Below are 135,645 nucleotides of genomic sequence, written 5' to 3' on the forward strand. Positions count from 1 at the left end.
CTAGTTTCTTTTTCATTTGATATTAGAGTTATGATAATCATCTATGCTGTTACATGTAGGGGTAGTTTGCTCTACATATTAATTATAATGCCATTTGGAGCATTTATATAAGCATTTCGAATGAGTATTTACCTGGGAGGTAAAGATGAGTTACAGAAATGTGCAACCAAAATCCAATGGCAAACAATTTTCCATAGCATTTCTACCGAAGTACACTTGTGCCAGCCACACAGGAGTTCCAGGTGTTCCTTATCCTCACCCAAACCAGGTATTGCCTGTCATTCTATTTTGTAATTTCAGCCATCTTAGGGATACAGTAGAAATGCTTGCTGGGGGTCTCATTTGCATTTCTCAGACGACTCGTTGCAAGAAACATTTTTTTCTACGTTGATTGAAATTATTCTATGATTTTCCCCTTTATTTTCTAAATACAGCAGATTGCACCTCTTTTCAAAAGTTAAACCAATTTCTTATTCTTGGAATAAATTCAATTTGATGATCTTCATTTCTTTGCTCAATTTGATTTGATAATATTTTGCTTAAGCTTTTTGCATCTATATTCAGAGAAGAAATTGGCCCACAATATTCTTTCACATAAATTTCTTAGGTCACACTGACATTTAAAAGAAAAAGATTCAAAATACTAGAGTTATCTCTTCCTTAAATATCTGGAAGAACTCATTGGTAAGGCCATGTGGCCTTAAAGTTTTGCTTTATTTTGTTTTGTAGGAAGGTTTCACTGCTGTTAACTTCTTATTAAGAATTTATTTTAAAAATGCTCACAAATTTATATAATGCCAAACATTCTCAAAAATTGGATACAGCCTGGTTGTGAAACAACCCAGATTTAGAAAAAGAATAACTATATGGGTGCCCCAGATGGTCACTTCTTGTCTTCTTCTCATCACCTTCTCTTACCAAAGGTAATCACTATCCTGAATTCCATCATGACTTAGTTCTGCTGGTTTTATTACTGGAAATCTGTTGAAATGTGCTTCTTGACCCAATTTATGACCAGTTTCAGTATTGTTCTGTGTACACCTGAAAAAAATTGCCTGTTCTGAAGTTGTTGAAAGCAGTGTGCTACATAAGTCAATTAGGCTGTGTTTCATAATTGCATTGTTCCAGTGTTAACTATCCTTAATGACTGCTGTGTACTTGTCTTACTGCATATGGAGAGAGATGTGTTGATATCTCCATCTGTGATCCTGGACTTGTCTATGTCTTTCGCTTTTTACATTCTGAAGCCATGCCATTAGGGGCATAAGACTTAGAATTGTTATATTTTCTACATGGCGTGAACAGTTTACTATAGTAGATGTTCCTTGTTATCTTTAATGATGTTGGTTACATTTGGTATTGTCAGTTGCCTTGAAATCTACTTTGAAATTAGAATTGCTTTACTAGACTTCTTTTTGATGATGCTGGCAATGAACCAGCATATCTTTATCTTTTAATTTCTTATGTTGATATTTTAGATTTGTCTCTTGTAGGCAGCATATAGTTAGGGTGGTGTTTTTTGAAGATCCTTGGTGTGCATGCATGTTTGCGTGCATGCGTATGTGCATGTATTACTAAGAATTGAACCCGAGGGCATTCTACCTCTGAGCTACACCCCCAGCCCTATTTTATTTTTTTAATTTGAAACAGGGTATCACTAAGTTGTGGAGAGTCTCACTAAATTGCTGAGGTTAGCTGCAAACCTGTGATCTTCCTGTCTCAGCCTTCCAAGTACTGATATTATAAGTATGCACCACCATGCTCACCTGATTCTTGTCTTTTAAATGAAGTAACTTGTCCATTTTGTTAATTAATATAACTAATCACATATCTGGATTTAAATCCACCATCTTACTATTGCGTTCTATTTCTATCATGTGTTCTAGGCTCATTTTTATTTCTTGTCCTCATTTAAATTATTTCTATCATTCCATTGCTTCTATTAGTTTTTCATATATTCTTACCATTTATAGCTGATATGATTTTATTTCAGCCTAAAGAATTTCCTTTAGCAGCCAGGCATGATAGTACACAGCTGTAATCCTAGAACTTGGGAGGCTGAGACAGGGGGATCACAGGTTGGAGGCCAGCTTCAGCAACTTTGCTAGACTTTGTTTCAAAATAAAAAATAAAATAGGGCTGGAGGTGTAGCTTGAAGGTAGAATGCCTCTGGGTTCAATCCTCAGTACCACAAAGGGGAAAAAAAGTTTTTTTTAAAGAATCTTCTTTACTCCCTATCCTCCAGCTCAGAGGGACTAATAATGGACAAATAATGGACTGATAATAGAGAGGAAACTTCATTGAGGGTAGGGGAAGAGGAAAACTGAGATTCATTAATGGAAATACTACCATCGACTATGTGTATACATGTGAATATACCAATGTCAATCTGTGTACTCTGTATTGGGAGGGAGGGAAATGGGGAGGTGGGAGTGCACCTAGTGCTGTGTGTATGTATGCCATCAACATGACTTACAGTATGATGCGAGACTATAATGCACCAATAAAAGCACACACAAAATTTTTTTCTTTAGCATATTTTGTACTTCAAAACTGCTGAGAACATTTCTGATTTTCAGTTATCTCAAATTGTCTTTATTTCATCTTTAATAGTGAAGGCTATTTTTACTGTAGAAATTATGAATTGACAAGCTTATTTTTAGTGTTAGCCTGCTACGAGTACTGGCCTACTGTCTTCTGACCTTCGTTGTGTCTGATAAGAAGTGGTACTGATGCAACATGTTGGTCCTTGTATATAATGTGTTGTTTTTACCCAGTTGCTTTCTTCAATGTTCAGCAATTCGACCATGAACCTAGACATACCTCAATTCATATTTGTCCTGCCTTGAGTTTTCATGCTTCTTAAATTAATAAATGTATTTGTTTTACCAAACCTCGAAAAAGTCTAGCCCTTCTTTCCTTTTTCTTTCTCTTTCTTTCTGTCTTTATTTCCTTATTTCTTTCACCTACTCTTCTTCTTGTTGCTTTCTGAATCCCCAGTCATATATGCTTTAAACCTTTGGAATTCTCCTAGCAACACCTGAGCTTATGTTTATTTTTTCAATCCTTTTTCTTCCCCATTCTTTGTATCGGATCTATTGATCTATCTTCGTTTACAGTGAATCTTTCCCCTGTGAAATTTTTGAGGTATTATACTTTTAGCCCTAGAATTCCCATCTACAGTCCCTATTTCTCTGATATTTCTTATTTCTGCATCTTTTATGGCCAAAAATTATGTTATTAAGCTAGTAATAATGCCTCTTTTAAAACAGGTCAGCTGAGGATCAGTCTTTGCTGATAGTCTTAGGTTTGAAGATTGGGTTTTGTTTCCTTGGTTCTTCATAAATAGGCAATTCTGGATTTTCTCCTGGACATTATGATTGATTTCTTTGATGTGGATTTCTCTGGATGGTGTTATAGCTTTCTAATGATTGATTAGTTTGCTTTGATTCAAATGTTAAGCCCTGGCTATTGAGTGGGCACTCCAAATTCACGTCTGTAATTTTATCTTTTCCTGGGCTACTTGCAGTCTGCCCCGCACATGCGCACATCAGGCATCAGCTGAAGATCTGTGCAGAATTTTACTCAGGATTGGGGCTTCTCTTCTCTGACTCTGTCTGGCATTCTCTCCCTCACTTTCTACAGGCCATGGTTTCCCTGAAATCTAACCTCATCTCTGAAATACTGTTAAGTGTCTATCAAAGTTCTAATCACCATGTAATGCTGATTATGACATGTCTTGTGCTGAAAACAGTATCCAAACAAACACACAAACTTGGGAGCTGGCCATGATGGTGCACACCTGAATCCTAGTACATGGAAGGCTGAGACAAGAGGATGACAGGTTCAAGGACACCCTCAGCAATTTAGCAAGACTCTCAGCACCCCAGTGAGATTCTGTTTCCAAAGAAAAACTAAAAATGACTGGGGGTGCAGGCTAGAAGTAGAAGGGCCCTGAGTTCAACCCCCCAAACAAAACAAAACACCAGCGGTGTCATCTGCGGCTGTGCTCTTGTTTCTGGCTCCAGCTCTCCTTTAGACTGGCTGGTTTTTCTTACTCTCCAGTGTCTCTAGGTAATTGTAATTTGTCTCTGATTTATAGTTGTTACCTATGGGCACAGCTGACTCTAAGCATTCTGTTTGTTTTTCACAAGGTTTACTTGTATGTGCCTAGGTCTGGTTTGTTTTATATTCTGCTTCGAGTTCTGTAGCAATCTTCAATTAGCATTTCTTGTCTTTTATCAGCTTTGGAAAATTTTTGAAACATTATCTCTTTACATATTGCTTCTGCCACTTTCCCTTTTCCTTTTTCCGACTTCGATCACGCATATTTGAGTCCTTTACACTGCGCCATAAATCTCTTGGCTCTTCTCTTTATTTTCTACTTTTCTGACTTCCAGCGTTGGTGTATTTTTTTCTGACCTATTTTCTGCTCACTAGTTCTATGTTATGTTCAATCTATTAAAATCAGTCCACAGAGCCAGGCGTGGTGGCGCACGCTTGTAATCCCAGCATTCGGGAGGCTGAGACCAGAGGATTGCGGTTCGTGGACAGCCTCAGCTACTTAATGAGGCCCTTTGTAACTTTGTGAGACTCTGCTTCAAAATTAAAAAAAAAAAAAAAATAGGGCACAGGGTGTAGCTCAGAGGTCGGATGCCCCTGGGTTCCATTCCCCAGACCCGCAAAAAAAATAAAAATAAAAATAAAAATAAAAATCAGTCCATAGGGTTATTAATTACACATATTGATTTTTTTAGTTCTAGAATTTCCACTTGATTTTTATATGGTTTCAAATTCTCTGCCAAAATTCTGTCTTGTAAATTCTTTTACATATTATGTAATAGTAATTTAAACTCCATATCAGATAACCCTAATATCTGAACCTCCTGTGGGTGGGATTTTTTTTTTTTTTTGCTTCCTTTTTCTCCTTTTTTTGGGGATGGAACCCACGGGGCCTTCTACTTCCAGGCTACACCACCAGACCCATTTTTTTTTTTAATTGTATTTAGAAAAAGGCTCTCACTTAGTTACTGAGAGCCTCACTAAGTACCTGAGGCTGGCTTTGAACCTGTGTGATCCTCCTGTCTCAGCCTCCCAAGTACTGGGTTACAGATGTATGTCATCACTCTAGGCTCTGGATGACAGTTTTTAAACTAATACATGAAAGTGTATTTCAAGGCTTCAGCAAACACACTCACACACACGCACACACACACAATCTGACATAAAAAATCAGGTCAGAGACAGCTGGAAAAAAGAGGTCCTAGATAGATCTGGAGCTTTGGAGACTAAGGCTGTGCATTAACTGCTCAGGAAGTCGTACAGTATTTCCTACCTGATGCTCTTTGCTAACCAGCTTTTACTTCTGACTTGCTGACATATAAAGAAGGTAAAATAGCAATCTACTCCAAATCTTCACAACATTATAGATCTTGCACTTGCCTACTACCATCTAGCTGATTCACTGTATCTTAGTTCAAATTCCTTGAGTGAGAGACTATGACAGGTTTGGCTAAGTCTATATACAGCTGTTCCTTGACTTAAATTGGGGTAATGTCTTCTAATGTCCAGATAAGTGGGGTAACGACCATCATAAATTGAAAATATGGCAAGAAAAAAATGTATTCAACACACCTGCCAAACATCATAGCTTAGGAACACAGTACACCGTAGAGCCTCAGGCATTTCCCCGGTGTTTGTGTGGCTGATTTAGGAGCTGCGGCACACTGCCCAGCATCGTGAAAGTATTGTATCGCTTATCACCAACCTGAAAAAAGATCAGAACTTGAATCTGACCTATCACTTCTGTAAAAATTAAAAAAAAAAAAACCCTGTAACTCATGCCGGGCGTGGTGGTGCACACTTGTAATCCCCGCGCTTGGGAGGTGGAGACAGGAGGATCGCGCAGGTTCGAAGGCAGCCTCGCTGGTTTAAGAGACCCTGTTTCCAAATAAAATATATTTTAAAAAAATAGGTCTGGGAGTGTAGCCTGGAGGTAGAAGGGTTCCATCCCCAGTACCACAAAAAAAAAAAAAAAATGAGAGAGAAAAAACTGTAACTCCAACATTATAAGTTTGGCGCTGGTTCCCTTGGAACAGATGTATACCCGGGTTTAGTCATTCATGGTTGGGAAGGTGTGAGGGCATGTGTTCAAAACAAGCATCAAGATCAGGCTTGGACATAAGGCTCTGCAGACACTAAGCATGATGATGGCGTCACTACGTGAGTGCGTGTGTGTGTGTGTGTGTGTGTGTGTGTGTGTGTTGCAGTAATGGGGGACTGAACCAGGGCTATCTCTGAGCTAAATCTTTAGCCCTTTTTAAATTTTTATTTTGAAACAGGATCTTGCTAGGATTCTGAGTCTTGCTATATTATGAGGCTGTCCTCAAACCTGTGATCCTCCTGACTCAGCCTTCCAAGTACTGGGATTATAGGCATGCACCACACGCCCAGCGAGGTGAGTCCTTTTTATCTAAGTGTTCATGTGCCCTCCTACCTTAGCATCATATGACTGGCTATGACTTACTGTATCCTTAGAAGAGTCCGACCTCTTCTGATGTGCACTCCAAATTAGTTACAAGTAGTTTTGTATTCTCAGTATGGAAATGTTGGGATGCAGCATGACCCCTGTCCTACTTTCACTCTTTCATCCAGCAGTGCCAGAATAATCCCACAGATGCCCATCTTCCAACGGCCTGCAGCTCAGCAGCTACAGCAAGCCTGACTCGATTACACACTCTAGAATCTTCGAATGTTCCTCATGCTTGATCCAGCCTTCCCCTGTTCCTTCTTACACATGAGGTCTTTCTGCTCAAGCCTGCTAACCATTCTACAAGGACTGGGTTGATCACAGGGCTGGTCAGTTAGAAGAATGGTGGGAATGGGGAATAAATTTAGCTATGAAAACTTCTGTCTACCATCTCTTTACCAACCAATGCAGTGTATACACAAGCACTCAAGGATACACCAGTGAACAGCTTCACTGAAACTCCCTTTTTTCCTCAGAAGGCATGTCCCAAGTTGGGTCTTCTCAGCAGTGTGAAGTGAGAGAGAAATCCCCCAGGTCATCGGGGTCCAAAGCCCAAAGCCCGTTGCTTTTAATGCCAACTTAGGCTTGGGGCTGAAGCCTGTCAGCCCGGGTTCCCGAGACCCAGTGTCCAAGTTCTTGATCCATAAATTCTTGCTGTGCCAGTTACACGCCTCGTCTTATTAATACATTTTATTTCTCACAGAGCAATAAGATTTGTTCCTTAATCATCTTTTCTCATTCTCTTCGGGGCTATCTCCTTAAGCCCACTACCTCCCGCCCCACTGTTTCAGCCTGAGTATGTTCACCCAAAAATCATATATTGGAACCCTAACCTCCACTGTGTCTATATTTGAAGATAACCATTTGGGAGGATAATAAAAGGTAAAAGAGATCATAAAAGTTGATCCCTGTGATGGTGAATTTTATTTGTCTACTTAATTGAACTATAGGATCCCCAGATAGCTGGTGGAACATTATTTCTGCGTGTATCTGCTAGGATGGTTCTGTAAACACTAGCACTTTAATCAGGTTGAATAAGGCAGATTTCCCTTCCCACTGTGGAAGGAATCATCAAATCCATCAAGGGCTCAAACAGATCAAAAAGGTGGAACAAGAGAGGTTTCATTCTTTCTCTGCCTGACAACTTGAGCTGGGAGATCAGTCTTCTGCCTTTGGTACTCCTAATTCTTGGGCCATCAGACCTAGAGTAGAATCCACACCACTGGTTTTCCTCAGTCTCCAGTTTACAGACAGCAGATTGTGAGACTTAGCCTCTGTAATCACTAGTCACTATCTTGTAATAAATCTCTCTATATATGTATGTACATATATATAGATATATATAGAGAGAGATATGTACATATATATGTACGTACATATATATAGTGTTTTGTGTGTGTGTGTGCACGCGCACACGTGTGTAGTCTCCTTTTGGTTCTGTTTCTCTGGAGAACTCTAAGCAATATAGATCTGGGTACTAGGAGTGGTTCTAGAGGAATAGAACTTTAATCATTTTTCTGAATCAGTTCTGGGTTTTCTTTCTTTTTTTGTTTTGTTTTATCTCTTTATAGTATTTTATTTTATTTTATTTATTTTTTTAATTAATTTATTTTTTAAATTGGTGCATTGTAGTCATATATCAATCACATTGGAGTACAAGACTTGAGAGGATATACAAGCACACATCATCCAATTAGCCCTCCTCCAGCCCCCATCCCATTCCCTCCCCCTCCCTCCATCCCACACTTCTTTGGTGATTTACTTTGATACATTTGTTTATGTACCTCCTGCGTTTTAAAGAGGCTCCGTCCTCCAGTATTACATACCCTCTGATTGGTCACATTAGTTGCTTCACTATAGGGCCCTTCCTATAGCTCAACCTCTTCCTGTTGCCCTTTTCCTCCTAGTTATTGCTGATTAAGAGAAGCGTCTGATTTATATTTTCTGCGATATTTCTCTGTGCATGCTGCGTTGCAAGTACCAATCCCACTCTTGATGGTCCCAGTAGTGGCCTGGCTACTCAGTGGACTGATCCAGACCTCGCTGGCTCAAGCAGCGGCCTTGCCTCATGGGAGGCCCCAGTTCTGGTCTCGCTGGCCCCTGAACCGGTCTAACCCCTAAGTTGGCTTTGGTCCCAACCTTGGAGGCCACAGGAGTGAACTTGCCTCACGCCAGGCTCCGATGCTGGCCATTGGCCCCTACACCGGTCTAACCCCTTGGCAGGATTCCAGTCCCGGCCTCGGAGGCCCCAGCACCGGCCTAGCCTCATGGCAGGCTCCAATGCCGGCCTCGTTGGCCCCAGCACCAGCCTAACCCCTCGGCAGGCTCCGATCCCGGCCTCGGAGGCCCCAGCACTGGTCATGCCTCAAGGCAGGCTCCGATGCCGGCCTCGCTGGCCCCAGCACCGGCCTAACCCCTTGGCAGGCTCCGATCACAGATTTGGAGGCCCCAGTACCGGCCTTGCCTCAAGGCAGGCTCCGATGCCGGCCTCACTGGCCCCAGCACCAGCCTAACCCCTCGGCAGGCTCCGATCATGGCCTCGGAGGCCCCAACACTGGTAATGCCTCACAGCAGGCTCCGATGCCGGCCTCACTGGCCCCAGCACCGGCCTAACCCCTCGACAGGCTCTTATCCTGACCTCAGAGGCCCCAGTACCGGCCTTGCCTCACGGCAAGCTCCGATGCCGGCCTCGCTGGCCCCAGCACCGGCCTAACCCCTCAGCAGGCTCCAATCCCGGCCTCGGAGGCCCCAGCACTGGTCATGCCTCACGGCAGGCTCTGCTGCCGGCCTCGTTGGCCCCAGCACCGGCCTAACCCCTCGGCAGGCTCTTATCCTGGCCTCGGAAGCCCCAGTGCCGGCCTTGCCTCACGGCAGGCTCTGATGCCGGCCTCGCTGGCCCCAGCACCGGCCTAACCCCTCGGCAGGCTCTTATCCTGGCCTTGAGGCCCCAGTACCGGCCTTGCCTCAAGGCAGGCTCCGATGCCAGCCTCGCTGGCCCCAGCACCGGCCTAACCCCTCGGCAGGCTCTTATCCTGGCCTCGGAGGCCCCAGTACCGGCCTTGCCTCACGGCAGGCTCCGATGACGACCTCACTGGCCCCAGCACCGGCCTAACCCCTCGGCAGGCTCTTATCCTGGCCTCGGAAGCCCCAGTACCGGCCTTGCCTCACGGCAGGCTCTGATGCCGGCCTCGCTGGCCCCAGCACCGGCCTAACCCCTCGGCAGGCTCTTATCCTGGCCTTGAGGCCCCAGTACCGGCCTTGCCTCAAGGCAGGCTCCGATGCCGGCCTCGCTGGCCCCAGCACCGGCCTAACCCCTCGGCAGGCTCTTATCCTGGCCTCGGAGGCCCCAGTACCGGCCTTGCCTCACGGCAGGCTCCGATGACGGCCTCACTGGCCCCAGCACCGGCCTAACTCCTCGGCAGGCTCCAATCCCGGCCTCAGAGGCCCCCAGTTCTGGGTTTTCTAAAACTGGCTCTTTCATGTAACTAGGTTTAAAGATCTAGTAGTTCCACTTCTAGCAGTAAAGAAGGCACTGACAGTACATGTGTAACCTGGAAATAAAGATATGCAAAATATTTTTATTCAATATTCCTAATCAACTACTTAAAGAAATAGGAGTGAGGCATGGTGGACCACATCTGTAATCCCAGTACTTGGGAGGCTGAGGCAGGAAAATTGCAGGTTCAAGGCCAGACTTAGCAACTTAGTGAGACTCTCAGCAATCTAGCAAAATCATTTCAAAACAAAAAATTAAAAGGGCTGGAGGTGTAGCTCTGAGGTAGAATGTCCCTAGGTTATATTCCCAGTACCAAAAAAAGAAAAAAAGGAGCTGGATAACTGTGTGTATGACACTTTCTAACGTTTTGAAAGACTACTTAATATAATGTAGGCTAATATCACTGGACAAAGTAGTGAGAGACAAGTTTAGAGATTTGAATCCCAGCTCAAATGCACATAAATGATCTGAAGGGCCAGGCTAGTGCATGCCTAATGCCGGTACTTGAGAGGCTAAGATAGGAGGATCGCAGGTTCAAGGCCACCTCAGCAATTGTTAGGCCCTCCACAACTTAGTGAGACTCTGTTTCAAAATAAAAAATAAAAATAGGGCTGGGCATGGTGGCACATACTTGTAATCCCAGCGTTTGGGAAGCTGAGACAGGAGGATCACACAGGTTCAAAGCCAGCCTCAGCTATTTAGTGAGGCTCTCAACAACTCAGTGAGACCCTGCTTCCAAATAAAATAGAAAATAGGTCTGGGAGTAGAGCCAGAAAGCTTCCAGGTTCCACCCCAAGTACCACAAAAAATGTTTAAAAAATAAAAAATATAAATAGGACTGGAGGTGTAGCTCAGAGCCAGAATGCCTCTGGGTTCAATCCCCAGCACCACACACAATAAATAAATAAATAAATAAATAAATAAATAAATAAATAAATAAAACTTATATTTATATTTAAACTAAATATAAATATATTTATAATTAAATATAAAAATAAATGATCTGAAAGCTTCGAAGCATGTTCTGAAGGAGACTTCCTATAACCATAGAGCTGAGAAGACTGAAAAACACATGTAGAAGCCCAAAATATCACTGTGGTTCACCTGTCAGAGTAAGGGCTTATAATAGAGGTAAGGCGATTGATGGGTCTTAGAGAATCACAATGAATTACCATAAGTTTAACCGGGTGGTGACTCCCATTACAGCTGCTATACCAGATGTAGTTTCTTTGCCTGAGAAAATTAGCACATCCCTTGGTATCTGATGTACAGCTGTTGATCTGCAAATGTCTTTCCCCGTCTCTGACAGTAAGTTCCGCCAGAAGCGGTTAGTTTCCCCTGGCAAGACAGGCCACACCTCCAACATCCCACTTTGGGGCATATCAACTCTCCAGACTCGTGTTATAATTTAGTTGACAAGTATCTTGATCAACTTTCTCTTCTGTGAGACATCATGGCAGCTCGTTACATTGACGACATTATGTTAAGCTAATGAGCAAGAAGTTGAAACTACTCTAGGTTCATTAGTAAGACAACTGCCTGCAGTCAGTGTCAAGGGCCTTCTGTCTTGGTGGAATTTCTAGATGCTCAATGTGGGGGCCTTATTGAGATATCCCTTCTTAGGTGGAGGGTAAGTTGTTGCATATGGTGCATCCTACAACCCAAAAGGAGACACAATGTTTAACAGGCCTCTTTGGATAGGGGGAAAAACTATTTAGCCTATTTACCAAATGGCCCCCAAAAAACTTAGTTTGGAGTAGGGTAGAACCCAGAGCACAGGAAGGTGCTGTAATGATCCATACTTCCACACAGCCATATGACCCAGCACACCCAATGGTGCTTGAGGTGTCAGTGGCATACAAGGATGCTGTTTACAGTCTTTGCCAGGCCCCTGTGTGCAAATCCATGCAGGTCCTTAAGATTCTGGAGCACAGGTCAGCCATAACTACCCCCTTTTTAATAAACACCTCTTGGCCAGATCCTGAGCCTCGGTAGACACCAAATGCTTAATCATGAACCACCAAGTGCAAGACCTGAGCTGCCCATCATGAACCTGGTGCTTTCTGACCCACCGAGCCATAAAGTTGGGCACACACAGCAGCACTCCCATCAAATCAAAGTGGTTTATACAATAGATCCATCTCGAGCAGCCCCTGAGTAAGTTGCCTTAAGAAGAGGCCCACCTTCTTAATGGGTTCCGCACCTGAAAGACTGTCTTCTCTCCCAGCCTATGGCCTCATAGGGAGTTCCCTACTGCTGGGTGAGAGAAGAGGAGATTCAGGCCTGATTTATGAATGGCTCTGTATGATACACAGGCATCGCTTGAAAGAGGACAGGTGCCAACAGTACAGCCCCTTTCTAGGTTGCCCCTCCAGGATAGTGGTAAAGGAAAAGCCTCCCGTGGGCAGAACTTCAAGCAGTACAGCTGACTGTTCATTTTGTTAGGAAGGATAAATGGCAAGAAGTGGTTATATATGGATTCATGGGCTATGGCCAATAGCTTGGTCAGATGTTCAGGAACTTGGAAGGAACACAACTGTAAAAATGGTGACAAGGAGGTGGGTGAGGGGCAGGTGGTTAAACCTCTATGAATAGGCAAACACTGGCAGCTACTGTGTGCCATGTGAGTGTTCCCTGAAGGGCGACCTTAGCAAAGGAATATTCCAGTAATCAAGTGGATAGGATGACCTATCCTGTGAATACCAGCCAGCCTCTTTCTTTAGCTACTCTGTTGCTGCTCAACTGGACCATGAACAAGGTGGTGATGGTGGCAGAGATGGAGGCACAGGATCAGCAACCCAGGCTGACCAGGCTATGGCCACTGCTAAGTGCCCAACTGGCCAGCAGCAGAGACCAACACTGAGCTCCTGATATGGAATCATTCCTTGGAATGATCAGCCAATGCCCAGGTAGCAGGTTTATTATATTGAACCGCTTCTATCATTAGCGGGGCAACATTTTTTTCTTACTGAAATAGACACTTATTCTAAATGTGAATTTTCCTTCCCTGCCTGTAATGTTTCTACCTCAAACTATTAACTGTGGATCTATAGTAGTTCACACAGTTTTGCTTCTGATTAAGAAACTTGCTTCACAGCAAAAGAAATATAAAAATGGGCCCATGCTCATGGAACCCACCGGTTGTGTGTTCCCTACCATATCAAAGTAGTTGGCTCAACAGAATTGTGAAACAGCCTTTTGAAAACTCAAAAGATAGCAACCCCTTGCAAAGTTGGGTGCAGGATTCTCTAGAAGGCTGTATATTCTGAGTCAGCATTTAATAAATGGTGCTACTGAATAGCCAGTATTCATGGGTGCTATTGAATAGCCAGTATTCATGGGACTAGGATCCAAAGGGTGGACACGGGAGTGGCACCAGTCACTATTACTCCTAATGACTCACCAGTAAAAACTGTCTCCTGCTCCTTTGCTCTGCTGGGCTGGAGGTCTCAGTTCCCAGAGAGGAATGCTGCCACCAGGAGAGAGAACAATGCCACTGAACTGGAATTTGGTGCCAATGGCCACTCTGGACTCCTCATGCATCTTCACTGACCAGTAAAGAAGGGAGTACGGTGAGGGCCAGCGTGACTGAGGCGACTACCAGGGGAAACGGTGCGCCTCCGCCATCATGGAGGCAAGGAAGAGTGTGTTCAATATCTAGAGCATCCTCAAGGTGCTTCTCGGTGTTATGCCCTGTGACTAAGGCCAGGACTACTAATGGCCAAGACACTTAAAATGAGGGTTTGGGTCACTCTACCAGACAAATAACCCCGGCCAGCTGAGGAGGTAAGAGAAGTAAAGACTAGTAGAAGGTATTTATACATACCAGCTACAACCACATGACCAGTTACGGAAATGAAGACTGTAATTATCATGAGTATTTCCTTACTATTTTATCACAAGTGAGTATGTGTGTGTACCAGTTTTAGTCAGGTAAGTCTACTATAAAAAAAAAGTGGCATAGACTGGGTGCATTATACACAACAGGAGTTTATTTCTCATAGTTCTGGAGGCTGGGAAGTCCGAGATCAGGATGCTAGGCAGTATGTCAGAATCTAATGTGGCCCTCTTCCACACTGCCAACTTCTTGCATCTTCCCACAGCACAGCAGTACGGAGAGCTCTCTGGGATCTTAGTTAGTGCCTGAGTTATTAAGGCACTAATGCTCATTCAGACTCCACCCATATGACCTTCCAAAGGCCCCACCTCCTAACACCATCATCTTGGACAAATGGCTGGTACTTAATACTTCTTCCTAATACTATCACCTTGTATCAGCCTTGTACAAATGGCTGGCTGGGGTTAAAATTTCAGCATATAAATTATGGGTCAGTCATATTTAGTCCATAATTCTCACTACATAAAAAATATTTTTTCATCTTTCTGATTTTTTTAACAATAGATCAAATTTATAGTATTTAAGTATTATTCATGTTATAGTATATAAGTTAGGAGATATCAAGAAGAGTAAATATCTTCTATACTATCTCTTCTTCTGACAAAGTTAATATGTTTTTGGTTATATGGAGGATATTGTATCATGTTAGGTGGGATAGTGGCCTAGTTGTCTTCATGAGCCAGGTATGGTGGCAGACACCTGTAATCTCAGGACTTGGGAGGCTAAGACAAGAGAATCATAAATTTGAGGGCAGATTCAGCAACTTAGCAAGAGATCCTATTTCAAAATAAGAAATAAAATAGGGCTAGAGGTATAGCTGTGTAGCTCAGAGGTATAAGAGAGATATAACCGTCTATCAGTTATAAGTTTATTTCTGGTTAATGCTGTCCTCTATGCTTATAAAAAATCTAGACTTCCGGGAAGATGGCGACCGAGAAAAGCGGGGCTTAAGAGCTCCGCTAACAACCAGTCTCCATTACCACAAAATCAGCACCTTTCATAGCCAGAAAACACCATCACCAGAGAAACAAAAAAATCACCAGGCTCCAGAGAGAAAGCAAACTGAGAACAGAGCTCAGAGCCACAGAGGAAATATACCGGCCTCATGCCCGAGGACGCGGCAGCAGCGCCATACTGCCGGCGGCAGTGGCGACTTCACCGGACGGCTACAGCAAGCCGAGGTGAGCCACTGCGGAACAGCCAGACGGGATTTTTTAGCGCAGGGAGCATCTATAGCTCCCAGTGGCTGAGCTCAGCACACGCTGCAGGGACTCAGAGTGGAACTCAAAACCAAGAAGAAATAAGCCAGCCTCACAGCCAAGGGCGTAGCAGCGGCACCATATTGCCACCGGCGGCGGCAGCAGAGAATTCACCGAGTCCAGTACAGCTACATCTGCGAACTCAAGAACAGTGAGTCAAATTGCGGGCCCCAGAGGAGAAATCCCAGTACTGTACTCCCTGGGACTTGACCCAGTGGGGGAGGGGCGGTGGCAGAGATATCACACCATAGGAGAACGTGCAACCTGGCACCCCCCATAGTTTAAAGCAGCCTCTATTGACTCCCTGGGTCGGAGACTCTGTGATACAACCCAGTAAAGGAGTAGTGGGGTCTGAGATACTACAGACTCGAGATACAGAGCACCTTAATTGAAGCCGTAGTGACTCAGGGAAGAACCCAGAGAAGGCACAAACTTCCAAAATCATGGGAAAGAGGAATAACAATGGAGCAATGAATGCCCACAACCCCACAACATCAGAACTTGATAAAACAGAAAATCAGAGATTTCTAGAAGATCAAATCAGGAAAATAACTGTAGAAATAATAGAGGTGCTTCGAAAAGAACTCAGAGAGAGCCAAAAAGAGATAAAGGATGCAATTAATGAAGTAAAGGCCTCAATTCAAAGCACAAACAACCGATTAGACCACATGGAGAACAGAATCTCGCTCTTAGAAGATGATCATTCCAAAAATGAACGCATAGTTTCTAATCTAGAAAAAAACATCCAACAGCAGGAATCTGACATTGAAGAAATATGGGCCCATTTAAAGAGAGCTAACCTAAGAATAATTGGAATAGAGGAGGGAAAAGAAAGTGAAACCAAAGGGATCAACAATCTCTTCAAGGAAGTAATAGCAGAAAATTTTCCAAACATAGAGCAAGAGGTTGATACACAGGTCCAGGAAACTTATAGAACTCCCTTTAGACAGGATCGGAGAAGAGGATCCCCACGCCACATAATTGTCAAAATGACCTTTGTGGAAGCCAAGCAGAGAATCTTAAAGGCAACAAAAACAAAGGGCCAACTGACATTCAGAGGCAAACCAATTAGAATCACTCCAGACTTCCCAAACCAAGTCATGAGAGCCAGAAGGGCTTGGAGTAACATATTCCAAACTCTGAAAGAAAACAACTTCCAGCCAAAAATTTCCTACCCAGCAAAACTTTCTATCAAATTAGATGGAGAAATAAGAAGCTTCCATGACAAACAGAAACTGAAGGAATTTATGTCTTCAAAACCAGCGCTAGAGAAAATACTCAAAGAGATTAACTACAAAGAAGAAATAGGTAACACACATCAGAACTAGAGAAACAAGATTTTCTATGGAATAGACAACTAAGATTGGTTATCTGTGGAGATTCATTATTTATGTTAGTCTTTTACCTATCTCTAAATTGTATTGTTTGCCTTTATTGTTGTTAATTTTTAGGATGTCTAGTTGGAATATTAATATAACTTCAGATATAGCATTTGGAAATATTTTATCCCATTCTATTAGTAACTTTTAACTCTGTTTACATTGTCTTTGGATATACAATATTTTTTTTATTTTTTAGGGAGTTTGTATACTCTTCTGTTGCCTGTGCCATTGAAATCATATCCAAGAAATCACTGCCAAATTCAATGTTGTGAGGTTTTATGACCCAGATTTTCTTCTAAAAGTTTATAGTCTTAAGATTTATATTTAGGTCTTTTATCTATTTTGAGTTAATACTTGTATATGGGATTAGGTAAGGGTCCAATTTTATTTTTTTCCATGTAATTATTATTTTTCAACAATATTTAGTTAAAAGATTATTATTTCCACCACCAAATGTTCGTGGAAACCTTGTCAAAAATAACTTGACAATATAGGGAAGAATTTAGCTCTAGGCTTGTATTTAACTCCAATGGTTTATATATCTGCCTTTAGAACAGTACTACACTGTTTCAATTATTGTAGCTTTATATGGTTTGAAATCAGAAAATATATATCTTCTAGCTTTGTTCTTTTTCAAGATCATTTTGGGTATCTAGAGTCCATATTCCATATTAGGATAGATTTTGTTTCTGAAAAATAAATATATAAATATATGATAGTTTCACCTAAAAAAATAGAAAAAAATATTCTCTGGTAAGAAAGAAAGCAAAAAGAAATATTGAAATGTTATCTTTAAGTCATCAAAAGCTTGGTATCAGACAAATGAAACTGTTATGTGAGATTATCATTTTTAATTTTGGATAAATTGCTATAATACTAGATGTCAACCACTAAGCCAAGCATGGGAAGGAGGGATGGGGAGAGAATGGGGTGGGGATCGGGTGGGGGCTGACTGGGCGATGTGTGCATGTATGTCTACAAAAGTTTGTATCCCACTATGATGTATGAATACAGTGTACCAATTAAAAAAAAAAAAACTCAGGAGGTACATAAAAAAAAAATCTAGAGAATTTTTTGTCAATACTATTACCCTACATAGACTTGTAGTTATAGTTACCTTACTGAACTAGTTCAGTATGAAAAAAATGGGTCAGCTGGGTGTGGTGGCGCACGCTTGTAATCCCTGTGCTTGGGAGGCTGAGACAGGAGGATCACACAGGTTCAAAGCCAGCCTCAGCTACTTAGTGAGGCTCTCGGCAACTTAGTGAGACCCTGTTTCCAAATAAAATAATATATAAAATAGGTCTGGTAATATAGCCCAGACGTAGAAATCCACTGGGTTCCACCCCTAGCACTACCCAAAAAAAGGGGGGGGCCAATTTTCAGAGGACCCTGATAGGTTTATTCGTGAGTTTCAAAGCCTGGCTACTATGTTTGGTCTAACAAAAATGAGATGTATATCCTGCTGTGGTTCTGGGACCTCAGATTCCCATTAATCAGTTTTTAAAATTGGCCTTTGGAGTTTTCAACAACAGAATCAAGGTAGACAAAATTAAGGACCAGAGGAGACAAATGCAGACATAGGAGCAACCCTACATAATTGCCCTAGCATTGGGTAATAAGTCCCTGCCCCCTCAGAGATACCCAAAAGCTCCTTCCAGAGAGAGGAAAAAAAGATCAAGGCACCTGCCATTATTGCAAAGAGCCTGGGCAGTGGGTCAAGGACTGCCCTAACTGGAGTCCATCTGCACCTGAGCTGTGCCCCCTCTGCAAAGAGGAAAAACACTGGGAGGTATGACTGCCCTTGCCTCTGAAGGGAAGTGAGGTCCTCTGCTTCCGTCATGGCTGCCCTTGAATACTGAGGATTCTCAAGGCTTGGCAAGGCTCCCCCTGGTCAGCTAACCACCTGGACATCGCAACAGAGGAGCCTGGATGACTCCTGACATGGCAGGTAAATATACCAATTTTCTTTAGATATGGGGCTTAGTTCTCTGTTCAGTTAGTCTCTCCTAGAATTCTTTTCTGAAGAGACCTGTAAAAAAAAGGGGGGGAGGGGTTGACAGCACTCAAAGGCCAAATATATTTTTAATTTCTTAAACTTGTAAAAAAAAAAAAATTTAGTCTACTCTTATATGTTAGCCTAAGGATCAGCCTCTAACCCTGATTTTTTTTTTTTTTTTTGGTGGTACTGGGGGTGGAACCCAGGGGCTTTTCTACCTCGGGGCTATACTCCAAGACCTATTTTAAACTTTATTTGGAAACAAGGTCTCACTAAGTTGCTGAGGGCCTCACTAAGTAGCTGAGGCTAGCTTTGAACCTATGCGATCCTCCTGTCTCAGCCTCCCAAGTGCTGGGATTACAAGTGTGCGCCACCACGCCCGGCTTAACCCTGATTTAAAATGGTTTACTGATGGGAGCAACTACATGAGTGAGGGAACTCAGAAAATCAGGCTATGCAGTAGTAAGCCTTCAGAAGGAATAAACAGAGGAAAAGCCGTTTCCTTCAATACACCCCAGAGCCCTGGTTTCTCTTACTGCTCATTGACCTGTGTGGCAAAAATACAACCAGTGATTGTCTTACTCAAAACCTAAAAAAAAGACTCACCCTTAAATCAGCTTCTCCCAAAGTGGAAGGGTCCTTTCCAAGGTCTTTGCATTCGTGCAGATGTTAAACTACAGGAACACAATTCTTGGATTCATATGCCTAGAATTAAGCCTGACCCTCTTGAGATTTAACAGGAACAAGGCCCTAAAATCAGGAGCACGGACAAGACCTGCGAGCACTATTCCTGTATAATGGCCAAGAAAATAAAACTTTAATCCCACCAAGATGTTAACCAATCATTTTTGGAAAGGGGGACATCCACTAAGATAATTTAAATAAACTGGAAGTGGGTACTAGCCCACAAATTCAACAGGTACTTTAAAAGCTTGGGGTGGGGGGATGAGGTAGGATAGAAGAAACAAAACTTTAGGTAGAAAGATGAATTAGAAAGGAAAAGAAATATATAGTGTTAAAATCTGAAAAGGTCATAATCTCTAACTCCTAAAGGGTGTCTTCGGCAGAAGCATCATCAACAATGCCTATACCCTTAATCACAGTGGCCCCTTCCCCCCACTGAGACTCCCGATTTGCCTAGTAAACAAAAGATCCCTTAGGAGGGCAAGGCCAGATACTTCTGGCCACCACTCATCCATCCTGGGAGGTGAAAGTTCAGACCCCCAATCCAGTCGCGTCCCTAGTCACCCCTTTCTCCTTTTTAATTTTTATTTTGAGACAGGGTCTCACTAAGCTTCCTGGGCTGGTCTGGAACTTGCAATCCTGCAGCTACTACCTCCCAAGTTGTTGGGGTTATAGTTGTGAGTGTAGCAAGTGTCTCACCACACCGCCACACCCAGCTCCACAGCACCCTTTGAATACCTATGCTTCCCTTAAGACAAACTCAGAAGTCTACTCCACGCATCTGAGCGTAAGGGTGGGAACCAGGTCTTATCCCTAGGCCGTGATGTCATGCCTGGCAGTCTGCCCTCCAGGGCCCACTTCCTGCTTTCCTGCCGCTGAGTGCCAGGCTGCCATGGTTTCTGCACAGCCTCCCAGAGGGTTCTGGCTACACTGCCCCAGGGCTGCTGTGTGCCTCTCCTCTGCTCCTTTGTGTGACACTCCCTTTCTTTTAAGCCTCCCAAAGACAACAACCAGGCTCACCTGGGCTCTAACAGGGAAGGGCCCAGAAGAGCCACAGACAGCTAGAGGGACATTAGGGCTTGGGGCAGCCGTCCACATTTGCCCTTCAACATGGACTTACAGCTTTCAGCGCTAAACGGAGCATAGGGAAGGTGGGGAGGAGCACACGGGGTTTAGTTAGAAGATGCAGGCTCCAGTCATACACCGTGCAATTACTAAGTGTTAATTTGAGGAAGTCACTGAAACCCTGTGACCCATTTGTTTTTTGTTTGTTTTTACTTGTTTAAGTGAAAAAATTAAAAATATACCTCACAGGATGGTTATGTGATTTGAATAAAATACCATGTATGTAAGTAACTTTGGAAACTGTGTATTCCAGTTACTTATAATTATTTTCTAATTATAAGCCTCTTAAACTTGGATCTACCCTTAGTTAAGAGACAAAGAGAAGTAATCCAAAACTTGAGAGGAGCCGGGCGTGGTGGCGCACGCTTGTAATCCCCGCGCTTGGGAGGCGGAGACGGGAGGATCGCGCAGGTTCAAAGCCAGCTGCGCTGGCTTAAGAACCCTGTTTCCAAAAATAAAATAGGTCTGGGAGTGTCGCCCAGAGGTAGAAGGGCTTCCAGGAACCCCAGTACCACCAAAAAAAAAAAAAAAAAAAACTTGAGAGGAAATGATCTCATTAATACTTTGAATTCCAAACACACACACACACACACACACACACACACACACACACACACACACAATGATTCTCAAGGAAGAGACAGAGAATAATTACATTCTAATGACCAAACATGTGAACATGTAAAATCTTATTATAGTGAAATCTATGTGGGTGATCTCTAGTAATTGAATTATAATTCCTGTTCAACGTTTTACAAAGGAACAAGAATCATCCCCAAATATTTAATGGCTGTCCTCTAAAGAGACAAAATGTAACCTCAACCAGGAAACATGAGGACAGCCATTAAATATTTGGGGATGATTCTTGTTCCTTTGTAAAAGGAATGTCAAATGGTATAATGACTTTGGAAAGTTTGGCAATTTCTTCTCAAGTTAAATAGATACTTACCATATGGCCAGTAATTCCAACAAATCTCAAAATATCCAAGAGAAATAAGTACACCTGACCACAAAAAAAATCTCTATGTGAATATTTATACCAGCTTTATTCAAAATTGTCCAGAGCTGGAAAAAATGCAGTGGTCATCCACACTGCGGTACATCCACACTGCTCAGCAATAAAAAGGAATGAACCAAGGATACATGGCTAAATCTCAGAACATTTTAAGAAAAAGAAATTAAAAACTAAAAGGCCACCTACTGTAAGATTCCATTATATGGCATTCTGGAGAAGAACAAATCAGTAGTAGGCTTGGCTTCAGGGGCGGATGGAGGCAATTTCCTGCAAAAGGGCACTGAGCAATCTTTGAATGACTCAGGCAGCCCACAGAACTTACAGGCCTCAAGGTTTCCAGATACTGGCAAACTCCTGTTGTATCTTGTGGCCTCTCCACCAAATTGCTGGGGTGGAGAAAGCCCCGTGTTTAAATATCAGCTTCCTGACTTTCCAGCTAAGTGATGTTAAACAAGTTACTTATATTCTCTTTGTGTTGGAAAACCCAACCAATGACAAACTCAGTTTCTCCTACTATGGAGGTGTGGTGTGGTGTGTGGTGTGGTGTGGTGGTGGTGGTGGTGGTGTGTGTGTGTGTGTGTGTGTGTGTGTGTGTGTGTGTGTGTGCGCGCACGTGCACGCATGTGTATGGGGGTTCCCCAAATCAGTAAGCAATCATGCAACTAATTCCGCACCAGTGAATACCGTTGTTCTCTAATTTGACTTGGTCCTGACACCACGCAGAATTAGCATCAGATCCCACAGACTGAGGCTCAGTCCTCACAACTCCCTTTCCCACTTTAGATGCCAGCAGCAAAGCCTCAGGTGGCTTCACCTGCGCCTCTCACAGCCCGGCTATAAACCAGCTTTGTCTGGTTTGATTAATTTACTTAACTCTGAGGGAGACTCATATTTACTAGTTTATTATAAAGGGTGTTACAAAGGATGGGGATGAAGAGAATGATGTGGGGACGGGAGAAGGGCATGGACAGACTCTCCTACCCTCTCCTGGCTCATCAGCCTTCAGGAGCCTCCATGAGCCCAGCTACCCAGAAGTTCTGAATCCTGTCCTTGATTGCACAGGGCTGACTGAAGCATCAGCACCTGTGCTGAGACATGATTGGGCGGGGGGGCTTCTGATCTAATACCGAATGCTGACCCAGTGAGGCTTCTCTGTTCAGAGCCATCTTGGCCTCTCCATATGCCACACCTCTCACCAGGGACAGGGGTGACTATCACACAAAGATAATTAAGGGAATTTCTTTGTGGACAGCTCCAAGGCAGAAAGGTGGGGTAAGATCAGGATTCCTAAGACTCAAGTGGGTAAGGGAAATTCTATATTGTATGGCCTGCCCTGGGGAGGGAGCTGTAAGCTAGGAACTATGGATGATAATATACATAATCTCTGAACCTCGTTTTCCTCCATATATTTCATATGAGTATTGAGGAGTGTTTAGTAAGATTAGTATAAAGCATGCTATCTGGCTGACCATCTTCCCTTTAAAAGAAGCTAAATATCAGTCTTCTCAACTCCATCCCTGAACTTATTAGTTTGCTGACATCCAGACTCCCCAGCACCCTCAGGGCAAGATCCCCGTGTGTGAGCGTGGCTCTAAGGAGAACGTCCTGCCGATTCCTGACCTATCCTTGTCCCTATCTCAGCTCCAAGCAGGCCACTGTCTTCTGAGCTACCATAAGTGGCTGGTGCCAATGGACTTGATACCCCTCCCAAGTTTCTTTTGAAACAGGGTCTCACTAAGTTGCTGAGAATGGCTTTGAACCTGCGATTCTCCCATATCAGCTTCCCAAATACTGGGATTTGGTGTGCACTACCAACTCAGCTGTGTGTATACTCAATGAACCTAAGTGACTGCTGCAAACTTCACACAGGAATTCTGCCTAGCACACAATTAAAATTTGTTAATATAATGATTGTACTGAGAATGTAGAAATCAGTCTTGATGTGGGAGGAATAAGAATTGTTTTCTAAAAGGTATCTATTATTTTATCCAGTGATTCTGGGAGTATCTGTGAAAGGTTAACAACCCTGTCTATGCTCCACTCCCCAAATGGAATAACTAGGAGCCAACACAGGTAAGGAACTCAAAATAAACAACCATGTGAAGACAATGTGGAGGCTTCCAATATACCTTTGAAAATTGTCCCCAAACTTTTTAGTGACTTTAGTTTGCTGGTAATAAGTACAGCTGCTGTTCTCTTTATTCTTATAGATTTATTCTAAGATTTCTAAAGAATGCTAGTTTGTAATTTTAGATATTCAAATGGAACGCCAGGCGTAGTGGCGCACACTTCAAAGCCAGCCTCGCTGGCTTAAGAGACCCTGTTTCTAAATAAAAATATAAAATAGGTCTGGGAGTGTAGCCCGGAGGTAGAAGGGTTTCCAAGAACCCCAGTACCACAAAAAATAAAAATAAAAATGGAGGCAATTCTGAGATGACACTGCTAGAAAGTGCTGAAGGGGAAAAAGAAAAACCTCTTGACGTTACTTTCTCACAGCCAGGATTCTTCAGTCCATTTTCTTCAGAGAGTGACTGTGCAAAAATTTCTTTCAAAGTACTGAACGTATTTCTTTGGGAGATTTATATCTTAAATGTTTTTAATTTTTTTCCACTTAGTTACTATTGTCTATTTTTGTTTTTTTGGTTTCCAATTCCTGGCACAGCCTACTCATGAGGCCTTCTAAGCAAGTACTTCTATGCATGGAATGATTTTATTTCTTATTAAGGTGACTACCGATAAATACTAGGAACAAATTCAGGCAGGGGAAAAGCCAAACATCATTTGGCTGAAAGTGGCCAAAGCAGTGAGTGTGCCCCATGCTGGATTCTCTTCTGCCTTAGCAGCGGAGTGGACAGAGCCCAAAGCTTAGTACGCCATTCCCGCATGTAGCCCCCCCACCCCCAACAAAGTACCAAAGAGAATTCTTTTCTAGAAGAATCATAAAAGCTTTCCTCTAATCTTTTGCATACAAGTTACACTTCATGCGAGGATTTAGAGATGCTATTCAAACTTGTATGGCATGACATAACACCCGTTACGGCAATCACAGTGTCCTGCTTTTATGTAGTGCAAATCAAGAAAGGTGCTGTCCTGAAACAGCTCATCTTCCTCCTCACTTCTGGAGCCCCACGGTTGACCCAATCATCTTCAGGTTTTTTCCTACGGGTGTTTTCTGCCCACCTCCAATATAAAATGAAATAGTTATCGAGTCCTTTATTGGTACAAAGAGGGAGATTTAATTTGGACTGTACGTGATCATTATATTATGGTAACAAGAGAAGTCTTATTTCAAAATATCAGGTATGACATGTCATAATTTACCTTCAAATAGTTCAGAAAGAAGTAGATTTATCTACAGAGAAAGAGGAACACACACTCAAGAGTAGAGCAGAAATGTGAAAAAATGCTAAAACCTAAGTGATAGGTAGTATATAAATGTTTATTATTTTTGCAGTTTTTTTTCTATAGCTTTGAAATTTTTCAACAGAAAAAGATGAAGGGGTAAAAAAGGGCAAAAAAAAAAACAACAACAAAATACTTCAAAGCTATTCTGACTGGTTTTTTAAGAATTCACAAATCACTTCTGAAACCAAACACAAATACTTCTTTATTTATGGGATATCATTTTACATTAATTCCATTAAAACCTAAAACCAGTTTGCTGTACTCAAGTTAGGTGGCATAACAGTATTTTAGTTAAGCTGGGAGTCACAGGACTTGCACACTTTTATGAATGTAATGCAAATACTGACGACACAAAGCATTCACAGTTATTGGTTAGCTGCTATTCATTTAACAGTAACCCCCAATAGAAATTATTTATGAAAAAAGCAACCCATGTTTTGGTCTCATTTACAGATACCCAACATTTTAGTTGGTCAATGAATTCTATACATTTATTATACAACATATGAAAGAATAGGATAAGGCTTACAGAGGTATTTTAGCAGTTGTAAGAATAAAAACCAAGGGCACAAACTAACTTTTAAAGCTTTCTGTAGAAACTTCAAAAGCACTGTTAGAATGAAGACTGAGAGGCAACAGAATCTGTTGTTCAACCAGAATCTAGAGGTTTGTTTAGTCAGATTTATAAACACTTCAGAGTCCACGCTTCAAGAGAGATGCACGTAACATTACAGGGGGTGTCTGTGGCAAATCAAACAATGGACTTTCTGATCTACAACAGCAGTAAACATATAAAAGTTGTATTCCCTACTGACAAGAGTTTTGCAACATGGAGTTTAAAACACAAGGGAAGAAAGGGTATAGACTCAGGTACTAAAGAAAAAAAACAGAAGAAGGCACCCTAATTTATTCAGCATAAGCCCACAAATAAGTGCTTGATGATCAATCAATTTTGTGTAACTTAGAGGCAAATTTTTAAGAGAAAGTATCATTACTCTGACTTCCCTCTCTCCCCTTCAAAATAACTACATAAAAATCAAGAAAACTAAGGGCAAGCACTCTACAACCCGTAGTCACAGCAGTTTATTTTTCAAGGCAGTTTAGAGATTATTTGGAGTTTTCTTAATATGCAAGATAATCCCTTTGGAATACTTACTTTCTCATCACACATCATAAAATTGTTTTTACTTGGATTGTTCTCATCAAAATGTTCGCTATGGATACAATATAATATCACCCCCTTGTAACAATCCTTTTGTTTCAGAATTAATTGTGCTTTGCATTTAAAAAATTATACAGATTTAATTATTTAAAATAATTTCATCTATGATTTATATTTGCTTTGAGCAAAAAAAAAATAGCCAATCAAGTTTAAGAACTGATGCCTTTAAAGTATGATTTTAAAACTTCATTGGGGTCCATCTGAAGATGAATTAATTTTCCAGAGACGTGAATCTGCCTGTGACCAATCAGCAGTGTAGTACACATGCATGCATGGGAACCCCTTTCAATGTATCAGTCTCAATAGCTGTTGCTTGCCATCAACATTTCTATTCCTTCCAGATGTCAACTTATGCAAACTAGTATTAATTTATAAGGTGAGACTACAAACAAGGAATATTTAAGTATGCTTAATCACTAATGAGTTTTTTAAAATTCTGGTTTATATCACAGCAAACCAAACCTCATTATTTGGTAGAAAAAGGAAAGAGTTGCATTCTACCACATCATGATTTTGTATATGCACACACACTGTATATACATACAAAATTTCTGTCTTTGGTGGTTCCATTAGGGAAAAAAATAATATGAAAATCTGAACACCATTTGCAAAGAAACTGTAAAACAGTGGTCAAGAGTAGCATTGTCTGTGTGCTTAACTCATTTAATGCTGTCGAAAAGTTCACATTTACGCTAAAAGTTTTTTTGGGCCACTAATCCAAACACCTTCCAATCATTACATGCTCAAGCCTGGACCTTGCTCACAACTGCAACATTCACTTGTTCAAACCCATCACTTGCTCTTTCCTTGGTTAAATCATCAGACTTTTGTGTTTTCACAAAACTTTAGGGACTGAGTTAGTCATTCAATAGCACCAGATAGACGGGGTGAAAGCATGTTATTTATACATTTCCTCAAGAAGGGTAAGGCAAATGGAAGGGGGAAAAAAAAGACATAAAATACTAACCTAAAAATACCAGCCTGTTTACTCTTGTTTTCTCATCCACATAAATAAAGGCTATTACCCTTCTGTACAAGTGACTCAGGTAATGACAACAAGTGGCCCATCCAGGAAAAGTCCTTGCGTGAAATCGGGTTAGCTCAATGCTGGTGGTTTCGTGTTCACTGCCTGCAATGGACACACTGCCAGGAAATACCTGGCATGAAAGAAACGAACCAGAAAAACAAAACAAAGCACCTCTCACGCACAGGATAGTTCTTCCCCAAAAACCAGAAAGCTAGACACTGTAGAAGCTTAACTAAAAATCCAAGCCACAATTAAAAGTGCTCTGCAGTTATAAATTGCCAACAAACCTGTAGGTTTTCATGGAAGAGGCAAAATAAATTTTACTTAAGTGGCACAGAAATCAGCAGACCAAAAAAGGCTAGAAGAATGCAAAGGGGGAAAACATTCAAGAAAGCTTACAAGAATTTAAACCCCATTTTTAAAAGAAGGTGCAATTTTTAATTTTCATTTGTACCTATATTCAAGCTACTATATTTTTTAACATTAAAGAAACCATACCTTGCATGGTGGAAATGATTTGTAGCATGTTACATGTCTATACGGTCAAATAATTATAACTTTTATCATTTTAAGATACTAATATTTTGTCAAGTAAACCAAATGACATTTGGCATGTGCCACTGAAAAGTTATGACTCCTACCTACCTCCTTCCAGAAGTTGGCCTCTTAAACAGTAAATTCTGGCAATGTTTGCTTATGGTAATAATTGTTTTATCTTATTTTCTGAAATGCTACATTTGAGACCAAATAAAGTATAACTAGTTCATTTGAAAAAAGGGACTAGAAATATGCCACAAAATTTTTACAATACATTTTTGCAGAAATAATCTCTAGGTGAAGCCTTTTCTTTTTATACACATATACAAAATTTAAACAGCAATATACACATAATCACAGTGAGGACGTTGGCAAATTCACCAATCTGTAGTGTAAATACAAACTGCAAAGCAGCCTTCCAAGAGAACAATGCTACACAGCAAGCAGAGCTGGCCCATTCAATAGCAAACACCAAAACATCCCCAGGAAAGGGAGACAGTGCAAGAAAAGCAGCATGCGCTTTGATACAAACAGCAATTTATGGCTAATGGGTGACATAACTGTGCTAACAGTGACTCTCTCGCTGCTGTGCATACAGTCCTAGGACATCTGTTTGTCTTTATACCACTCCACAAACTCGTCCAACAAGACTGGCCCTGGAGAGACAGAAAAAACAAGGTGGCTCTGAGGCTTCTCTCCGAGAAGAAGACATTCAACCCACAGGATGGGGGGAGGGCGGGACCACTCAGCACCCAGTACTCACATGCTCCATCTTCATCGTAGTTGCTGAGGTCAAGGTTAATTGTTCTGCTGAACTCTAGCACATTGCACCACTGGTCTTTGTTAATCACTTTATATTTTGATTGCTGATAGAGGGGAAAAGTATTATGAATTACACTTAAAATGAAAAACTGAGATGGTTTTTGTTCTTATATGAACCAACTTAATGAAGCTCATGTAGGCTTAACTCTTTCCATTTAAGCACCAAACTAGGAGGACAATTGGGTGAAGAGCAAAAGTAGAATTTAATATGACTATTTTTCTTACAAAATATTATGAGGGCTCAACTCAAAATGGTAAGCACATCAAAGAAACACAATTTCATATCCCAAGAAGTCAAATTTCTACACTATAAGAACTTTTATATAAACTAGAGATAATGCCTACTTCCTGGCAATGCTAAAGATTAAGAGATAACTTACATAAAGCATTTCATCCAGGACCAGGTAGGTCCCACTAGTGATCCCTGGCATGATCGGCCCTGCACACCGCCAAGCTGTTGGCTTGAAGCACAGGGAGCTGCAGGTCACCCATTGGGTGAGAGCCTACATAGGTACAAGTGACCTCAGAATCTGAGAACTGATGAAATTTATTGTTCTAATAATTCAAATCTTGAATCTGATCATAAAAGAAACTAGAATAGCCATGAAATAATTCTTCTATTCCTTTTAAACAAGAAATATACTATTAGTATATTTTAAACACAATATCCGTATGTTTAGATTTAAAAATAATATCCAGAACCAATGATTTTTAAACCCTCACCACTAAAATCAGGAATATAGTAAAACAATACAAATACAGTAAAAAGCAGAGTGTTAAGCCAAAGTTTTGTGTGTGTCTATGTGTGTGCAAGGGGATTGAACACAAAGACACTCTGCCACTGAGCTACACTCCCCAAATCATTTTATTTTGAAACAAGATTTTTGCTATGCTGCACTGCTGGCCTCAAACCTGCAATCCTCCTATCTCAGCTTCTCAAGTACTGGGATCACAGGCATGGGCCCCAAAGCCTGAATAAACAATGGTTTTGAGGAAGCAAACACAAGAAAAGCTGGAATGAAAGGATCATAGTCTGTTTTTAAAAGAAAAAAATGCAAACTAGTATGAGAACAAAGCACAGACTACAAGTTTAACTTTTTAAGCACCAAAAAGCAAACTCCCAACTTGAAATAGCTGATAATGCTCTTGGAATTGTGTGAAATCAAATTTCCTCACAGCTGGGGTTTTTAGCTAAGGGTCCCTCACACTCAACTCAGTGAAAATAAGAACCTATTCCAGTCCCAAACAATGCTGTCTAAATCTCACAGGGTTGTCAGAGAAATTACAACAGACCCCGTATAGGGTGGACCATCATATAAACAAGTGTTTATGTTAAAACCAGTTTACACAACTTTCTTGAGGAACCTGAGTTAGTAATGTTAAAAGCCGTTTTTTAACAACCATCCTTAAAGAATTACATCATTTGCTAAGTTCTACTGGACCATTATATAAAGTCAATTGTTACAAAGATTATCTCAAAATAGAAGCTAATACTATCTCAAAATAGTAAGGGCTAGGATTTTCACAAAGACCCACCACCTACATCCTTGCAAGCAAAGGACATTTTTAAAAGGCCTTGGGGCAGAAGGACAGGGAGGATGCCATATATAACAAACTAATAACTCAAACATGTCTCAGATACTTCCAGATCCTACACTAGGACATTCCAACGAAACCAGCTCCTAATATCAGCAGCTTGAATTTTAATCATCAGTACTTAAAGCAAACACACACGATAGAGTAAATGATCTGTCAATGATCTAACACAGATATGAAGAAAATTTAAACTGGAAGACATACTCTGTTTTCAGATACTGTAATATAGTAGCTTAAATGGACCTAAATTCCCCAAGTTACTTGGAGATAAGAGTAGATTAAAAAAAACTAATTTTAGGAAGAAGACAGATAGTTATTTTTAAATCTTTGCTTAATAAAACTGGAAATTCACCTTAAGGCATAAAACTGCGAGCCTTGCTTTTCAGTGTTATAAAGAGGACAGAACTGTGGCTGCTACTGACATGTAACGTGGATAAAGCAATGTGAGCTCAAACACAGACACAGACGTACTCCAAGAACACAGGCAGCTGATGACCGACACCAGTTATGGAATCATAATTACCAAGAGCAGTAAAGTACAACAAACAAGAAATTACATGAAATGTTAAAATAAAACATATTTGGTACTTCCAAGCAAGCAAACATACATTTCATAAAATAACAATTTGGTACCTCTAAGAATTGGTGAAAGACTGGAAAAAGGGGCCAGATTTTTCCTAATAACAGTCCCAACATGCACTTGGCAGTGTTTATGTCTAGGCTGCGCTGGTCCTTTTCCTGTTTAATAAACAAAAACAAGGATGAGCCAGATGCTTCCAAATAATAAATTCCAATAATCCAAATTTGTATTTCACTTCATCAAGATATTAGTGAACAACGCATTTATCATACACCATAAAAACCTGAATGGAGACTAAAGTGGGGATAGAGGGAGGTCAAACATAATGGAAGGCTTGGTCCTTTAAATATTATATAAAGGTATTGTGAGAAAGATTCATGTCAACTGATTATCCTAATGCAAAATTAATTACCTAATAGCAGTATCTACAGTTATTTCATAGGATTAATAAAAATCTATAGTTCAATTAACTTTAACATATTATCAGTCATTATTTTTTATCCTAAAGCCCATAACCTAATTAAATAGAGTTTAAAGTTGTCATTTCTGTGCTGAAGAATACAGTTCCTTAATAAAAATCATCTTCCAATGTTGTTATTCAGGCACCTGCTCTTGGTTGGAAAGCAAGATGTCTACTTATACAATCTTTCTTGGATTTCTTAGACATGATTATTCTAGCAGAATATCCTAACCAGTAACCAAGTAAAAGCATCTCTTAAGAAAATCAGAAAAGACACAGTACAGAAGTATAAGAATATTTGCAACTATATTTGCAACTAAAGATCCTAGTCAATATATATATTTGCAAATAAAGATCCTAATCAATCATTTGCAACTAAAGATTCTAGTCAATCATTCTTTCTTATAAATTTTCATTCTAGAGGTACAAATAGGAAGCTTCTACGGAAGAGATAGAGGACCTGGGACCACAGGAGGTGACTACATATCCAAAGCCAGCCTCCTTATGGTATCTTACCTAGTAGAAATTTGCAAAATACTTTTCTACAAATGGAGAAAGTGCTTGGCTATCCCACTAGTAAGGAACCTAAATGTTCATCAAATTAAGGGATGATGCTGTGACCACCCTCATCAGCCTCATGTTCAGCAACACACACCCTTATACTCCAATAGTGAAGTGCTCTTTAGTATACAATGAATTTCTACCCATGATGATGATTTTTAAAAGAGAAGGAGTTAAACAATACAGCAAATATAAGCAAGGGCTTCATTCAACAATAGCCAACAAGGGAGATGAAGATATAGAAACTTGTTGTTTACAGAAGATGTGCAATAATAGGTGTCTTTTGTTCTCAGTCATAAAGTATAACAACTGTTCATGAAGACTAAGTCACATGGCACCGTGTTGCCCTTCAATGTTAGGAGGCCACACTTCCACAGTTCTATACAAACAGGTGGGGCCTCGCTCCCACCACGCCCTCTGCCTGCCCCTGGCCACGCATGTAGTGCACAGTGATGCAAGGGCTGCACTCACTCCCAAAGGAGAAGGGCCTGTTGAAGAGGCAGCCTAGAGCTCGTCTGCCTTTGCCAGCCAAGTCTCATTGGTTTGTTGCATTTCAAGTGCTCATGCTCTTGCGATATACTGTGAAAGCAAATGGAGAACATCCCCTTAACCTGTAATGGGTGTGGCAGACGGCAACAGCACACCATTATCATGAAGCGACCCACAAGAAAAATGAGTAAACTACTGAGAGACACACGCGGCACCACAGGACCGAGTCAGTCCTTTATCAACAGCTCATGCAGTAGTGGGCTGACAACACTGGCACCCTAAAGAGTTTTCCTTTGCAGAGTTTATAATCATTCATTAACCCCCAAGTCTCTAGTCTAGCTTTAACATATATTGTGTCTTCTTCCATCATCAATGCCTATGCCCCCATCACAACAGACATACACTAAGGTGACAAAAAAGAAAAAAGATACGAAGGACCTTGGACAGACTCTTTGCAACAATAGAATCATCCGACAAACTGATGATCATGAAGGGTTTCAATGTGTGTTTGGCAGTGATGCCAGAACATGGAGGAAAGGCATCAGACTCACAGGACTGGAGAGCTGAACAGCACTCACTCACTCCTGCTCTGCAGGGTGCGCCAGCAGCTCGCAATCACTAACACCATCTTCTGCCTAGCAAATAAGAGAGAGATATTATGGACGCACTCGCAATCTGAACAGCGGCATTTCGCTGACAACCAACAGTGCCTGTGGGTGGACTTGTGGCCAAGTGCAAATGACTGTAACGGGAGCTACTCACAATTCCTGGGAACACCACAATCCAGGGAGCCCACAGCAAATGCCAACTAAATAAACATCAAAATGGAGACACTTCGAGGGTTCTCTGACAACAATGATCCCTAATGGCATTCTTTGCAAAGGGGTTCTCAGTTAAAAGTGAAATGATCTCCCAGGATGCTATCAGGCAGCCATCACCATTATGGGCATTAAAAAAAAAAAAAAAAAAAAAAAAAAACTTAGCAAATTCAAGGAGTACAGAGAGAAAGACACCTAAAAGCTCTTAGTAAGAAATTAAAATATACTGTCAAAACCAATCCTGTGGCTTTTAGCTCATGGAGCACCAAGGAGCAAGGGGTAGACATCTGCATCCCAAGGTCAGAACCTAAGAGGAAAGCACCTCAAGAATGCCTGCCAAGAGCTAACAAGGTAAAGGAGAAGAAAATGAAAAATTTCCCCCTACCTACCTATTTATTCGAATGTATATGTATGTATTTTATAAACTTTAACTTTCTAAGAGAAATAGAAAAATAACTGCAATAGAAACTGAACAGGTTTGGATGTACCAACTCTTCACAGTCCACAAGTGGACTTCCCCTTGTTGTCTTCCTTAAATACAGATTAAACAGCAGCTACAGAGTATTACCAAGCCTCTAACAGTGCAGCCATAAGACCAAAGGATCCTATTCAAAACAGTCTAAGAGTTATGTTTCATATGTGGAACAAATTCACTCCTAAAGCTGAAAACTAATAATAGCTAGTGTAGAACATACAGAATATAGAATAGTGAAGTTTTATATGGTCTGATTTAGAGTTCCAATATTTTTTAAAAAGTGCTTTTGTTCATATAAGACTGTTCCAATGTAGATTCTCCTATATAACAAGCATTTTTCCCTAAAGTGGCACAAATGAATTAAGAAAAAATGAAATAAAATAGCTAATTACAAATATATAAGTGTATAAAAAATTAATCTTTAAATATTTTATCAATATCTGCTGTATCAGAAGTTCCTGTTTCAAATTATCTACTTCCAATTTTCCCTGTTTTAATATCTTGAGACTTACATACAAAAAGAACCCTGAATTCTTAAAATTATAATTTAAAAAATCTTCAATGGAAGAAAAGTCCCAAAGCTTTTTGAGACGCAAGCATCATGATTCCCAACATGGATGGTGAAGATGAAGTTACAAACCGGTAAGTGAACTCGAAGGGCCTGAGGTAAAGAACTATGATGTGCTCACGGTCTTCTTTGAGAACTCAAACTAAATAGAACAGAAAATGCACTCCTCCTAATATAGCTGCCTAAGTGAATATACATTAGGTAACTATCGAGGACTCTGAGGAAATCAAAGCTTAAATACTGTGGTTCAGTTTGTAAAATAGAAAATATAGCAAGTTAATTTTTGAAAGAGAGGTGTTTTTTTAAAAAAAAAATACATATTAAAAAAGCAAAAAAAAATATCATAAAACCCAAGTGTCCCTTCTCTCATGGGGAAAAAAATGAATCTAAAATAATCTGCTCTTAGCCAGCATACACATAACACTGTTTGCAAGACAATTATTAATTAATTAATTAATTAATTAAGGTCAATGTTGGCACTTCCTTTAAAACAGAAGAGAGAAAACCTGCTAACAAGCATAGACTTTCCCTATTTGTTTGGTATAATGAGATTCTATTACTGTAAGCATTATCCTCAGAAAATAAGTCATTATTTGAAACCTGAGATTTGCAAAACCTTACTTCTAATTCTATGGTTAAATTTCACTGAGAACTTACTCTGAGCCAGAAAGTGTTCTAAGTGCCTAAATTAAAACTCATTTAATACAACACTATTAGGATATGTGCAATTATTTTATTATTATTATTATTACTGGTGGTACTGGGGATGGAACCCAGGGACCTTCTACCTCCTGGCTACACTCCCAGAACTATTTTATATTTTTTATTTGGAAACAGGGTCTCCGAAGCCAGTGGAGGCTGGCTTCTAACCTGCACTTTTATTTGGAAACAGGGTCTCTTAAGCCAGCGGAGGCTGGCTTCAAACCTGTGCAATCCTCCTGGCTGATAAGTACAATTATTGCCCCCAATTTATATATGAGGAGTTGGGGCACAGGAATTTAAACAACTACCAATGAGTGGTTGAGCTAGAACTGCAACCAGGAGTCTGACCCTGAGCCCGAGCTCTTCACTTATATACCATATCGCATTGCTGGAGGGAATGAGAAAAGAATGGATAAAATACTAATAGTTAAACTGAACATGGTGGCACATGCCTGTAATCCCGGTACTTGGGAGGCAGAGAGAGGAGAATCGAAGGTTCAAGACCAGCCTCGGCAACCCAGCAAGACTCTGAGCAAACTAGCAAGACCACCCTGTTTCAAAACAAACTATAAAAGGGCTGGCAGTGTATCTCAGAAGCAGAATGTCCCTGGGTTCAATCACCAGCACCAAAGTAACAAACAAACACACACACAGACTGATTAGCTTCACAAATAACTTCTGGGAAAACCTAAGTATCTATGTGGCTCCACAATAGCCAAAGAGGTATCTTAAAACAAACAGGATTGGGCCAGGCGTGGTGGCACATGTTTGTAATCCCCGCGCTTGGGAGGCAGAGACAGGAGGATCGCGCTGGCTTAAAAGACCCTGTTTCCAAATAAAAATATTTTTTAAAAAAATAGGTCTGGGAGTGTAGCCCAGAGGTAGAAGGGTTTCCAGGAACCCCAGTACCACAAAAAAATAAAAAAATTTAAAAAATACAGGATTTTTAGGGTAATGAACCTACAGATAAATGACTACATCATAGTATCCTTTTCTTTCTTTCTTTTTTTTTTTTGGGGTGGTACTGTGGGTGGAACGCAGGGGATTTCTACCTCCAGACTCTGCTCCCAGACCTAATTTTTAAATATTTTATTTGGAAACAGGGTCTTGCTAAGTTGCCAAGAGCCTCACTAAGTACCTGAGGCTGGCTTTGAACTTGTGCGATCCTCCTGTTTCAGCCTCCCAAGTGCAGGGATTACTAGCATGCGCCACTACGCCTGGCTATATTATCCTATTTTTGACCATTTCCAGGCTCATATTCTGTTCTCTTTGTAATTTAAAATGAAATATGAGGGAAAAAGTAGACAGGAGTGTGTGTCTGTGTATGTCTGTTTTGCAAGCTGTGTAGAGAGGGAAAACAGACAAGTATATCTGTTAATAAACAAAAAAAATTGACTCAAATTAGAAAAGAAAGTAAATCTAAAAGTTCACAGTTAGATCTCAGGAGAAATTCTCTGATTTTAGGGAACACTGAACATAAGACCTAACAAAGGAACTGACTAGTTTAATCTGGTAACAAACTAATGTCACAAGGGCACTTCTCAATGAAATAAGCTTCCCTGAGTGTCTTCTGCCTCCATCATGCCCTCCTTCAACTACTTTAAGGTCTTTTTCAAGGAGCAAAAATAGCAAGGGTACCACCCCTGAGATGGTTCATCCTCCCTGCTCACTCCCACTCATCCTTCCTTGTCCTGGGCCTCTTTCTCTCTATCTAGCAACTTCATCAGACCCCACTTCCTTCCTCAATCCATCTTGGTTCACCTCAATCACTCCATCAGGGCTCTCTCGGCTTCTGTGCTCCAACTCCACAAACACCTCACTCTACATCTGTTTCTTTTTGCATGAGGGAAAGATTGCTATACTATGAGAGAAAGAGGGGGGAAAGGAGGGAGAGAAAGAGGTGTGCTGGGCTGCAGTGCACAGTGAATTCATGGTCTCTGCTCTTATCTAGCACTTGATGCTGCTGCTAATCAGCACCTCACTCAACCAACATTCACCTTTCTCAAAATGTCAAGTGCCAGCCTCCTAAATGGCTGGCTTCTACCTCTGAGCACATAAGAAACTAAAAGAACTAGTCATGACTGGCTATTCTCATTCAAAATGAAGTATTACTGTATTTAGTCTTTTATCTCATTCTCTTTATCCAATCTTATAGGTATGTTCAAGAAAAGAACCAAAGCAGGGCATGGTGGAGCGTGTCTATATATAACTATATATATATATATATATATATATATATATATAGTCCTAGCTAATCGAGAGGCTGAGGTGGTAGGCTTCCTTGGGCCAGAGTTCAACACCAGCCTGGGCAACATAGTGAGAACCTGTTTCAAATCTAAACAAAAAGAACCAAGGAAAACTGGATGTTTATTTAAAAGACTCCATACAATATCTGTTTGTACAATGAACACAATTTATATTGAGGAAAGAAAAACCCTATGCACAAAAACACAGATAAAATTCCAATTGTATGAGAGAAGAGACCAGTCCAGCCCTTGAAATTTTTATCTCACCACCTTCCTTTAATAAGAAACAATAAGACAGAGACAGTTTGAGTTAAGGAAGGCAGTGCAGCTCTGTGGCAAGGGTGCTGGCCTGCATCATGGGTAGCGCTATGGAAGGCCTTTGCTACACCGTCCTTCTCTGGCTGTGTCGTCATCTGGACCAGATGACCTCTCAGGTTGCTTTCAGATCTCAGATTTCACAATTCTATGACATCTATAAAACTGTAAATCAGTGCAAGTCAAAGAAAAATTAGGAGAAAAATAATGCAAGTTCATAGCCAATTACTTGTTTTTTTGCTGTTTTTTTGTGGTGCTAAGGTTAGACTCGGGTCTCACACATGCTAGGCAGATTTTTATAGTTTTAATTGTATACAAGATTCAAAGGTGAAGAAAAAAAGGATCACCCACTTGGGACTGTAATTTTGGAGAGTTGTAAATTTGAAGAGTTGTTAAAAAGGCTTCTTTATGACTTTCTGGCACTGTAGTTTCTTTTATGGCATATTAAAGTATAATTTGGAATATTTCCTGTTATTTTGTTGTCTGCAATATAATATTTAGAATCACAAAACTACCTAGAAGTTTAATTTCCATTAAAAGTATAATATTTTAAAGATCTGCTGTGTTAATTATAACATTACCATCAGGAGTCATTTTCCCAGTAGGGAAAAAAACAAAAACAGGGGAGGTTAAGCCAGGCGTGGTGGTGCACGCTTTTAATTCCAGTGCTTGGGAGGCTGTGACAGGAGAATTGCACAGGTTCAAAGCCAGCCTCAGCTTTGAGTAAGGCTCTCAGAGACTTAGTGAGACCCTGTTTCCAAATAAATTATGAAATAGGGCTGGGAGTATAACCCGGAGGTAGAAAGCCCCTGGGTTCTACCCACCAAGTACCACACACACAAAAAAAAAAGGGAGGTTGAATTCTGCTTCCAACCAAGACTAGATTTCTCCTTCCATCCTTCCATTAGGAAAAAAACAAACAAACAAACAAAAAAATTGGAAAGCTAGACAAAAGTTGTGAAGTGTGAAGGCTGGCTTTCACACTATCAAAGAGGCTGCAAAGGACTATGATCCTTGAGGGGAAAAAAAAAAAGCCCTACCAGATCCCAGCTTCCTCTGCAGAGGCAGTTTCTGGGCCATAGCAAAGCAGAGGAAAACCCAAACCAACCCAGAGGACTTGCTAAATTGGAGAAAACAGCTTAGAGGTCAAGGAAGCAAAGGGAATTATACTCTGTGAGAAAAATACCAGTGAGATGAGCTGTTCACAGAGGGGTCTGGAGCTCTCCAAAGGAGTCTCCTGAGCTACTGGCTTAATAATCATAGCACATAGGTGAGGGAAAGTAGTGTAAGCCTGGAGAGAGACCTGCTGCAAACACCTGCACACACTCCCAGGAATTGCATGGGGCTGGAGGTAGCTTGTATTCTCACCAGCCTGTATGAAAAAAAATCTCTTGATATACAGGGTACACTGAGAAAAATCTTTTCTTTTTCTTTTTTTTTTTTTGGCGGGTCTGGGGATGGAACCCAGGGGCATTCAACCTCCTCGCTATACCCGCTCCGCTGTTTTTTTATTCTTTATTTTGACACCGGGTCTCACTGAGTTGCAGAGGGCCTCACTAAGTAGCTGAGGCTGTCTGCTAACCGCGATCCTCCTCTGTTCTCAGCCTCCTGAATACTGGGATTACAAGCGTGCGCCACCATGCCCAGCTTGAGAGAAATCTTGAAAGAGTACCACTGACTTACTAGTAAGGCTAACCCCCTGCGAGAAGAAAGGCTGCTCTGAACTAGCCCTTTCAAAAGATCAGACCAATTCCAAGTAAGTTAACTATGCAGGGAGGGAGGGAGGAAGAAAAGAATGCAATGCTATTTAAAGGAACAATAAAATCCAACAACCAACAATGTAAAATTTATAATATCTAGCTCCAATAAAAATTATTATTAGAAAAGCTTAAAAACTAGACAATATGATTTATAATCAAGAGAAAAATCAACCAGTAGAATGGACCCAGAGATGACAGATGGTGAAAACAAAAGACAAGGCTGTTAAGCACTTCCTAACACAATGCTCTAGACATTGCAGGAGGTGCAGGAGAACATGGCCATGACAGGAGAGAAGTGAAAGACTCAAATGGGACTGAGAGAGACAAAAATACAGTATTTAAAGTAAAAAATACACTGGCTGAGATTTACAGGAGATCAAATATTGCAAAAGAAAATATTTATCCTGGAAGACACAGTAGTAAAATATATCCAAAATGAAATAGAAAGGGGAGAAAACATAAAAGATTAACACAAATATTTTATAGCCCAAGACAGAGAGAAAAGAAAAAAATATTTCTTTTTTTTTTTTTTTTGGTGGTACTGGGGGTGGAACCCAAAGGCTTTCTACTTCCGGGCTATACTCCCAGACCCTCTTTATATTTTTTTATTTGGCAACAGGGTCTCACTAAGTTGCTGAGAGCCTCACTAAGTAGCTGAGGCTGGCTTCTAACCCATGAGATCCTCCTGTCTCAGCCTCCCAAGCGCGGGGATTACAAGCGTGCGCCACCACGCCCGGCAGAAAAAAATATTTCAAAAATTAAGAGCTGAAAGATTTCTCAATATAAACTATAAAACCACAGATACAAAAAGCTCAACAAACACCAATCAGAATAAGCATAAGAAAAATTTAACAGGAACATCGTCATCACCTTGCTGAACAGCAGTGAAGAGAGGATAAATGTAGCTAAAAAACAAAAGAAATGACATTCATAGAAGTAGAGAGAAGAATGACACCATATTCCTCATAAGAAACTAGTCTACAATAAAGACACACTAAAAGAATAAAATGCCAACCAAAACTCTACCTGAAAAGCATCATACTGCACTGAAAGCAAAAGTACAGGCTTTGAGAATTCACTGCCAGTAGATCTGTACCATGAGAAAAGTTAGTGAAGATTTTTTAGGCAGAAGGAAAATTATTTCAGACAAAAACCCATACAAAAAAATGAAGAGCATAAAAATTGTATCCATTTGAGTAACTATAATTTGCCTATTTAAAAAATATATATTTTAAGATTTCCAGCTTAAATAAGATATATGACAACAGCAGCATCAACTATGGGAGAACAAAATCAAAGGGAACCGTGGTAAAGGTTCTTCTATTTCACATGGAGGGTGTAACATGACTTAAAGATGCACTGTGAAAATTCAAAGACACATATGGAGGCCTAGACAACCACTAGAAACAATAAAATGGATATATAATAAGGCAATAATAGAAATAATAAAGTCGCTTTAAAAAAAAAACCCTTGATCCCAAAGAAAGCATAAGAGGAAATAAAAACAAAAAGAAATTAAAAACACAACAGGTAGGACAAATTGGGGGGGTGGTAGTAAGATAGGAGATGCAAACTTAACTATACTAATAATGACATTAAATGCGCATAGTTTTGGCATTTCAATTAAGACAGGTATTTGTCAGATCCAATGTTATGTTATCTATTAAAACAAAACCTAGAAATCAGTAAGCTAGAAGTAAAAGAAAAGAAAAAAATCATATAAATCAAAAGAAAGCTGGAATGGCTATATGTGTATGTGACAACACAGACTTCAAAACAAGGGATATTGTCAGAGATAAAGACAGGCTTCATAATGCTGAAGGGTCAATGTCAATCATCCAGAGTGCAGGACAACGTTAAGTATGTCTAAACCTATGTAAGAGCTTCAAAATACACAAAGCAAAAAAAAAAAAGACAAAAGAAATTATTAAAATTGGAGAATTCCACATTCCTCTCTCAGGTAATTGATAGAGCCAGCAGACAGAAATCAATACAGATACAGAAGTCCTGGACAACACTATCAACCAACTTAACCTAATTGACATTTATAGAGCACTCCGCTGAACAACAAAATATTCATTCTTTTCAAGTGTACATCAAACATTCATCAGAGCAAACCATATTCTGGACCATAAATTAAATAGGATGAAATTACATAGGGCATGTTCTCTGACCACAACAAAAGTAAATTAGATGTCTACAATGGAAAGATTATCTAGAAAACTCCAAGTACTTGCAAAAATAAGTAACACATTTCTCAAAAATCAATGGGTCAAAAAAGAAATCACAAGGGAAAGTGGAAATTACTCCTAACTGGATACAGAGGAAAACACAACATATCAAAATTTGTGGGATACAGCTAAAAACAAAACAAAAGATCAATTAATAAGCTCATCGTAGAGCATATTTAAAATGAATTGAACCACTCTGGCAATTAAGTAATGATTCGATTCAATATGGGTGGTTGTTATTCACCATTACATAAACGGCCTTAATTCACCAATATTTATTGACACACTCCATAAAAGCAAAGAACTGTGCTGGCTGTTATTCACATATAAAAAAAGAAAACACATAGTCCCTTAACCAATCAGAAAAAAATGAAGACCTGTACCCAAACTCCACAGCCACACAGCAGCGCTATGGAAGCTGTGTGGGAAAGACAGCACAAGGCCCCAGCAGGGGACTCGGGGGCTGAGTAAGAGTAGACAGAAGCTTGGAAGTAGAGAGGGCTGTGTGGGTGCAATCAGGGCTCTAGGCAAGGGCCCACAGGACCCAGGGCAGAAAGCAGAAAGGCTGAAAGGCCAGGGCAGGCTTAGGAGCAGCAGCTAATGCAATGAAACCACAGCAAGGCAATGGGAGAAAGCTCGGGGCTTGAATTTATGGCCTGGAGCAACTGTCAGGCTGGACGAGGGGTCAAAAGATCTTGGTTAGTTTTAGGTAAACTGTCTACTAACAATATGAGTACGGCCAATTTTCTCCACCTCTCAGAGATGGCATGAAGGTGTCTAAGGCTTTAGGTACAGGATGGGGCTGGAGGAAGAGGAATGACACCCCACTGGTGTGAATGTTGGATGAGAAGTAAAAGAATATAGAAAAAAGGGCAATGCAAGAGTGCAGGCCAGGAGTACCAAGGGTCTGAGCTGGCCGAGAGCGCCGTGGGTGGGCCAGTGACAGACCACGCGTGGGCTGAAGAACTGAACGTGGGCCTAAAGCTCAGCAGACATCTGGGAGTCCTGACCCTGTCGCGGAGGTCTGGAAACAGCTGACTTGGGTGTGAAAAGCACGATGCTTCTAAATGGACTTCTACCCATTCCATAAACCACCTGACTCCAGGAGGGGAAAAAACTCACTACTAGCAACTAGTATCTATTTTAAAAGCCTGTGGCAACTAATCTATATATAATTATGCAGGTCCTATTTAGTCAAACGCCATATCTGAATTTCACCTTATTTCTAACAGTACATTCCTGTGCATGTTGTGATTTTATTAGGTTGCAGTAAAGAAAAAAATGCATGAATGAGGACACCACAGAAAAAACTCCTGTGTTAGTGCAGATGCATCAGCATTCACTGTAGAATAAACCTTTGGTGCTAAACTGGCAAAGCCAGAGAGTAAAAAGTAAAAAGATCATGCGTGGTGGTAGGGAAGAAAGAGCAACTCGTCACAGATTCTCTGCTTTAAAACAACAACAACAACAGTTCCAGGAAGATGGCGACGGAGAAAAGCGGGGCTTATGAGCCCCGCTAACAACCAATCTCTATTACCACAAAATCAGCGCCTTTCATAGTCAGAAAACACCATCAGCAGAGAAACGAAAAATGTCATTACAAGGGACAGAAAAAAAGAGGGCTGGAAAAACGAGACATAGAAAGAAACCAGATCTCAGTGCTGCGGCCGGAACTGCAGCGTGAAGCGGCGGGTGCCATCTTCCCTTGCAGCACCAGGCTCCAGAGAGGAGGGGGACTCAGAATGGAGCTTAGAGCCACAGAGGAGATACACCGGCCTCACAGCCGAGGATGCAGCAGCAATGCCTTACTGCCAGTGGCAGCAGCGAGTTCACCAGACGGCTCCAGACGAACGCACTCAACAGCCCACCAGGCTCCAGAGAGGAGCGGCGGACAGCGAGCCGAGTGCACCAATAAAAAAATAAATAAAAATAAAATAAAACAACAACAAAAATCATTTTTTAAAAATGTAATTGATCAAAAGAGCCTGATCACCCGAATCTATTAAACATCCAAATTAGAAAACATCATTCTAGAATAAAATATAAGGCCTCATTTACAATGTCAGCTGGGGCTTCTGCATTCACTACCATTTCACTCCCAAAGAACTGCTATCACATACCCGCACTTCACTCAGCATAAGGCAAACAGTAACTAGCTTAGGTCTGAAATTCACATGCTTTCCAAATATAATAATGACACTCAAAGTGAAACTGGATTAGACAGGATTAGCTTACTTTAGTAAAACTTTGAGGGACGAAGGACTGTTGTTCTGTGAGAAGGAAGAGCTTTTTCAAATTTATTTAAGAATGTCTATCACATGCCCATGTATAAGTTACTTTAATCATAGAGCTAGTAAAGGCCTGCCACTATAGCTTTCTGCTTACATGCAAAATCTTTGCCCAGAATCAGTTAGTTGTAAAAAGAGTACATGTAGAAATACTAACTAGCATCCTGGGAGTAATGCTTTCAAATTCTTTGCTGTGGCATGTAAAAACAAACCTCAAATGGCAATTAAAAAGAAAAGGGGGAGGGAGAAGAGGAAACATCTGGATAGGCTCCAGAGAACTCACCCGTGCAAAGTCAAATGCATATCTGTAAATAAGCTTAAAGTTTGTAGAATCATTTAATAATGATCTTAAGTAATCCAAAGTATTTCTGAGTTTTTCCGTTGTATCACATCTAGAAAAGTAGAATAAAAGCAAATTACAACCAAGGCTTTATTTTTATTTATTTACTTTTTTTTTTTTTTTTTTGCAGTACTGGGGGTGAAACCCAGGAGCATTCTACCTCTGAGCTACACCCCAAGCTCTATATTTATTCCTTTATTTTGAAACAGGGTCTCACTGAGTTGCAAAGGGCCTCACTAAGTAGTAGCCGAGATTGTCCTTGAACTGTGATCCTCCTGTCTCAGCCTCCCAGATGCCCGGCCTCAAGGCTTTATTGTTTGTTTAAATTGGGCAATGACAACAGACAAAACACCCAAGGAAAAAACAAAAGAAGTTGAAATATGTCCACAGTGATCTATTTTTCTATACTTCTCAAATACATTTCAGATGTACACTGGCTGAAATAACAGTATATTGGCACCCATTTCCTCTCCACTTGCTTTTGTCACATTTATGTGGTTCTCATACACATACACTTTTTCTACACCCTTTGGAAACTGCAATCATGACACTTCATCCCAAAACACTTCAGTACTGTCACCACTCTTAATATTCCATCACTGTTAACTTTCTTAATTAGTATATAATCCACATGTGCATTTCCCAATTGTTCTCCAAATTTCCTTTATGGCTGCTGTCATTTTTTAAAAGACCAGACCAGCTGGTTTTGCAGCACATTAATCTATAGATAATTTCCCCAGGATCCTGTGTAGGCTTAGCACTCCTGACAAGAACACTTGTGTGATGCTGTCCTTCCAGGATGCCAGGAGGAGGAACATCACCTCAGCCCATCTCATTATTGCTAGTATTAAATTGATTTGTATGGTTAAGGTGGAGTCCACCAGATTCTCCATTCAATGGTCCTTTCCTACTTCTGAAGTAGTAAGTGGTGGGATGATACTCTGAGATTGTAAATATCTTGACCTGGACAACATTTTGCTCAGTGTGTATTGTAAATATATATATATATATATATATATATATATATATATATATATATATATATATATTTTTTTTTTTTTTTTTTTTTTTTTTTTTTTTTTTTGCAGTACTGGGGATGAAACCCAGGGGCATTTGACCTCTGAGCTACATCCCCTGCCCTATTTTTTATTCTTTGTTTTGAAACAGGGTCTCACTGAGCTGCAGAGGACCTCACTAAGTAGCTGAGGAAGGCTGTCTGGGAACCAAGATCCTCCTGGCTCAACCTCTTGAATGCTGGGATTACAAGATTACGCCACCATGCCCAGCTCAACTTCCTATTTTCCTGATGCTTCAAGATCCCTGCAAGTAGGCTACGGGTAGTCCACCAATAAGATGACACTGGTACCTGCCGTAATTTCCCCTTCCTGTTCTCTCCTGGCTGTAATCTAGTGACTTTCAAACACATGTGTTCTTCCCCCTCCTCCAATGAACACCTGAACGTGGGTCCGAGCCCACATAGTCCTTGAGCCCTGCTCCCCTTCTCTAGGACTTGTGACCATAATAAACCCTTTCATCTCACTGCCTCTCAGATATTTCTGCAGCAGTGTTGAAATGATCCTTAAAGATCCCAGAAGCAGGACTTCCCCACTTTTCAACATACATGGTTTTACCATCCATTGCTCATACCTGCCTGAAGACACAAGATGGTGACTTTCAAATTGTATCATTCCTTCTACCTGGCTATAATCACCGGCTATAACCGGCTATAATTCTATGAAGAACAGCTCTGTGCATCCCTTGCTTATTTTCTTGATTTAGAACGTTTTGCTTTTAATTCAGTCTGATATAATGTCCACGTCTTTATTCTTTTTGGTACACAAACTGTCCACGTTCTAGCACTGGCCCCTTAAAGCTGGCTCCAGCGTTGTTCTAACACGTCACCACCAGTCTCTAAGCACTGGCTCGCTTTCTGGCACAAGATGTTCTAGCTCACCTTGTTCTTTCTCAGCCCCAGACTTGAAATCAACCATTTCTCTAGGGAGCCCTGGTGATGATAACCCATTTTTATTGGTAAGTGACTCAGTGTTCACTTCTTATAAGGAAGTACACTAATTAGTTATTTTTATAAATTAACCTGTTTATAATATATAATCCCTTAAAATTGAGAATTAAGAGTCACCATTTTACTAGCAACATTAATACTTTTCAAGGCTGCATAGGATTCCTTATGTTTCTCTATAAAGCTTTTCCCTAACTTTAAGAAAATGCATTTAGAAAGTATTATCAAAAGCCAGGCGTGGTGGCACACGCTTGTAATCCCTGTGCTTGGGAGGCGGAGACAGGAGGATCGCGCAGGTTCGAAGCCAGCCGTGCTGGCTTAAGAAACCCTGTTTCCAAAAATAAAAAAGTACAAAATAGGTCTGGGAGTGTAGCCTGGAGATAGAAGGGCTTCCAGGAACCCCAGTACCACCAAAAAAAAGAAAAGAAAGTATTATCAAAATAAGTATTCTGCCTACTTTATATACTAAAATATGTATGATTCAGAATAGAACACACTTATTTTTTGCAATAAATTTGTGAACACTTTTGTCTTATACCTAACTACAAATAAGTCTTTGTGATTGGGCTATTGGAATGATCAACTATCTATAAATATAAAATTAAAGCAAATGTTAAATTTCTATGGAACAGAACAATTTAAAATGTCCTTTATTTCTTCCTACTATTGGAAAATAAAATAGGTTAAAATTTAGCTATTTTAGAAGTCAGGGAAGGCTTTTTCAAGGGACTGACAAGCCAAGAGCTAAGAAACTGGAACTAGATGTCTTGGAGTTGGGACAGTCTCCAAATATTAGGGCTAGAACATGCAAAAGCCAAATGGCAGACTAGAGCACATAAGACCAAAGTGAACAGAGTAGGAAGAAAGTAGTACAAAAAGAGACTGAGAGGAAGGTAGGCCCTTGTGAGGTTTTTTTTATTGTTGTTGGGATTGAATCCAGGGGCATCTACCTCCATGCTACACCCTTAAGCTTTTTCTTTTTTTTTTAAAGGGTCTCACTAAGTTGGTGAGGCTGTCATGTCTCAGCCTGAGATTACAAATGTGCCACCACGTCTGGCTCCATGAAGGTTTATTATTGAATCCTAGACACTGAGGTACCTCCCACTAAGGAAGAGATTGGGCTTGCATCTTGAAGAACACACTCTGGATCCCTGTGGAGAGGAGTTTTAAAAAGTAAGACACACTGACAGCCTAGTAAGAGATCTGGTGCCAGAACCCAGGTAAGTGGTGATGGAGACGAGGAAGGTGGCAGGAATCTCTCATGTACACAACTACTACATGGTGAAATTAAAAAGTATCATCAGGTTTGGGGGCAGCACTACACAGTGAACTACAGCCTGGAAGCCACCCCCAGCCAGGACAGAGATGTCCCTACGCTTCACATATACTCAAAGCTCTCCTCTGGTGTGTGGGAAATCAAGAGGTTTCTTGCTTTAATCCTAAAGTGAGCAAAGCAATAGTTCTTCCTGGGCCCAGTAAGGATGTATCAGGGGTCAGAAAGCATGTTGTCAATAGCCCCTAATTTGCTTTCAAAGGGCCTTGTCTTACAGGGCCTCTGGACTCACCCCATTAGACAGGCTGCTGAGTCAGCCCGTCCTGAACCACAGGTTGCCATCTAGTGGCCACTCAGCAAGGACACCGTCAGAGAGTCTGGTTCCAGCAAAAGGCCTGTGAAGAACCAGGCCCGGAGTGTAAGAGCCGGTCTTAGGCTTCTTAGGAAGCAGCCACCTCTTCAAGTGCAGTTTCCCTATAAGCTCCTCTGTTCTGCAGAAGTCAGTGACAGTGCCACACATCTAAGGAGCACCATTTCCCAAAACAAAATATGTGCAAATGTGGGTGCTATTTCTTGAGTGTAGCTGCCATAACAGGTTCAGAAGTGACACAGTACAATAAGCAATGATTCTCAGAGGCTATGAAATCATAAAATCAGAAGTAGTTCCCCCATTCCCTGGAAAGGGCCTACACACCCCTTCACTCAGTGAGAGATAGCTCTCCTGCCCATCATGGGTTTTACACAAAGTTGGCTACAGTTCACCCCTTCACTCTTTTTTGTTTTTGCAGTATTAGTGATGGAACCCAGGAGCATTCTACCTCTAAGCTACACCCCCAGCCCTATTTTTTAGTCTTTATTTTGAAACAGGGTCTCACTGAATTGCAAAGGGCCTCACTAAGTAGTAGCTGAGGCTTTCTGCGAATCCAGATCCTCCTGTCTCAGCCTTCCATTCACTTTTTTTTTAGTTTAGCCCCCCACCCCTAAACACACACACACAAACACACACACACACACACACACACACACACACACACACACACACACACGTGCGCGCGCGCCTAACTCATCAAAGGTAATCTTAAATCCACACACTGGAACAGGGCAGTCAATAATAAAACAGTCAATCCAAATGAGAGCTATGCTCTCTTGGGATTTAAGAAGATTCTCTTGGGATTGAGAAGGATTTAAGGAGCATGGCAGGAACAGATGTGCCCGCTCCACTGTGGCCATTCTGTCCAGTTCTCTCACACACCATCACTGTTCAGGGCAACAGGCCAGGGGTATAGCTGGCACTCCACTCCTCCAGACAGCACCAAGGAGACGCAGTTTTGAGTGCCCAGGTATAAGCCACGTATTGTTCCTTTGCTATTCTGGTTTGGAATTGTTATCAGACACCAGGGAAGTAACAGAACTGAACTCTTGGCTCCAGAATCCATAGGCTTTCTAGTTCTAGCACATGCCCACTAAACTGTAACCATCGCTGAGGGATTTTTGTTGTTTTGCTTTTGTTTTGGCACTGAGGATTGAACCCAGGGGCATTCTGTCTCCAAGCTATAGCCCCAGTCCTTTTTTAATTTTCAGACAATATCTCACTAAGTTGCTGAAGCTGGCCTTGCATCTAAACTCCTCTCATCTCAGCTCCCAAGGACTAGAATTACACCCAGTCATCAGGTTACACCACCCCAACTCAACTCCAACTTTAACCCAGTAAAAATCAAGATCTGTTTTTCTTAGTTATAGTGAAAAGAAAAAGATAATAATTCTAAGTATATTAGAGTTACTATGTTAAGAATTAGCACTACATCTGCAATACCATCTGAAATGTTCAGTCAACCACCCCAACTGTAGCCTTTAAGACCTAATGTAACAGATCAATATGTTTTGTTGAATGAAGCTCTTAACATATACATGCATATACACTAACACAAATACAAAATAAATACATAAAACCACTGATTTTCCCCCCCTTATCTGGGCCACATAGGAAAATCTTTATTTTTTCTTTTATAGTCACTAGAGTAAATAAAGTTCTAGTTTTGCTCAAAGTTAAAATCAGAATGTGTAAAATAGAAAACAAGCATTTTCACTCATAAGTTATACTTCATCAACTTTTTCTAACTGAAAACCAGAAGTTGGTAAGCCTTTGCTTTTTTTTCTTTTGTGGTACCAGGGATGGAACCCAGGGCCCTTCTATCTCTGCACCACACCTCTGGCCCTAATTTTTTATTTGAAAACAATCTTACCAAGTTGCTGAGAGCCTAAGTTACTGAGGCTGGCTTTGAGACTCTGATCTCCTATCACAGCCTCCCAAGTACTGGGATTACAGGTATGTGCCACAACACCTGCTTGTTTTGCTTTGCTTTTTAAGCTCTAAACACACACCAATCCAATCCAACAGCCACTAGGCACGTGTGACTACTGGGCACTTTAAACATGGCTAACATAAGCTGAACATTGTAAATACAAGACTCTGAAGATATAACTTAAAAAATAAAATATCTCATTAATTTCTTAAAATACTTATGTTGGAATGATGATATTTTGGGTTAAGTACAATATATTAAAACCTTTTTTTTGGGGGGGGGGGCAGTACTGGGGATGACACCCAGGGGTATTCTATCTCCAAGCTATACTCCTAATCCTATTTTTTCTTTTTTCTCTTTCTTTCTCTCTTTACCCCTCCCCCCCTCTCTCTCTTTCTTAGATGGAACCCAGAGGAATTTGACCTCCAACCTATACCCCCTGCCCTATTTTCTTTTATTCTTTATTTTGAAACAGGGTCTCACTAAGTTCCGGAGGGCCTCACTAAGTATCTGAGGCTGTCCGCGAACCGCGATCCTCTAGTCTCAGCCTCCCAAATGCTGAGATTACAAGCGTGCGCCACCACGCCTGGCTTCATTCTTTATTTTGAAACAAGGTCTCACTGAGTTGCAAAGGGCCTAAGTAGCCGAGGCTGTCTGCAAACCGTGACTCTCCTGTCTCAGCCTCCCAAATGCTGGGATTACAAGCGTGTACTACCACGCCCAACTTAAAACCATTTTTTATCTGCTTCTTTCTGATTGATTGATTGAACCCAGGGGCATTCTACCTCTGAGCCACACCTCTAGTCCTAATTTATTTTTATTTGGAAACAGAGTCTCACTAAATTGCAGAGGGCCTCACTAAGTTGGTGAAGCTGTCATCGAACCTGAGATCCTCCTGTCTCAACCTCCCAAGTACTTGTATTACAACATGCATGAGCCACTATGCCCTACTATATATTTTAATGTGGCTATAAGAAAATTTTATATTACAAATGTGGCTCACAAGTTTGAGAAAAGGTTTGCCTATTCTAATGAATACAGCTGCTCTAGAGGAATATTCTCTCTACACACACACACAATGCAAAAACTTTGTTAAAATTCACTCATCATAGTTCTCAATATAGGTCTTGATCTTTCCATCTCTGGCCACAGGAAAGCTTGACCAGACAACCTGACTTCTTTACATGCAATCACCTTCTACCTCCTATGGAAGAAGCAATTATATAGAGAAGGTGTGGACCTCCCACTCCAGGGCAGCCTCACAACTTACTGTAGAGAAGTCATTCCTTTTAACCATTCTTGAAGAGTAAAATAACCCATGTTCTGTGCATCCAATTTCCAAGCCAGGACAAGCATAACTACCTGTTTAAAAGAAAAAAAGACAATTAAATCTCAGCAATTAAATGCATCAGCAAATGCCAAACCCTTCTGTTCCAGTCACTAAAATATGAACCGAGTAACTACAAAACTGAGTTCTAGTTTGGCAAACATCTAATATGTCTGACAATACCGTCTGCTGACAAGGGTTTGGAGAAACATGCACCCTCACCATGCAGGCCAGTAGAAGTGGAAAGTGAGCAACCTCTCCAGAGGGCAAGTCTGCAGTCTCCATCAAAATCAAAGCCATTAACTCACTCAGCAATTCCACCTTCGGAGTTATCTCATAGACACACCTGCACACATACCCAAAGATATTCAGCAATGTTTACTACAGTACTGTTTGCAGTGGCAAAAGTTGAAAACAACCAACTGTCCATTAATAAAGAATTAAACACTTCTTTACTATATATATATATATATTCCAAACAAAGGAATACTATGACACCATCAATATGAATGAGGTAAAGCTAACTGTTCAAATACAGAATAATTGCCAAGATTTATTAAGGTGCAGAATAGTGTTAAAAAAATAAAAAGGTGGATGGTAGGAGATGTGTACTGGAGTTGTACCACACATGTCTATGTCCAAGAATTGAGCCATGTACACTGGAGATAAAACCTTTCAAGTGACCCAACACTTCACGACAAGAACCCTGTGCCTAGAGTGAACACAGGAGGAGTGCAGGGCCCCCCAGTGGGGGGGCCAGCCCCTTGGTGCCATTCTTGCTTTTATTGAATTTCCTGAAAATCTGCAGACATGAGGAGCTGTGACCACTCAAGGCTTATGCTGTTGCCTGTCAGTATCTCCTGAAGCTTCTTTAGAAAAAGGATGGTGCAGAGAATCAAGGTGAGTTATACTAAAAACATGAAGATGTAAGAGCAAAATTTCACTTCAAAGGAGCACCCAGCTACAAGCCATCCAGAGCACTGCAGAGGGGACAGGCTGAGGCCATCCATGATTGTCTTCCTGCTCACCCACCTCAACAACCCAAGGAAAGGTGAGGAGGAACTAAAAAGGAAAGTATGTCAATCCTAAAAAGATGAAACAGAGATAGGGCTCTTTTAGGATTCTCCTGCTGCTCTGCAGGGCTGGCTATCTCTGGACAGTCATTCATAGACAAGGGACACCCAAATTCTAAACTGGGGTCAGGTACACACCGTTGATGGGCACTCTCTGTTGTAACAGAAAAAGACACTGAACAGAAATACATGTTTCTAGGGCCAGGCGTTGTTGCAAACGCTTGTAATCCCAGTATGTGGAAGGCTGAAACAGGAGGATCAGGCAGATTGGAAGCCAACCCTACTTAATGAGGCTCTCAAGCAACTTAGCAAGAAACTGTTTCAAAATAAAATATAAAAATAGGTCTGAGAGTGTAGCCTGGAGGTAGAAAACCCCTGGGTTTCATCCCCGGAAGAAAGGAAGGAATAGACAGACAGACAGATATGTTTCTGTAATCTGGTTGGCCTGGGACCAGGGTACTCCTTATTTCTTTAATGTAATTTCTTTACATAGAACCTAAACCTTCATTTCAACAACTGGAAAAACTACCCAAAACCAGCAAACCAGCATCCATGGTTCCAACTAGGTCAGATGGTGGTGGTGGTGGTAGTGAAAGAAATCAGGATACCATAAAAACATAAACTAACAAGGCAAGAAGTCATTCAGAAAATCAATTTTAGATGATATAATGAGCCTTTAAGAGCACACAGGCACATTTAAAACTTGAACAGATGTATTCAGGGGACTCAGATGATCTATTTATCTGTTGGACAGCAACCTAGTCTGCAGGCTAAAAGTCTCTAACTATGTCTAATCAATACTTGAAGGATTAGTGAAAAACATTCTCCTTATGTGGACTTTATATTTTCTGCTTTGAAAATTACTATCAATGAGAAACTACTACATTTCTAGGACCTTTCATCAAATAATTTATACAGATCAACTTTTTAAGTCACTACACTTTTTTGGATTTAAGAAAAAGAGTAATGACTGTATGTATATTCTTAACTTATATCTCTTCCTAGCCCACTACTAGAAAGATTAAAAATTCTACTTAAAAATTTCAGTTAAAAAAAAAAAAGGATTTGTTGTTATTTGACTTCTTTATGCTTGCTACTCTGATTGGGTTTGGATAGAATCTCAGTGTAGCTTAATTTGCATCTCCCTGATGGCTAATGATGTTGAATATTTTTTTCATGTATCTATTGGCCATTTATATCTCTTTTGTGAAGTGTCTATTCAATTCAGTTGCCCATTTCTTAATTGGGTTGTTTTGCTAGTATAGAATCTTTTGAGCTCTTTGTATATTCTGGATATTAGCCATCTATCAGAGTGGTAGCTGGTAAAGATCTCCTATTCTGTAGGCTTTCTCTTTGGATTCTTGATGGTTTCCTTTGATGAACAGAAACATTTTAGTTTGATGCCATCCCACTTGTTAATTCTTATTTTAAAATCCTATGATTTGGAGGTCTTGTTGAGGAAATCACTACCTGTGCCTATATATTGGAGTGTTGAACCTATGCCCTTCTCTAATAGCTTTACAGTCTCTGGTCTGATGTCCAGGTCTTTGATCTATTTCAATTTGATTCCTGTACACGGTGAGAGGAAAAGATTTAGTTCCATCTTTCTATAAATGGATAGCCAGTTCTCCCAGCACCAATTGTTGAAAAGGCTATCTTTTCTTCAGCATATGAATTTGGCCCCTTTGTCAAAGATCAATTGACTCTAAGTGTGTGGTTTGTTTCTTATCTTCTATTCTGTTCCACTGGTCTATGTGCCTGTTACTGTGCCAGTATCATGCTGTTGCAACTACTATACCTCTGTAGTATAATTTGAAGTCAGAGATTGTGATGCCTCCTGCATGGTTCTTATTGCTGAGAATTGCTTTGGCTATTCTGGGTCTTTTCTTTCTCCGTATAAAATTCATGACTGATTTTTCTAGGTCTATGAAGAATGTCGTTGGTATTTTAATAGAAATTGCATTGAATCTGGCTATACCACTCCTGGGTATCTTTCCAAAGGGGTTGAAATCAGAGAACTACAGTAACATATATGTACCCATGTTCATAGCAGCACAATTTGCAATAGCCAAAATATGGAACCAACCTAAGTCTATCTATTAATAGATGAATGGATTGCAAAATTATGGGAAATACAGACAATGGACTTCTACTCAGCAAAAAAGAAGAATAAAATCATGTCACTTGCAAGAAGATGGAAAGACCTGGATAACATTATGTTAGGTGAGATCAGCCATGCACAGAAAGAGAAGGGTCATAGGTTTTCTCTAATACGCTCAAACTAGGGAGTATTAGGGATACAACAAGGACTCCAGATAATGTAGGGGAAACCTCAGCAAAGGCAGAAAGGAAGGGGAGGGGAGGAAGAAGGCTGAGGTTAATTAATGGAAAAGCTACATTTGAATATGTGTATGCATGTGAATATAACATTGTTAACCTGGATACTCAGTATTGGGAGGGAGGGAAAAGGGAAAGTGGGGAGCACCAAGTAATGTGTGAATATATGCCATTGTCAACATGATCCACATTATGATGTGAGGCTATAGTGCAATAATTTAAAAAAAGGATGAGTGCAGGAGCACATGCACACAAATAGGCATAAGCTATGGCTAAGATAATCACACCAGAGAATAGTCTCCACAGGATAAAACAGACTTTCTTAGGCTAACAAAGAAGCTGAAGTATTAAATAAAGATTTTGTCCTTCTCATGGTAAATGAAAGCAGAATTGTATAGGCTTGTTTAAATTTTATAAGCTATGCATAACAGGTGAGGTGAAGCTTCAAACATTCTTAAAATGCTTGCTCTTCAATGTAGAACAGGCTTTAAAAATATCCTCTTTCACCGCTTGTTTTTCAAATGTTAAGATCTCTGAAACTGGGATGCATCCACAACTGATGGCAAATCACAGTTTATTTATTCACACTTTTTCTTCTGTAGAAGAAGACATAAACTAATACAACTTACTCTGGTGTTGTTTTAGAATTGAAGTACAATAGTATATAGTTGGAACAATATTCTGATTTTGGTCTTTTAGTCTTCAGCATACTTCCATATTTCAAAACTATTTCTAGTTCTAAAGGACTCCTAACTGCCAAAAAAGGATGACAGTAATAGCTGTCTTTTATTGAGCTGTGTTACTGAAGGAGAGGAAGTGTGAAGAGCTCTGCCTCCCTTTCTTTTTCAGTTTGAATCAATACACTGCTCCCCACACAGAGGCAGGCTTTGCTGCCTCTGAAGCTAAAGGCTCTGCTAATCATTTACATACCTGCAGACTGACCTGGTCTCTCTCTCTTCTGACTTAAGGCCTGGGCCTGCGTCTCATCACAGGCCCATTTCTACCTTCTTGGTGGAACCTCTAGATCCCTTGCCAGGCCAAACTCACTCTCACCCTTTTGATAATACTGTTAGAAAACACTGGCAAGCTTGGACAAGAGCCCATGAGAATATTTCTGTCTGAAGGTCAGTGAAATAGACTTTTCCTATCCAATGAGCACTACTGACCCTGTTTTTCCCCAATCTTTATACTAAGGCAAATGATTTGTCAAGAAACCTGAACTGAGCCGGGCATAGTGGCATACGCCCAGAATTAGCCTCCTCCCAGGCTGAGACAGGAGGATCATGGTTCATGGATAGCTTCAGCTACTTAGCGAATCCCTTTGCAACTCAGTGAGACCCTGTTTCAAAATAAAGAATAAGCCGGGTGTGATGGTGCATGCTTGTAATCCCAGCATTCGGGAGGCTGAGACAGGAAGACTGCGGTTCGTGGACAGCCTCAGCTACTTAGGCCCTCCACAACTTAGTGAGACCCTGTTTCAAAATAAAGAATAAAAAACAGGACAGGGCATGTAGCTTGGAGGTCAAATGCCCCTGGGTTCCATCCCCAGACCCGCAAAAAAAAAATAAAAGAAAAAAAGAATAAAAAAAAATAGGGCTGGTGGTGTCATTTGGAGGTATTGCCCCTGGGTTCCATCCCCAGTACTGGAAAAAAAAAAAAATCTGAACTGGAACATGATAAAAAAAATGCAAGACAAAAATCCACATAATGAGTGAAAGACATCTTAAAGGCAATTCAGAAAATTTAAGTTATTTAGAGCAAAATGGAGGAAGGTAACAGAGGCACAGAACTACGGAGGTAATTATTATTATTATTATTTTTTTTTTTTTTTTGGTGGTACTGGGGTTCCTGGAAGCCCTTCTACCTCCAGGCTACACTCCCAAACCTATTTTTTACATTTTTATTTGGAAACAGGGTCTCCTAAGCCAGCACACGTGGCTGGCTTCGAACCTGCACGATTCTCCTGTCTCTGCCTCCCAAGCGCGGGAATTACAAGCGTGCGCCACTACACCCGGCCTATTATTATTACTACTACTATTATTATTATTATTATTATTATTATTATTATTATTTAAAGAAAAGAAGTCGAAGTCTCAGTGCTGGTTTTCTTAAAGCACAACATAGACAGCCTGGCACCAGATGTCTTGCAAAGTCTCAATAAAGGGGACGAGGACCTCTGAGATCTCTCCCAGATCATAAATTCATTTAGGACCTAGGCTATGTTTGTTAAATTGGAAGCCTGTGTAAAATTGAACTGCATCAGTTATGGGCCAGAGATGTAGAAGCAAATTTTTTTTTTTAGAGATTATATGGAATATCTCTATACTGAGGGATGTCTGTAGGCATTTTGTTCTGTGTGCGTGTGTATGATGCTGGTGATTGAGCCCAGGGATATTCTACCTCTGAGCTACATCCCCAGCTCTATTTATTTTTTATTTGGAAACAGGGTCTCAATAGAGATTATATGGAAACAAAAAAAAATATTCAACAATAACAACAGGCTAAGAATTAGGCAAAAAATAATTAAACATAAAATAACTCTAATTTTTAAAGGAAATAGTGCTTTTATACTAAAATCAGTCACCTTCTGAGATAAATTCAATTGGAAGTGAAAGATTTGTGAAACATTCATAGTAATTATAACCCACTCAGAACCTTTATGCATAATTATTCAAAATCTAGGCCTAACTCTTCATTAGGTTGAAAAAACGATTGAAAGAGACAAAAGTAAACAGCATGAAGTGACTCAGTTCCCCGCTCAGTCCCCAGGTTGATCTGTCATTGTAGGTACACATACCCACACACTTTTTAAAACATCTAGTTTAATTACTTAATTATTATACTTTTTAAATACAAGAAATTAAACCAGAGGGGGAAAATGACTACACCATGTCATTTACAAGAAAATAAGCCCTTACAAATCAAACTAGATTTTCTTAGGCAGCTTCATAAAAACTAACGTACCTCTATTTCTTTATTATTACTTTATTTGTAAAGAAGCAAAGTATTTTAGTAAGAAAAATAACTGATTCACACTACAAAGTTAGACTTACATTTTCTGGTTCAACACCAATGTCTTCACAAAACTTCTCCATGCCTTCAGGACCCACAACATCATCAGTACCTACAATAAATGCAATTTTATATAAATTAAATTTGACCGTGTACATGATTACAACTGTGGTCATATGATACTATCATCAAATAAGATGCAAAAATTTTAATTCCCTTTGGAAAAAGTATAAATTCTTCATTTTTTTAAATATAGTTTCCATTTATGCTACCTAGGCTGGGCTTAAACTCACGTTCCTCCAGCCTCAGCCTCCCAAGCAGTGGGATTACAGGAATGCACCATACTAATTTTGCTTGTGTGTGTGTGTGTGTGTGTGTGTGTGTATGTTTGTGGTGCTGGGAATAGAACTCAGGGCCTCACACATTATAGGCAGGCACTCTACCACTGAGCCCTCTGTACAATCATTAAATCAGTTTATCATTAAGTCCTTCATAGATTATGATATATTACCATTCATAACTAAAGAAGAGGCTATTTGTGTTTGAAAAGCTCTATTCTTATTTTGGTAATAATTTCAACACATTTAAGTATTAGGAAAGCAGCAAAGACCTACACACTAGTCTTTCTAAACTTAACTGGAAAAAATGTTTCTTTTACATAGAAAAAATAATCAACAGTTGGCCCTCTGTATTTGTGTTCCACATCCATGACTTAAACCAATTGGGGATCAAAAATGCTAGTAAAAAAGAATTGTGTCTCCAATGAACATGTATGAATTGTTTTTGGTCACTATTCCCTAAACAACAAAGCATAAAAACTATATAATATTCACATTGTATTAGGTACTACACATAATCTAGAGACAATTTAAAGTACACAGGAAGAGGTACATAGATTATATGCAATACTCTTAGCATTTTATATAAAGGAATGGAGCCCTGTGGTAGTATTCCTGGTGATCCTGAAACCAACCACCTACATATACTGAGGGATGTCTGTAGGCATTTTGTTCTGTGTGCGTGTGTATGATGCTGGTGATTGAGCCCAGGGATATTCTACCTCTGAGCTACATCCCCAGCTCTATTTATTTTTTATTTGGAAACAGGGTCTCATTAAGTTGATGAGAGCCTCACTGAGTTGGTAAGGCTATCCTTAAGCCTGTGCTCCTCCTGTTTCATCCTCCCAAGTACTGGGATTACAGGTGTATGCTACCACACCTGTCTCATTTTGTCCTTGATATAGGAAAAAAAAAAAAAAGCCTCCTTTTCCTTTAGCTTCAGTTCTGTTTCTTTCTGAAATAACTACCCATATATTCCATCTCTATTTCCTATTCATTCTTCAAATACTTTTTCCTACTTCTATCTTTCCACTGAAACTCTTCTTGCCAAGGTCACAACAACCCCCCAATTGTCCAATCTAAGAGACACATACCATCTGTATTTCATTTCACTTCTCTGCCATCTCTGAAAATTGAAGTGGTTCATTATTCACAAAGCTATCCTCTGCTTGTCCTGCTGTATTCTGTCCCAACAGGTGGCACCACCAAAAACAGAAACCTGGGAGCCAGCCTACATTCCTCCTCCAATACTGCAGCTCATGGACTATCAATTGTACTGTCAATGTACTTAAATTTCAATATTACTTCAAAATATTACTAAATGGCATCTCTCCTGTACCACTCAGATTCCTTGAGCCATCTGTACACAGCTACTAAGAGGTCCCACTCAAACACAAATCCCATACCAGCTCAAGAGGCTTCTGAGGCTCCCCACTGGCAAAAGTCCAAGTTTCTAGCATGTCAATAAGGCTGTCTATGATCCAGTGCCTCTCTTCCTTTTCAGTCTCATATCTTTCTACCTGCAAAGCAAGCTTCTAAGCAATAAATAAATCAACACCTATTTCTGAATGTATAAAAATTAAGATTTGAAACACCTACTGACCTGCAGTCTTGCTCTACACCACACATACCCAACACCACACTACACTCTGTGTCACCCCATCCTATTTTTCCCTTCCCCACCTCTTCTCATCTTCCCTGGCTAACTCATTTTAGCCTTTAGGCCTGGAACCAGACAGGCAGTCACCCCCCATCCCCTGCCAGGAGAGGCTGCTTCATGCAGCCCTCTGAAAACCCATGCAATGCTGGAAATAGTTCTCTCAAGGTTAGCACACTACATTAAAAAATTGCCACTCATTGTCTTTCCTTCAGAGCTCCTTAAAGCAGGAGCTATTTTATTATTCCTAAAACTTCAGAATACCACCTAGCACTGATCAATAAGTTTACTTAACAGATGAAACTACTACTACTACTCTCCAATCCTCCCTTATCCTCTATAGCCAGCAAGTGACCGAGCCCAGCAATATCCACCCTCTCACTTTGTCTCAGCTTCAATCAGGTAACACTTACTAGACCCATCCTGGAGTATGCACTGTAGTGTTGCTTAGGGTAAAAAGAAAAAGAAAAAAAAGAACATGGCCTCTTCCCTCCACGCAGGGAAATGAGGCACACAAGCACTTTCCATACAAGTAGTAACTGGGCTGCTCTCCACAGATCACGGAAATGAAAAATATCAGAGTACTTGCTGCAAAGTCTGTGGCACCTACCTTTTAAACATCTTTATTTTCATTTTCAAATGCAATTCACTATCATGTTTATGTATTAATGTACAAAAAAACTATATCTGATAAAGTTGTATTTGATGTCTCCCAATGTTTAAGATTTAAAAAATTAGGAATACACAGAAAAATATACAAAGTAAAGAAAAAAGAAAAACCCCAGAAAAAGGTAACAGAATTTGAATATATGAACAAAACAGCATGTGTGTTATTAAAAGGAGAATCATGGTATGGAAGAAACAATGCTAGCTTTGCCCAGATGAAGAGGAAGGACCTGAGCTTGAACTATTCAAAGTCTATTTTAACATAAATATACTGAATTACAGCTTGTCACGGAACATTATTTAAAATCTACTCATAAAACTACCACTTGTCACTTTTTAATTTTTCCTCATTATCTTTCCTGTGCACATATTTAAACCTGGTAATCGTTCACTGGGATCTTGGCTGTATTTTATAGTATATAATCAATTTGCCTATAGAATTAAGCAAACTAATTTACCAAGAAAGCTAAGGAGAAGCTGGGTGTGGTGGCGCACACTTGTAATCCCAGCATTTGGAAGGCTGAGACTGGAGGATCACGGTTCACGGACAGACCCAGCTACTTAGTGAGGCACTCCGTAACTTAGTGAGACCCTGTTTCAAAATAAAGAATGAAAAATAGGGCTGGGGGTGTAGCTCAGAAGGTAGAATGTCCCTGAGTTCCATCCCCAATACTTTAAATAAATAAGTAAATAAATAAATAATTAATTAAATACAGAGCTGGAGCTCAGAGGTAGAATGTCCTGGGTTCTCTCCCCAAGTAAAATAAATAAACACACACACACACACACACACACACACACACACACACACACTTAAAATAATAATGATGGAATGCCCCAAGTGACAAAATACTTGAGATATATTTGGGAAGGCAGAAATACTAATAAAAATCTAGAAAAAAACGATGCCTCCATTTTTCTGCCACCTTAAGTAGGTTTTAATGAATTTAACTTTCTCATGATGGCCCAAGACCCTCACGCCAAAGTTCCCATAATTATACTAGGCTGTGTCACTGAAGCAAGCGGGCCCACAGGGCCTCTTCCTTTCTTTGGTAGTTTTTAACACTCCTTCCTTCACTGTCAGACTTTTTCGGCACATTCTGCAACTGTCTATGCCTGACTTCAGCAATTGTTCCTGGCCCTTGATCTCATTTTTGTAAACCAAAAAGGACAATTTTGCTATAGAACTTAATCTAAAATAGAGACTAAGGGACCACAGTCAGGGCTTTCGGAACCATTATGAGCTACGTAGGTAAGCTTTAGTGTAATTCAGTAAAATCGATGTTGGCACCTGTGTATTTGGCTTGCTTCTTAGACACATTTCAGCAAGTGGAAGTTATTTGATAAATTATTTATATAAAACAGGTTAGTTTCAATTTAATGAGAGGAAATGGGTTCCCAGTTTCAGATTGAGGTATAAATAACATATTTCTACCACCTCCCAGCCAATCCTATCTTGAGTCACAAAGAACTGAAGTATCAAAGTAGAAAAGAGAATAAAACTTTAACCACAGAAAGGAGAAAGAAGCCCTGTGGAGGGAGGTTATTTATCAGATTTCTGAGAATCCACAATTGCACTGACAGGGATTTTAGAAAGATGAGAAGCAACATCCCAGAATGTTTCGTGAAACAGGGCTGGCGTGAACCAGCCAGCCAGGAGCTGGGATGCACTGGGCTTTGTGGAGAGGAGCTTCCTGAGGACTCTAGAAAGAACTAAAGGTCCATCCATTTCAAACAACCATACTTCAGGCCCCCACTCCACACCCACTCACTCAGAATAAAACACAGGGAGCCAAGCTTTATCTTCAGTTCAAACCAGCGGGCTCACTCCTGGGGACAATAACAGCCAGGTGTTGAGGCCCTCATGTGGCTTCCCAGCCTGCCCCACAGCCCATTCCTCAGAACACCCTGTCAGTCATCCTGTTCACCTCACAGCTGGCTTCTCTTGAATAATACTGACCCTCACTTTCAATTCATGTGCTTAGTTTATTCAAAGTAAAGCAGGTATCAACTGGACTTGCAGTGGTTCCCAATTTGAAGCCATTTTTCCTACTGATGAGATACACACACACACACACACACACACACACACACCCCAAAAGTGGGGTGGAATGTCAAAATAGGGATAGGTACATCCATGCAAATTTCTTTGCAGACATGAATTATAAGGAATCACTCAGTAGGGACCCCAAGGAACCTAAATAATGTAGCTTACTTTTTTTTACTTCCCAAAATGTCACCTTTCTGCAAATAGAAAAAAAAGCAAACAAGAAAGAAAATTCTACCCTGCTTCATTTTTTAAAGAAAACAGAAATTTAAATTTGATTATAAAGATATGCAAAACAAAAATAACTATACTACTATAGTGAGCTTTTCTGTTTAAAATTTCCTTTATATATTTTCATTAAAAATTAAAGTGAAACAAAAGGTCTTCATAACCAAAAGCAACAGGAATATGAAAAAACTCTTCATTCATTCAGCACCCATTTCTTAAACCCTTGGCAGGCATCAACCACTTTTATTAGGATTACAAAATGTCTTCAAGAGATTCACGTGCTATTAAAGTAAAAATGAAAACAGATAAAATCTAGCACCATATAGGCCTCTGTACTAGTGTCCTTGACCTATGAACAAAATCCAATCTTTAAGAGACTTAAAGATATATAGTATTAAAAGTGGTTAATAAAGGTTTTTCACTGATCAATAAATAATAAGAACTAAATAGAACAATTATTACCTGATTTTAAAAATGGAGAAAAACATTCCAACAAAGGGACAGAGAGCTGTTTGAATTTTATCCTGAAACTAATTAAAGAAATGAGGAAAATTCACTAGAAAGATACTGGGATAGCTAACAATCAATTCAAAGAAAATCTAAACGGATCAGGACTATATCCTACCCTTTCTGTTACTGGGAATTGAGCCCAGGGGCCCTGAAACAATGTCTCCCTGAAGTTGCTGAGCATCTTGCTAAGCTGCTGAGGCTGTCCTGGAACCTGAGATGCTCCTGTCAGCCTTCGAGGACGGTACCCTTTCAAGGCTGCCATCAGAGAAGAAAGATGCTCTTCTCCCACTTAAATCTGAAAATCCCCATAAAAGTTTGTCCTTCTGGACCAATTTCTGTGGTCAAAGGGGCAAGGCTCCATCAGAAAAAGGGGAGAGGTAGGAAAAAATGGCCAAAATAGGCCACAGAGCAAAACCCTAATCTTGATATTCAATAAAACAGATTAAAACAAATTAAGAATAAATTATGTGGGAGTACAAAGAAAGGTATTAAGCTAAATAAGGGACTTAAAGATATGTAGTAATAAAAGTAGTTAATATAGGTTTGTCACTGATCCAACAATTTATAAGAACTAATAGAACAATTATTATCTGATGAAAAATGGAGAAAAACATTCCAACAAAGGGATGGACAGAGAGTTGTTTGAATTTTATCCTGTAGGTAGCAGGAAATTTTAAGCAGAGGTTAGGGGAGATGTTAAGGTAAGGAATGACATGTATAATCTGTTCAGTTTATTTTTAGACAACAAGAGACAAATGAAACCTGGTCTAGAACAGAGACTGATAATAGGAAAAGCAGTTCGAAGGTTGTTGAACAGTCAAGTTCATAGGTCATAAAAGGGCCTCACAAAGATGAGGAAGAATAAAGGTTCATCGAGAATGGTGGCACATGCCTGTAATTTCAGTCCTTGGGAATCTGAGACAGAAGGTTCACAGGCTTGAGGTCAGCCTCAGCAACTAAGTAAGACCCTGTTCCAAAATTTTAAAAAATAAGAGACTAGGGACTTAGCTCAGAGGTAAAATAAATGTTCCCAAGTTCAAAGCCATGTAACACACACACACACACACACACACACACACACACACACACACACACACACCAAAGAGCCTACAAATCAACTTTATTTTATTTTTTGTGGTACTAAGATTGAAACCCAGGGGCATTCTACCTCCGAGCTACACCCTAGCCCTACTTTTTATTCTTTATTTTGAAACAGGGTCTCACTGAATTGCAAAGCGCCTCACTAAGTAGCTGAGGCTGTCCACAAACCACAATCCTCCTGTCTCGGCCTCCCAAATGCTGGGATAACAAGCATGCACCACCATGCCCAACTCACAGCTCAACTTTAGCTGAATATTTCCTTCTCTTTTACGCCACGCTTGGTCACAGTGACAGGCCCTAGATTGCAATATTCTATTATCCAACCAATTATAATTACGTTGCAAAAATAAGACTAAATTTAAGACATTTTAAATGACAAAACAAACATTTACTGCTGAATGATCTTTGAAACCAGACATTTTAATATAAAGAAATTCCATTGTACTATATGAGGGTTCAACACACCAAAGCTTATTTTAACTTCAGTGTTTAAACCAAGTAATTATCCATTATCAGCATTCTAAATAGGTTTCCTAGCAATCCAAAGTATTTCTCCCAAATGCATTTCATCTTTTCAGTTCCCTTCTAGTGTTCTGAATTCTTTGGCTTAGCTACTGGCTATAAATAGGACATTTAGTGATTCATTTCAACTATGTCCCTCCCCTTCCATTCTGCCTCTCAACAGGAACACACATACACGGGCACTAAATTTGAAAAGTACACATTACAAAATTCCTTGATCTCCTCTAGGCACTTCTTATTTTCATAAGGGCCAGGCTCCTATGACAGAAATGGTGACCTACCTGCATACTCATAGAACCACTCTAAGCACCTCTTACTTGAGAAGGCTTCTTCTTCAGTCTTTATTTTAGTTGAATCATATTTTCTATACATGCTAGAAATTAAAAAGGCAGTTGTAAGTTATTTAAAGATACGAGTTCTTTTAAGTAGCAATTAATTTACTTTCACCTAAGCCAAACATCATTCAATCAGTATTTTAAGTATATTTTAAACATCTTACTTGCTACATTTATGAGCTTCAGCTTTTGTAACTACAGTGTTGAAATACAGTCTTACTTGAACACAGAATTAAATGGAAAACATTTAATACAGGATTCTTGCTGATTTATACATAGTAAGAACTAAATACAACAGTTATTTGATAATCTCTCTTCTACCTCATAAGCTAGAACTAACTATAAAATGATAGTAAAATATGGCAAGAAATGTCTAAGGTGTTTTTTTTCCAGTTAATGATCCTAAAAATCACTGTCTCACCAGTAAATTCTCCTGACTTCTCTGTTTTACAAGTCAGGCTGAGCACAGAGCACAGTGTAAGGAAGCACCTGTCAATAGGAGGAAACTCAAGAGAACATTACATAAATAAAGAAGTATCAATTCATGTCCAAGCTTCCAAGAGAAAAAAAATTTTGGTGTAAGACTGACAAGATGAGGTCCCTTGGATGATTAGTATAAGCTGCAAAGTCTCAGGAGGGAGAAGTACAGAGAACCCTAACTCCTACACTCCCTTACCATCCTAGTGATGGAGGACTGAATCAGGAAGCACAGCCGCCTCCTGCAATGCGGCAGAAATGAAGGGGGGAGAGGAGGCAGTGGCTTTAAAATCATGATTTTGACACTAAAAGTGTAAGGATGCAGGTTTTTAATCACTATTTATATGTAAATTGTCTAGTTATATATATAAACATTCATGAATATAGTTTATTTACATAACAAATAACATAAAAATTATATTTTAGTGCACATTTATTCATGACCTAGATAATCAGTAGACTACCTGTATACCTCTGATTAGAAATTCTGGGTTTTATCACCAAAAAAGAAAATGGTTATAGAGTATTAAGTTACTAAAAATGCAAACTACAAGGTTTTGTTTTGTTTTGTTTTGTTGTTTTTGGTGGTACTGGGGTTCCTGGAAACCCTTCTACCTCCGAGCTACACTCCCAGACCTATTTTATATTTTTATTTGGAAACAGGATCTCTTAAGCCAGCGAAGGAGGTTTCAAATCTGCACCATCTTCCTGTCTCCGCCTCTCAAGTGCAGGGATTACAAGTGTGCACCACAATGCCTGGCGTTACAAGTTTTATATTTCTTCAATAAAACATACTACCTGGAAATAAAGCTAGAGACTGGCCAGGGGTACATACAGATAATGTTTTAATCCTGGGCCCAGACATTCCTATCTTAGCTCAAAACCATTATTAGTCAATAGCCTCAGGCCTTTATAGGACACTATGTAATATTTTATTTTAAAATTTTTTATTGGTACACTGTAGTCATACATCTTAATGGAGTACAAGATGGTAGAGGCATATATACACACATCACTCAATTAGCCCGTACCCAATTCCCACCCCATTACCTCTTCTCTCCCTCCTTCTCATGTTTGGCTTAGTAATTAACTTTGATATGTTTGTGAATGTACATCATGTACATTATTTAATATTTAAATTATTTTAAAATATCCTACATAAAAACAGACCAAGACTATACAGTGGAATACCTCTCAGAAAACAAAAGAAATGAAATACGATACATGCTAATACACAGATGAGCTTCAAAATCCTAGTAAGTAAAAGAAGTGAGACACAAAACAGCATTGTAGAAAGGCTGGCTGCCACTGGGAGTTGGAACCAGGAGTGACTGTTATGGAGCATTAGGAATATTTCTGGGAAGATAGAAATGTTCTAAAACTGGCACAACTCAGTTAACCTAGAAAAAACATTTTTGTATACCTACAGTGTGTAAACTTTGTGGTATATAAATCTTTTTTTTAAAAAAAAGATAAAAAATAAAGTCAGAAGCTGCAACTCAACTGTCAGTTTTTAATCTGATTTTTTTTTCATACTAAGTGATATTAAGACTGTGGTTAAAAAAAAAAAAAAATAGCCGGACGTGGTGGTGCACGCTTGTAATCCCTGCGCTTGGGCGGCGGAGACAGGAGGATCACGCAGGTTCAAAGCCAGCCGCGCTGGCGTAAGAGACCCTGTTTCCAAAATATAAAATAGGTCTGGGAGTGTAGCCCGGAGGTAGAAGGGCTTCCAGGAACCCCAGTACCACCACACACAAAAAAAAAAAAAAAAAAAAAAAAAAAATAGCAAGCAGCCAGGCATGGTGGCGCACGCTTGTAATCTCAGCATTCGGGAGGCTGAGATTGGAGAGTTGCGATTCACAGCCAGCCTCAGCTACTTAGTGAGGCCCTCTGCAACTCAGTGAGACCCTGTTTCAAAATAAAGAATAAAAAAATAGGGCTGGGATTATAGCTCAGAGGTAGCATGCCCCTGGGTTCCATCCCCAGTACCACCAAAAAAAAAAACCAGCAAGTGCTATATAGGCACAAAATGCAGTGATTATCACCTTAACAATTCCGTGATAATAACATTCACACTGCCAAGAAATATCAAAGTAACCTGGCCTCATAACATTGAGTATCATAGGCCTAATGATCGTTAGTGACCCCAGCAACTGGAGAGGGTGAGACAGGAACATCATTGTAATCCCCGCACTTGGGAGGCTGAGACAGGAGGATCACACGAAGCCAGCTTCAGCTACTTAGTGAGGCTCTCAGAAACTTAGTGAGACCCTGTTCCCAAATAAAATATAAAAAAAGGTCTGGGAGTATAGCCCGGAGGTAGAAAGCCTCTGGGTTCCACCCCCAATACCACCAAAAAAAAAAAAAAAAGAAGTTTGAGTTCAGCCCAGGAAATTTAGCAAGAAGTTGTCTCAAAATAAAAGGGAAAAAAAAAAAAAAAAAAAGAAACAAACACAAAGAAATTTAAAGAGCTAGAATGTACTTCAGTGAATGCTAGTGATTCTCTTCTAAATTGCTATTATTTTCATTTAGGGTGTGTGTGTGTGTGTGTGTGTGTGTGTGTGTGTGTGTGTTACTGGGAACTGAATCCAGAGGCATTCTACCTCTGAGTTATACTCCCTTCCCAACCCTCTTTTACTTTTTATTTTGAAACAGGGTCTCACTGAGTTGCAGAGGGCCTCAATAAGTGGCTGAGGCTGGCCATGAAATTTTTTACTCATTTCAGATATGAACAGTAACACTGTTTTCATGTTTTCGGAGTTTATCTATTTCTCCAACTGAGTTAAAGCAAATGAAGCATCACAGCAAGAACAGAACAGGAACATCTCATGTAAATCCCCTGGATTTATACATGTGGAAAGTCTAGCCTGTTAGAGAAGGGACCCACGGAGCCAGACTAGGGAGAGATGACAAAAGGGCAGGAAAAATTACACTATTGTTTAACAAAGAAGCTGGGCCTGGTGGCACGTGCCTGTGTTCCCAGCTACTAGGGAGGCTGAGGCAGGAGGTTCACTTGAGCCCAGGAATTTGAGGCCATCCTAGGCAACACAGAAGACTTGGCCTCAACAACAACAACAACAAAAAAAAAAAAAAAAATAGAAGAAGAAAAGAAACTGCTTTAAAATTTAACATGCCTTTGAAGTTACCAAGATTAAAAGTTCACTTGTCTGAAAATGAAGTGGTTTAAATATCTTGTTTTTCATAGTTTTTGTCAAATCTTCACACATTTGGAAAAATATTTATACCTGGTAGGTATAAATCAGTGTGGGCACACCACTCCAGCCCCGGGACTATGGTGAATGAGACCCTCGAAAGAACAGTCACCACTTCTGTGGTCCTCACCAGTGATGGATACAAAGGCTCCCAGAGGAAAGAAACAAAAACTACTCTAGTTTTAATAGCAGATCCATGGATTCAGATAAAACTTTAATTTCTAAAAACTCTATTTTGTTTTGTATGTCTTATAAACCTACACACAAAATAACCACCATTAAATAATCACACTTTGATGGAAAACCAAAACATTCCAGCTGCACACGAGACAAGACGCAGCCTGATCAAGTGGGTGCACATGTCCTCCACCATGGATTCAATTTTGACCCCTGATCTCTACACCATACCTATCATGTCTGCTTTTCTTGGCAGATAAATCATCTCCAGAGGCAGGTCTTCTCTTTTTCCTTGGGGGCATCACTTTACTAAAGCAGTCTGAAGAACTGCAAGACCGCAGGCTTCCTGCAAAACAAATTCAAAGAGCACAAAATTAAGGCATGCTGCATGGTTAACTCTTCCAAACAGTATTACTGGTAGATTTAAAATGTCCCATTACTTGAGATGGGGGTGGCATGGTGACACACACCTGTAATCCCAGTATTTGGGAGGCTGAGATAAGAACACAGATTTGAGGCTAGCCTCAGCAACCTAGCAAAACCCTCAGTAATTTAGCAAGGTCCTGTTTCAAAATAAAAATTTTTTTAAATTTTTTTAAAGTCAGGTGTAGTGGCACACACTTGAATCCCAGGACTTGGAAGTCTGAGACAGGAGAATTGCAGGTTTCAGGACAGCCTCAGCAAGTAGTGAGACTCCCATTAACCTACTGAGACCTTTTTAAAAAAAAACAAAGAAAAAAATTAGGAATCAAGCCAATCAAATAATATAAGCAAGAATGTTAAAGAGTGTGTATTTGCTTCAGTGAGTGACCTACAAACCATCTGACATTACAGGTAGAGGGGCAAAATACCAAGACTGGTATTTTAATACATTAATAACAATTACAAAGCACTTTTTTTTTTGGCAAGTATTACAGCTCTATTCCAGGGCCTCATGCATGGTAGACAGGCGTTCTACCACTGAGCAACACCCCTAGCCCAAAACTTTCAAAAGCATTTGTCTTCAAAAATCTGATAGAGAGCCGGGCGTGGTGGCGCACGCTTGTAATCCCCGCACTTGGGAGGCGGAGACAGGAGGATCGTGCAGGTTTGAAGCCAGCCGCGCTGGCTTAAGAGACCCTGTTTCCAAATAAAAAGTATAAAATAGGTCTGGGAGCCCAGCAGTAGAAGGGCTTCCAGGAACCCCAGTACCACCAAAAAAAAAAAAAAAAATCTTCCCATTATTAGAAGTTCTTCCTTTATATTGTGGTATTTATACGATCCTAAGGGAGGCAATAAAAACTATGTATAGCTTTTAACCTGAGGGCTACATGATTTGAGTTCAGGCCCATTTCTTTTCGGCCCAGTATTTCATGCAAACAAATTAAAAATCTTTTAATTGACCATACATACAAACAAATCAGTGAGTCAATGAATACAGTCTTCTTTCTGACATTAAACAAGTGAAAATACTGCCAACACAACAAGTCTATCCTAGTATTTGTCCCAGAAAATCAAGATTAAAGGGCAACTTGGGTTCACCTGGATCAGACCAAAAGCCCTTTCAAAATGTCTATCCAGCTTACTGGTCTGATAAAAATTTAAGCATTTTATTCTTAATAAAATAATAATGCATATGTAGGAGCTCCACTGCCTTTAGATATTTATAAAAGATTATATATATATGTATATATATGTGTGTGTGTGTATATATATATATATATATATATATATATATATTTTTTTTTTTTTTTTTTACTTTATGGGCCTCAGTAAAATGAGTTGTCAGAATTAATTTCCCAAAAATCATATCAACTCATGTGTCCAATTTCCAATCATCCCCAAACAAGACTCCTACAAAATTAGACAGCTTTTCTAACTTTTTCAAACTTAGAACAAATGCATGTCCTAAAGCAAAAATCTCACTAATTTTCCATTTTAGCGAGCTGTTGTATCATAGCTTTGTTTAATTAGTATTTTACATAGCTCATTCTGCCACTTCAATATTTTTACATTGCTAATTCACCCCACTCCTCACTGAACAATTTCACAAAGATTTAACAATTTAGGTTGCTAAACAGATTGCAGTTTGGCTACTATCAATTGTGCCTGCTATAAACATAGATACAAATACATTACTATGGTAGTCTCATTTCAATTTTGGGGGGAGTAGATACCCACAAGTGGCACAGCTGGATCATATAGTAGATGCATTCCCATTCATCTGAGGAACCTCCACACTGATTTCCAAAGGGGTTGCACTAATTTGCAATCCTATCAACATTGTATCAGAGTTCTTACTTCTCCACATCCTTGCCAGCATTATTATTATTTATTTTTAATGACTGCCATTCTAATTACCAGCCTAGGATTGGTGCCAATCCATCAACAGATGAATGGATTTCAAAATTATGGACATACACACAATGGAATTCTACTCAGCCATAAAGAAGAACAAACTTACATTGTTTGCAGGGGTACAGATGGAACTGGAGAATGTATGCAAAATTAGTCACAAAAAGTAGATGGTTGGATATCTTCCCTCATATGTGGAGGCTAGGAAGAAAGTGGGATAGAGGAGGGACTCCAGACAAAGGAGGAGAAGCCCTAGTGGAATGAGGGAAGGGGCCTACGGGAGGGAGGCATAGGGAGAGGGAGACTGATGAGGGAAACACGTCAATGTACATGCTGCATGGTAACAAATTTATCGATGCCAATCACAATACTGCACAGGGAGGGTAAAGCTCACCAAGTGCTGAGTGCATGTATGTCCCAATTACTCTGAACATCATCATGATGTATGCTTACAATGTACCAGTAAAATAAAAAATTTAAAAAAAAGAATTGTGTAAAATGAAATTTCCCAAAAATAAAGGTTATTACTCTTTAAACAATAGTAAGAAAAAATAAAAGATAATTCACAGAAAAAAAACAGATTGCAGTTTAAGACATTTCACTAGTACTTAATACTTTATTTCATTCTTTTGAACAGATCATTTAACTACTTGCTTGCTCGAGTTAGTTTCCAAAGATACAATTTTTATCTACTGAAGGCAAAAAAAAAATTTCCTTTTCTAAGAGAACACTGACTTTAACACCTATCATCAACTTTCTTACTCATATTCTGTCCTCTTTTGCTTTTTTATTTTCAATTCATTATCTTTTGGGCTACCTCCCTAATATTAACTAATACATTCTCTTTCTCTCGCATCCCCCCTCCCAGGCCACCCCTTCTCTCTCTCTCCCGCTCCCTCTCCTCTAAGAGCACCAAAGAAAAGCCTTGGAGAAGACAAAGTCTCTTTTCACTTGAGCTTGGCTCTTCCACATGTAAGAGATGTTGCTCATACTCCTGGTGGGCCAAAGTAATCAAAGAAGCATCTCAGTGACTAAACTTTCTCAGATTTCCAAACATCATGGATTTTACAGTATTTAGTTTTTAAAGTATACTTTGTTGGCTATGAGCATCACAAGTGTTGCTGTAACCAGAGAGGGAAACATTAATGAAATGACTATTCAAAGAAATCACTAACACTAATTGATATTGCAGGCCATTTACAAGGTACCAGCAAATCAGAGACCCAACCTCAGACACAGATGCTGGCCCCAAGGTCAAAAGAGCAGGCCAATGCACTTTCCTCTTCCTTAACTATAACTTCCAGTTATTAAATTGCCACATTTCAGGGTAAATACTTAGATGTAAAATTAAAACAGTAACAATTACTCATTTTAATCAAAACTTCAAAATTAACTTCATAATAAACAGGATTCAGAACTTAAAAAATTATCATAGCTTAAATAAAGAAATCTTAGAGCTTTACAAATACAAAGTTTTATTTTCAAAATTAAAACTATACTAACTCTTTAAAAATCCTCAGTCTACCAATACTGTTCTAGAATGGGACAGAAGTGTTTTTCCCTTTTTAAATATTAAAAATGACCCTAAAAAATTTATTCAAGCATTGCTGAAAATAGCTAAAAGTTAAACATACAAATGTATATTATTAGGAGGCTGGAAAATACATTATGATATTTCCATAAATTAGAAAATATACAGCCATTTAAAAAGAGAACAGATGCTTTATAAATGTGCTATTAAAAGATCCTCCAGTGCTTCTGACCTCCTAGAATACTCCTTCCTGTCACAGTCTCTGCCCCCATTGTCCCTCCTCCCCAGAAGGAGGTGTGTCTGGTCTAATTGGTGATCCTGGGAAAGGAAACTGAGCAGAGCGCCTCACCCTCCAAGCGCCTTGCAGATCTGCCTGCTGGCTGTTTAGGCAGAAGTCTGAAGCCTTCCACCATCACAGCGGGGAGTGGAGAGGGCAGCAGGTGTGCCAGCCTGAACTTACCCAGTTGTGGCAGTGATCCAGAGAAAAACACTGAAAAGCCTGAGTGTTCATGCTGTACATCTTTCCAACAAAACTCGTATTTCTATCTTAGTTATCTCTGTCTTATGTTTTGTTCCAACAAAACTGTTATCTCTAATGCTTAATTTCCAATTGATTCTGAACTAATCTGAGGAGAAAGTAGGGGGTCCTAAATCTCAACAATCTCCAAAATATACCATTAAGTAAAAAAAGATGATACAATATACTATGTGCAGTATATCATGGATACTAAACAAATAGTCTGAAAGAAAAAACATTAAATAATGTGCTGGGGGGACTGGTAAGATGGAGAAATGAAGGAAGACCATTACTCTTCAAGTCCAGGTACTTTAGTGTTATTCAAATTCACCAGCAACCACTGCTAGGGCCTGAATGTTTGTGCCCCTTCAAAATGAATATGTTGACATCTAATCTCCAATGTGTTGATACGAAAAGGTGAGGATGATTAAGTCATGACAGAAGAGCCCATGTGACTGAATTAGTGCCTTTATAAAAGAAGCCCAAGGGCCTGCCTCCCCTCCCACTGAAGATGCTGCAAGAAGATGCTATGAATGATGAACAGGCCCTCATTTAGACACGAAATTTGTTGGCACCTTGATCTAGGTCTTTTTAGCCTCTAGAACTGTAAGTCATATATGTCTGCATATTTATAGGATATCTTTCAAACTGAATTACTGCCCAATGTTATTAGTATAAACTAAAATACTTCAGCAGAGGAAAAAACGATATCTAAACCCAAAAAAATGCTATCTTAAAAACTAGAGAGCTGGACATGGTGGCGCATGCTTGTAATCCCAGTACTTTAGGAGGCTGAGGATCACAGGTTCGTGACCAGCCTTGGCTACTTAGGAGACCCTCCACAACTTAAGGAGACCCTCTTTCAAAAATAAAGAATTAAAAATAGGACTGGGGAATGTAGCTTGGAGGTAGAATGTTCCTGGGTTCCATTCCCAGTACCACACTAAAAAAAAAAAAAAAACCTAGAGAATCTTCAGCCCCTACAAAGGAATTAAATACTTTACCATATATCAGAGTCCCAGAATTAATTTCCTACTGGGAAGGAGCTATAACATAGCAGCCTTCACTTTACCTGAAAGACCCCTCAATCAAGTATAACTTGATAATGGGGTATGTTACTACAACACAGAGCATTTGTGATTAGTATTTCTCTTTCATCATTTTATATTAATAAATATATTTAAAATTAAGAAGTGTTAGCATTTACAGATACCTGTTTGGTGATCGTCTTGGCCAACGTCTTCTGTTAGATTCTGCAAGAAATATGCTCATCATTACCAAGAAATCACATACCTTACAGCAAGTTTTAAAATTCAGCATTTTCATAAGCAACTGACATCTCTATTTTTTTAACTGTTATCATGTAAACTTGCATAAAGTGACTATTTTAAACAGTTAGTAGTTTTATCTTTAAAAGACTGACTTACTAGCTTATTAAGGGTGTGGTAGATCTTATGAATATTTGCCAGTGTTGAGAGATGAGAGTTCAGCTGAAAGTCTTTAAAAAAAGAAAAGAAAGAAAATTCACTATTATTTATTTCCCAGACTGCAGAGACTATTCTACAAAGCTCAAGAGATAAACAAATGTTTTGATATATTAATTTGATACTTATACAAAAAATTTGACATACATCTACTAACCTATATAATAGAAAGTCTCACAATAAAGTTAAATTCCCAATGAAATGTATATAAGTGCATGAAATTTTCTTGTGGATTCTAAGGTAAAATGAAAACACTGTGGTAGCTATAAAATCCTGTCAGCAGGGAACTTGAGCTTAACAGAAAGATATAAATAATGTCAGCAAATTAAACGTGTCACAAAAGTAGAAGATAGATCTCAAATGTGTTCACGTTCTCCATCCCTTCCCCAGAATTTCTGGTACAATAAGCAAGCTCCTGACAGGAAAATGATAGAAAAGCACTCCAACATCCAGCATTTCTTACAATATATTTATTTCATTGTCAACTGCATAGCAGGGAAAGCAAAACTAGAATCTAAGCCCCTCTTTGCCCATAAAACAGACACAAATAAATCAAATAACTGTTTTGCAAGCTCCAAGTCCAAGAGGCCAGAGCCCAGTAATAGTCTACAGGGATACTTGCAGGCGCAGCAGCACTAAAGTGTGCCACAGAAACAGAAATTACACTCCTAAGGAAACAAGCCCAGATCAAAGAGTGCATCCACGTTTCATCTCTAATGTTTCCAGAATCACACACTAACTCATGCAACAAAAGACAGCTAAAGTTGTTCCATCCTAGAATCCCGTACAACTTAAAACTACAATAAACTGTTAGGCTTATGATTTTCTCATCTCAAATGCCTCTGTCAACTATGCTTGCATATATTTAGGCTATACAAAGACAAGGTGAAAGTTTATGAACAATTTCCTACTTTAGAAAGCAATAGAAATATCTTCGTAAAATATCTGGATTTACACATTATTTCTTTTTCTTTCCTATCATAAAGGTTAAAATAAAAAGGACCTTGAAAAGACACAGTAACTCTGCAAGTTATTGAATATTTTATTTAGGACAAATATCAGATGCTACCACATAAGTTTTCTGTGCTGGGGCTGGACCCTCTGGGCTGCTACTCAATCTACAAAACAAATTGGCTTGCCTGCTACTAGTTAGAAGCACTTTCTCTTTTTTTTTTTTTTTTTGCGGGTCTGGTGATGGAACCCAGGGGCATTCTACCTCTGAGCTACACCCCCTGCCCTATTTTTTTTTTTTATTCTTATTTTGAAACCGGGTCTCACTGAGTTGCAGAGGACCTCACTAAGTAGCTGAGGCTGTCTGGGAACCGCGATCCTCCAGGTCTCAGCCTCCCGAATGCTGGGATTACAAGCGTGCGCCACCACGCCCGGCTGCACTTTCTCTTTTAAATCTTGCTAGGAATCCAGTTCTGAACAGGCAGACAGGCCAAGCCAGGCATCAGCAGAGCCCGACATACACATGGGAGCAAGAGAAAGAGCAGGCCGTACTCTTACATGTATATATGCACTGCTCCAACCCAGGCACAAACATCTAGAAGGGTCCAAAGAACCAGTGTTTATGGCTAAGAGCCAGAGCAGAGCCTCAGACTCTAAACAGGCCTCAAATACAGACAATTTGGCATCTGAATAACCTAGCCATGCTTAAGGTAAAATGATATAATGTGGCACAGAATCTAGATTGTTCCACCTTAATCAGGACAACTGCACAGAAATGGTTCAGAAAAGCATCTGAGGTGTGCAGGTTTATGTATGTGTATGTGCTTGTTTACATTTAGTAAACAGTGATGGGGGTCTCTAAAGCCAGAAAGCAATAGCCCTCTCCAGACCTCAAAGAGGCAGTGAGAAGCTGCGATGTCCAACCCTGCACCCCAAGCCACAACCCCCTTCTGTATGCTTTCAACTTAAAAACAGGAAGACAAATCCATTCCATTATCACCTGAAACATAAATTACACTCTTGGGTCCCCCCCAAAAGCAAACCAGAATGAAGGCTACAGATTCCCTTTTCACTGAGGCCACATATAACGGGAAGGGAGCCTGCCAAAAGCCACAAATGCAGTGAGGTCCTTCTGCCCCTCATGCTGTCTTCTCTCATTTCACCACTATGTTATGTTAATTCAGTAAGAGTCAAAATGAGTTAAAGTTGTTAAATCTTACTCCCTCCCTCATAGGGATATAAAAGTAGAAACGACAAGAAACTCAAGTTGTCCTCAATCTAGTATTCCAGACTTTCATGAGCTGGGCCCCCACATTTTCAAACCTCACCATTCCACGAACCCTGTCCGGTGCCCTCCCTACTCCCAACAGAGTGCAATGTGTACGTGTATGTGCGTGCGTACATACATACTCGCTCTGATTCCTGCCAAAAATACCACTTTGGTGTACAGCTTGATATTAGAGGTCTAACAGCTATCATATCTCAGGTCTAAATATCAATTCCTGAGCTGTAAAATGAGAACAAGAAATTATCCTTAATAGTGTTGCTGCAGGGATAAAAATATGTAATTAGAAACCTGTCACAATGCCTAGATGTGTCAGGTTGCCACTGCAATGCCTAGATCACAGTTAAGTGCTCAATAAAGCTATCAATTACCACTGCATTCTTTATACCAAAGAGCCATTTAAAAGAATTTCTACTTTCCAACTGAGGACCTATATCAAAGACCCGATGTCAACGCTTCTATGAGGCATGTGGCCTGATACATCTCTGCAGCCTATGATATGCTGTACTTATATTCTACCAACTGATGTTTATAATAATGGTTGCAGGTAATCACAACACACTAGAAAAAGCAGAAGGGTGTTTACTACCAGGTTCCATATATGAAGTTTCACTTCACTAAAGGCAATGAAAGCAAAAAGGTTCATTTCACAAATCACATGGTATATGTCATCAAGTATCCATTACCACATCCAATCACTACTACTACCACCACCCCCAAAAAAGGGAAAAGAAAACAACATGAATAATCTTCTTAGTTTCACCAACATAGGAAGTTAAGGAGAAGACACACACTTGGGGGGAAAAAGACAAAAATAGCACTAAAAAGATAAATTCACAAAGGTTAATGCATTGGATTTATGGTTCATCTGTTCAGTGCTTAGGGCAAGTAATAGACCTTGAAGTCTAAAACAGAGTTCACATCCTTAAGGCATAGATATTAGGGGTAAAGATCAAATACTTTGCAGAGGATGTTTTAGGAAAGCATTAACTGATTCATAAAAATCTCCTGCTCATATTTCAATTCCAAAGGATCAATGCCAGGTTAGGTCGACTGTATTCCATGATCCAGTGTCTTTCCACCGTGAAGCCATGATCAGCCTTGCTCCTCCTGTGCAACAGGCACATTTCTCTACAGTTCACATTAAAAGAACAATTGGCTCTGCAGAAATGCACAGCCTGGTTGATAAATAGCTCGCCTAAATTATCTTCTGAGTATTTTTAAAACCCTTTACAAATGCTCACTGGACACAAAGTTATCTACTTCTGTTTGTTTCAGTTACTATTTGCTATGACCTGTATAACATAAAAGAAAAAATGAACAACACTGAGGAGGTCGAAATCCATTCTCCTACACTACCCGAGCTACAGAACCCCCAACATATGCAGACACATAAATATTAGGACTCAAACTATTACAGGAAAGTTCAAACAGTAACTGTCAACCAACAGAATCAAATTTGAAAATTAACATATCTAATAGTTTATGCCCATCTGAGAACCAAAAACAATCTTAAATACATAAAAAGCAAGTGTTTCCCATTATACTATTACAATCATTTGCAAAATGTAACTGAGAGATCCCAGTTATAATAACAAAAAGCACCTATACATATAGGAGTAAACTTTAGTATGTAAGATACAAATGAAGAACAAAAGCTTACTGAAAAGACATACATGTAGGCACATATTCCTGGAATAGAATGACCCAACATTGGAAAGCAATTGTTTCTCCCATCACTAAACTACAATTTCTTTTTTTAATGTGGTACTAGGGGTGGACCCAGGGACATTCTATCTCTGAACTATATATACCCCCAGCCCTATTTTGTGTTCTTTATTTTGAAACAGGGTCTCATTGAGCTGTAGAAGGCCTCACTAAGTACTAGCTGAGGCTGGCCTCGAACCTGGATCCTCCTGTCTCAGCCTCCCAGAGGCTGGGATTATAAGCGTGCGCCACCACACCCGGCTAACTAAACTACAATTTAAACCTGTGAATCCTGCTTTTGAGTTTTGGATGAATGTCCTCAGAAGATGTATTTTCAACTAGGCCACGAATAAGGCATGCAAATGGAAGAAGTAAACATGGAATATTCAAGCAAAACTAACTCTCGCCAAAGGTCATTTACCTACGACAATTCTACATGAACACAAACATTATAGCACAAGAGTGTAAAGAAATTTTACCACACTGAGTGCACACGTGCTTCCTGGACCCTGGGAGTGACCACCTCACTGATCCCACAGCAGAACACTGCTGGAAAAGTTCTGGAAGCACTCCTGTGAGAGTCTGGGAGCCATGGGACTGTGCTAATCACAAGTTTGTTAGATTACCCTAGCAAGGGTAGAACAAGGATGGCAGGTGACCCCGATTTAGAGTCACCATTTAGGGAGACAATTGGAAGTCACTGAAGTGGGAAATAAATGAATAGTATCTCATATTAGACCGTGGTAGTAAAAACGGAGAGGAGAGATCCTGAGTCCACTGAATTTGCAGAAAATAGCCATTTAATTCAAATTCAACTTTATTCTTTTGGCGAGATTGAAATTCATTTGAAATTTCAATTGTCCCAGTAACTGCCTTCCCTTCTACTTAATCACCACGAGTCACGGCACATGAATAGTCACTCTGTCTCAGTTTACACATGCCAATAACATCTTTGGATCACAACACTGAATGAGTCTAATATTTAAAGGTATGTCTTTTTCATAAAGCATGGTCCCTAAACTATGTCAGCTCCTTCAACTGGTGCTCAACTGAAGACCTAGTGATCTGTTCCAATGCTAGAGGAAGGAACTAGCTCTCCTTGAGACATTCTCCGATGGGGTGCCTTCTAAAATTATATCTAATGGCACTGTGATTTCCCCCCTTAAGTAAGAACTTTAGAAACAATTTCTAGACTTGGGTGTGGTAGCACACACCTGTAATCCCAGTACTTGGGAAACTAAGACAGGAGGAGTACTGGCTTGAGGACAGCCTTAGCATCCAAGAGAGACGCTCAAGATCCTGTTTCAAAAACAAAAACTAAAAAAGAGCTGGGGGTGTACCTCAAAGGTGGAATACTCCTGGATTCAATCCCCAGTAACACGAGCACAAGAAAAAAATAAAAATAATTTCTATATAAAATGTAATTACTGCAAGAACAGAAAAACCAACTGAACTGCATGTAGGCGCTGAGCGAGAAGAGCTCCATGTTTCATGTACTTGTGTCTAGCTCAAGCAGGGTCAGATAGCCTGCTGTGGCCAAGCTGGGAATAAATCGTGTCTTCTAGTTGCTAATCCAAAGCTATTTCTTACACTCTAGGTTATTTCTAATAAGAGCAAAAAGGTCAATCTATTTTCATACTCCATAAAGGGAAAAAAGCAGCAGCATTTCCTACCAGATTGTTAATCATCAAGCACACAAACTTGAAATGATCTAGTACTAAAGAAAAAATATTAAAAATGGCTAGGTCTAAAACAATCTATAAATTTTTTTTAAAAATTAAAAAGTAGGCCAGAGCAATAAGATAAGAGAAAGAAATACCAGGCATACAAATAGCAAAGAAGGAGGCTAAATCATCCCTATATATAGACAATATGATTTTATACATAGAAAAACCTAAAGAATCCACCAAAAAGGATCAAAACTGATGAGAAACTAATTCAGTAAGTTTGTAGGATACGAAAATATTTAAAAATTAATAGCTTTTTATACGCCAATAACAAAATTAATGAGAAAGAAATCAAGAAAATACCATTAATAATAGCTATGAAAAATAAAAAGAAAATAGGAATAAACTTAAACAAGGAAGTGAATGATCTTTACAATGAAACTTACAAACCCCTGATGAAAAGAACACAAAAAATAGAAATGCATCCCATATTCATGGGTTGGAAGAGTTAATATGGCTAAAATGTCCATACTACCCAAAGTAATCTAAAGATTCAGTGCAATTCCTATCAAAATATTAATGGCATTCTTCACAGAAATAGAAAAACAATCATAATTTTGTTTTAGAACCACAAAAGACCTTGAGTAACCAAAATAACTCTGAGCAAAAAGAGCAAAACTAGAAGTTATAATACCTGACTTAAAACATACTACAAAGCAATAGCAATCAAGCTGGATCATATTGGCATTATGAGCCATAGAAGAAAAGAGACAGTCCAACAATAAATCTGCACACCTACAGCCAACAGATTTTCAACAAAGGTAGTAAGAACATGCATTGGGAGAAAAAAATATCTTCAATAAATTACACTAGGAAAACTGGATGTCCCTATTAGTAAAAAAATTTAAAACTATATTCCTATCTCTCATCATATACAAAAATCAACTCAAGATTGGCCAAAGACTTAATTGTAAGACCTAAAGCTATGAAACTGCTAAATAAAAATATACGAGAAAAGCTTCAGGACAGTGGTCTTGGCAACCATTTTTGGATGAGCCCAAAAGTACAGGTAACAAAGCAAAAGTTAACAAATGAGAACACTTCAAACTAAAAAGCTTTTATACAGCAAAGGAAACAACAGAGTGAAGCATCAATCTACAGAATGGGAGAAAACATCTGCAAATTATTCATCTAACCAGAATTAATTTCCAGAATATATAAGTCAACAGCAAAAACACAATCCAATTTAAAAATGGGCAAATGACCTGAATAGACATTTCTCAAAAGAGATTATACACATCACCAACAAGTATATGGAAAAAGTGTTCAACACGACTAAACATCAGGGAAATGCAGATATCATCTCACCCAATCAGAATGGCTATTATCAAAAAGGCAAAGAAAAACATGTGCTGATGATGTGGAAAAAGAGAAACTTTTATACACTGTTGGTGAAAATCTAAATTGGCACAGTCATTATGGTAAACAGTATGGTGTCTTCTCAAAATACTAGAAATGAAGCTAGTTTATGATCCAGCTATTTCACTACTGAGTATATATCAAAAGAAGTTGAAATCAGTATATCAAAGAGACATTTGCATTAGTATGTCTATTGCAGCACAATTCACAATAACCAAGATATGAAATAAATCATCAAATGGTGAATGAATAAATATGGTGTATGTGTGTGTGTGTGTGTGTATTATTCAGGCATTAAAAATAGTGTTAATTCTGTGGAGCTGGATGGGTGGAACTGGGGAAAATTTGTGTTAAGTGAAGTAAGTCAGGAATAGAAAGACAAAAGCTGCATGTTCTTGCTTTATGAGAAAACAAAAAGTTGATCTCAGAAAGTACAGAATACAGTAGTGGCTACCAGGGCCTGGGAAAGTTATAGAGAGGAAAGGAGAGATGGATGGGAGAAGATGGTTAAAGGATACAGTGAGGTAGATGGATAAACGGATTAATTTCTAATGTCCTATAGCACAGTAGGATAAATATGGTTGACAACAATTAATTGCATACTTCAAAATAGCTAGCAGAAAGATTTTTTTTTTTTTTTGGTGGTACTGGGGTTCCTGAAAACCCTTCTACTTTCGGGCTATACTCCCAGACCTACTTTTTATATTTTTATTTGGACACAGGGTCTCCTAAGCCAGCGCACGTGGCTGGCTTCGAACCTGCGCGATCCTCCTGTCTCCGCCTCCCAAGCACGGGGATTACAAGTGTGCGCCACCATACCCGGCAAGCAGAAAGAATTTTGAGTATTCCTAACACAAATAAATGGTGTATGTCTGAGGTGATAGATATAACAATTACCCTGATCTTATACATCATATACATGTACCAAAATGTCACACATCATAAATGAGTACAATATGTATTCATTAAAAACAAAAATTGATCTTTAACAAGCTAATATCTGGGATTTCAAAATTATGTATATTTTGTTTCCTGGTCAAAAATACTGTCCATTTAATTTCTATGCTGAACTAGTCCAACTAAGTTACTTAGCATCCTATAAAAATAAAAACCAAGGCAGAAAAGTTACATAACACCAGTACTATTTATATTTCACATATACTTCATTCTTCTGGTCACTAAAAATTGATAAAAGTATTGTATTATTAGCTAAACTCTAGTCTACCAATCAGCAAGCAACGTTCTCAGGTATAGATGTCTTAAATCTAGCAATGTGCTCTTAATAGATGCTTTTTGAGGACAATGGAAATGATGAAATAAACCTGTAAAGACTGGGGTTGGAGTGGCAAAGGCAGAATAATGACCATGTTATTACCAAAAAAGTGAAATAAAATTAGACAAATTAAAATCAGTCTTTATTCTAAGTGTTTCTGGGACAGAACAAGAAGATAATCTAGCAATAAAGGAGCTCTGTCTAACTGGAAAACAAATGGAATGCGTAAAGGTGCTCCACGCCATGAGCTACATGGTCATCCTCCTGAAAAGTCAATTTTACTAAGTGATATAGAAAAAAAATACTATTGTTAGAGCCAAGGGTTTACTACATTTGAGAACCACTCTTTAAGTTTGCCTTGCTTCCTTCCCTGTAAAAACAGAAACTCTCTTTCCTATAGGTTTTAAATACTGAGGATGAGGAGAGTTCAATGATGTGGAGCAGAAAATCCTGCTAATACACAAAGGACACGTCACAACTTCTGACTTCTGCTCCTGAGACTTTGATTTCTTGCAGCATGGGAGAAAAAAAATTCAAATCTTCAATAAGTCCGTGATCTATCCCATGTCATCTCATTCCATTATCCTTGCTCACTCGTTATTCCACTCAGACTCAGGAAAGGCCTTTGAATTTACTATGTCCTCTCTCTCAGTGACATCTGATATTGACAAGATTCAACAGATGTCTTCAGTGAAATATCTACTCAAATGTTACCTCACGAGAGAAATCTCTTCTGACTTCTCTCTCCAAAGCAGTCCACCACTTAGATTTTCTCAAAGCACCAACCACTTTCTGATATATTTTAACAGCTTTGTTGAGATGTAATGCATGTACCATATAAATCCATTTAAAGTGTACAATACAATAGATTTTAGTATACTTAGTCCTTTTCTTCAGTTATGATCTTAAAAAATGTATAATTCTTCCTTATTTAACTTTACTTTGTAAAAAAAAAAAATCATTTTGACCCTCACCACAATCTATGAAACATTTTTATCACTGCATCAGCAGTCAATCCTGATTTCTCCTTTCCCCCTTCATCACGAGGCAACCATTAATCTACTTTCTTTTTAGATTTGCCTAGACATTTCGTATCAGTGAAGTCATAAAATATGGGTCTTCCATGATCCTGATGCTGTATATATCATACACACATCTTTCTCACTCTCCCTAGAGCCCAAACTTCATGAGGACAGGGACTTTTTTGCTTCATTTAGCACCCTATCCCAATACTTAAAACAGCATGAGCCTAGCATACTGCAGGTACAAATCAATAGGAAAATTAATGCTTAAAAAAGTCACTAATTGGGCAACACAGAAGTTTACACATGACTTTAGCAAAGACTGCAATGACAGAACTGAGGCCAGAATAAAGTGGGCTGACCAGAGAGCAGGGGATGAGAAGACACAGTGTCAAACACAGGCAGCTTGTTCAAGAAGCTTGGGATTGACGGGGAGACTAGACATGCATGCAGGTCTGAAGGTGTGCCAAGGGCAGGTTTTATGATGGTAGGACGCGAGCATGTTTAAATGCTAATAATTGATTTGCTTAATATCCTGGGTTACCCTAACCACAGCACAAGTCAGTGCAGACCTGTATTTGAGCTCAAAGATTAACAGTAAATGAAATTTTAAAAGAAAAATATGAAATGCAAATTTTAGTAAAAATTACATTAAATGAGCCTTACCTCAAAATTACTTGGAATATACCCAAACTAGCATAAAATGAAACCTATTTTTTGTTTAAACTATAAAAAGGATAGTATTAAATGACCTACCATATCAATCTACAACTTTGCATACCAATTGATGTTCACTATTTGAGATGGCGTAGGTCTTAGTTACATTTGTAAATCAAATGCATCCACATTTGGGGTTAAGTTACTAAAATACAAAGATTTTAAATGACTTTTCTATATTTTTGTTTTGGTTTGGTTTTTGTTTTGGTGGTACTGGGGTTCCTGGAAGCCCTTCTACCTCCGGGCTACACTTCCAGACCTATTTTTTTTTTTTATATTTTTATTTGGAAACAGGGTCTCTTAAGCCAGAGCAAGCGGCTGGCTTCGAACCTGCGCGATCCTCCTGTTTCCGCCTCCCAACAGGGGGATTACAAGCGTGCGCCACCACACCCGGCTGACTTTTCTATATTTTAAGAAGAAAAAAGTCTAAAAGCTAGACTAATGGGTCCTTTTCATACTCCATGGCCTTAATTGCTGGAAGCAAGGATTTCTTTTTCTCTAAAATGGGCAACAGTGTCTGCCTCATAAGAACATTGCAAAGCATGAGCTTCTTCTGGAACGTGCTTAAAACAGTGCCCGGCACAGGGCAGGTGCTACCCAGGTGGGGACTACCATGTCAGAGGGTAAGCAGGAGTGGTCCCTGCCACCGCCTGGGTGGGGCCCCTGGTAGGGCTGCTGTGCCTTCCAAGCCTTATCCCTCACAGACAACTAAACCCATCTATAACTAACCCAACTCTAACAAATCTATAGGCCGCACATGAAAATCACCTGGGGGGGCTTATGAAAACACCCATCCAGGGCCCCAACCCAGATCAACTAAATAAAAACGGGAATGAATGTCAATCTTCTCTTAAGTTGCCCTAAATGATTCCAATGTGCAGCACCCTTCAACCCAACTGTACTCCACCAGCAGCCAAAACACTCCTGGAGCTACGTCAGCGCAGGCCTCCAGGACTCTTAACTCATTCAAGGGCATGCCATCACCATGTGAATTAAAAGGTCAAGACCCAGAGAAGAGATTACAGGGCTAGGCACCCAGGTGAAAGCAAAAGACAACAAAGGTAGCAGGGGAGAAAGGTGTTAACTTTATTTCCCTCATCAATAAATATTTGCTACTTACAAGGCACAAAAGCAAAAAAGGGGGTGCCAGTGAAAGGAAAATTGATAAGGGAACCAGTTCACTGCAGGTGAGTCAGCATTTCATTGCACACAAGATCCATGGTTAAAGCCACCCAAGCATACTACTGCTGGCGCTTCCCTCCTAAGCCTCACTGATCCACCTGCCACACAAGAGAAGCAGCATCCCAGCAGGCTGCCTGCCGTGCCATCTCAAAGAAAGCAGTCACTTCAGGACACGCAGTTGGCTGCATTCCCAAGGCAACAAGGTACAAAGGGCTCTAGATCCTTCTCACCCCACTTGCCACTGACAACACAGTCACCAAGTTGTTCAGAGTGAAAAACATGCTTTCGTCTTGCTTATGTTGAGGGCCCAGACTCAAGGGAAACAAGGTGAGCTCTGGCATCAGAAAGCCCTGCGTTAGAATCCCAGCTCACGGTGTCCTGGCTGAGCACCCTGCACAAGTCAACCGACCTAACATCAGGCCGCCGTGTGCCCTTCCACAGCTCAAACAGGACTCTCCACGAGACGATGAGAGGATTAAATGAGATGGTGCTCTTCAAACACTTAGCACAGCGCTGGTCCACACCACCCACCCACGGAGGCCAATTTAATTCCTGTTATCATCACACAGAGACTAAGACAGACTGAACCTAGGAGAGCAAAAAGTAAAGGCAACAGAAGAGATTATGCAGTGATCTATTAATACAATAACCACAGGACTTGACTGGACGACTATCCTCAGCTTCCTGTTTAATTAAGAACAAGTAATCTGTCGTCTAATTTTGGGAATAGTATCTGTAGAATGCGCTATTAAGGGGGAAAACATAAACTTACCCTTACCTACAGAAAAAAAAAGGATTATAAAATAATTATAAAATAATTATAAAAGCTGGGCGTGGTGGCGCATGCTTGTAATCCCAGCATTCGGGAGGCTGAGACTGGAGGATCATGGTTCGTGGACAGCCTCAGCTACTTAGTGAGGCCCTCTGCAACTCAGTGGGACCCGGTTTCAAAATAAAGAATAAAAAATTGGGCAGTGGGTGTAGCTCGGAGGTCAAATGCCCCTGAGTTCCATCCCCAAAACCTGCAAAAAAAAAAATTATAAAAAATGGTATACAAAAGCCATTAGTAGCTCTACTAAGTTTTGTTTTCTAGCTTTTCTACAATGTTCTTATATATCTCGTTTAAAAATAATATAAAAGGTAAGAGTACATCAATACACATTCATTAAAATAAATAAAAACTAAGAAGTTTGAAAGTTACTGCTTCATTGGCAAGTTAAGAAAGTACAGAAATATTTTTGTCACAATGCTGCAGTTGCTCAGTAAGAACCGGTTTGGGTTTTAAGTGTCTACTGCAATGCTTTGTCTACTGCAAGAGTGAGAGGGGAGGAGGGGTAGAAAGAAGGCATTCAGAAATCCTAGATCCTGATCCTGTTCAGTCCACTCCAGGAAGAAAAGAACAAAAAGCAAAAAGCAGCTAACTATTAACCTGCCCAGCCATCATCTTTCTCAGGCCAGGCAATCTTAAAAACTGGAATTCCAGCATGTTCACGGGGCTATTACAAGAGCTAAATGATAGGCAAAATAAAATACTGGGAATTAATCCATTGGCAGTGGGGGAGGGGAGGATGGCAGATACTGGAGTCAGAGCGCCTAAGTTAGAAACTCAACCCTTGGCTTACAAGCTGAGTGACCTTCAGAAGGTTAGTTACTCTTTCTGCACTTCAGCTTCCCCATCTGTGAAGCAGGGGTAACAAAAGACCCTCACCTACTTTCTGGGGGTGAGGACTGAATGAGGTAGGCCAGGCAAAGCAGTCACACAGTCCTCGAGGCCCTGCTCTCCTCCGCCTGGCTTCCCCCTGCCTCCAGCTCACCACAGACTCATCCAGCTGCAGCCACTCACCACACTCACATGTTCACACCCATGCTGTTCCCTCCCTAGGAGCCCATTCCCTGGCACACACAAGCCCTCAGGACCTTTTCTTCACACAATAAAACTCCAAAAGCTAAACTCACATGACAACCTCCCATACATTCCAAAGCACCCTGGGCACCACCTATCCAGCGGCCATCAGCCCTCTCACACCTCAACTGCCCATCACTTCCCTGTCTTCAACACAGGAGCCCTGGCACCTGTGTTGTTTGTTGAGCAGAAGAACCCCTCAACTGTTAGCTGAAACTGGGCATGGTGGTGCAGGCCTGTAATCCTAGGACATGGGAGGCTGAGACAGAAGGATCACGGCAATGTATCCCTGTTTCAAAATCTTAAAAATAAAATAAAATAGGGCTGGAGGTGTTTATGGCTTTGAGGTAGACCATGCCTCTGGGTTCAACTTCCAGTATCTAAAACAAAAAACAAAAACAAATGTTTGCTGAACGAATGCGTGAGGGAATGCCTCACTTGACTCTCCTGCAGTCTCTTTCCTCTCAAGGGCTCCTTATAAGGCCGACTGGGGAGACTCCTCAGTAGGCTCATCATTAGCAATAAAAACAGTGTGCATTTCAGCTCATTTGCTTCTCAAGACCACTTCTGATCTCGCCTCCTACTTCTTTCCCCTCCACCCACTCCAACTCTATTCCCAGCACATCACCTCCATCCCTCACTCCAGGCGCCACCCGCCCATCAGGTGAGAGCCCCCACAGTGGTGCTCCCTCTGTGGATTGGCCCCTTCCTCCTCCAGGTCCTGTGGCAAGGTCTTCGGACCATAGGATCAAAGGTTACAACACCCCCCACGCTCCCACACACAGAGGTGCTGTGCTCACCACTTTGCTGCTTTTTCTGCATAAAACTTAACACCACTGGACACAGTATATGAGTTACCTGTTTATTAGCTGCCTCCTTCCCCACATGAGAATGGAAACTTCATAAAAGATGGAAGAACAGGGCCCAGTGCATAGTAGGTGCTCAATTAACACTTGGTGACTTAATAGACCACAGCAGGTCATTTTTCTACACGAGGACTCAGGTGCACACAGTTGAACAGCTCACCCACAGTCCAGTGGCTACGCGATGGCAGAACAAGGATGTGAATCCAGACATTCCGACTCCAGGGCCCACACCTAACAATTATGCCTTCCTGCCTCCCAATTTGACCCACATGGCAATTAAAGAGATCACCGTATTCATGGAGCAAATGCTAGCAGTGCATGTCTTTGGGGCACAGAAAAGCAAGAAAAGTCAGCCACTGGAAACCCTTCCGACGGAGCAAGCCATCTAAGTTAATTCCATGCAGTAAAATACTACTTAGCAGACATGTAATTTATACAGCACTGATAGCTGTTCTTTAGATTTAATACTTCTGTATGTGTGAAAGCAAGAGAGAAATATTTATCTTTGAAATCTTTCCTCACTTGCCGGCCTATACAGGTGGGACTTACAGAGCAGGGCTAAGGCATTAGTGTCTGGCATGGGCACGGTCTTCCGGAGCCCGGCTCTTCCTCTGACTGGAGAATTCCCACCAACAGGCAGAACTGCTCACACCTACCCCCCAGCGTGGGCCTGAAGGTGGAGACAGGAGACAGGAAGAAGGCAGGAACCCATGGATGCCACTTTGGAGGATGTCAGTGGTGACAGCTGTACTGTTCTTAAGAGGCCGGATCCAATCCTGACCCAGACAAATCATCAATGAACATGTTAGAGGCCTAAGATGATGTATATTAAAAACCAAAGTTCTGGTGGTGTGGTTAGGAGAGAAGTACTGACTATAAGGGGGTACAAGTAGACTTTTTGGAGTAATGAAATATGTCCTACATCTTAATTCAATAGTGGTTACGTGTGTGTGTGTGTGTGTGTGTGTGTGTGTGTGTGTGAATCAAAATCTATACAACTATATACTTGTGTGGGAATAATTTTATATAAATTATACCTAACTAAAGTTGACTAGAAAGCCATTAATTAGAACCACTGGAGAAGTTTTAGCTAAACAAAATAACTATTACATATACGTACACAAATCCCCACAAATATTTCTACAGCTGAAATTCCCAGTTACACATCAGCCCCTGAACATCACTTTCCAACTTACACCATTTGTCTACTTCCTAAATGAAGAGACTCTCAACAATCTCACCCTATTATCAACTTAAGAAATAAATCCTTAGGACCAGGATATGGTCATAAGAGAGAAAGAGAGATGAACCAAAATACTCTAGGCCTCCTAAACAACATATCTGTCAATCCTAACCTAACCTTCTGGGCCCAGGACTCTGTGACATGACACATTTACAAACAGACTCCTTTGACCCCTCCCACATAAACCAGCCTTTTAATCTCTGCATATCTCTGAGGCTGATATCTGCCTATATTCTTAAAAGTATTACTTAAACTAGTTTGCATATGACTGACTTGGTAAAAAAAAAAAATTAAGGGTAACAATAAAAAGTGAAAGCTTGCATTCCCTGGGGAAAAAAAATTAAGGAAGTGAAAATGGACTCAGAGCATGCTGGATAGCAGCAGGAAGAACTAATTTTTCTAGCAAATTCACTAACTACTCAATAGTTAACTAAGTTCAAGGCATATCTGAGAACTAAGCAAGTCATCATGGTATATCCTAAAGTAAAATATGGTCTTATGTGTGTGGGAGGGGGAGTAATAATCTAATTGGGGAAAGAATAAGTAAACAAGCAGCCACTGTTATATACCATGAAACTCAGCAACAGAAGTAAGCAGAACTTTGAAGATCCAAGGGAAAGAAAGAGCCCACTAGAGAGGGCCAGAGCGAAGAGTTCTACAGCAGCAGCTGGGGGCAGTCAGGAGGGAGCACTGCATGGGGAAAGGCTGAGCCTGAACTACAGACGCTGCTCCAACCCACCAGGGTTTTTGTTCTGAGGAGTCCATACTCAACTTGGAGTCCTCAAGGTCCTTGGGTAGGTGGGAGAGTCCTAAGAACGAGTAACATTCAAATAGTGAGAAAAAAGACAAAGTGAACGGAGGCTGAGCCTGGCAAAAGGCGCACTGTCATTACAAGAGAAGGCTGGGCCAAACCCAAGCCTTGATGGTCCCAACTGCAGGAGGAGGGGGCGGGGTGGGCAGCGATGCAGTCTTTCCCTACCAACCAGGGAAAGAGAGGATAAGAAATGCCTAAAGTTCCAGTATGGGTTATAAAACTTACTGCAGTTTCATTAACCAAATGAACTAAATTAATATAGTTTTGGTTTCCTGTTTGACTACTAACAAGCTCAGTCAGATATAAGGCCTATTTCCGACATATAACAAGCATTTTGGTGCATCCTGTAAGTCCATGTGCAATTTATTTTCCTTCACTTAATAGGGTTTTATTTCTATTTTGTAAGTCATCCTGAATTCTTTTAGGATAAAGCAGATAACAAATCGACAAAAAGAAAAAGAAAAAATAAATAATGGAGACCATGCCAGAGTCTGCCAAAGCAGCTGTTCAGGTATGTAACCTGTGGGCTGCCAAATTTAGAGCATTCTCCTCAGCCTTCATCCTCCAGCAAAGGCTACATCCAATAACAGAAGCTGAAAAATGACAAACTTTCACTTTCTCAGCCCCCTCACAACCAGCAGTTGTAAGAGATCAGTCCTAACCAATGACAATGAAACAAGTTTCCAGGGTGAGTTTCTAAAAAAAAAAAGCCATCTAGAGAATATGGAGTTCAAGAGAAATATGCTCCATCCCTCCCTGGTTTTATCATAGGCATGATGTCTGGCACTGCAGCAACCATATTGCTAACAAGAGGCAATAAGCCTAGGAAGAAAGGGACACAAATGAGACAAAATAGGAAGGGCCCTAAATCCCCCACCAAGGCTTTCTTCCATGACCTAAGCTGTCTTCAAAAGATGTTTCTACCAGTGACCAGGTTGAGGAGCTGTTGACTCTTTCCCTCCAACTTCCTGCAACCACACCCCCAACCACATGCAGAAAGCCTAACTTTGACCAATATATTTGACCTTCTTGGGGTGGTGGTAGTGAGCACCTCCACCATCTTTTGCAAGCTTAGTACAGACATATCCATCATGGCTGAGGGGATCACAGGTCAAGTGCAAACCAGGTGCTAAGAGCAAAGAATGGACAAGACATACAGAAATCCTGGGACCATGTGCAATAGTGACTGTGTTCTGTCTACATAGGCTACACTTCTCATGTCCTCAGAGAGCAGTCCACAGACCCCTTTATATTCAGGTATAAACCTCAATAAAGCCTCATTCAAATAGTTTTGCTTGCTTCCCTCTCCATGGTTTCTATCTGGAATTGAACAAATGAGTCCAGAGTGAAATTGGTAATATAGAGCTGGCAAGACCAGTAACACAGGAGTATAGTTTCTTAAAGATGTCATTAAGCCACTGCATAAGCCTTAGAACCATCTATCGCTAAGACTTCCTGCTTCTGAACAATAATAATCCCTATTATTTTAGCCAGTTTTAGTTGAGTACTGCTACTTGCCAAAGGCACCCTAAATGCAACATAAATCATCATAAGATCAGCTTCTAACAGATTTGAGTTTTGTACTGCTGAGTTAACAAGATTTTTACCCATTAATTATTAGCTAAAATTTGCAGAAAGAGATTATTAAAATGAGAATAATGTAAACATATATCATAACCAGGAAGAAGGGAGTAAATTAGAGCTGCTGTAAGTGGCTAAAGATTTTTTTTTTTAAAAAAAAAAAAAGGTGAAAATGATAAAGTTTGAAAAATGTAATCAGGTACCAGCACAGGCACTTCTCGGAACCAGAAAGAGAAAACCAAGAGAGAGAAAATATACAGAAGTCCTCTATATGGAGAAGGATAAGGGAGACGTTCTTCTCTGGTACTGTTATAGACAGATTACCTCAAAATCCTGCCCAGCATAAAGCAGTCAAAAATGCTAGATAAAGTATAAGAAACATGTTTAAATGCAAGGCTAGGTTAAAGGATCTAAGAGCCAAAAATCAGAGTGGACCCTAAAAACTAGCGTATAAAGTATAAGCTGACGCTATGTAGAAGTCTAAGGCTTTGGGGAATGGAGGAGGAGGGGTTATATGTGTGTAGAGGGTACTTGTCCCTTGGGGTATAATATAACAAAAGAAAAAGGGGAGGATAACTAGCCTAATATTGTTTTTTAATCTTGAATACAATTATAGCTCTCATATATTTTTAACCTCACTACTCTACCCTTTGCAAATTTTAGGACTAAATGCACGCATTTTAAAAAAATATTTATTATACATTACACCTTCTTGGATATTTCACCACAGGCTTAAAAAAAAAAAGATGGATAGGCCAGGCTTGGTGGCGCACACTTGTAATCCCAGTACTTAGGAGGCTGAGACAGGAGTATTCTGCAGGTTCAAAGCCAGCCTCAGCTACTTAGTGAGGTTCTCAGCAACTTAGTGAGACCCTGTTTCCAAATAAAGTATAAAAAAATAGGTCTGGGAGTATAGCCCGGAGGTAGAAAGCCCCTAGGTTCCATTCCCAGTTCCACCAAAAAAAAAAAAAAAAAATGTGGATATGTTAATGCCCCAAAACATCACACACAGACCAATATTTTAGACATTATTTAAAAAATCATTCAACAAATATGTGAATCCAGTATATTTGTAATCACACTAAAAGGTTTCCAAGTCTTAGAACTTTTTGGTAAGACTTTTTATCATTTAGGTCATTAAAATATCCTTCTAGCCAGGCGTGGTGGCCAACGCTTGTAATCCCAGAGCTTGGGAGGCTGAGATAGGAGGATCGCACAGGTTCAAAGCCAGCCTCAACTACTTAATGAGGCTCTCAGCAACTTAGTGAGACCCTGTTTCTGAATAAAATATAAAATAGGTCTGGGAGCAAAGCCCAGAGGTAGAAAAGCCCCTGGGTTCCACCCCCAGAACCACACACACACACACACACACACACACACACACACCCTTCTGTATGTGTAAAAGTATGAATGTAGCATGGTTAACCTGGACACTTACTGTTGGGAGGAAGGGCAGGGGAGGGGGTAAAGGGCACCAAGCACAGTCTGAATGTATGCCATTTTCAATATGATCCACATAAAAATAAAAATATCCTTCTAATGACTCTATTACAATAGTTTCATAATACCTGATGTATAACTAAAAAATAATCTTTTTGAGATAATCATCATTATATTCCCATAAAGAGAACTGGCATAAGATGTGTTGGTTGAGAGCCTACAAATTGTGAGGAATGGCTCTAATATTAGAGAGAAGGAATCACAGCCCACATCTAAAAAAGAAAATAACAGCCTCATTTGTTTTCCACGTTTATTTGAAGGCTGAAGATACACCTATTCCCTTTGCTTCTCTTCACATTTTCATGCTAGCTCTTCGAATGAAACAATATCCATCTCAAGTTCCATTAAGCCACCTCCATCACTCAATTCACTTAAAAAAAAAAAAAAGAAAGAAACTCATCCTTGGGTAATGCAAATCAAAATGAATGCATAGTTTTTATTACCTTCAGAAGGAATACATTTGTCCCCACTGCGCCCCTATAAGGCTATACCCAACAGCCTAGGGCTTACATACACTGTGTGCCATAATAAATACACCTTTCTCAATACTGCTTTAGATGGTGTTCCTTCTTGAATATTTTCCCAAACCCTGCATGCTAAAGGATTCAAGACTAAGCACTTATTGGGGGGGGGGGTGTTCAGATCGAAATAACAAGTGTGAAAGGACTTGGGTTTGGCTTGGGCTCTCCCTCCCGGGCACACACAGACCGGTGGACCGGAGGCCTCCCCAGAGCGCCCGAGTCGCCAGGGAAATAAAGCTCGAGTTGGCAGCGCAGGGAGGCTCCGAGGGCCGCGCGGCATTCTGGGACTCGTTTCCACAGTTACCCACGTGCACTCAGCCCAACCGCTGCCCGGCACGGCCCGGACTACAAGTCCCAGAATTCCGCAAGACTGCCTTTCCCCTTCACACCCGGCCACTGGAGCCAGACCCTAAAGGAAACCCCAAAAGCGCCCTCCAGGCAAACCCAGGAGAGGTCGCGCCCCTGTAGCTCGGCGCTGGGCCTCTGGCCCGGGCCTCCCTGCAGGGAAGCCTGTCCCGGGTGATCAGCCTCCACACCTGATGGCCAGAAATTAGACAACTGCGTCACAGACGGCCAAACCCTCGGACCGCCGGGGACCCCGACACCTCCCCAGAGGAAAACCCCCACCCGGCGCCCGGGACCCGACCCCTCCGGCTCCCGCCGCCGAAAACCCGCAGCCCGCGCCCCTGCCCCGCCCCCCAGTCCCGCAGCCCGAGCCCGCGCCAGCGCTGACCTCGCTTCCCGCCGCTCCGGGAGGACCGCGGCCAGAGCCAGCCTCGGGACACCTCCCAGCCCCGCCCCCTCGCCGCGCACCCCGAGGCTGGGACTCCGGGAAACGCTCCCCAAAACACAGCCGACACCCCCGGGCCGGCGCGGACCCCACCGGGACGTGACAGTCCTCCCCGGCCCCTCCCCACCAGCTCTTCACCCCCACCGCAGGGCCCGGCCCCACACGCCAGCCAAGCCCTCCCACCCTCTCCCCCATCACCCAACCGTCCCGACACCTGCCCCAAACCCTCCCCACTCCCGGTCCCCAGCACCCTCCAGCGCCCCGCCCGCCCGCCGGACTCCCCAACTATTCCATCACACCCCGATGCTTCCCATAGCTCGCCCTCCCGTTACATCAGCCCATCCCCGGCCCGCCCTCCCGGCCGCCCGGCCGCGGCCCCCATTCCCCACCCCATTGTTCCCCCACCCCCGCCAGCCAGCCCGGCTTCCATTGTCCCCGCCCCCGCGCTCCCCTCGCACTCACCCGCCGGCTCCCGGAGCCGCCCGCACCGCTCAGCCCTCGGGAAGCCCTCACCCTGCGCCCCGCTCGCTCGCCCGCTCCCGCTCCCCGCGCCGGTGCCACCCCCGGCCCTGCCCGCCAGCGCCCGCCGCCTGCACCTCCATTTACCCCGGACGCTCGGGTCCCGGCCCTCCATCGCACGTCCCGCCCCCCCTTCCCCCAACTGAGAAGCGGAGCCAGTCCCCACCCCCCTCACCTCCGCCCTCCCCGGCAGGCCGTCCCCTTCCCCCACGCCGCCCCCGCCCCACGCCGCCCGCAGTGTCACCGCCCGCCCCGGCCCCCGGAGGGGAAGGGGTGGCTCCCGGGCAGGGGCTCCGGAGCGGGTGCGTTTCGGGACAGGAGGCGTGAGGCGGGGACGGCGGGAGCCGAGTGGAGAGTGCTGGCAATCGCCGGCCCGTTCGCTCCCTGCTACTCACTGACAGCTGCGGCATCCGAGTGCATTTTCGGGCAGCTCACACCCGTCTCGCCGCCCAGGCTCCCGCGCTCGCCTCGCGGTCCCCCCACCGGCTCACCGCACCTCCGCTAGGAGCTGAGGACCCGCCGCCAGGCACTCGCGGTCCGCCCATCTCGCCTTCTTCATTGGCTGAGTCTCAGCCGAGGGGCCGCCCCTCTTCGCTTCTCATTCGACGAAGGCCGTGCCGATAGCGCCGGTCTGGAGCCGGCGGCGAGGCCCCGCCCCCAAAGGGCCGAGATGATTGGTCCCAGGGCCTGGTCTCCGTAACGCCCCTGGCGGAGGCCACGCTCTGGAGTCGCGGGTTGGACTTGGCTCCTGTCAATCATCCCCGGGGGTCCAAAAGCGCGTGTAGGGGCGAGGCTGGGGAATTGGTCCACCTTGACCCTGAAGCCCCGCCCTGTGGCGGGCGGGATTGGTGGAGCTGGAGACCAACCGAGAAAGATGGGTCGGCATCTGAAACAAAGCACGCGAAGTGTTCCCCAAAGAACCGGGAAGGGAAGCGCTGCCCGGGTCTCTGGACTCCGGCTGCTCGAAGCAGGAAAGTCAGCGGGTCCCCAGCGCCGGGCGCCGCGCGTGCTAGGCTCGCACCGCTGGTCCCGCACGCCTCGCCCGGCTCTGGAGCGCAGCCTGCGCCCGACTCGGACTGAGACTTCTGTTGCCAGCTGTTTCCTACCGCAGGAAACTAGAAAAAGAACTGCCGCGTCTTGGTTTTTACAAATCCTTTGATGGGAAAGAATCCCTATTTCTCCCAGAACAGCGATTCTCTCCTCACTTTCGAAATGCACACGTCTATTCCAAAATCAACACACCTCTTCCCCCTCCGCCACAAATAGGCTGTTAAGACGGCTTCGAAGGCTCCCGGCTTTGTCCATCAGACAACGTCTGCCTGCCCAGACAGCACACCCGGAATCCAGGCCACTCTGCTCCGCGGTCAGGCTGGCACACCTGCAAGTCCGGGGCGGGTCACCAGCCCACGAAAGATGGGTACTTCGCTAAGAACACCTAAGTTTGACGCCGGAGAGGCAGTCCAGAAAACGAAACTGACTGTTATTTGGCAAAGGGCGATGTTCATTGAGATGAATTCTTCTAATCTTTAAGTTTCCTAAGTCAAAAATGCGAGCCATTTATGAGTTTCACCCTGTTTCTTTCAATGCTTGAAAACAACCCATCACACTAACCACATTATGGTAAAAACGGAATAATATTTTGAGATATTCGTGTAGGGCTGCCCACCCCCCACCCCAAGCATGCACACCATTTCCTGGTATATCCCGAGGCCCGGCCCCAGCTACAGCTTGAATGACACCCCAAACGACAGGTAACAAAACGTTGTTTTGATTCTAGATTTCTGAAGCCAAAGCTTTTGTTTCAGCGTTCTGAAATTTAGAGCCAGAAAGTAGGGGCTCAGACAAACTAGTTCTTGTGTCCCATATCTGGCTCTCCTTGTAATATACTCCATCCCTTTTAATCCCCTGATTTCTCTTTAATAAGCTACATCCTTATGATTTTAACTATCATTATCATCCAAACATTTGTGAGTCACTTCATTTAATTACAGAATCTCAGAACTGTACTGAATTCAGGTTCCTTCTCAAGCCAAGGATCATTCATAGAATATCCCTATTGGTCCCTTTTTAACAGGTCAAAACCTCAGGGAGGGCCCACAAGGATAGTTAGCTACCTTTACACTCTGAGCTAGACGATTCCTTGTTGGGCAGATCTAGCAAGAAACCTGGCCCTTACTCTGAGCAGGCAAGCTTCTCTTTCATTCTTTATCTAGCAGATAAAGAATGTGTTTTCATCCTGATCTATATTTAAGGGATAAAAAAAAGTTATATATATTTTGATTAAGTTTCCAATCTTTTTTTATTTTAGGTTCTGGGAATGGAACCCAGGGGCATTTGGCCTCCAAGCTACATCCCCTGCCCTATTTTTTTTTTTTTATTCTTTGTTTTGAAATAGGGTCTCACTGAGTTGCAAAGGGCCTCAATAAGTAGCTGAGGCTGTCCTCGAACCGCGATTCCCTGGTCTCAGCCTCCCAAATGCTGGGATTACAAGCATGCACCACCACGCCTGGCTGTTTTCAATCTTTTGTGTGGGGGATATTTGTATTCATTTGGGTTTGTTTGGGGATTGTTGGGTTGTTTTTTTTTTAAATACTTATGATGTTTTGAGAGCTAAGGCACATTATTTTGTGCCGAAAAGGGCTTGCTTCTTGACACTTTTAACCCATAATCTGGCTGGGCATGGTGGCAGGCTTGTAATCTCCGCGCTTGGGAAGCAGAGACAGAAGGATCGTGCAGGTTCAAAGCCAGCCGCGCTGGCTTAAGAGACCCTGTTTCCAAGTAAAAAAGTATAAAAATAGGTACTGGGAGTGTAGCCCGGAGGTAGAAGGGCTTTCAGGAAACACAGTACCACCAAAAATAAAAATAAAAATAAAAAAATAAACCCATAATCTGTTTTAGCTAGCCATTTTATGCTGATTTATTTGCAGTAAACTTTATAATTGTATACTGATTAATCTGTGTAAAGGGCCTGCTAGCTGTTTTTGCCATAGCTCTCAGCACCCCCTTGGCACATACATGATATCCATAAAAATTTATAAAATATGCAACCTTTGTTATTTCTCAACATATCTTTCAGTTGGATTGGTATAATTTTCTTTCTTTCTTTCTTTCTTTCTTTCTTTCTTTCTTTCTTTCTTTTTTGCACTAGAATTAAACCCAGGAGTATTCTACCTCTGAGCTACACTCCAAGCCTTTCTGGGTTTTTTGTGTGTTTGCTTGCTTGCTTGCTTGTTTAATTTTGAAATAAGGTCTTGCTTTGCTTAGTCTTGCTACCTTGCTGAGGCTGATTTCAAATCTGCAATCCTCCTGCCTCAGCATCCCAAGTACTGAGATTACAGGTACACACCACCATGCCCAGCTAGTATAATTATTTTGGAGTAAAATACAGACTTAGAGTAATTTATTCAGATTTCTTTAGTAGATCAGCCACACATGAAGATTGAGGCAAAGCTCATTCTTGATCTGGTGAGCCTCATTGCCCCACATGTTCTACAAACAGTAAAAAGGTATGACCAAACAACTTCATAACGCCCTGCAAATGTCACCTGGTCATCTTAATAGTCCCTATGATTATAACCCTTGGAGGCTGGGGTGTTCGTTGTACTCATCTTTTCATTTCGTTAGCACCTAGTGCAATTCTCTCACATGGCGGGCACTAGCTAATTGTTCCTAAAAGTGAACTGAGTGTCGAGTAATGTGAAATTTTATATCTGAAAGGAACTTCAGAGATTAGCAAATCTAACTTCATCATTTTAATAAGAATATGGCTCAAAGGAGTTAAATGTCTAATCCAACTCACTTGGAAAAAAAAAAAAAAGCAGTAATCAAAAACTCCAGTTTTTCAACTTCTAGTCTGGGTCTTTTACCCCCAACACCACACTGCCCAATATCAAAGCTTCAAGTTTTAAAGGTACATAATCTACTCTCCCCTCCTATTTGAAAGTTCCGATATCAATATAATACATACTCTATGCATCATATTTGAAATATTGTCTTTTTATAAAACTCAATAAGAATTTGTTTCAATGTATAATACACTATTTCAATGTTTTCTCATTGGGAGCGTCCCCAAATAACATGATCCCTGTGGTGAGATAATAATATTACACTTCTATTTATATTCAAATCCTAAAGGAGATTAATAACCGTCTTGGGACTGTGATGGGTAGAGATATTTGGGGATGCAGCCATGCCATTTAATTTCACTTGATTACTGCTTTAACATAATTTTAAAGATAGCTGTGTATCACTTTGAAGTACATGATACGTAATTACAAGTATAAGACTAGACAAGCAGATAAATATAAAAAAGAAAGCTACCTCATGCTAATGAATACCTGTCTTAACTGAAGATTTTCTATTTTATTTGTTTTACAATATTAATTTTAATAGGATGTATTTTTTACATAGCCTGAGTCTATATTAGAATTAGATATGGAAAAGCCTACTTAAAGAACAGCAGAGCTCTCAAATCAAGTTTTAACACCCCCCCCCAGTTCAAAAGATTCCACAATAGCATGCTTTCCTGTATGTACTGGGTTTATGATACAAAATGGGGGCCGGGCGTGGTGGCGCACGCTTGTAATCCCCGCGCTTGGGAGGCAGAGACAGGAGGATCGTGCAGGTTCGAAGCCAGCCCCACTGGTTTAAGAGACCCTGTTTCCACATTTAAAACAAAAAAAGTATAAAATAGGTCTGGGAATGTAGCCCGGAAGTAGAAGGGCTTCCAGGAACCCCAGTACCACGAGAGAAAAAAAAAAAGATACAGAATGGGTAACAACATAACCCTCAAGACTGACATGAAGTTAGCCTTCCTAGACAAACAGATAATGTGGTAAGATTTAAAGAGGATAAGAGAGAAATTTGCAGGAAGGAATTAATGCAGCCTATAATCACAGTGAGACTGTGTAGAATGCCTCTAATTATTAAAAAAAAAAATCAGGCTGAGTAGGTTTCCAGGACATAGAAATGAAAACAAAACAAAACAAAAAGGCAAATGTATCCATAGAGGGCATGAGAGCTGATGCTCCAAACTCATGACCAACTGATAATTTGTTGTCCCAAATAATGACTTTTTTTTAATGCTCTTCATGTGACAGACATTATCAAATAGTGCTTTACTTATGAACTATTCTATTTAACCTCACAGCAGTCCAATGGGTTTTTAATGCCATCTCCAATTTGTGGATAAGTTAACTGAGGTTTAGAAAACTTCAGTAACTCTCCACCCAGCTGATAAGTCATAGTGCCCCTACGTAGCTAAACTCTTGGAATGTTGCTGCCATTGCTGGGTGTTGAGGGGTTTTTTGTTTGGTTGGTTGTTTTGTTTTTGGCTTTTGAGTGGTTAATATGTGTCCCATATTATTACAGACCTCAGAGATTTTTTTCTTTTTTTAGGTGGTACTGGGGTTCCTGGAAACCCTTCTACCTCCAGGCTACACTCCCAGACCTATTATTTATACATTTTTATACAACTGAAAGATATGTTGAGAAATAACAACATATTTTTATAATTAAATTGCATATTTTATAAATTTTATGGATATCATGTATGTGCCAAGGGGGTGCTGAGAGCTATGGCAAAAACAGCTAGCAGGCCCTTTAACACAGATTAATCAGTATACAATTATAAAGTTTGCTGCAAATAAATCAGTATAAAAATGGCTAGCTAAAACAGATTATGGGTTTATTTTTTTATTTTTATTTTTTGGTGGTACTGGGTTTCCTGGAAGCCCTTCTACCTCCGGGCTACACTCCCCATACTTTTTTATTTTTGGAAACAGGGTCTCTTAAGCCAGCTCAGCTGGCTTCAAACCTGCACGATCTATCTCCGCCTCCCAAGTGCGGGGATTACAAGCCTGCGCCACCACGCCTGGCGAGATTTTTTTTCCATAAGGATACGATAATGTGGATGTAAATGTGCTTTTAAAAAGTTAGTGAAACCAGGCCTCTTACTTGGGTCAAACATTTAGCCTCTCATATGCCTTCATAAAGTATATTATGGAAAGGGTGAGCCAGAAAGATTACTTCAAGGATACTAAATCCTTCTTTATTTTTCTCTTTTGAATTGTTTCAATTATTTATGGTATTCAATTGTTTATGGTATATTCTTAGTGAGATTATTTATCCAGGACCCCTAATGAGGTTCTGCCAAGTGTAACAGGCTCTCTAGTTTGATATTTTCTCTGAGAAGAGGCATCTTTTTCAATCTTACTGAAATTAACCTTTTAACCAATGAGGCTTGTGTTATTGGGAACCAGTTTCAACTCTTGAGCTTTAAAGAACAAAGAATCTTCCTGTAAGATATACTGCTTTCACATATGTACACAGTCTTGCAAATAGCCACTTGCCAGATTCCACAAGGATAAAAAGATGTTGGTTTCACTTTTTTTTTTTTGGCAATACTGGGGATGGAACCCAGGCGCATTCTACCTCCAAGCTACACTCTCAGCCCTATTTTTTTATTCTTTATTTTTGAAACAAGTCTCATTAAGTTGCAGAAGGCCTCACTAAGTAGCTGAGGCTGTCCACAAAACCGAACTGCAATCCTCCTGTCTCAGCCTCCAAAATGCTGGGATTACAAGTGCGCCCAACCATGCCTAGCTTGGTTTCTCTTTTAATTATTGCATATAAATAGGTCCCAGTGATCAGGTCTAGGGAGACAGAGGTCGACATTTTCCCTGTTGTCCAATGAGGATATCTTTGCCTCACCCTGGTAGTGACCAACACACTGAAAAGACGGTTTACCTGTCTATCTCCCTTTACTATATTTTTCCTTCATTAGTTTCCCTTTACCGTACCTGTCTTACTCCAATGGTTAGAAAGCTGAATTTTAAACACTCTTTATAATCATTAAAGGTAGTTTTTTGGAACCCATATGTTTCTGTAATGTGGACTTAAAATGCACATTAATGGGACTTCTTTTTTATTTTTTTAATCAGCCTTCATTGAGTCTACATTGTGTTTTCAAATTAAAAACCTAAACAGATGGAATCAAAGGGAATCTTCCACAGCCAACTCTTTGCTGGGCTTAGATTTTAGCCTGGAAAGCACTTTTGCATTATTTTCGGAAGCAGAGCATAGTCACTGTGAAGCCAGATGACCTGGGTTCAAATCCCATTGGCTCCAACTCTAAGAAGATATTACTTAATCCTGGCGTGGTGGCACATGCTTGTAATCCCAGCATTTGGAAGGTTGAGACAGGTGGATCCTGGTTCGAGGACAGCCTCAGCTACTTAGTGAGGCCCTTTGCAACTCAATTAGACCCTATTTCAAAATTAAAAAATAAAAAATAGGACTGGGGGTATAACTCAGAAGTAGAATGCCCCTGGGTTCTATCTCCAGTACCACACACAAAAAAAAGAAGGTATTACTTTACATTTCTGTGCCTCCGTTTCCTCATCACAAAATAGTAAAAGCAATAGGCTCTACCTTTATGGATGCTGGGACCATTAGGATGGATAGAAGTAAAGCACTTAGAAGTACCTGGCACATAGTGATGCCCAGTTAATGCCCATAAACAATGCCATTGTGTGTGATTTGTTTTGATACTCTACAGGAACATCACATTCCTGGACAAACCCTTCCCCATCACATCCAGCGTCGCCCCCAATCATTCCTTTCCTCTAAACTATAGTCACTGTGTTTTACCACTTAGTGTCCTTTACTGAATTCTAGAGTTTACAGGGAACTGTGGATTAGGATGCAAGAGCGCCCTTCAGAAGGATATGCCACCGATGTGAAATTAGCCTAGTTTGAAGCTGCAACAGGACGTTTACATAGTAAAGGGGGGGGGAAGCCCTGTGCACCTAATATTAATGATGCATCATTGAAACTCCCTGAAAACTAACTTAATGAGAATTGATTTATACTGGAATTCAGAAGGATATAGAAAATTCTCCTTGAATAGAGAAAGATGGCATCCTAAAAAAATAAACAGATTGCAGTAAATTATAGGGGATTCTACATGAATAGAAACACATATTGTGTTCCCATAATGAACAATTCCTCCTTCTTGTACTTTGAGCAATATTACCCTTGCCCGAGAGCTGTAGTTTCTAACATAAAATGCTTTAAATCTGTTCTACGTGAGGTAAAGGCAGACATCGGTAACTACTGCCTTTGAGCCGGCCTGGATTAAGACTGAGACCCTACCAGTTACAACCTTTGAGCAAGGCATTAAACTTGTCTGGCCTGTAGTTCCTTCATCTATAAAAATAGGAATAATATCCTCAGGGATGAATAAGGGCTAAACAGGATAAAATATGTTTAAAATGTATAAGAGAACAGGAGAGGATGCAGGAATTAATGCACGAGCTCATTATGTGACAGCCTCAAAGGTTTTCTTGTGGACTTGATGTAAGCCTGTGAGGCACAGTTGACTAATTTCTTGCTTAGGGACAACTGCAAATAAAAATGAGCCTGTACTTTTGAGTTTTTTAGATAATTTTGCTCCCTTTTTTATGAAGGAGCCATCTTAGGGATCCCTTTAAAAAGCTAAGAATTTTCCAGTTGTACTTAGTTTTGACATTAGTGTTTCCATTTTAATTTCATTTAGCAATTATTTTATATTTTACCTCTTCTAGCTAGGGAGGAGATTTCATTTATTTTTAAAATTATTTCTATCTTCCAAGATTTCTTGATATGCAATTATCAGGGTAGCATTAATAAGCCTTTGGGGCTAATCTTTTTCTCCAGCTCAGCTATAGAATGATTAAACTGACTTTTCCTTTTTTTTTTCCCCCAAGGCCTTTCACTTTATGGAAATCACCCCTGCCTAGGGAATTGACAGGGTATTTGAATAAAAATATATTCATTTATTACCACATGTTTTTCTCTGAATTGGGTAGTTTCACCTTATTCCACAATGAGCTAATCAAGTCCTAATGATGCTGCATTTAATTCAATCTCAGAAGGTATAATATTTCAATTGAATCTAAACAATGTATGACCTTTGTGGTGCCTTCCCTAAATATAGCATTGCTTTGATTACTCTAGCTGGCTGGGAATGGACAGAAAGAATAACCATTTTCCTTGGACAATGGCTTCTGTATGTTGTCAGGCTCTTCATTTCTTCTTGCCTTCTTCAGCCTGCTACCATGAATACAATGTCTTTTTAACATCCCTCTCAGGGCAGTACAGGAGACCCCATCCATCTCCAGACGTCTGTGGCTGCACGGCAGCCGAGCATCTCATTATTGCAAAGTGAAGCATTCTGGGAGAGTGGATGGAGAAGGCAGACAGTAGGGAAAGGGGGAGGGAAGAGGAGGACAGGAGCTGCGGAAAATATATGCTCACTTCCTTGGTGGTGGTAACCTGCTATGGAAGTAAGAACTTCCTGTTTTAGAAAGGAAGAGCACTGAGGATGTCAAAAGCCCATGAGTAAGCAGATTCAAGCCCCTATGACCTGGTTACAGCTGCCTCATGCCACACCAAAACCCCAGTCAAAGCTACCACGGGAGCCAGGTTTGTGGAAGGAAAGCAGCGAATCCAACCATTTGAGAAAATTTACCAACACTGAAAGACTTTGGAGACACACATGTATGTACATAAGCAAGCATGCACATTTATGAGCACCCAAATCACTAGCTTATCTAATTGGACGATAGTTTCTTCCATCTAACCTGAATGCCTACTATTTGCTTCATTGCCCAGACTTTGGTTAAAAGCAAATGCCTTAACATTCTGGGATCACAGATGCCTTGAAGATTATTGAAAATGATGATCCTGTATGGAAGACCTGCTTGAATCCCATCCACGTCCTCGCCAGCCCTATACACTGCGAATTCCTAGATTAGACATTCATTTGAGCTAACAAGTATTTCCTTTTTAAAATCCAGGGCTTTTGGCAATGGACAGTGGCTCTGGGCAGTTTCGTTAGTGGGAGATTAGTTCCACTCTGTTAGCTTTCCTTCTGAGTCCAGCTGACACCCGAGCCTGCACTCACAGAATGGGGGTTTTGTTGGGGAGCTGGTGGGTGAGGGGAGCTGTCCCAGGCTTGAAGCTGTGAGCCTGACCTCCGGGCAAGCCTCTTCAGGGCAGCGAAGGGCTGGTCATGGAGCAGGAAAGGTGATGCCCGGCATAAACGTCATCTCTTCCTCGGTTTTTCTCGTCTTTCCAGACTGGGTCCTAGTCAAAACTTTCTCTTTTCTGCATCCACAGCCACCTAGGCCCTGTGTCCCCACGTCAATCTTCCTTTTCCTTCTCTCTCATCCAGTGAGAAGGTTTCATCCCTTCATCCCCTGACCCCAGACCCTGATCCATTCTTTAAGCCCCAGAAATGGCCGCCACCCTGATCTCGAGGCCTCCCAGCAGTCCCTTCCCCACGTCACAGGGCAGTGAGTCATTCTCAAAGTCCAGCCCTGAGCTTCACAACTGCTAGTGCTTTAGTCTTCATTCCTCCATCTAACCATCACCTTTTTCTGGCTTTTATATTGTCACAAGCTCAGTTTGTGGCTAGCCTCCACCCACATTATAGAATGACAGTTTTGAGAAACACTTGAATCCACAGATAATCGACCAGGGATAGACAAGCATGTGGGCAAACACTGAAGTGTCTGTCACTCACTTTGCACCAGGTTCTGTTCTTCTTGGTCTTGTTAACTCACATAATCCTCCCAACAGTCCCAAGAGGTAGATGGTTTTGTAAAACCCATTTTACAGGCAAGGAGACAGAAGCACAGGCGACTTGCTCAAAGTCACACAGCTAATTAGTGATGGAACTAGGAAAGTTAAACCCAATGGACTGCCTCCAGATCTGTGTTTTTAATCACTGTACTCTATTGCTTATCTGTCCAGGATTTCACAAAGGGCTGCTTGCCCACCTCTATCCTCCTCCCAACACACACTCCCAGTCCCTTCATGTGTAGTTGTGTCTATGTTTCTAGCTGCCGCAGGCAGTGCCTCCTAGCATAGCCCTTGGGGCCAACGCAAATCCATGTTGTCTGACCATCTTCCATGGCGGCATGAATCAGTTTCCTCAGTTCCAGGAATCATTATTCTCTTCATTATTAAGTAGATGAGAGGATTCAGAAACAGGAGTACATGTTGGGGTATGTCTCTTTTTTATGTCAGGTATTTAGTTATAGTAACCGAAAGCCGACTAACACATACCCTTAGTTTGTATTTGTGTAATGGAGCATAAACCACCGTCCAGCACCGAATACAGACCCCAAGGTGGTCAGCTTGGATCATACACCCTAGCTCTAGAGGCTTGTACTCAGGACCTAATTTGCCTTTATCAAAACTTACCTGTCCAATGTATCATCCCCTCAGATCCTTGTGAATGACCGGCTTGCTGTTCTTGCATAAGCTAATTCAGGGGGAAATACAGATGAGTTAAGATATTAGCCCTTAAGAGGAAACCACATGGGGGAGGAGAAGACCCCTTAACAAACAAATGGCTCAACACCAACCCAACACACTTCCTCTAGCCATTCTCCCACCCCCCGAAGTTGCCTTCATCTTGCCCAACGCCTCTGAAAGCTCACCTCCATTAAGCCTTCCTTGACCAAGGCTGCCCACAGGCATGTCTCCTTCCACTTGTTGCCTTCAGCACTAGAATAGAACTTGGCAGCAGAACCAGAACCAAGACAAAAGGGAATGGAATGTTGGGGCCAGGCCTCTCAGAGGCGACCCGTACCTCACAGCACAGGCAAGGGACAAAGGCAGAAGTAACTAGAAATAACCAGGGCTGTTTCTGCTTAGTTCCCCACCCCATATTTTAATGGAAGGGTCCTTCTTCTTTGTGGAAACTGCTTACCCCACCATTTATCAAACAGCTGTGTATTTGGGCATGGTGGTACACACCTGTAATCCCAGAACTTGGGAAGCTGAGACAGGAGGATTGTAGATTCAAGACCAGCCTCAGTAACTTAATGAGACCCTGTTTCAAAGTATAAAATAAAATAGGACTGGGTATGTAGCTCAGAGGAAGAATGTCACTGGTTTCAAGCCCAGTAACACAAAAGAAAGGAAAATAAATAAGGCTGGGAATGTATCTCAGAGGTATAATGTTCCTGGGCTCTATCTTCAGTCCAGGGAGAAAATAAAATAAAACCCAGACATTCACATAGCCTTGGTGGGGGTATCATTCAAGGAGTTGATAAGTAAAATAAAAAATTAAATGCGAGTAAAATAAAAATAAGTGAGTATGGCGGAGTGTTAAAAACACGAGAGAGGTCCGGTACACATGGCATGTAAAGTTTTAATGGCACGGCTCTCCCGGGGATCAGGGCAAGGCACCGTGGGGCCCGCGCGCCTGTCCGAAGCTTGAGGACGCGGGCTCTCCTTTTAAAGGCATGCATCTCACGAGATGAGGGTTTACTCGCGGGAATGCCCAATTCTCGCGGGGGTTTCAGCCCCTCCCTTGCCCTGCAGAGGTCATGTGACACAAAGTCACATGAGTGCAGGACCCAACTTAACATTCCGGCCTTTTGATGGTAGGGATAATGGATGACGATTGGACCCTCTAGCTTCTTCCTGCTGTCAAGGGGCGTCGTCAGGGGCCCCAGGCCGGGAGGAGTCGGGAGTCCAGTCCCCCAGAAGGGGGTGCCGGTGGGTGCATAGCTGCAGTGCGAATTGGAGGTTACCCTGGACAGCTTAGTGATGTGCGCTTGAGGAGGCTTGAACAGGCAAGGGCTATTAAAGAAAAAAACAAATCATGAGATTGAACAGGTGACCAAAAAGGAGACTGGTTTACTCAGTACCTGGAGAGCTACCCTGAGCTGGCAAAGAGGATGGAGGTTGAGGGATCCAGGAGCCAGGCTGAGTAGGGCCAGCGGCGGGGCCTGGTCTGGAAAGTTGCTCCCCCTGTGTTGAGGCACCTGCGGCTCATCCTTTTCCAAGGGCACTGTTCCAGTGGCCCTCCTGGCCGCACGCCGGGCACAGTCTGATTGGTGGGCGTGGCTTCGCCCCACTTCAGGCAGGCTCCTGGAGGTAGTCGTCATTGCAGTCCTCCACACCTAGGTGGCGCTCCAGAGGGCTGAGCCGCCACCGCCAGCCAAAGGGCAGCTACCAGGGATCTGCTTTTTGGCAAAGTCAAGAGTGTACGCTCCATCTCCGCCTGTTTCTCTCTGGAATTAAAACTTAGATGCCATGTTAAGGTTCTGTCAGCTGCAACGGACCTATACTCACAAAGAGCACGTCCCGAGACGGGTGTCCAGCAAGAATGGCAACGCGGACTCCGCACGGGCAGACAGAGAGTGTCGCCCCAGCCCCGGCGTTTCCCACAGCACCTAGGGCGCGCCCACGCGGGCCGCCCAGCAAAATTGCAGTCTGGCGCGGGCCAAGATGGCGACTGTGACATCACCAGGCAGTGACTACGCGCCATCACAAAATGGCAGCTGGCGGGAAAATAAATGGAAGCTGATGGGGGAGAGCATTTGGAAGGATACCAGACTGCTTATAAAAGTTCCTAACTATTCCTGGGCCACCGCAACCTATTTCCCAACTCGTATCAAGGCAGACAGGCTCTCAGGGCATCTGCTAGTATAAAGGTTCGACTCCCCATAATTGGTTCGCGGGCGGAAACGAAGAACAGGAAATGGGCGTCCCCGATTTCCCTGCTCAATCGTTCGGAAACAGAGGTTAAGAGATAGGGAAGAACGTCTTCATTCCTTCTCAAAACCAGAGGATGACCTGGTCATCCGCAGCGTGGTCCCAGTGGACCATGGGACAATGGGTCACCAAGCGCTTGGATTTTAAGGTCCCAGTGGACCAGAAGACCCAAGTCCGGAACCCGCTAACCAAGGGAAGGAGGCAGTTTACCGGAGTAAAGTGTTGCCAGCCAGCGCTGGCTGCGACAGAAGCGCTGAGAAGCTGCTGGGAGCGTGGTGGAGCTGGGGCGCGTGGATGCCGGTGGCTGGTGTGGACGGCACTGGCGGCTGGCGGGATCAGTGGGGGCGCGCAGGCGGCGTGGCTTGCCGGGCCCGCAGCGTGGAGACAAAATGGCTTCCAGGCACGCGCCAGACGCTGAGGCTGGGCCCCGAGGAGCACCGCCAGTGAGCCTGGCTCGGGGCGGGTGGGGCAAACCGGCCAGAGGTCCCGGCGGTGACCGGAGAACCAAGCTGGAACGGTGCTTTAGGAGGTCCAAGCGGCAGGCAGAGGTCCTGGCCCGCGCAGGCGGTTGGCAGGCAGAGCAAGTGCCAAGCTGCCTGGCTCGGGCCGGAAAGATGGCCGCCGACTCCGGAATGGCCAGGCCCAGGCAGCAGGGGTGGGCAGGCACAGGGTGAAGGGCGCCAGGGCGCGAGTCCGAGTGGAGGAACCAGCTGGAGTGCGGGCTGGACTTGGCGGGCTGGGGGCTGTTTAGCAGAGTGGCGGCCACCTAGATGGAGGAGGCAGGCGGCCCCGGCAGGCGGGTCTAAGCAACGCCAGGCGCGGAGAAGACATAGGCGCGCAGTGTGGCGCAGTCCGCAGGCGACGCGGTCCCATTCCAGCGGCGGGCAGCGTGGGCAGGCGGGAACGGCGGTTTTAGGAGGTCCAAGCGGCAGGCAGGAGCAGAGCAGGTGCCAGCATCACCCAAGGAGCCTGGCTCCGGGCGGGTGGAACTGGCAGCCTGGCGGCCGGCGGAGCCTGCACGCCCCAGCAGTGGTGGCTGTGGCCGCAGTGGCAGTGGAAGATTGCCATCGGCACTCCAGAAGAGAGCACGTGGGCAGGAAAAGATGGCCACTGGCTCTCAGCAGAGCGCAGGGCTGGAATGATGGCCGCAGACTCTCAGCAGAGCCCGGGGCGGGAAGAAGGCCGCCGGCTCTCCTGGAGAGCGCGGGGCTGGGGAAGAAGGCTTACGGTCCGGGCAGGCACGAGGCGGCAGCGGCGGCAGTGGTGGGAGCAACGCCTGCAAGCGGAGCGCTGGTGTGGGACCTCACAGTCGAGCTGCTGGCTGGTCGGAGAGTCCGGGGCTCAAAAAGAGAGTAAAAATAAAAAGAGAAAACAGAGAAAAAAAAAAAAAAAGGAAAAAAAATGGGGAGGGACCCAAGAGTTCTCCCGGTTCGGCACCAAATGATAAGTAAAATAAAAAATTAAATGCGAGTAAAATAAAAATAAGTGAGTATGGCGGAGTGTGAAAAACACGAGAGAGGTCCGGTACACATGGCATGTAAAGTTTTAATGGCACGGCTCTCCCGGGGATCAGGGCAAGGCACCGTGGGGCCCGCGCGCCTGTCCGAAGCTTGAGGGCGCGGGCTCTCCTTTTAAAGGCATGCATCTCGCGAGATGAGGGTTTTACTCGCGGGAATGCCCAATTCTCGCGGGGGTTTCAGCCCCTCCCTTGCCCTGCAGAGGTCATGTGACACAAAGTCACATGAGTGCAGGACCCAACTTAACAGGAGTCTCCCACTCTTGGTGCACATGTGATCTCAGTCGGATGGATTAACATCCTTCCCTCCACTTTTAACATCTTGCTGAGACAAAATAGCAGGGTTGCAGCCAGCCTCTGCAACTTAGTGAGGCCATCAGCAACTTAGTGAAAACCAGTTTCAAATAAAAAATAAAATAGGTCTGGGATCATAACTCAGGATGAATGCCCCTGGATTGAACTCCAAGGGGGGGAGAAGGAGGAGGAGGAGGAGGAGGAGGAGGAGAAGGAGGAGGAGGAAGAGGAGGAGGAAGAGAAGGAGGAGGAGGAGAAGCCAGCCCAGTACTTGAGAGGCTGAGACAAAAGGATGGCAAGTTTGAGGTCAGCCTCAGCAACTTAACAAGAACAGTTTCAAAATAAAAAATAAAATAGGGCTGGGAGTATAGCTCAGAGGTAGAAAATCTTGGATTTAATTAGTGGTACCACATACACACACACACGCACACACACACACACACACACACACACACACGCACACACACACATACACACACACACATTAGAGTTAAGGAAAATCAGCCTTCCCCCACCCCCATGGGCTTTTAGCTGCCAGAAACCATGCCTCCCATGTTATAGAAGAAGCCAGTCCTAGAGAAACAGATGACAGCACTCAGTTGCTCATTCATTCATTCATTCATTCATCCATCCATGAAACACTCACTATTTATCAAGGGCCTTTGATATGCCAAACACTGTGCTAAGCTTTAGGAATAATATATTGAACCAATACAGTCCTTGTTGCTGTCCTCATGGGGCTTACGAGCTTGCAGGAAAAAAAAATTCAAAAATAATCATGTAGGCAAGGTAAAGCCACCATTTTAAATAAGTAGTGAGAAGAGAAGATACAGTTTTTCAGAGAGCATGGCTCAGCTTCTGTGTGCAGCTGTGCACTTGCACAGAGGAGCATAGCTAAGTGGGCTGAGATCCCACTGGGACTCTGCTCACCATGTCTGATCCCCGGTGTGACACTGTGCTTGCCCAGAGGAAGGGCACCCTGTTCTTCACACACTGGCACTGTCACCAAGCGGGTCACCTTTTTCTAATTTTCCCTGAAGGCATGAATTCACCAGCCAAGACTGGGTGTGATCCAGTCAGGGAGACAGAGTGAGGAGGGGAGGCTCCCCTGCGGACGTAACTGGAGTCCCATGCACGATGAGAAGCAGATAAAGCAAGACAAGGGAAGAGCTTCCCAGATTTGGGGAACAGTCTGGTCTCTGTTCTGACTGCTCCAGAGGCTGGGCTGGCGCCCTTTCCTGTGTAGGGTATTGGTCTCAGACAGAACATTCTCCATCCCCGTAATTTAAATTAGATTTCTGTTGCTTGCAACCAGGGGAGTCCTGACTCACAGAGTAAAGTGTATGTGGTCATCGTGCCTCCCTGCACCAGCAGGCCTCTCATCTCTGCCAACTCCATCTCACCTTCTACTCTGTATGGCCTCTTCACCATCAGCACAAGATTTAGCACTGTGTGCAGCAGATAGCAGAGAGTCAATAAGCATTTCCCACACACCAAGAGTTGAGTGACTCTACTCATGGTCATTTGCCCCCTGCAGCTGGATGAAGTAGTGAAATATTGAGGGGCAGGGTGCCTCTCCACGCTTCTGTCTCTGCATTTGTGCATGGGTTTCTGCTGGTCCTGCCCATTAGCAGCCTCAAGCATATCCTTATAGTATTTGATGGCTCTGATTTGTCTAGAATTTGGCTATGGATAGCTGGAGGGATTGATTCCACAAGGAAAGAGTCAGCGGCTTTTATTCTGCCTCAGCACATTGAGAGCCAGTGGGCCGCCTTTGAGACAAGGCGCTTTCCAGACTATAGCTGAATGTCAAGCCCGTTTTCGCTCTGTGCTTACTATCCATTAAGGCCTTGTCTGGGGGAGTCAAGAAACTTGAAAGATTCTTTGATTTTGCCAGCCTGGAGAAGTATGTTTGCTCATTGGCCCTTGTGTTATTCCCAAATTAAGAGCAATTGTTCTTCTGGGCATATCTTTGCCCTCCATCTCTGAGGCCTGAAGCAGGTCAGCTTCCTCCTGCTGCTGCTGCTGCTGCTGCTGCTGCTGCTGCTGCTGCTGCTGCTGCTCTTAGTTTTGTGGCAGACGTAGGCAGATTCCGTGAGCTTTATGTCCATCTGGGGCTCCGAAAGGGAGACTTGCCTAAAAATGGAGCCAGTTCAGGAGAGGTTAAACCCAGGAGATAAAGAGAAGCTGCTCAAATACTGTCATTGAGAACTTAGCACCTAAGGACAGTTCTTCCATAAGACACTTTTGTTTTATTTTCACTTAAACCATATTGGGATGGGATTTGAGTCCAGTCTTAGACAATGCAATTGATCAACGTTTTCTTCCTTGGCTTCAGTGAATAGGATCACTTTCTCCCAAAGTTCCCATCACCTGTTTCACTAAACTGTCGGTCATCATTAGATTAGCAGAAGCAGGTCCCTTATTACTTCATTTAACTTCTAATAGAAATGTCAGCGGAACATGTTGAAGGTTATTCAGACATTGTACTCTTACTTAAAGGAGACTTCTTTCTTAATTTTTATTGGTGCATGCTAATTGTACATGAGAGTGAGATGTATATGGATACATTCTTACATGCAAATAACATCTGACCTTAAAGAAGACTTTTTATGTCTATTAGCTGGTGTCCCTCATGGCTATTATTTCATACTCCTGTACCAGTTTTTGGTACCCAGGAATCAGAAATACATATTATTTACTATTCTTGAATCTAAACACTTCCTCAAAAAAAAGTGGTTCTCAATATTTTATTCTTCAATGATAAAACTGAAAAATATGTTCCCATGAACAACTTGTTTCCAAAACATTAAAATCAGGAGTGAGGTAATCAAGCTCAGTGTTGCTGGTCTGTAATCCCCGTATTTAGGAGGCTGAGACAGGAGGATTGCAGGTTCAAAGCCAGACTTGGCAACAGAGTGAGATTCTCAGCAATCTAGTGAGACCTTGTTTTCAAATAATAAATAAAATTGGGCTAGGGGTATAGCTTGGATATAGAATGCCTCTGGGTTCAATCCCCAGTACCACAAAAAAAATAAAATTAGAAATGATAATATATACCATAGGTGTTCATGTAAACAGGATCCTAACCAAGTCTTTCACTCAACAATGTCAGAACACAGGGGAGTGAAGGATAATTTTGAATCTACCCAATTTGTTCAGAAAACCACACAGAATGAGAGAAAATATTTACGAATTATATCTGATAAAGACCCGGTATCCAGACTATATAAATAAGCCTCAAAATTCAACAACAACAAAAAACAAAGAACCAAATATTAAAAGATACAAGGGACTTGAGTGGGCATTTTTCAAAGAAGATATACAAATGATCAACAAGTAAATAAAAGTATGCTCCACATATTATTATATAAGAGTAAAACAAAACCACAAGGAAATACCATCACTTTACACCTAAGATGGTTATAATTTTAAATACACACACATGCACACATACACACACACACACACACACACACACACACACACACACACATACAGAGAGAGAGAGAGCGGGAGAGGGAGAGGGAGAGAGAGAGAGAGAGAGAGAGAGAGAGAGAGAGAGAGAGAGGAGAGAAAAAGAGAAATAGAAACCAACTGTTGGTTAGGATATAGTGAGAGTGTAAAATGGTTCATCCATTCTGGAAAGTAATTTGGCAGTTCCTTAAAAAGTTAAAAATAAACCAGGCAAGGTAGCGGATGCCTTAGGAGGCTGAGATAGGAGAATTACAGGTTTGAAGCTAGACTCAGCAACTTAGTAAGACCCTGTTTCCAAATTAAAAAAGAAAACGAGAGCTAGTGGTGTAGGTTGGAGATAGAATGCTTCTGGATTCAGTCTATAGCAACACACACACACACACATACACACACACACAAACACACACACACACACACACACACACACACACACACACACACACACACACAGTTAAACAGAATTGCCATTTGACCCAGCAATTCCAAAAACAGGTACTTGAGCAAACATCCTCACATGAATAGTAGTTCCATTCACAATAACCCAAAGATGGACACAAACAAATACATGTCCGTGGATGAAGGAATGAATAGGCACAAACGGTGATATACACACACAGAATACTATTACCCATAAAAAAGAATGAAAAAAAGATACACACTATAAAAAAAACACTGTGTGAAGTGAAAGAAGCCAATCACAAAAGGTTACAATTGTATGATTCCATTCATATGAAGCATTCAGAATAAATCTATAGAGATAGCGCACATATTGGTGATTTCCAGGAGCTGGAGCAAAAAGGGAGTAGAGAGTAACTGGTTAATGGGTAGGTTTTTTAACTGTAGTGTGATGAATATGTTTTTGGGCTAGAGAATGGTAGTGATTACATAATATTGTGAAAATACTAAATGTTCATTTTAATTTTTTATTTTATTTTATTTTATTTATTTTTTTATTGGTGCACTGTATTCATACATCATAGTGGGATACAAACTTTTGTAGACATACATGCACACATCGCTCAGTCAGCCCCCATCAGATCCCCACTCCATTCTCTCCCCATCCCTCCTTCCCATGCTTGGCTTAGTGGTTGACATCTAGTATTATAGCAATTTATCCAAAATTAAAAATGATAATTTCACATAACAGTTTCATTTGTCTGATACCAAGCTTTTGATGACTTAAAGATAACATTTCAATATTTCTTTTTACTTTCTTTCTTACCAGAGAATATTTTTTTTCTAATTTTTTTAGGTGAAACTATCATATATTTATATATTTATTTTTCAGAAACAAAATCTATCCTAATATGGAATATGGACTCTACATACCCACAACGATCTTGAAAAAGAACAAAGCTAGAAGATATATATTTTCTGATTTCAAACCATATAAAGCTACAATAATTGAAACAGTGTAGTACTGTTCTAGAGGCAGATATATAAACCATTGGAGTTAAATAAAAGCCTAGAACTAAATTCTTCCCTATATTGTCAAGTTATTTTTGACAAGGTTTCCAAGAACATTTGGTGGTGGAAATAATAATCTTTAAAATAAATATTGTTGAAAAATAATAATTACATGGAAAAGAATAAAATTGGACCCTTACCTAATCCCATATACAAATATTAACTCAAAATAGATAAAAGACCTAAATATAAATCTTAAGACTATAAACTTTTAGGAGAAAATCTGGGTCATAAAACCTCACAACATTGAAATTGGCAGTGATTTCTTGGATATGATTTCTATGGACAGGCAACAGAAGGGTAAACAAACTCCCTAAAAAATAAAAAAAATATTGTATATCCAAAGACAATGTAAACAGAGTTAAAAGTTACTAATAGCTGAAGGTATATTAATATTCGAACTAGACATCCTAAAAATTAACAACAATAAAGGCAAACAATACAATTTAGAGATAGGTAAAAGACTAACATAAATAATGAATCTCCACAGATAACCAATCTTAGTTGTCTGTTGGATGGAAAATCTTATTTCTCTGGTTCTGGTGTGTGTTACCTATTTCTTCTTTGTAGTTAATCTCTTTGAGTATTTTCTCTAGCGCTGGTTTTGAAGACATAAATTCCTTCAGTTTCTGTTTGTCATGGAAGCTTCTTATTTCTCCATCTAATTTGATAGAAAGTTTTGCTGGGTAGGAAATTTTTGGCTGGAAGTTGTTTTCTTTCAGGGTTTGGAATATGTTACTCCAAGCCCTTCTGGCTCTCATGACTTGGTTTGGGAAGTCTGGAGTGATTCTAATTGGTTTGCCTCTGAATGTCACTTGGACCTTTGTTTTTGTTGCCTTTAAGATTCTCTGCTTGGCTTCCACATTGGTCATTTTGACAATTATGTGGCGTGGGGATCCTCTTCTCCGATCCTGTCTAAAGGGAGTTCTATAAGTTTCCTGGACCTGTGTATCAACCTCTTGCTCTATGTTTGGAAAATTTTCTGCTATTACTTCCTTGAAGAGATTGTTGATCCCTTTGGTTTCACTTTCTTTTCCCTCCTCTATTCCAATTATTCTTAGGTTAGCTCTCTTAAAATGGGCCCATATTTCTTCAATGTCAGATTCCTGCTGTTGGATATATTTTTTTAGATTAGAAACTATGCGTTCATTTTTGGAATGATCATCTTCTAAGAGCGAGATTCTGTTCTCCATGTGTTCTAATCGGTTGTTTGTGCTTTGAATTGAGGCCTTTACTTCATGAATTGCATCCTTTATCTCTTTTTAGCTCTCTCTGAATTCTTTTCAAAGCACCTCTATTATTTCTACAGTTATTTTCCTGATTTGATCTTCTAGAAATCTCTGATTTTCTGTTTTATCGGGTTCTGATGTTGTGGGGTTGTGGGCATTCATTGCTCCAGTGTTATCCCTATTTCCCATGATTTCGGAGGTTTGTGCCTTCTCTGGGTTCTTCCCTTGGGTCACTATGACTTCACTTAAGGTGTTCTGGATCTCGAGTCTGTAGTATCTCTGACCCCACTACTCCTTTACTGGGTTGTATCACAGAGTCTCCAACCCAGGGAGTCGATAGAGGCTGCTTTAGACTGTGGGGGGTGCCAGGTTGCACGTTCTCTTATGGTGTGATATCTCTGCCACCGCCACTCCCCCACTGGGTCAAGTCCCAGGGAGTACAGTACTGGGATTTCTCCTCTGTGGCCCGCAATGACTCACTGTTCTTGAGTACGCAGATGTAGCCGTACTGAACTTGGTGAATTCTCTGCTGCTGCCGCCGGTGGCAATATGGTGCCGCTGCCATGCCCTCGGCTGTGAGGCTGGCTTATTTCTTCTTGGTTTTGAGTTCCACTCTGAGTCCCAGCAGCGTGTGCTGAGCTCAGCCACTGGGAGCTTTAGATGCTCCCTGCGCCGAAAGATCCCGCCTGGCTGTTCCGCAGCGGCTCACCTCGGCTTGCTGTAGCCGTCTGGTGAAATCGCCGCTGCCGCCGGCAGTATGGCGCTTCTGCCGCATCCTCGGGGGTGAGGCTGGTGTATCTCCTCTGTGGCTCTGAGCTCTGTTCTCAGTTCGCTTTCTCTCTGGAGCCTGGTGATTTTTTTGTTTCTCTGGTGATGGTGTTTTCTGGCTATGAAAGGCGCTGATTTTGTGGTAATGGAGATTGCTTGTTAGCGGGGCTCTTAAGCCCCGCTTTTCTCGGTCGCCATCTTCCCGCTAAATGTTCATTTTAAAATGGTTAATTTCTTGAGAGGCCGAGAGAGGAGGACTGGTTTGTGGACAACCTCAGCCACTTAGTGAGGCCGTTTGCAACTCAGTGAGACCCTGTTTCAAAATAAAGAATAAAAAATAGGACTGAGGGTATAGCAATGGGGTAGAATGCCCCTGGGTTCAATCCCCAGTACCACAAAATATATATAAATAAGTAGGTTGATTTGATATGATGTTTCACCTTGATAAAAAAAATAATAAATCAAACTGAAGCATTTTATTAGTAGTATAAATAACCTGTGGCCATATCTCAAATTGTATCAAGACACTATAACATGTCCCCCCAAAAAAGTACTGCTTTTATTTCTCTCTCCTTGAAATCTCTCCTGAGAGCTCCCCACTGTGTTCTGTATGTAGATGCCTGGGTGGTATGCAGGCGTGCACTTTGAGATATGCAATTCATTCTGCTTTCTCTTCTACCAGTTGGCTTACTTTGAAGGAGATATCACTCTCAAATGCCTTATTCAATGATCAATCCTATTTCAATAAATCTCAAAGATACCTAAAGTCTTACTTTTCTAAATGTATATTTTTTTTTAATTTTTTTTTTTTTTTTTTTGGTGGTACTGGGGGTGGAACCCAGAGGCTTTCTACCTCCGGGCTATACTCCCAGACCTATTTTATATTTTATTTGGAAACAGGGTCTCACTAAGTAGCTGTGGCTGGTTTCAAACCTGCACGATCCTCATGTCTCAGCCTCCCAAGCGCAGGAATTACAAGCGTGTGCCACCACGCCCAGCTTAAATGTTGATATTTAAAACCCCTTTGTTTATCATCTTTCTGCCATGCTAGTGTTCCTCCATAGTGAAACCTGTAGACTATCTGCATTAGAATCACCTAGCTTGAAATCCAGACCTACTGCCTCAAATTATATTGGGGTGACCTTAGGAGTTTACATTTTTATCAAGCCCCACTGCCATATGCCTTATTGAGTAGACATTTGAGACTATTAGCTCTGTTCTTGCTTCTCCTTCAATAATTAATTTATTAATTCATTCAAACATTTATTGAGTGCCTGCCAGGCACTGTATTAGATATACAATGAGAAAAGAAACAAAACCCACAATTCCCAAATAAAGGGATGCAATTTGCAAACTGTGTCAAACCATGATATGCAACATAAGCTATCTCAACTTGAATTATTTTAACAGTATCTCATTTAGACCTATGTATCCTAAAATAAAATAGTAACAGTAATTCTATATGAATTTTTGTATTCCAATGACCATGGACAGTTTCAGCTATTTGCCAGGTTTATAAATTCTGTTAATCCCCACACGCAAACTACCTTACTGCTAATCTCAGCACTCCAAACCTTACAAATACCTTTCCCTAATTGGCCCCCTCCTCGACCCCTCCGTGATTTTACTGAGGCTCTGTCAAGTTCATGCTTTTTCTTGCTCAGCACGATTTCAGTAAACCCCGCTTGTGTAATCAATAGGTTTCCCTGGTACACTTTCAATGGGATTCCAACAGCAGGTGCAGAAATAAAATAGATATTTCTTCCGTGAGTTATTACTCATCTCATTGTTGTTTCCTATTCTGTTATTTGTGATGCTATGCCTAGAATCTAAACTTATTATTTTTGAGAGCATTTTCCTCTCGAGGCACATCGACCAAGATACATTCACTGGCTACTTGTTCTGTACTTTGACAACAGCGTAGAGCAGCCATTACTTTAGGAGTTAAGTTGCTGAAGCAATAGCTCAACTCCATAATTTTATGCAATTTGGAATCTCTCTGGATTCCAGACAATGCCAACAGTGGCTGTGATTTCTGAAATGTCTCCGCAGTGCCTCTTAATGTGAATTTAGTCGCCTTCATCCTGTTCAGGGTTTGAATGTTATATTCAATCAAAACATTCCTGTCTTTTCTTCCTCTCTGGAGATTTTTCTCTATTATTTCTTCCCTTCATTCTCCTCATTATTTATTTCAACATAAATCCATAAATTTCTAGATCTATCCACCACATGTCTTAAATTTTTCCCCTTCATTGATTTTCTTTAAATTTTTCCATTGAGTCCAGGACAAGCCTCCTGGCTTGATATTCCAGCTCACCAATGTGATCTTCAGCAGTTCAGTATTTAGCAACATGCTTTTAGAGGTTTCCTCCCCTTGTTTTATGGATATAATATCTCCTCACATCTGGAGTCGGGTTCTGGCATGGGGAGTCGTTATGCACTGAACGTATGTCACCAAAATCCATATGTTGAAATCCATTAAGAGGTCGTGTCTTTGGTAGGTGATCAGGTTACCCCTCCTACTCATGAATGGGATTAGTGTCCTTATAAAAGAGATGCCCAGAGCCCCCTTGCTTCTTCCATCATGTGAGGACACACAGAGAGAGAGAATGACCTCCTTGAATGGTGAAACCAGCCCTTACCAGGTACCAAGTCTGCAGATGTCTGGATCTTGGACTTCCAGCCTCCTAGACACTTATGGCCATTCAAACAGACTAAGCAAACCCTAACTCTCAGTGTGATGGCATTTGGAAGTAGGGCATTTTAAAGGTAATTAAGTATAGATGAGGTGATGGAGGCGGGGCCCATGATGAGATTAGTGTTCCTATAGGAAGAAGAAGAGAGACCACATCTATCACATGCGGACATGCAGACACAGTGAGAAGGTAGCTGCCGGCAAATTAGGCACTGAGTAGACCAGCATCTTGACCTTGGACTTCCCAGATGGCAATTGTGGGAAATAAATGTCTATAGTTTAAGTCACTCATTCTGTGTGTTTTTTATATATAACAACTTTAACTAAGACAGGAGACTCCTAATTGCCTTTCTTCCTGAATCAGCCTCAATATGCATTTCAGGACATAGTCATTTTACCTAAATCCAGACCAAACCCCTCCTCCAACATTGCACTCTGAAGTCCCTCTCAAGTCCAAGGCCTGGATTTCTTAGCATTGCAAACAATAGATTCTCTTGGTGGGTCGATTCTCTACCTTCTATTCCTTGCTCTATGCTACTGCTTTCTGCTGTAATTCCTTGTCTATTCAAGCCTTGTCAGGTGTATGCCAAGATGTGTTATCCTCCTTAGGATATTTATTCTTACAGTCTGTAGCCCAGTGATCAGAGATTTGCCCTAAAGGAACACTGTCCAGCACGCAAGTTTCTCCCTATGGCAGATTCTCATGATGCTGGTGCCACCTCCTGTCCCATCCCACTCCTGTGGAACCTCTCTCCCCATCTGCTTCTGTGACTCAGATGGTATCCTTATCTCCCAACGATAGCAGGCCCCTGAGCTCAAGAAGGTTTATAGCACTGTAACAGAAGCCACGTCAAGATTACTGGAAACTGAGCAATCTTGAACCTGAAAGACCTTTTCTTAAAGGACCTTGCCTAGAAGTCACACACAGTTTGTTCTTATATATTGGCAAGAACTTAGTCCCATAGCCACGCCTAGCTGCAAGTTATGCTGGGAAGTGTACTCTTTTGGTTTTTAGATTGTCCAGCAAAAAAAAGAGAAGGTTATTACACAGTTTAAAGGGTAACAGAAATATCAGGGCACAACTAGCAGGCTGTGCTACAATTTTGTGTCTTGATAGTGCTTTTTATCATCAGAAAATCTATTACTAATAGAGTGCTCAAGATTATTAATGGACTCTTTTAAAAACCTCAGTGAGTTCAAGGTCCTCCTGTGTTAACATTTATCCTCTTTCTTTGCATTTTGATAAGTTTTCTTGAGAGTGTTAAATTTAGCAGTAGAGAATTAAGTAAAACCCACTGACAATCTTATCTATGCCTCAGTCTACAGTGAATTAGTCCTGTTCATATTGTGGCATTTTTTAATTCTTTCTATTACGTGTTAGAAAGAATTATTGAATCTGAATATATTAACAAGAGAGTATCATGCATTTATCTTAGTGGCAATCATCCTGGCTCTTACAAAGGGAAGAAAGGTTAAAAAAATCTTCTACCAATAAGTTCTGAAGTGCTTATTAGCTCCCAAACATCTGTGATTCAGGTCATATAAATTCTCTTCTTCATAAACTACTTGCAATGGAATCACCTAGAAAACTTGTTAACCATACAGATTCCTAGGTCTACTTTCTATCTATAGAAGCAAAATCTCTGGGGATGAGGCTGAGACAGGAGGGTCACAGGTGTTCGAGGCCAGCCTCAGCAACTTAGCAAGACTCTGTTTCAAAATAAAAAAAATAATTAGGCCTGGGAGGGTAGCTCTGAGGTAGAATGCTCCTAGGTTCAATCCCCAACACACACACACACACACACACACACACACACAAAACAAAGCCCAGAAATGTGCCATTTGCATAAACTCCCCAGGTGATTTTTGTGTGTGCTTGCCACTAGGGATTAAACCCAGGGGCATTCTACTCTAAGCTATTCTTCATTTTGAGACAGGATCATGCTAAGTTGCTGGGTCCTTGCTAATTTGCTGAGGCTGGATTTGAACCTGTCTCAGCTTTCCAAGTTCTGGGATTGCAGCCATGTGCCATCACACCTGGCCTCAGGTGATTCTTACAAACATGAAAGGTCAGGAGCACTTTCCTAGGTATCTTAGCAAAAATCTTTAAACAACATTTTTCATCAATGCCTATAAATTTGCTCAGCTATATTCAGCTGCTAGGCTAAAACATAGACAACAGCAGTCAGAAATCTAAATACTTGTTCTATAAGGATGTTCAGGAGACTTCCGGGAAGATGGTGACCGAGAAAAGCAGGGCTTAAGAACCCCGGTAACAACCAATCTCCATTACCACAAAATCAGCGCCTTTCATAGCCAGAAAACACCATCACCAGAGAAACAAAAAAATCACCAGGCTCCAGAGAGAAAGCGAACTGAGAACAGAGCTCAGAGCCACAGAGGAGATACACCGGCCTCACCCCCGAGGACACGGCAGCAGCGCCATACTGCCGGCGGCAGCGGTGATTTCACCGGACGGCTATAGCAAGCCGAGGTGAGCCGCTGTGGAACAGCCAGGCGGGATCTTTCGGCGCAGGGAGCATCTAAAGCTCCCAGTGGCTGAGCTCAGCACACGCTGCTGGGACTCAGAGTGGAACTCAAAACCAAGAAGAAATAAGCCAGCCTCACGGCCGAGGGCGTGGCAGCGGTGCAATATTGCCACTGGTGGCAGCAGCAGAGAATTCACCAAGTTCAGTACAGCTACATCTGCGTACTCAAGAACAGTGAGTCAAATTGCGGGCCACAGAGGAGAAATCCCAGTACTGTACTCACTGGGACTTGACCCAGTGGGGGAGGGGCGGTGGCAGAGATATCACACCATAGGAGAACGTGCAACCTGGCACCCCCCACAGTCTAAAGCAGCCTCTATCGACTATCTGGGTCGGAGACTCTGTGATACAACCCAGTAAAGGAGTAGTGGGGTCTGAGATACTATTGACTCGAGATCCAGAACACCTTAAGTGAAGTCATAATGACCCAAGGGAAGAACCCAGAGAAGGCACAAACTTCCGAAATCATGGGAAAGAGGGATAACACTGGAGCAATGAACGCCCACAACCCCACAACATCAGAACCCGATAAAACAGAAAATCAGAGATTTCTAGAAGATCAAATCAGGAAAATAACTGTAGAAATAATAGAGGTGCTTCGAAAAGAACTCAGAGTCAAAAAGAGATAAAGGATGCAATTAATGGAGTAAAGGCCTCAATTCAAAGCACAAACAACCAATTAGACCACATGGAGAACAGAATCTCGCTTTTAGAAGATGATCAATCCAAAAATGAACACATAGTTTCTAATCTAAAAAAAATATCCAACAGCAGGAATCTGACATTGAAGAAATATGGGCCCATTTTAAGAGAGCTAACCTAAGAATAATTGGAATAGAGGAGGGAAAAGAAAGTGAAACCAAAGGGATCAACAATCTCTTCAAGGAAGTAATAGCAGAAAATTTTCCAAACATAGAGCAAGAGGTTGATACACAGGTCCAGGAAACTTATAGAACTCCCTTTAGACAGGATCGGAGAAGAGGATCCCCACGCCACATAATTGTCAAAATGACCAATGTGGAAGCCAAGCAGAGAATCTTAAAGGCAACAAAAACAAAGGGCCAAGTGACATTCAGAGGCAAACCAATTAGAATCACTCCAGACTTCCCAAACCAAGTCATGAGAGCCAGAAGGGCTTGGAGTAACATATTCCAAACTCTGAAAGAAAACAACTTCCAGCCAAAAATTTCCTACCCAGAAAAACTTTCTATCAAATTAGATGGAGAAATAAGAAGCTTCCATGACAAACAGAAACTGAAGGAATTTATGTCTTCAAAACCAGCGCTAGAGAAAATACTCAAAGAGATTAACTACAAAGAAGAAATAGGTAACACACACCAGAACCAGAGAAATAAGATTTTCCATCCAACAGACAACTAAGATTGGTTATCTGTGGAGATTCATTAGTTATGTTAGTATTTTACCTATCTCTAAATTGTATTGTTTGCCTTTATTGTTAATTTTTAGGATTTCTAGTTGGAATATTAATATACCTTCCGATAAAGCATTTGGAAATATTTTATCCCATTCTATTAGTAACTTTTAACTCTGTTTACATTGTCTTTGGATATACAATATTTTTTTTTTTTTAGGGAGTTTGTATACTCTTCTGTTGCCTGTGCCATTGAAATCATATCCAAGAAATCACTGCCAATTTCAATGTTGTGAGGTTTTATGACCCAGATTTTCTTCTAAAAGTTTATAGTCTTAAGATTTATATTTAGGTCTTTTATCTATTTTGAGTTAATATTTGTATATGGGATTAGGTAAAGGTCCAATTTTATTCTTTTCCATGTAATTATTATTTTTCAACAATATTTAGTTAAAAGATTATTATTTCCACCACCAAATGTTCGTGGAAACCTTGTCAAAAATAACTTGACAATATAGGGAAGAATTTAGCTCTAGGCTTGTATTTAACTCCAATGGTTTATATATCTGCCTTTAGAACAGTACTACACTGTTTCAATTATTGTAGCTTTATATGGTTTGAAATCAAAATATATATCTTCTAGCTTTGTTCTTTTTCAAGATCGTTGTGGGTATCTAGAGTCCTTATTCCATATTAGGATAGATTTTTTTCTGAAAAATAAATATATAAATATATGATAGTTTCACCAAAAAAAAATAGAAAAAAAATATTCTCTGGTAAGAAAGAAAGTAAAAAGAAATATTGAAATGTTATCTTTAAGTCATCAAAAGCTTGGTATCAGACAAATGAAACTGTTATGTGAGATTATCATTTTTAATTTTGGATAAATTGCTATAATACTAGATGTCAACCACTAAGCCAAGGATGGGAGGGAGGAATGGGGAGGGAACGGGGTGGGGATCGGGTGGGGGCTGACTGGGTGATGTGTGCATGTATGTCTACAAAAGTTTGTATCCCACTATGATGTATGAATACAGGGCACCAATAAAAAATTTAAAAAAAAAGGATGTTCAGTAATGTGGCTTGACTAGCTAGTCCACCTGATGACCTAATGTTGAATTGATACAATCTTCAGCATTGTGGATTACTACTACTTCTTGCAGCTTGGAATTTCAATGGGAAATTTATGCAACCTTTGGAAATGGCAAACACATGTTGAACAACCTTGTCCACCGCTCTCTCCATCTGCCTTTGCTGTCAAGGCTGCATGACATGTAATAGATCAGGTTATGGGAGACGGTAAGGAACTTTTTTGCCTTCCAATACATTTCACACACTGATGTGTTTGAGGACTAATACATCTACCCCAGCAGGCTGAAGGGCTTAAACTGCTAATGCTGTGGGGTCCCCAGCCAGACAGAAAAAAGAACCAAGCATCTCTTTTGTGCTCAAGCTCACTGCGTGCTTTGCACATCCATAAGCTCACTTAACTCTGCAGGGCCTGTTAGATAGTGACATCTCATGTCATTCTCATTCTCCAAGGTGGTAGAGTGAGTCTCTTAAGCTCGCCTAGGGAGTTATGGAGGCTAAATGACCTCCCCATTCCAGGGTTACCTAGGAAAACGAGGAAACAAGGCAAAAGGAGAATGTTGGTTCCTAAGTCAGCATCTTTCCACTAAGCATCATCTTCCACAGGTTTCTGTTTGAGCAATCCATAAGCAACATCTCTGAGCAGGGCTTGACAGCGCACACCTGTAACCCCAGTACTCGGGTGGCTGAGACAGGAAATCACAGGTTTGAGGCCAGCCTCAGCAACTTAGTGAGACAGACCCTGGGCAACTTAACAAGACCCTATTTTGAAATAAAAAGGACTGGAGTGTAGCTCAGAGGTAGAATGTCCCTGGCTTCAGTGCTCAGTACCAAAACAAAACAAAAAATCCTTCTGAGAGCATCTCTCAGATATATGTATTTATTTACAAGTAAATTACACACACTGGAAATGCTTTCAAACTTCCACGGATTTCAAACCAAGTAGAGAACTTGTTAAGGCATAGGTCATCAGCCCCCTCCTCAGTGTTTCATATGCGAATTTAGTTTGAAATGGGGACCCAAGAATTTGCACTTCTAACAGGTCCCCAGCTGCTTTTTACTCTGCCTGCAGTGGAGATGGATCGCCTTTGAATACCGTTGCTATCAACCTAACCCAAGTACAAAGCACCAAAATGCGATGGAATACAATAGTCATTTTAATGAACATTTTTCCTGCACTCCGGAGAATTGTCTCCCGCAGACCCAGAATTAAGAGACTCATTTCGGAAACCATTGCGCTAACCTGAGGCACACCAGCTTTCCTGGCCAGAGAAGCAAGCTGCATTGCAACCCCAGAAATCCCCCAAACCTCCAACACTGCCAATGAGAGAGATAAGAGAGGTCACATCAGATGGGCACAGCTCATGGTCCCGCTGATAATGCCCCGCAGCGCTCAACAGACTCCATTCCTATCATCTCTCCTCTGCCTTCATTTTTTCCCTTTTTATGATAACAGCTACCATCACTTTTAAGTAATGCAATCCAGCACTCCTGTTGTTCCTTTTATGGAAATTTTAACCACCACAAGTATATGGGCTACTTTTGATATCCACAAAGTGAAAATGTTCCAAGTGAGGGATGCTTTGATTTAACTTGAATTTTGTTGTAACTTTGAAGTCCTGGCTCTGCGTAAGTGATGTGCTGTTCCGCGTGGTTACAGTCAGAAGCACCTGGAAGGGCATGTCTCCCTGCTCATCTGTGTTGTCAATTTCCAAAGAATTCTTTGGCGGTTTTGCCATTTGGTGAAAAATGAGACCAATTTCTATGCAGCAAATAAAATCTCAGCACTTTGAAAGAGGATACATAAGATGTTTGTGAAGACTTAGAGGACACATTTCTATCTAAAGGACACCATGGCAATAGGCTTCACTGTAATAAGAAAAAAGAAAAAGGTTAGCACTGGCCATTGCTTCAGTGGAAGACAAAGGAGTTTTGTTTGATAGTCTGAGATAAAGGAAACGTTGCTTGTTAGTAAAGACAAAGTGCCTTCTGTCAGAGATAAGCCCAGGGTTTCCTAAGACCAAAGATGAGCAATAGAGCAAGTTTCCTGCACAAGGAGGTGCTTTTTCAAAAATTCTTTTCTAGCCGGGCGTGGTGTCACATGCTTGTAGTTCTAGTATTTGGGAGTCTGAGACAGGAGGATCGCAGGTTCAAGGGCAGCGTAACCAATTTAGTGAGGCTCTCAGCAACCTAGTGAGACCCTGTTTCCAAATAAAAAAATAAAATCAGTCTAAGGATGCGGCTTGGAAATAGAATGCCTCTGGATTCAATTCCCAGTTACTTAACACACACACACACACACACACACACACACACACACACACACACACAATCTATTTGTAATGTACAGGAAAGCTACTGTAAAGCATGCTCTGGCTTCTTTTGTTGGACAATGCCTCCTTTTTGGGGGTGCTGGGGATTGAACCCATGAGCATTCTACCTCTGAGCTATACCCCAGCCTTATTTATTTAGTTATTTAATATTCATTTATTTTGATACAGGGCCTCATTAAGTTTCAGAGATCCTCCCTAAGTTGCAGAGGCTGGCCTCGAACCTGCTATCCTTTTGTCTCAGCCTCCAAAATACAAGGATTAGAGGTGTGTGCCACCACACCCAGCCCAATGTCTGAATTTAAAAACCAGATTCCAAAGGGCCAATGGAATTGGTCAACAAAATAGTTCATACTTATTTCTTCACCCCATGACCATTTGTTTCCTCACTAATTTCCCACCCCTGTTAATGTCAACTAGTGGTGCTTTTCCATGGGTGAGCCTTTGCTTGCTGAGAACTCAAAATAACATTAATGTGGGGAGCCATTAAGGCTTTCCCCTAGATTAGTGTCTCTGACTCAGCTGACTGTCCTTCGCCTAGAGTCAACAAGGTTTGGGGAGATCAGATGGTGATGGCACGAGGGTACTGATTAACCTATCTGTAATATATGTGTTTTGTATTGGTCTTTATTGTATTCTGGTGGTGGTAACACGAGGGTATTGATTGACCCGTGACTGTATAAATACCTCTGGAAAAACAAACCCAGCATCGGCACAATAAAGATGAGATTGACCCAGAAGTAGGCGTCGGCCAGGAGCGTCTGCGCAATAGAGAATACTGACCCAGGCGTAGTCGTCAACCAGTAGGAAATATTGACCCAAGAACTGGGGTCGGCCAGTGGAGATAGTAGGCTGGCGGCTCCCCCACATTAGAATTAAAAATTTTTCATCCTCACACCTCTCTTCAGAACCCGTACTTCTGCCGGCTGGTTCCGGCACATTAACCTAGCAGTGCCTTTGATGTCCTCGACCCTTCACCTCAAATAATTTTTAAAAGAGGAAGAGCAAAAGGGAAACCATGCGAACATAATATATTTTTCTAAATTTGGGTGCAGCGACATCCAGCAATATATGAATGCCTGTGGAGTGAAGAACATACTGCCTTGGAATCTGTGTTCCTAGGCTAGTACCTCCCCTTTCCTACATACCAGATGCACCATCTGGGCAAGTCTCTTTATTAGCCTCGTCTTAGTTTCCTCATCTAGACAATGCAAGTACAAACTACCTGAAATCTAAAGTGGTCATGTGCTTTTCCACACCTCTTTCACTGAGATGCGGGCTCCTGCTCTCTGCTGCTTAAGCGTAGCAACTTAAGTGACATTGTTCCATTTTCTGAGACTAGTCCCTACAATTCTGGAAGTTTTCATTTATATCCCCTGAAACACTGGCTTTGAGAGTCCTTGAGCCACCATATATGAAGGTCATCTCCATAAAGAGAGCAGCTGAGTGCCCAGCTTTCCAGCCATCCCCATGGAGACGCAGTCATGGGAGTGAAGCTAGCTTGGATGCTCCACCCCAGCTCAGCCACCACCCAAACGCCAGCAAGTGGCCCTGGTCAGTGCTACAGGGCGCAGAAGGACTGATTGCCCAACAAAGCTCTGCCCGAATTCCTAACCGCCAAACCATGAGATACAGTTTATTATGCAACCGTGGATAACTAGAATATTCACTAAAAAGATCATCGTAAAGATTAAGAGGAAATTGTATATGAAAAAGGACAAAAAGACTACAAAGCAAGATATATTACCAATATTCTCTAAGAGCGCCCTCTTCGGCAACACATATGCTAAAATTAGAATGATTAGTATGGCCCCTGCACAAGGATGACACGCGAATTCATGAAGCATCCCCTATCACTCTGAACTACATTATAATATGTGACTACAATACACCAATAAAAGTATTTAAAAAAAAAAAAAGAAATTTGAGCTGGGCATGGTGGTGCACGCTTATAATCCTAGTACTCAGGAGACTGAGAAAAGAGGATTGCAGCTTCACAACCAGCCTCAGTAACCTGTGAGGCCCTCCGTAACGTAGCGAGACCCTGCTTCAAAATAAAGAATTAAAAAATTGGGCTGGGAGTGGAGCTCAAAGGCAGAATGCCCCTGGGTTCTATCCCCAGTACCATAAATAAATAAAGAAAGAAAGAAAGAAAGAAAGAAAGAAAGAAAGAAAGAAAGAAAGAAAGAAAGAAAGAAAAAGCTGGGCATGGTAGTACATGCTTGTAATCCCAGCATTTGGGAGGCTGAAACAGAAGGATTGCAGTTCCCGGCCAGCCTCAGCTACTTAGGCCCTTTGCAACTCACTGAGACCCTGTTTCAAAATAAAGAATAAAAAATAGGGCTGGAGGTGTAGTTCAGAAGTAGAATGCCCCTGGGTTCCATCCCTTGTACTAAAAAAAATAAAAATAAAAATAAAAAAGCCCGGCGTGGTGGTGCACGCTTGTAATCCCGGAGCTTCGGACTCTGAGACAGGAAGATCGCACAGGTTCGAAGCCAGCCTCTGCTACTTAGTGAGGCTCTCAGCAACTTAGTGAGACCCTGTTTCCAAACAAATAAAGTATAAAATAGGTCTGGGAGTATAGCCTGGAGGTAGAAAAGCCCCTGGGTTCCACCCTCAGTACCACACAAACACACACACACAAAATTTTTCTTAATTAAAAAAGGAAAGAAAATTGATACAGAAGTAAAAAAAAAAAAAAGCTAGAAAAAACCTACTATTATATGAAAGAACAAATGCAGTGTTAGAGCACCAGCATTTATAATTATTAATTTTTGTGACATCTGCTATTACTATTTAGTGGTGAAAAATAATTACCATTAGGTGACAGTGGTAGAGATTAAGAGAAATGCTTTTAACTTCTTTGCTTTCACGAGGAGGATTTTATGAATAAGAAATACTAAGGCAAATTTCAACAGAGAAAAAATATACCAAGAGACTAAGTTATTTACTTGAGGAATTTGGAACAGTGATTTCTTTTCTGTGACTGTATTCACTTGGGAGTATTTAGAACAAATTATCTCCATGGATAAGAACATTCAGAGAATATGCTACTCTAATTAATTATTTGAAAATTTTTATCACTGCTTCTTGTTAAAAATCTTTCCGAAATGCATTAATAATTTTTAACCTTTTACTAAGAAGTTCAGGGAATCCAAAATCTTGACAAGACTATATTCCAAAAGTTAATTTATACAGTGGATGTTTGAAATTTAAAATACATTTCCCCAATGAAATGATGCTCTCAATAACATTCAAGGACACAAAGATAATAGAATTTCAAATATTACTCTCTAACATACAGTTTAAGGATTTTTTTAACCTATGTAGCTAAAATATAGTCAACCAGATTAAAAAAAAAAACTTTCAATCATCTATAGGGAGCCTTCACGATGCCAGAGCCCAGTAGAATGACAGCTTTAAGATGAGATGCCAGAGGTGCCAGGCATAGTGGATCACACACCGGTAATCTCAATATTTAGGGGGCTGAGACAGGAAGATCTCAGGTTCAAGGACAGCCTTAGCAAGTTAGTGAAACTCTCATCAACCTAGCAAAACCCTGTTTCAAAACAAAAAATAAGCCAGGCATAGTAATGCACCTCTGTAATCCCAGTACGTGGAATGTGGAGAAAGGAAGATTGCAGGTATGAGGCCTGCCTTAGCAACTTAGTGAGACCCTGCTTCAAAATAAATAATAAAATAGGTCTGGGGGTATAGCTCAGAGGTAGAATGTCTTCAAGTTCAACTTCTAGTACCAAAATAAAATAAAAATCCCCAGTTAATATATGTTAATCCCCAGTAACATACACACACACACACACACACACACACACACACACACACACACGAGAACAAGCTGGGCATGGTGATGCACACCTGTAATCCCAGTACTTGGGAGACTGAGACAGAAGGATGGCAGGTTCAAGGCCAGTCTCATCAATTTAATGAGAACCTCAGTAACTTAGTGAGACTCTGTTTCAAATTCAAAAAGAAAAAGCTGACTGTAGCTTGAAGGGAAGAAGAAATAAATAAAAGGTTAGAAGAGGAAGGGAGAATGAGAGAGAGGGATAAACTCTGATAGCCAACCAGCCAGCCAAGCAAACTATCAGTGACCATCGTAGCCAGCAAAGGGGCTTGGGCTTTCTCTAGTCAGAGAATCTTGCAAGATGGAGGAGGTACATTTTCCACATAGTTGCTGACCAAAGGACTCAAAAAGCAAAAGAAGAGAGATAACATTAAAGAGGTGACTGGGAAAAAATTTCCACCAGAGGTGGAGATGAAGGTACCAGCTTGTTCCAGTGCCCCGGGGAAGGGAGAAAGGAAGGAAAGACAGAGATGCAGGTTGAAGATAAGCCTCCATCCCAGTAGGGTAGTGACTTCAGGGCTGGGTGCCATCTGTGTATATGAGACATGGGTGAGACAGACAGATACAACTCCAGTTTTTAAGTCTTCAAAGACTGAGGATTTTGGATAGCTAATGAATTGCCATTTGGAATGTCCATTTTTATGGTATAAAAATTTGGACTGTATATCTGATCCTCAAGGTTACCCTGGAAATCTTTTCTTCCCTGGCTTAATAAGAAGTTATATCCTAGAGAAAGTAGAATGCTGGACTACTGTCAGCTTTCTGTTGCTGTAACAAAATGCCTAAGAAAATCAACGTGAATGAGGAAAGGTTTGTCTTGGCTCATGGTTTCAGAGGTTTCAGTTCATGATCAGCAGCTCCATTACTTTTGACCTGTAGCAAGGCATAACATGATGGCTGTGGGCACACGTGGTGGAACCCAGCTGCACATCTCATGATAACCCAGAGGGAAAAAGAGAGAGGGAGAGGGAGAGGGAGAGGGAGAGGGAGAGGGAGAGGGAGAGGGAGAGGGAGAGGGAGAGGGAGAGGGAGAGGGAGAGGGAGGGAAAGAGAGAGAGAGAGAGAGAGAGAGAGAGAGAGAGAGAGAGAGAAAGAAGAGGGAGGAAGAGGAGATGAAGGAGGAGGAAAAGATGAAGGAGGAGAAGGAGGAAGAGAAGGAGATGAAGGAGGAGGAGGAGGACAATCACGACCATGACCACAACCACAACACGACAACCACGATGACGATGACCTGGAACAAGATATGCCCTTCCAGGGCATGCTCCCAGTGATCTACTTTCTCCAACTACTTCCTACAGTTTTTACCACTCCCAATAGGCCATTCAATTATGAACCCATCCATGGATTAACTCACTGATGGAAATGGAGTCGTCAAGTGCCCAGAGCCCCACCCCTGAGCACTGCTGCACTGGGAACCAAGATGTACATACGTGAGCCTTTGGGGGAAACTTTCAGATTCAAACTAAAACAACCAGGAAGTCAAGACAGTGTCATGCTTGTTCTGGCTTTTCTAAGATGTAGCACTGTCCTTAGACACATGGCCTCAGGCCTCCCGATTTTGTTTTCTCATCTGCAAAACAAGGATGCTGAATTATGCAATCTCTCTGTTCCTTTCTAGCCCTGTGGTTATGAATTCTGGGCATATTCTCTAACGATTTTTCTTCTAGACCTGAAAATTAAATGTAGTGAAAAATTATAGGTTACTGAGGGTGTATGACTATTTGTGTTGTTATCAATCAGTGCTTGATTAAGTGGTTCCCAGCCTAAGCTTTCTTTAATGCCTTTAACTCTGAAATTACTTAACTATGCTGCTGCTCATGTAATGAAGAGAGCCCAAGGCATTAGCTCTTCTAGAGCTCCTTAATGCAGGTTATACTAATAAAGTGATAACAACAGAGAGAGAGGCCGTGTTGATATTAGCCCATAGGATGCTATTACTGAAGTAATCAAATGCTTTCTATATCATGAGAATCAAAAGATCTGCAGGGGTACATCCACCCCCACTGCATGGTAGATGCCCGAAACCCTAGATATTACTGAACCATATAAATACTATACATTTATGATAAGGTTTAATTTATAAATTGGGCACAGTAAAAATTAATAATAACTAATATAAAATAAAGCAATTATAACAATATACTACAGTAAAAATTATGTAAATATGGCCTCTCTCTTTCTTAAAATATTGTGTTTCTACCTTTTCATTTAAAAGAAACATTTCATACTTCTCTTTGGCATATCTAAATTGTTAGCCTCACTACTTTTGTACATTATTAAGTAAGTTACTTGAACACAAGCCCTGTGATATTGTGACGGTTGAGCTGATAACCTAGATGGATAAAGTCTAACAGGCAAGTAGCATATACCACATGGATACGATGGACAAAGGGATGATTCATATTCTGGGCAGAATGGAGTGGAATGGCATGAGATTTCATCACACTACTCAGATGTTTTTCAGTTTAAATTTTATGAATTATTTCTGGAATTTTCCATTTTATATTTTCAGACTGCAGTTGACCTCAAATAACTGAAACCACAGAAAGAAAAAACATGGGTAGAAGGGACTACTGAAATGGCCCTAATGAATCAGACAAATCACCACTCCACAAAATAGCAGATAAATACTTCTCCTTTTTTTTTTTGTCTCTTTTATTGTTCTCAGAATCTATCTGATCATCTAAAAGGAATACTATGATTCAAAAACAAATTTAAAATAAAAAGGGAGGCAAGAGGACAACATCTCTCAAATTGCCACATTCCACTAAAAAAAACAATTGAAGAATAAGTAGGAAAAATCAGAGAGACTTTTTCTAAAATGGAGGAGACACAGACTATGAAGGGTATGTGTCAAGCCAGGTGCTGTGGCGCACAGCTGAGAAGGAGGACCGTAGGTTCAAGGCTAGCCTCGGTAACTTAGCAAGACCCTTAGCAATTTAGTAAATTCTTGTTTCAAATTTCAAAAATTAAGAGATTGGGTGTAGTTCAGAGGTTCCTAGGCTCAATCCCCAGTACAGAAGAAAAGTAAAGGAAGGAAGGAAGGAAGGAAGGAAGGAAGGAAGGAAGGAAGGAAAGGAAGAGGAAGGGAGGAAGGAAGGAAGGAAGGAAGGAAAGAAAGGAAGGGAGGGAAGAGGAAGGGAGGAAGCGAAATACAGGAGGGACAAAAAGGAAAAGAATGTCCAGTGTAAAGAAGGGGAAAGAAATGTGAATATTTCCATTTTCGCCCACAGGATCCTGCCTTCCTTCATGCATAGATCCCTCCTGTCCCCAGTTGGAAATCCCTGGGTTTTCAGGCCTGTCTCTTGTAGAAACACTAAAAAATGGGTTAAAAAATTGTAGAAACTAGAAAATTAATCTCATTGAAGAACTAAGTGCAGTATTGGTCACCAGACACTGGGACAGACAGAGAGGAAGATGCAAGAAGTAGGGGCACCAAAACGAAATTCTGATTTTCTATAGCACGGTATCTATTGGTTAAAGCAATCTCTGATATATTTCAAGATTACTAGAAGAGTACAAAGTTTTCAACACACACACACAAAATCAATGTTTAAAGATGCAGAAGTGCTTATTACACCTGATAATTATATAGTATATAGGTATTAAATTATCATAGGTAGCCCAAAAATTTGTACAAATATTATGTCTTAATTTTTTTTTGTTGTTTTTACTAGGACTGAACCCAGGGGCATTCTGCCTTTGGGCTCTATCCCCAGTCCCTTTTTAATTATTATTTTTTTAAACAGAATCTCACTAAGTTGCGAAGGCTAGCCTCAAACCTATGATCCTCCTGTCTCAGTCTCCCAAGTATTGGGATGACAGGCATGCACCACCATACCTGGCTTCAGTTTTAAAAAAAAGTGGAATAAAGCAGAAATTTAAAAGTAGCACAACAAAAATAAGTGAGATTAGAGAAAAGAGAAACAACTGCATTTCCAAAACCAAATGCAGCATCTTGCTAGGCAGCTAAATGTTAAAAAGAAAAAAGAAGGAAAGAGAACTGCCAGATTAGAAAATGTTTACAAAAGATATTTTTAGAATGTTTCTATTATGGCCAAAAAGAAAAAAAGCAAGAAATGTTTATATAGTGATTTACTCTGCTAAGAAGCAGAGCAAACACAAGCAATCTGCATTTTCCTTCTCTAGGAAGTGACTGAATTGAAA

The 135,645-nt window shown here is 41.2% G+C and overlaps 1 protein-coding gene across 1 annotated transcript; it reads right to left on the reverse strand.

Moving 5' to 3' along the window:
- Positions 1–28,178: 28,178 nt before the first annotated feature.
- Positions 28,179–95,829, reverse strand: DCUN1D4 (defective in cullin neddylation 1 domain containing 4; the record flags this gene model as incomplete). Its single annotated transcript, XM_080698032.1, is given in 13 exon segments — positions 28,179–28,234; positions 28,342–28,444; positions 30,630–30,734; positions 43,773–43,881; positions 50,696–50,787; positions 57,216–57,286; positions 64,525–64,616; positions 68,676–68,790; positions 74,040–74,079; positions 74,254–74,324; positions 95,666–95,723; positions 95,725–95,757; positions 95,761–95,829. Coding segments are annotated over 13 exon segments (1,014 nt in total).
- Between the last annotated feature and the right edge of the window lie 39,816 nt (positions 95,830–135,645).

Source organism: Muscardinus avellanarius (assembly GCF_963383645.1).
Source record: "Muscardinus avellanarius genome assembly, chromosome: 6".
Lineage (NCBI taxonomy): Eukaryota > Metazoa > Chordata > Mammalia > Rodentia > Gliridae > Muscardinus > Muscardinus avellanarius.